The following is a 118448-nucleotide window of genomic DNA, read 5'->3' as shown; positions in this document are numbered from 1 at the left end:
ACATGCCTATAGTTACCACAAAACCACGTTTATTTAGCTTAGTGTAGCAAAGGAGAAGAAAGCATAAAAAAAGCGTATGAGTCTCTCAATGGGCAATTTTAAGGCCAGTGTGTGAAGGACTGGTTAGATTTGGAAAAAGCAGAGTTGTTTGCTGAATGGTTCTGGGTTCAAAATGGACACTTTTTAACTATGGGGAAATGTTTTGTATCACTTTTTTTTTTTTTTAAATGTTTTACTGGGCCGTGGATCCATTATTTTGCTTTGAGTTTAGATTGTGAAGGGAGCCTATCACTGGTTTTGATAACTCCTCTAATTTAGTTTTCTTAGACTGTATCCTAAGAAACGTAAGAATAGATATTTAGATCTACATCAGTGACATTACTTTGATATTATTCTTTCAACTCACAATTTAACAAAGAAGTTTAAGCTTCGACTTTTTTTTTCATCAGTTTTTTTAAAAGTTTGTTTATTTTGAAAAAGCTCAAGCAGGGGAGGAGGAGAGAGAGATGGGGACAGAAGATCCAAAGCTGGCTCTGTGCTGACAGCAGAGAGACTGATGCGGGGCTTGAACTCAAGAACTATGGGATCATGACCTGAGCTGAAACTGAGTTGGTCCCTTAACCAACTAGAGCTACCCAGGCGCCCCAGTTTTCGTCAGTTTTCTATTAGCTTGCTTTTTTTGTTGAATGATTGTTTATAGAACCATCTGTCTGAATACTGGTTGCACATCAGCACTTAAGATTCTGGAGCCCTGGTTCTTGACTAAGAGAATGCCACAAGAGGCAAATTAAATGCATTAAAAGGCTCAAACCCTCAATGAGAATTATACAATATTTTCCTAAATCTGAAGAAAGGGGAAGTATCTTGAGCCTGTAATTTACTTAAGGAGCATTCAACTTGGGGGGTGCTTGGGTGGCTTAGTTGGTTAAGCGTCCGACTTTCGCTTAGGTCATGATCTTGCGGTTCGTGGGTTCGAGCCCTGCGTCGGGCTCTGTGCTGACTGCCAGCTCAGAACCTGGAGCCTGTTTCAGAGTCTGTGACTCCCTCTCTCTCTGACCCTCCCCTGCTCACGCTGTCTCTCTCTCTCTCTCTCCTAGAAATAAATTTTTAAAAAAAAATTAAAAAAAAAAGGAGCATTCAACTTGGGCAAAAGAATTCATGTATACACAGCACCAAATCTTACTGTCCTTTAGTAAAAAGCACAAATGCTTCCAGGGCAATTCTGTTATTAAGATCATGTTCGGTTTGGATAAAATGCTCTGGTTTTAAGACCTGGCAACTGAATGGTCTCTTCAATAACTGCTAATAAAGAAATGGATTTATAGGCATTTATTCCAAAACAGTATTCTTCAGGGAAGAAGATGGCTCTTAGAAGAAGTTGATGTAATCATTTCCTGGGAGTTATGGGAGCAGAACAAAAAGCATTTGGTTCTGAAAAGGGTAAAAAGACCAGCCCATAGGTCTGAAAGTGCAACTTCTTTGTTCCTGTCAGATCTAGAATTCTGTACCAAGTGTTGCACATAAGGAAAAGAAGGCTGTTGGAGCACAGACCAAAAGAGGGTTGTTCATTTGTATGCTTTATTCAGAAGTACAAGCCACTTTTGTCATTAAAGCAAGCTGTAACATTTACTTCTTTAGCAGGTGGACATTTCTGCCTTCAAGCAATGATGTATTTGCCTGTATGAGGAAACTGGGGAGAGTAGTTTTTGATACCATTATTACACATTTTGAGTAATTTGCAAAACTTCCTATCCCTTTGTAGTACTATTTGGAGGATCATTATTCACTGTGTTTGCATCATAGTCACATTATTCCTCCATGGAAAGCCAGTGAACAAAACTTACAATGGTTCAGCTTGTAGTGAGTCACGGGTTTTGAAAACACCATAGACAACCAAAAGTATTAAAACTGCTTTTTATTCAATAAAGGAGTTGGTCTTGTTGCACCAAGTGTAGATATAATTGTTAACAATCTTGCTGGCCAGGCATAAGTATTAAGATCTCTCTAACTTCTATGATAATATAATGTACATGTTAGAATAGTTGTCTATTTACTGAAGAGCACCTGTGGAGGAATTTAAGGCATTTTTAATATTTGTTTCTTCACACAAGCTAAAGGAGAATGAAAAATCCTAAGCAGGAGCAAGACATCTCTGTATGATTTCACGCTTAAAGAAAAATTGCAAGAAAAACATTTGTTTTATCATATTCTCTATACACAGAGACACCTGTGTATAGATATATATTTTTCTGAATCATCAGAGAGTAGGTTGCGTGTATCATGCCTCCTTACAGCTTAATATTCCAGTGTGTGTTTCCAAAGAATCAGGATTTTCTTTGACATAACCATAGTACTTGTTTCAGTCTGCTTGGGCTGCTATTAATAATTTACTACAGAATGGGTGGCTTAAACAGCAAACATTTATTAATCTCAGTCGGGAGGCCGGGAAGTCCACAATCTAGGCGCTAGCAGAATTGGTTCTCAGTGAAGGCACTCTTCCTGGTTTGCAGTCTTCTTTATATCTTTACACGATGGAGAACAGCTCTCTAGGGTCTTCTTGTAAGGACCCTAATCCCATCATGAGGGATCCATCCTCATGACCTATTAGCTCCCAAAGGTCCCATCTCCAAATACCATCCGTTGGAAATGAGGGTTTCAACGTAAGAATTCTGGGGGACACAAAAACATGCAGTCCAAAGAAGGAATAATATTAAAATCTGGAAATTTAACAGTTTTTTAAAACGTTTTATTTATTTCTAGGAAAAAGAGAGAGAGAGAGAGACAGCGTGAGCAGGGGAGGGTCAGAGAGAGAGGGAGTCACAGACTGAAACAAGCTCCAGGCTCTGAGCTGGCAGTCAGCACAGAGCCCGACGCGAGGCTCGAACCCACGAACCGTGAGATCATGACCTAAGTGAAAGTCAGATGCTTAACCGACTAAGCCACCCAGGCGCCCCTGGAAATTTAACATTTATGTGATACTGTTTTTTCTAATCTACAGTCCTTATCACATCATGTCCATTGTCTGGTCCGGGATCATGTAATGCATTGAATTGTTATGTCTCTATTTTTCTTTACTTTGGAGCAGTTTTTCAGCCTCTATCTTTCATGCTATTGATGTTTTTGAAGTACAAAGGCCCATTGTTCTATAAAATGTTCAGTTTTGGTTTGTCAGATGTTTCCTCACTGTTAGATTTGAGTTTTGCATTACCAGACAAAATCCTGTAAGTGATGTTGAAGTGTTTTAGATTACTGCATCTAGAAGCACGTGATGGTTAACTGCCCCTTATTGAGGATATTAGTTTTAATTATCTATTCAAGGTGTTACCTAGTATTACCCCTTACAACTAATAAGCAATCTGTGAGGGTATTCTTTCGGACTACGCAAACTTATTCCTTTAGAGAGCATATTCTGATTATATCAACTTTTACTATGATCATTACAAAACGGTAATATTACAACTCTACAGTCTTTCAAATTTTTTTAGTTGGCATTTTTCTGTAAGGAAGAGTCTTGCCTCCTCTCTTTTTAAAAATTTTAATTATGAACTCATTGATTTCCTTTTAAAAAATACTTTTCATGGCATGCCTGGGTGCCTTAGTCGGTCAAACATCTGACTTTGGCTCAGGTCATGATCTCGTCGTTCATGGGTTTGAGCCCTGTGTCAGGCTCTGTGCTGACAGCTCAGAGCTTGGAGCCTGCTTTGGATTCTGTGTCTCCCTTTCTCTCTCTGTCCCTTCCCCACTCAAGCTCTCTTTCTCTCTCTCAAAAATGAATAAACATTTAAAAAATTTACAAAATATACCTTTCATTACATGATTTCTTGATGTTTGTACAGAGAATACAATACTCAGAATCATGTCAAGAGTCTTCCTTGCATGTTACCTGATGAACACTTTGTAGATATATCAGATATATATCAGAATATATATATATGTATAAAATAACATATATAGAATATGTTTAGACTAGCAGAGATAACTGATTAACTATTTTTCTTGCGGGTCTACTTTTTCTACCATGAGACCTATAACGCTTGTCTTAGATGTAGTTTAGCCATGCTATGTATTTATATTCTGATGTATTTTCTTTTGAGATAAGTTTACATGCACTTGTAAAAAATAATTCATAGTACTTCTGGCATAGTGTGAGGAGCCAGGCTGACTTGTTCCCAATGAAACTGGTGAAGATTATGTCTAAAAAAACACTTAGAGCCTATGGAAGCAATCCTAGAGAACAAACAGCAAATGAAGAAACATCTATTAAAGAAAATCCATGAAAATTCTGTAACAAAGAGCCTGTGGTATTCAAACCAAGATCACTCCCTGCTACTCCCCTCCCAGTTCAGGGAGGCAGAGACTCCACTCCAGACTGCTGCAGCCAGAAGCACAGGGTTCCCTTTCCACTCACTAACCACCTAGCTCCTGGTCAGAGAGAGCTCTTTTCCTGGAAGGAGCAGGATATCAGCATTTCTCTTGTCCCCATATACCTGTCGCAGAGCTAAGTCTCAGGTGAGCACAGTTGAGAGCTAGGAAGTCTCTTTTTCCATACAACTGATACTAATGGAATAGAAGTTCTACCTTGAACACAGCAAATTGAGAATACTGAGTCCTTTATCACCCCTGACTCACCTGGTAAGGCAATGTTCTGTGCCAGAAAAGGGAAGACCAGAGGACCTCAGGCTGATGCCCCCATTCCTTCACCAACTGTTTAGCTCCTCGAATGAGATGCCATTAAAAGAGAAGCCTGCCAGCGTCCAGAGCCCTAGTTCAGAAATTTTACCTTGGAGAAGCAGGCTGTGAAACAGATGGTTCCTAACATCTTCACAAAGGAGCTGACTTCATTGCAATGGGTGGTGAAGTTCAACCCTATAGATAATTTCAAGAACAGTGGAAACTGTGGTGAAAGGCAACTGAGAGGACATTCAAGATAATAAACTGTAGGCTGCCTCGTTTTCATGAGAAGCATGGAATAGAATTAAGAGAACAAAACAAAAAGTGGACATAGGAAAATAAAAAAAAAAAGGATCTAAATATTTCTGAGGTCCAAAGAACTCCATCTAAACATCATCCATGCCAGGAAAGGTAGTAGTAGCTGTTTAAAGCAAGAGAAAAAGAATATGGAGAGATACCATACCATATACCCTCTTCCCGGTTTCCCCAATGGTAACATTATTCATTACTCAAAATCGTAGTACAGTATCACAACCAACAGGTTGACAGTGATACAGCCAAGATACAAAATATGTCTGGATATTCTTCTAGAATTTGTATGTCTAAGGGTATTTTGTATGTCTCAGGATTCTTCCTATTGCCCCTTTCTAAGCCATACCCTTTTCCCTCCCAGCTCCAACTCCTCCTTAACCCCTGGCAACCAATAATCTATTCTCCACTCTATAACTTTATCGTTTTAAGAATGCTATATATACATATATATATACACACACACACACACATATATATAAGAATGCTATATAAATGGAATCACACAGTATATGACTTGGAATTGGCTTTTTTTCACTCAATAATTTTCAGGAGATTCTTCCAGGTCCTTTCATGTAGCAATACGTTGTTCCTTTTTATTGCTCAGTAGTATTCCATAGTATGGATGTAACAAAGTTTATTCACATGTTGAGACATCTGGATTGTTTCCAGCTTTTGGCTGTCACAAATAAACCTGCTATGAACATTCTATAAAGATTTTTATGTAAACGTAAGTTTTCATTTCTCTGGGATAAATGCCCAAAGTGCACTTACTGAGTCATACGGTTTAGCGAAACTGTTTTCTGGAGTTGCTCTAACATTTTATATTCCCATCAGCAATATGAGTGATCAAGTTTCTCCACATTCTTGCTGGTGTTTGATATGGTCGCTTTTTTATTTTAGCCATTTTAAGTGTATAGTGCTGTCACAGTGTAGCTTTAATTTGTATTTTACTAAGGGTAAGTGATATTGATCATCTTTCCATGTGCTTGCCATCTGTATGTTCTGTGTGTCAAAATGTTTCTTCATGTCTTTTTGCCCATTTTCTAACAACCTTTTTTTTTTTTAATATTGAGTTTGAGACCTCTTTATAGTTTATAGGTACTAGTCTTTCATTGTATATGTGGTCTGTAAATATTTTCTCAGATTCTGAGGCTTGTCTTTCATCCTTTCAACAGTGTATTTCACAGAGCAAAACTTTCAACTGTGATGATATCCATTTTACCAATTTTTCCTTTTATGGATCATGCTTTGGTATTAACTCCAAAACACTTTGTCAAATATTAGATCCCAAAGATTTTACTCTGATTTTTCTAAAACTTTTATAGAAATCTTTATAAATTTATAAAAAAATAATTTATACATTTCTAAAAATTTCTATACATCTTCAGAAATCTGTAGAAATTTCACATTTTGGTTTATGATCCATTTTGAGTTAATTTTTTATAAAGTATGAAGTTTAGGTTGAGGCTCATTTTTTTGGACTATGGATGTCCACTTGCTTCAGCAATATTTGTTTAAAAAGCTATATTTCCTCTGTTTTTGCACCTATATAAAAAATTTGCTGGAAAAAAATTAAACGGAAGTGTTTGTGTTATTCTATTTCTAGGTTTTCCATTCTGTTTCAGTGAGTTATGTCTATCTCTCTACCAATATCACACACTCTTGATTACTGTAGCTTTATAGTAAGTCTTGAAATCAAGTAGACTGATTACTCCCACTTTATTCTTCTTTTCCAAAATTGTTTTAGTTATTCTAGTTCCTTTGCCTTTCCATATGAATTTTAGAATAATCTTGTCTAAATATACAAAATTCTTGCTGGGACTTTAACTGGAAGTGCATTAAAACTATATATCAGTTTGCTGAGAATTGACATTTTTACTATATTGAGTTCTCCAATCCACGAATGCAACACATTTCTCCATTTATTTAGTTCTTCTAGGATTTCTTTCATTTGCACTGTATAGTTTTTATCATATAATCCTATACTTAAGATTTTTTAGTGGAATGATGGTAACCAGTTGTATTTTTAACTTTGGTATCTATATGATCATTGCTAGTATACAGAAATACAGTTAGGTTCTGTATGCTGATCTTGTGCTTGTGACCTTGCTGAACTCACTTAGTATTAGTTTTAGAAAGGTTTTCAGTTGTTTTTGTTGTTGTTTCATTTTGGGTTTTTTTTGAGACTCCTTGGGATTATCTATATGGTCAATTGTCTGCAAACAGGGACAGTTTTGATTTCTTCCTTTACAATCTGTATGCCTTTTATTTTTTTTCTTGCCTCACGTACCTGCTAGAATGTCCAGCACTATGTTGAAAAAGACTGGTGAGAATGGATATCCTTGTCTTCTTCCTGATCTCAGGGAGAAAGTATTAACTCTTTATACCACTAAGTATAAAGTTAACTATAGGGTTTTTGTGATTTTTAAAAATAAGCGCTGAATTTTGTTAAATGCCTTTTAGGTGTCAATTGATTAGTACAATGTGATTTTTCTTCTTTAGCCCAGTGAGGAAGGAGTAGGGATGAGCGCACTTGCTTATAGACAGATGAGGGAGGAAATCTGGACTTCCCAGTCAGCCTTTGCTGGCATGGATGATGTTTAGATGGACCTCAGAAGGTCTCTGGACCTCAGAAATATTTAGATCCTCTTTTTAAATTTCCTATGTTCACGTTTTTTTTTTTTTTAAAGTAAGCTTCATGCCCAGCACAGAGCCCAGTCAAGACCTGAACTGAAATCAAGAGTCGGACACTTAAACCAATTGAGCCACCCAAGTGCCCCTATGTCCACCTTTTCTAACAAAGCCTTAATTCCTTAGGGACGTGCTATTTGGTATGATTCAGAGAAGCCAAGACTTAAATTCTCTAGATTAATTCAAAATCTATCATCAAATGTATCTCTATATGTCCCTCTGAAATGTACAGTTTTGCTCATAAAGATCCCCAAATTTGGTGCTCACTGTAGTTCTCAATTGCCTTTGGGAAAATTGTGCCATTTAGAAAGATAGGAGCATTAGTTACGACAGTAATAAGAAAACATAAGTCAGACATCCCAGTGGAGGGTAGACTAACCCATGAAACCTCAGAGAGTGGTGTTTTTGCACCTTTTATCTCCACATCCTAACTAATGGCTGACTGACATTAACTGTAAACCTGACAACTTGCAGGCCCAATTTGAACAGATAAGGATAATCAAGTCAGTTCTAAGGGGCACAGAAACAATACTTAGGAGAGTTTTAGTAAGATTCTGAAAGATGACCCAAGGCAAAGTTTGTGGAAAGCATGACACTCTAACAAGATTTTCTGTTCTTTAGTCCTTCGGGCTAACTCAAATGATAGACTCATCAGCCCTATGCTTTGCCTTCTCCTCAAAGATTTTCTTTTACAGAAAAACAAATAAGATGACATCAGAATGAAAGGTAAAAAGGAATAGAAGACAATGATACAAACCAAATTTAACCAAAAGACAAAATAGTACAACTCAATCAGAATCTAACATTTTATTCTTAATCCTAGGAGTAAAAATAAATAAATAAACTTAGGTTGAAAGCCACCATGAAAGCTTAAAGCTCAGATTCAGTTATGAAAGTACCATATCACTAAGGGCAAAGTAGATTTAAGCAGTTTCAGATATGCACATAGCTACCATGATGAAGTTCCCGGTCCATGGTAATAGGGATCTTAACAGAGTCTCTGTGGGACCTCAAAATTGCCAAAGCCCACGGATGGAAGATCAACAGTGACATGCCGAAGTAACAATAAGCTAATTATATTTAGCTTGTTACATCAAGTTAGACCCCCCTCGCCCAACACAGACACACACTAGGGCAAAGTTTAGGAGAATCATAATCTAAGGAAGTTAGGAATGGCTTTTGAATGGGGATTTGTATTTGTGTTGTGGTTTTAATATAGGTCCTATAATGTGAGTAACTGACAGGAATAGGTAGATTTGGAGAGGAAAGGTTATTTACTGATTGGTTCAGGCTTAAAGCAAGATTTTTTTTTCCTGTATTAGAATATTTATTTTATTTTTTTTTGAAATTTTTATTTAAATCCCAGGTAGTTAACATACAGTATAATATTAGTTTCAGGTGTACAATGCAGTGATTTGATTCAACACCTCCAGACAATAGCCGGTGCTCATCATAGTCAAAGCAAGATTTTTAATTAAAAAACATTTTTTTTAATTTTTAAATATTTTATTTTTAAGCAATCTCTACACCCAATGTGGAGCTAAAAAACAATCCTGAGATCAAGAGTCACATTGCTCCAACGACTGAGCCAGTCAGGTGCCCCAAAGCAGGATTTTTGAACTGGAGGAAGGTGTTTCTTATGGCTTTACTGGCTTTGGGTCTATTAATGTGGCTTAAGTTAAGAACTTTAAGGGGATATTTGGGCCTTGGGTCTGTTACTGTAGTTTGTGAGTTAAGATCTTCACTGGGTACATATGCATATTTCTCAATCCTCTAATTTAGCTTTTGTTTCACTTTGAGTTTTCATGTACAGGTACATCTCACTTATTTAGAGGTAATGATTCTGGTAGCCATTAATACTGAACTACAATAATATCTTGAGATATAACTTTGCTTGGAAAATTTTCCATATTTTAAATATGAAGGCATAGGGGTGGCTGGCTGGCTCCATCGGTGAAGCATCTGACTTTTGATCTCAGGGTCATGAGTTCAAGCCCCACATTGGGTGCGGAGCCTACTTAAAATAATAATAATAATAATAAATAAAAATAAAAATGAAGACACGGAGGGGCACCTGGCTAGCTCAGTGGGTAGAGCATGTAACTTTTGATCTTGGGGTTGTAGGTTTGAGTACCCACATTGGGTATGGAGATTAATAAACTCTGGGCCATGTGGGTGGCTCAGTGGTTGAGCATCCGACTCTTGCTTTTGGCTCAGGTCATGATCTCATGGTTCCTGAGTTTGAGCCTCATGTCTGGCTCTGTGCTGACAGCACGGAGTCTACTTGGGATTCTCTCTCTCTCTCTCTCTCTCTCTCTCTCTTTCTCTCCCTCCCTCCCTCCTTCTCTCTGCCCCTTCTGAAAATAAATAAACTTTGGGAGAAAAATTTTAAAAAGTAAAATTTTTAAAAATATAAAACAAAATACAAATGAAGACAGGGATTCCTTTGTACTCTTAATATCCTATGACTTTAAGTTTAAAAAGTAAAGAATATGAAGACCATTCACAAGAAAAGTAATAAAATTCCTCATAAACATATAAAAATTGCTTACACTTATCCACAGACATGTAAAAACTAAAAGTATACATATTTTTCATCTATGCATACTGTAAAGATACAAAATTTTATAATATGCTGTATAAGCAAAGATGTGGTAAAAGAAGCATACTAAAGGATTGCTAGAATTATAAATTTGTACATTAATGAGATGCAATTTGGTAATATCTATTGAAATGTGTAATACTCTTTTCTAGGAACTTGTCCTTCAAATGTACTCACAAATATTTGAAATGGTACATGCACAGGGATACTCTTAGCAGCACTGTTAGTAACAATAAAAAAACTTGAAACAACCTAAAAGTGATTTCACATAAAATAGGATATATCCATACAGTGGAAACATTTGCAACCATACAAAACTGGCTATTGGAAATTTGGATTGGGGCAGCTGGCTGGCTCAGTAAGGACAGCATGCAATATGTAATCTTGGGTCATGACTTCTAGCCCCACTTTGGGTGTAGAGATTACTCAAAAAAAAAAAATTAGAATAGTGGTTATGTTTGGGAAATAGTGACTGAATAGTGCTAGAAGGGCACAAATGATCTTCTGGGGTTCTGGTTATACAAGTATGTTCAATTTGTGGAAGATCATCACATTGCACACTTAAGAGTTCATGCATTGTTTTATATATATGCTATATAAAGAAAATTTAAATGAATAAAGCAGTTTATGTATTTATATGCAATTATCTTTAAGATATGTTAACTAAAAAATGAAAGATGAGAATAGTGTATATAAAATCCTACAACTTGTGAAAAATATATGTGCATGGTTATACACGCATAGACAATCTGGGGATATAGGAAGGAGACAGGAGTGGTTGCCTCTGGGCCACATGTCCAGTCTAAGACATTTTTCAATTCATAAGCATCGGGATCTTTAAAAATATTTCACTATGTGCATGTATTACTCATTCAAAATTAATATAATTTATTAATTTAAATAATTTTTGTTAGCTCTCTAGAACCCAAAGTAAATTTGTCACTACATAAAAATTATTCTACTAATCATGAGGGGTATCCTCAGATCCTATGTCATAGGCTATTTACTCTTTAATTACATTAAGTGGGTGTAGTGCCTTCTTGAGTCCAGGATGATCATCAGCAGCAGCAGATAACAAAAATAGAGGAGACTTACTACACGTAAGCATATTGAAAGTTATAGGAAAAGAGAGCAGCTGAAAAGTGAGTAGTAGACAAAAATTAGAAAAACTGTAGATGAAATAACCCACAGAAATAATACAATCAAGGTCATTTGGTTAAGGGGCAAATGGCCCTACCTCTTCAACATTTTTTTTTAATGTTTAATTACATCTGAAAGACAAAGCATGAGCGGAGGAGGGGCGGAGAGACAGGGAGACACAGAATCCTAAGCAGGATCCAGGCTCTGAACTATCAGCACAGAGTCTGACGCAGGGCCTGAACTCACGAACCATGAGATCATGACCTAAGCCAAAGTTGGAAGCTTAAGAGACTGAGCCACCAGGGGCCCCTCAACAACTTTTGAACTTATGATGTAGCAATTGCTATTCACATGTTCAACTTAATTCACAATAACAGGAAAAAATAATCATAAATAGAGTACTTTAAAAATCATGAGATACAGTCTTCACACCATTCTAGTGTGATCATAAAACAGAATTGCATGGGAAGCAAAGGACCCTGGAAGACTACCAGGATCGTGTGGCAGGTAACTCCAGGAGCTACACAGAGCTCCTTTCTTGTCCTTTTCCCTCTTTTTCACCTCTGGCTCCTGTCACTCAAATGTAAAATGGTCTGTTTTTTTTTCCTCTGAGGATAGAGCTTGATTATCTACCACAAAGGTCTCAGATATTCAAATCCCAAATAACTGTTTTCCTTTAATGAGAGTATGTGTGAGACTTGTACGTGTATGTGTGTACTTTCTGATACATTGTTGTTAAAGCAGCAAAAGCAAAATATAAATCAATGGGACACTTGTTAAAGAATGTCTTATCTCCAACCAAAACAAGTAATTAGACATAATACTAAAGACATTACTATTTAAGCAAGAGAGAAAATAAACTTGCCTGTTACTACTATTCTTATGTCTAGAAAGTCATAAGCAATGCTCCACGGAAAAGAATGGAGCAAAAAGCATTAGAAAGAGGAGGTAAAATAACCATTATTTGAAGAAGAAACCTTTTTCCCCTGCTTGGAAAACTGATGTGAGTCAAAAGAGTAATGTGGAGACTTAAAAAGAAGACATCTTGGGGCACCTGGGTGGCTCAGTTGGTTAACCATCTGAGTCGGGTCATGGTCACGGTTCGTGGGTTTTAGCCCCATGTAAGGGTTTGTGTTGACAGCCTGGAGCCTAAAGACTGCTTCGGATTCTGTGTCTGATCTCTTTCTCTGCCCTTCCCCTGCTCACACTCACTCTTTCTGTGTCTCTCAAAAATAAACATTTAAAAAAAATTTTAAAGGAAAACATACTAATATCACTATTTTTCTATATAACAATGACCAATTATAAAAATAAAAATAATGTTCCATTTGGAGTAGCAACATATAAAGTATAAAAATATGAAATGCCTAAGAATTAAATTTATAAGTATGTAGGACCTATATTTTTAAAATGCAAATATTTACTAAGGAAAAGAAAAACTATGATTTAAGTTGTCCATGTACTTGAATTGGAACAACCAGTTTTATAAAGATACAACTTTTTCCCAGATTTGAAAATTACCTAAGTGTAATTCCAGTAAAAGTTTCAAGGGTATTTTTGGGAAGGGAGTTGGGGAAGACCAGATGATTATAAAACTACCTAGATTAGTAAATTTATGAAAATAGTAATAATATTCATAAAGAACACTGAGTTATAATTAACTATCAGATGCTATAATTTATAAATCTCTAGTAATTAAGACACCGAAATGGCAGAATTAAAGAATGAATTTAGGGGCACCTGGGTGGCTCAGTCGGTTAGGTGTCCAACTTCGGCTCAGGTCATGATATCACGGTTCGTGGGTTTGGGCCAGCATCGGGCTCTGTGCTGACAGCTAGCTCAGAGCCTGGAGCCTGCTTCCGATTCTCTGTCTCCCTCTCTCTCTGACCCTCCCCTGCTCACACTGTAGCTCTCTCTCTCAGAAATAAATAAAACATTAAAATAAATAAATAAATAAAGCATAAATTTATTTCATTTCACTTCCAATTTTATTCCTAAAATGAGTAAGTGCACAAAGACAGCAACAGAGATTTTTTGGGGCACTATCATTTAGGGAATTAATATGAGTAAGACTGTCTGGGATTTTGAGAGGTTTCATAACACTAATAACTACTATTTGTAGAATGATTACTTCAGGTTAGGTGCGCTGTTAGGCATATTACATATGTAACTTCGTTTGACTCATACAACAACTTTATGAGATATTACCTGGTATTGTTTCCATTTTCAGTTGAGGAAACTGTGGGAGACAGAAAAGTGAGTAGGAATTTACTTCAAGGGAAGAAGAGGCAAACCAGTTTGCCCCAGAAAACCCAGGAGGGGCTCAGAATTGATACCAGATACAATGGATAATGGAGATTAAGGTTCCACATATCAAAGAGAGTTTGAGAGACCACATTCAGGAACTATAAATTCCTCCTCCTACACATCTCCACATATCTATTCAGAAGACATTTTCTGCACTTAGTCAAAAGGAGACACTGGGGCCCAGGGCACCGGGTACAATCATAGGCAAGAAGAGAGAAGATTAAGGGAATTCACACAAAGTCTGTCACTGAAACACTGTCACTTCCAGTCCTTTTTCTGTCATGTATGTAAAATATCATCAGCCCCAGGAGTACCAAAAGATCTGGAGAGCAATTCAGCACCAACCACAAGACTTGGTATCAGGCTGACATGAAGGATGCGCCCCAAAACAGATGGCTTTCTACGGTGACTCACAAGTGAAGCTCCCGAGGTATCAGATTGAATATGAAAGAGCATCCAGGAATCAAACAGAAAGGCGCTGGAAAAGAAAAGTAAATTTAAGATAATGAGGAAAAGGGATCCTGAGTGAAACAAATAATGCCTAGAAAATAATTAATTTTTTTTCCATAGGGATAAAGGGAATCCAGAAATATAGCATTTTATAAAAAAAAAAGAAATTTATCGAGAACAAGAAACATGTCTTCAAAATTAGAATTTTGACAGGTGGAAGTTACATAACCAAGAAATCTCCCAGAAACAGAAAAAAGCTGAGCCTTAAAAATTGTAGAGAAATGATAGGAGACCCAGAGATTCAGTCCATAATAATTGGATTTCTAGGACAACTGGAATTCCAGAAAGAGATAAAATGAAAAACAGGGAGGAGAACATTACGTAAAAATTATATAAAAAGTAATAAATTTTCTCAAAATTGAAGGAATGCAAGTATCCAGATTCAAACGGTCCAGCATGTATCCCAAACAATGAATATGAAAAGATAACAAAAGGCACATTTTCATCCAATTCTAGTATATAAGAGAAGATAAAAAGAACTTTAAGGAGTATGAGAAGACAGGTTCTGAATAAAAGAGTTGCATTAGGCTTCTGAACCAAACTGGATAAAATTGGATGTAACTCTCCGGTATGAGCACACTGGTCATCTAACTATCTTTCTCCTCCTCTGAGAAATCAAATAAGAAAAAATTAGGAACAAAAGGAAATAAAGATTAAAAAAATACTGCCCTATTTTTCAGCAAATAGGTGTCAGACAAAATCTGTAGAACCCCAAAGAACACCAATTAAAATTAAATAGAGGGATGCCTGGGTGGCTCAGTCAGTTGAGCGTCTGACTTTGGGTCATGGTCTGGCAGTTAATGGGTTTGACCCCTGCATTTGGCTCTCTGCTGTCAGTCAGGATCCGTTCTGGATCCTCTGTCCCCTTTTCTTTGCCCCTTCCCAACTTGCATGCTCTCTCAAAAATAAATAAACATTAAAAAATAATAAAATTAAACAGAAAACACAAAGAGAACATCAAGGGGCCTTGTGAGGAGCAGATCTCAGAAAGTATCAGCAAAATCATACTTCCTGAAAAGGAGAAACTCATCCAGAAATACAAACTCTATAACCTATAAACCAAACAACTGAGGGGTGAGGTAAGCTGAGCTTCAGCAGAAGTCACAAGATTGGGATGCAGAGAAAATGCACAGAGTATCTATCTGAGTGGGCTCCTAGCAGCAGATCTCAGGAAGATCCAGCAGAATCTTACTCCATGAAGGTCAAGGACTCCTTGGTAAGTGCAAGGGCTCTGTCCTGTTTGCTGCTGCCGCCTGGGAAGGCAGGGCTGGGAACAGAAATTCCCCCAGACTAGCTTGGGTTGGAGCACCAGACGGAGGAGGGCTACACCAAATATTTGTCAGGGGAGCCATGCTGGCTGGAATCGTGATGGTGAAGGGAGCACTTCTGAAGAAAGGTCTGAAGCCTGGCAGGGAACCCTGGCCCCTCCACCATCCATGAACTCACCTGCAGACAGCTGGACCAGGAACAACCATGTCCTTACAGATTAATGTTGAAGAAAGACTATGGCACAACATCAGCACAAAGATTTTATAAGAAAAAGTGTGAAAAGAGCTGTAAAAATTGCAAATGCGGGACGCCTGGGTGGCTCAGTCGGTTGAGCGTCCGACTTCGGCTCGGGTCATGATCTCACAGTTCATGGGTTCGGGCCCCGCATCTCTCTCTCTCAGAAATAAATAAAACATAAAAAAAAATTGCAAATGCATGAAAAATATTCACGAGAAAAATGGTGTCATAGATGAAGACACTGACCACACATTCCACCACAAAAGAAGTCCACAAAATACACATGTAGGAACTCATACATTAGGTTTTTCTTTGGCTCTTTTGCTGCGACTTTTATATTGAGACTGTTCTTTCCTTTTAAAAAACATAAAAATATTCATCATTGTTAATTTTTCTTTTATAGCTTCAATTTTAACTCTTAACTCCATCTTTAATTGTTTTTCTGGAATTTGGTATGAGGCAGGGATATAACTTAAAATTTTTCCATATACCAATTTTATTTTGGGATGGAGAAATGTGTATTTCCAAAGTAAACATACTTCATACTTATTTGGCTACTAGAAATTCTCTGGTTTGATAAATCACTGATAATTAGGGTAGAATCTACATGCAACTTCTTCAGCAAACTTTTTGCCCCATGAAGAGAACTACTGGTGTTACAGACATCTCCCGGCCTATCACTATGTCTGTCTGTGCTCAATGCCAGGGAGGTTGCAGATTCTCCAAAAAAATCCAGTTAGATTCAGAACTGAAAATACTTTGTTTCAGGTACCATAAAAAGCAAATTTTTAAAAATAGGGCAAATTTATGGCATTGTTTTGTAATACTTTTAATAGTTGTCTGGTATTTTTGTATCTACAAGCTTTTTGCTTAAAAATACAATTGTTAATCATTATTCATAAGGTGAGTTGGGAATTCTGGAATTTATTAGGAATTCCAGCATAGGGTCACCTGGGTGGCTCATTCAATTAAGCATCTGATACTTGATTTCAGCTCAGGTCATGATTTCATTGTGTGCACTTGAGCCCCATGTCAAGCTCTGCAATGACAATACAGAGCCTGCTTGGAATTCTCTCTCCCTTTCTCTCTGCCCCTCACCCGCTTGTATGCACACGTGTACCCCCTCTGTCAAAATAAATAAGTAAAAACAATTCATTAGGAAAGTTTAAAAACACAAAGTAAAATAAGCCTTTTTCTCCCACGCACTCAACATTTTAAAAAATTATCAACAATTCTGTCATTCTTCAGGATAACATTTATTGACTGCTTGCTAAGTGTCTGGAAACTTCCCAAGCCTGCCTTACCTCATTCAAAACTCAAGAAAACCCATGCGGTGCCTGGGTGGCTCAGTCGGTTAAGCATTCAACTTTGGCTCAGGGCATGATCTCATGGTTCATGGGTTCGAACCCCGCGTTGTGCTCTGTGCTGACAGCTAGCTTAGAGCCTGGAGCCTGTTTCAGATTCTGTTTCTGCCTCTCTCTCTGACCCTCCCTCTCTCTCTCTCAGAAATAAATTTAAAAAAAAACAAAAAAACCTCAAGAAAACCCAATTCTGTCAGTGGCAGAATTAGTACAAAGCTAATAGTTTCCTTGCATGGATAGGATACCTTCCAAAAAAAGGAGCCCTACCAATTATCTTCATAAGTTTTTGTAAAATTAGTAAAAATGTCCGTTTCTATCATAGTTAAGACCACTGTCTCTTTCCATTTCAGCTGCCCCTTGTTTGCATTTTCTCATCCTGTTTTAACCATGGGATGGCAGTTGGCACTTCTGAGATTTTAAGGATTGACTGGGGAATATTTTTTGTGCTTTGCAATCTCTCTTCCATATCTAATTACATTATTGCTGGTCGTCTCCAGTTTGGGATGTCTTCTAGGAATACCATGAATGTGGTCAATTCAAAGAATATTTAAGACATTCACTCTATAGAAAATTTGAAATACCCTATAATTTCATAGTTCAGATACATCAAAGAAACTCAATAGAGTTTTCTCAAATTTGACAACAATCCTAAAAATGACGCTGCATTACTAATAGAACTGACACTGCATTACTAATAGAGCTGAGAATTTGAAAGAAACCTCTGTGAGCTGTCAAAAATAAAAAGCAAATTTCCATCAACTTATGTTAGAAGATACTCCAAATTAGCTTTCTGTTCCTCCTATAGAAAATAATTACATAGGACACCTGGGTGGCTCAGTCAGTTGGGTGTCCAACTTCGGCTCTGGTCAAGACCTTGTGCTTTCTGGGTTTGAGCCCCACTTCGGGCTCTGTGCTGACAGCGTGGAGCCTGGAACCAGCTTCAGTTTCTGTGTCTCCCTCTCTCTCTGCCCCTCCCCCACTAGTGCTCTGTCTCTCTCTCTCAAAAATAGTCATAATTTTATGGGGTTTTTTCTTAAATAGCACTTGCCAAATTTAGTAAGCAAAATTTACAAAACCTAGAACCATTCATGAAGTTATGATATTATTTTTGTTGAAAGGTTAATAAAGTTCAGAGACATCCATTAACTCTCCAAAGTCATGTAGATATTAAAAGGTAAAAAATGACATAAAATCACACTTTCACTCCCAAAATTATTGAATAGTAAATACAAAGAATCTTAAGATAGTTTTGGTTACCTGTTCATGACAAACTATATGGCCATGGCAATTTTGTTCACCTCTTGAAACTTCAGTTTCACTGTGTGTGGGGGGGAAAAAGAAACCCAAAAGAGAGAGAGAGAGAGAGAAATCCCACTAGGTCATCTTTAAGTTCAAAACTAGGTAAATGGCATCTACCTTGAACTTAGTAATGGGCAGAGGGCCCAACCTATCACAGGGTATGCAGCGAGGGTTGCTAGACTTCCTGCACACATTAAAATTTGTAAAAGTTTAATGATTTGTACTCTGTGTGGTTTTGCTCATAATGAAAATCTGCCCCCCCCCCCACAAAATATATAGGGGTGAATCACTGTAATTGCACTTAGGTTTCTGTTTAGTTTACCAACTGAGGAGAAAAAAGAAATTACAGCTGTCTACTACTACTACTGACTACATCATGTCTAGACTATTTTTAATTAAAATTTTCTTTTGAGATAACTCTAGATTCACAGTTTTAAGAAATAATAGAGATACTATATCTTTTTCTCAGTTTTCCCTTGATGAATCTTATGAAACTGTAACACAATATCATAACCAGGATACTGACAGCGATATGAGGATGTAGAACATTTCCATCACCACAAGATCTTTAACACTGCCATTTTATAGTCACACTCACTTCCCTCTTATCCTTACCCTCAAGTCCTGGCAATCACTAATCTGTTCTCCATTTTTAAATTTTTGCATTTTGACAATGGGACCCTACAATATGTAATCATTTGAGATTGGCTTTTTAAAATTCAGGATACTTGTCTGGAGATTCATCTAAGTTGTTTTAAATAAGTTGGGGATACCTGCCTCGCTCAGTTGGTACAGCATGCAACTCTTGGATCTCATGGTCATGAATTCAGGTCATGAATTCGAGCAGCACGTTGGATGTAGTTTACCTTTAAAAATAGCAATTTTGTGGATGTAGATATTCAGTTGTTTCAGCACCATTTGTTGAAAAGATTATCCTTTCTCCACTGAATTGTTTTTGCTCCTGTGTCAAATATTAGTTGATTATATGTTTGTGGGTCGATTTCTAGGCTCTCTATTCTGTTCTGCAAATTTGTCTAGTCTTTTGCCAGTACTAAACTGTCTTAATTGTCACATTATAGCAAATTTTAGAGTCACGTAGAGTTAATCCTCCAAATTTTTTCTTTTTCTTCAACACTGTATTGGCTACTCTGGGTTTCTGCCTTTCCATATAAATTTTAGAATCAGTCTGTTGATACCCACAGAATAAACTTGTGGGGATTCTGATCGGGATTGCACTGAAATTATAAATAATGCTAGAAAGAACTGATATCTTAACAATACTGAGTCTTACTATCCATGAACCTGGGATATCTCTAAATTTATTTGGGTCTTCTTTGCTTTCTTTCATCAATTATAATTATTCTTTTTTTTTTTTTAAATGTTTTTATTTATTTCTAGGAGAGAGAGAGAGACAGAGTGAGCAGGGGAGGGTCAGAGAGAGAGGGAGTCACAGACCGAAACAGGCTCCAGGCTCTGAGCTGGCTGTCAGCACAGAGCCCGATGCGGGGCTTGAACCCACGAACTTCTAGATCATGACCTAAGCGAAAGTCGGACGCTTAACCGACTAAGCCACCCAGGCGCCCTAAGAGTATTGTAATTATTCTTATATAGATCTTTTACATATTTTGTTAGATTTCTACCTAAATATTTTATAGGCAACATGTGGTTGGATCTTGTTTTGTTTTTTAAAATCTATTCAACAATCTCTTTTAATTGGTATATTTAGGACATTCCATTTATCTAAGGGATACAAAAATGCTGGTTTGATGGGGCACATCCACCCTAATGTTTATAGCAATACTAAACAATAACCAAATTATGGAAATAGCCCAAATGTCCATCGACATGAATGGATAAAGAAGATGTGGGGCGTGTGTGCATGTGCGCGCACTCTCGTGCGTGCAATGGACTATTACCTAGTGATCAAAAAGAATGAAATCTTGCCATTTGCAAGAACGTGGATGGAACTAGAATGTATTATGCTAAATGAAATAAGTCAGAGAAAGATAAATATCATATGGTTTCACTCATAGTGGAATTTAAGAAACAAAACAGATGAGGGGCACCTGGGTGGCTAAGTCGGTTGAGTGCTTGACTTTGGCTCAGGTCATGATCTCACTGGTTCATGGGTTGAGGCCCTGCGTCGGGCTCTGTGCTGACAGCTAGCTCAGAGCCTGGAGCCTGTTTCAGATTCTGTGTCTCCCTCTCTCTCTGGCCCTCCCCTGCTCACGCTGTCTCTCTCTCTCTTTCTCTCTCAGAAATAAATAAAACATTAAAAAAATTAAAAAACAAAACAAAACAGATGAACATAGGGGAAGGGAAGGAAAACTAAGATTAAAACAGAGGAGGCGGCAAACCGTAAAAGACTCTTAAAGACAAGAGAACAAACTGAGGGTAGCTGGGTGAAGGGATGGGCTAAATGGGTGATGGGCATTAAAGAGGGTACTTGTTGGAATCATGAGCACTGGTTGTTATATGTAAGTGATGAATCACTAAATTCTACTACTGAATTATTACAGTATGTGTTATTATTACACTATATGTTAACTAACTTGGATTTAAAAAAAGAAAAGAGAACATTCACATTTAGAGTGATTTTTGGTACAGACAGATTAGTATATACTACTTTTCTGCATGTTACCTTGTTCTTTCCTTTTGTGTTCTGGTCTTTTTATTTTGCCTTTTCTGGTTTTAATTGAACATTTTGTATAGTTCTATTTTATTCCCTCTCTTAACATCTCAGTTATACTTATAAAAATTTTAGTGGTTAGGGCATCTGGGTAGCTCAGTCGGTTAAGCGTCTGACTCTTGATTTCAGCTCAGGTCTGATCCTGGGGTTCTTGAGACAGAGCCCTGTGTTGGGCTCTGCACTGACAGCATGGAGCCTGCCTGGGATTCTCTCTTCCTGTCAAAATAAATAAACTTTAAAAAAAATTTAGTGGTTATCCTATCATTTGCAACATACATCTATATACAACTAATCTACTTTCAAATAATACTGTTCTGCTTCATATTTGCCTTTATTTTTACTTACTGTATTTTCTTCCTTCCTGATATTTTCCAAGATTCCTCTTTTAATGGCTTCATTTGTTTACAGAACCTTCTTCAATCATTCTTTTAGCAAAGGTCCATTGAGGACAAATTTTCTTAAGGAAGCTTTCCTTCCATCTTGAGAATTATTTTGATTTTTCCTTCTTTCCTCATGGATATTTTCTTTGGATATAGCACTCTCTGTGGATAGTTCTTTCAGTACTTCAAAAATGATGTACCACTACCTTCCTGCTCTTCTGTCATTCAAATTATTTCGTCTTATAGATAAGGTGTCTTTCTCCCTTAATGCTTTCAAGATTTTTGTCTTTAGGGGCACCTGTGTGGCTTTCTCAGTTGGGTGTTCAATTCCTGATTTTGGCTCAGGGCATGATCTCAAGGTTCGTGAGTTTGAGACCCTGTCAGGCTTTGTGGTGGCAGCAAAGAGCCTGCCTGGGATTTTCTTCCTCTCTTCGCCAACCTCTGTCTCTCAAAATAAATAAACTTAAAAAAATGTATCTGTAAGTGTGTGTGTGTGTGTGTGTAAAAATACTTTTGTCTTTAGTTTTCAGAGATTTGATTCTGATATATGTTGTTTGGATTTCTTTGGATTTATCCTGTTTAAATTTCTCTTGGCTTTTTTTTTCACCCTCCACCCCTACCCCCAGCTTCTTGAATTGCTTCTGGCAAAGCTTTTGACTTCCTGATGATTATACAGGGCTTGCTCCACCCCTTGCCTTCTTGGCTTAGGCATCCAGGATAACACAGCAATGAGACTATTGAGCCTGCGCCATCTCCAAATTTCTTATTCAAGATTATAAATCCATTTAAGTGATTTAAGTTTGGTTTTCTGTTGAGTCTGAATGTCTAATTAATACAAAGAATAAATGTGTTTTTTATAATGGCCATTCCTGAATTAGTGTGGAAGATGGATTTAAGAAGGGGCAAAATGAAGGTAGTGAGACTTGTTAGGAAGTTATTAAAGAATTCTAAGCAAGAAAAACAAGGGCTTGAAATAAGATAACTACAGTGGGGATAGTGAGGAAGATACAGATAACAGAAATATTTAAAAGATGTTAGAGATAGGGCAAAATGAAGAAATAATTTCAAATGTCTTCAAAGTTTCTAGCTTGAGCAACAGGATAGATGGTTGGGCTGTTCTCTGAGACAAATATGGTGAAGGTCTGATAAGTTCAGGTTTGGACATAATTCAGTTTGAGATACCTATGGGACAATGTGAAAATAATGAAAAGGCATTGACTATGGATCTCGAAGTCAAGAATGAGGTCTGGGTTGAAGGAATCCATATTTGACAGTAACCAACATATAGGGTAGTGCTGTCCAATAGAACTAATAATGTAAGCCATATATATAATTCTAAAGTAAAAATAAATAAAAATATTTTAATGTTTTATTTAACTCAGTATAACCAAAATAGTTTTCAACATATTATCAATAATTACTAACGTGATATTATTATACATGCTAAGCCTTTAAAATCTGATGTGTATTTTACATGTAAAGCACATCTGTTAATCTGAATGCCTTTTTTCGTCACAAATACTTGATTTATATATAAATTTCATAAAATTTAGTTGAAAAGTAGATTCATGTACCAAAATTGTTCCAGTTTTCTAATAACTGAAAAAATAATTTTCCTTTATTATTTACATCCACAATGAAAAAAATCCCACTCATCTTTTTAGAAAGAACTGATTTGTCTTCAGAATAAAAACATATCAATTTGAAGACTATATTTGCCTAAGTAAATTTGATAAATCTTGGGTCAGCTCAGTATTATTAACATTGAATTAAGAATTACTGAATAAGTTTAAAAGCAAATTAATCAATAAATGAAACATTTTTCAAATTTTTCTTACAGTGTTTATAGTAAATTTACATAGCAACGTCAAATACAGTTAAAAACTTGTGCATACTGATTCATATTAGAAAAACGTGTAAAATTATTTACATTCATTTTAAAAGTTTCTATTTCAAAATAAATTTTAGTGCTTGTCTAAGAAGAGCACAAAAAGGCTTTTTCTTTTCCTTGGAGCTTCAAATTTTGCTCATTGGGGAAATCTACTTTAGATTCATTGGGGAAAAACGGCCATTTACTCTTTTTTCTTTTAATTTTTTAATGTAAGCTCTTGCCTAACATGGGACTTGAATCCACGACCCCAAGACCAAGAGTCACATGCTCTACCAACTGAGGCAGCCAGGTGCCTCCACCATTTTCTCTTTTTATTTATTTATTTTTTATTTTATTTTTTAAAACAGTTTGTCAAATTGGTTTCCATATAACACCCAGTGCTCATCCCCACAAGTGCCCTCCTCCATGCCCATCACCCTCCTTCCCCTCCCCCCCACCCCCATCAGTCCTCAGTTTGTTCTCAGTATTCAAGAGTCCATTTGCTCTTTTTAAATATTAAGTATTTAGCAAGCATTTTTGCTAAAGAATATCTTGAACTAATGTTAACATTCCAGTAAACTTTTTACTTCCACAATTCAACCAACTGGCAGAATACATAAGATCACTAAATTCATTCTTTTAATTCTTTCAGCAATCCTACAAGCTGATGCTGATTTAAAGCGTTTGCACTCATTAATGTATATTTAACTGTACCCATGACACTTGTCATAGAGACCATTTCAGAACACTGACCACAACTATCTTCAAAATGTGTCATACAGGTAGAATGAACCAATAAAGGAAATGTCCCGCTTAAAAATTTCAATAAAATCTGATACTTTACTTAATGTCTGGCTGGAGTGCCATTTACTCTGATAGAAATAATTTTTTTCTCATTTAGTTGAAACTCTTATGACAAATGTAAAAGATTAAAAAACAGCTACACAGGGACACCTGGCTGGCTCAGTCAGTAGAGGAAGCAACTCTTGATCTTGGGGTCATGAGTTCAAGCCCCATGTTGGGCATAGAGCTTACTTAAAAAGAAAAAAAAAAAAAAGCTACACAAGGATGATGTTTTAGCCACAAATTCAGACTATTGCTTCATAAATGTTTAAGTTCTATGAGACAAAATGTACTCTAAGTTTTACCTGAGCTGCATCTATTATGTAACTCATCCCAAAAAGAGGAATTTTTCAGATTTTAAATCAATTAATCTTTGATAGTGTTAGAAACGTTTTGTATCCTATAAGTAAAGTTTGGTTACTTAACTAAGGACTTTGCACTTTCTTAATAAAACGTATCTTAGGATTTAACTCATAATTTTCTAACAATTTCTAGTACTGAAATATTTTACTATCTATCCATCTAAAACCAGTTCTATTTCATGTAAAAATTTAAAATGTTTTATAGCTGGCCAAACTTACAAGTGCTACCCGTTTAAAAATTGTTTAAAAAATCTGTTAAACATTTAATTCTAATTTCAAGTAGCTAAATTTCAATTGGTTTTTGACTTTGAAAGATTTCATTCCCTCATTATATATTTGCTGAAACTGTCTCAATATTACCCGCTTTACTGTCTTTGTTAGGTAACAGCCTGTTTTCCTCTGCCCACAGTCAACTGCAATTACCATTCATCATGAAATCTGCAACGTACCTTCTTCCAGTCTGTTTACTGTTCCAGTTGTAGTACTAGCTTCTGCATCTCTACTTCTTTTTCAGTTTGCCTTCTTTTTAAATTTAAAAATGTGTTCATATTCATGTCTAAACTAGAAAAATAATTATAATTATTTCAATTTAATTACCAATTATGATTTATATAAATATCACTGTAATTTCTGTTGTCTATATAAAATATTCAGAGATGCTGTGTTATGTTACATCAATTCATAGAAAAAAAGTCATGTGTACTGAATCTGCTGACACCAATTCAATGATGTGTTTTTATGTAATACTAGACATGACACATGAGGTTGACAGGCACACTCCAACAATCACAAGCAAGGAAACAAATGGATTTCTAAAAGAAAAGTTGAGTTTTAAAATACTTTACACTGCTTTTTTATATTTAATTGAAACTGAAACTTCACCTAGTCCTACTGAGCTCATTTCAGGTGCTTAATAGCCACATGTGCTAGAGATTACTGTATTAGCACAGATATACAAATAAGAGCCAAAAGGCTTGCAGTTTATTTCACTTTCATTCATATAATTTCTAGGGCTTAGAACTTGTCTTGGTTGTTATTCCCTTGAATCTGAACTAAAAATAAGACAGCAATTAGGGCACCTAGGTGGCTCAGTCGGTTGGGCATCAGACTTCGGCTCAGGTCATGATCTCACGGTTTATGGGTTTGAGCCCCGTGTTGGGCTCTGTGCTGACAGCTAGCTCAGAGCTTGGAGCCTGTTTTGGATTCTGTATCTGCCTCTCTATCTCTGACCCTCCCCTGTTCATGCTGTCTCTCTCTCTCAGAAAGTAAAATAAGATAAAATAAAAAATAAAATAAAATAAAATAAAATAAAATAAAATAAAATAAAGTAAAATAAAGTAAAATAAAGTAAAATAAAATAAAATACAGCACAAATGGAAATGGTTGGATGTTCTCTACAGGACTCTTTGGAATACATATCATGGCCCAATCTAGCAGACATGGGCTAATCTCTAAATAACTGTATAGCTCCTAAAAACAATCAACTTTAGCTCTGTGGAGAACGCCGTTTAAATGTGTTAATAAAAGTTTAATAATTGACTTTGAAAAATTTTTCAATATAGAAAAGATATATAACACACAATTTACAAATGATGAAAACAAATACAATACCCTTTATTATAAGTTCCAGATAGCCAACTGATTCTCACAGAAGGCTTTTGCTGATTTTTGCCTAACTCTTGTATCTGTAGCCAACCTATGGTTACAATTTGACCAGGACTTTATAAATGGAGTTGCATCCCAATCTGCTAACTCCTTCCCCAATAGATTTATTGTCATTAAATCTGATATGTGATCTATTGTTAAACTATTTCTCACCCTTGTACAAATTATATTCATTAAACTGAAAGCTCTTTCAGCTTCAGCATTATTGACTGCAATAGTATTAACTATCTTTTTAGCTTTTTGTATAGCTATAGGAATTGAAACATTGTTTGATTTTATATTACTATTTACAAATTCCCGAAAATCATTCAAATCAATTTCGTATTTTAAGATTTCACATAGATGAAATAATTTTTTTTCACCAGCTACCCATGGTGAAGTTATTTCTTCATAAGGCCATGTAGAAGGTTCTAGCAAGTCAAAATAATTAAAAACACTTTCATCATGGTTTCTGTCGGATAAAAGACGTAAGTGCATGTGTTCAATTATATTTTCTAGTAACATACTCCTATGAAGAGCATTAAATTTATTGTTTTTATTAAATGGAATATCTTTAAACTTATCTGACTTAATCAAACTCTCAATTTTGGACTCATGCTTTCCAGTACCAATTTTTAAATTTTCCAAAGCTCTTATGGTGCATTTGATCAATGTTTGTGCTTTGTGAATGTTAGTTGATTTTGACTGTAATGCAGTTGAAAGTAGTGAAAATTCTTCAAGAATGTCAATCATTAAAGCAAGGTCTTGCAAGAAGTTAATGTTAGCTAATCTCTTTGCCAAACCAGAATAAGAATGAGAAAAATGGATATATAATATAGGATATGCATGCCATACAGCAGTAGCAGCTTGTAAACTACATGCTGTCCATCTTGGTCCCATTACCCGGCCAATTTTAACAATTTCAATTTCAAGATCTTTAGCTACAGTTTCTAAAAGCTTGTTTTGATTTTTATTAGACAGGTGATACATGGAATAAATTTTATCAAGAAATAGTTTAAAATGATTAACTTGCTTTATTTCAGATATTGAATCATCTAGTGACAACTGCAATCGATAATTTAAACAGTTCCAAATAATGATTTTAGGAAAATATTCTAACAACTTTGTAGCTACTCCAGACTTTCTTCCCAGCATTGTATTAGCACCATCAGAACAAAATGCAATTAAATTTGCTTTCAAATATTCATTAGTAAACCCACAGTCATTTAAAGTACTCAGTAACGTATTGACAATAAACTCTGCTGTGGTTGAGACCAATTCTTTCAAAGCAACAAACAACGTAACTGGTGCAGGAGCCAAATAAACTGTGCACTGGAGATAAATCACTAGAGTGCTTTTCTTTGAAACTGTAGATGCCTCATCAATTATGATGCAGATTTTGGCATTCTCTTCTATAATATTTTTAAATATCTTCATTTTCATTTCTTTTGCAATATGTTCTGCTATTCTTGTTGCACTATATCGTGTATTTAAACAGTTGACCTCTCCATTTTTCTCTTGTAATTCTACTGCCCCCTCAATATCAGACAAAGGTCTATTATGTTTTACTAAACTATAAACAGTATTGAAAACTTTTATGGTAGCATCAATATTTTTATTATTTTGTTTATGCACTAAATCAGAAATTGAGTCATTAACTGATTCTTTTAACAAATCCTGAATTTTACCATGGGCTTTAGAAACATCGTGTTCCCTACTTTTTTTCCGCAGAGAAGCTTGTCTAGTAGTTTTATTACTCCCATTAGGGGTTACTAAATATGCAATCCACTCCTTGGACACATGGACATGCTCTTCTGCTTTTGATCCCAAATGCCGAACTGGTGAACAATCCTTACATCCTAATTTACCTTCTTTTATTTCAAGCCATTTGTACTGTTCTGTAAACATAAATGCTTGTTTTTCGTTCCAACAATCTGGAAGCACAAGATTATCTATTCCTTCCTTTGATGAACATGATAGATTTTCTTCAATGATTGGTAGTTCAACATACTTGAAATTTGATTCCTCTGACTTAAGACAGTCCACAACAATTTTTTATATTATTTCTTTCTGTGTCTGTTTTCACCTTCTTCACATTTAAAAAATGCAAAAAATCTCCTTGTCGTTTTGGCATTTTAGGGAACAGAATCTGAAAAATAATTTTACATATGTAAGTAAAGTTCATGGTAACACTTTAAGGGTTAATGTAAAATTTTCTATTAATGGAGGCAGCTGGCTCAGTCAGGTAAGCATTGACTCTTGATTTTTTTTTTTGCCTTTTTTATATATCTATTTATTTTCAAATAGATTATTGTCAAGTGGTTTCCATATAACACCAAGTGCTCATCCCAACAAGTGCCCTCCTCCATACCCATCACTCCCCTTCCCTTCCCCCCCACCCCCATCAGCCCTCAGTTTGTTCTCAGCATTCAAGAGTCTTTCGTGGTTTGCCTCCCTCCCTCTCCCTCACTATTTCTCCCCTTCTTCTCCCCCATGGTCCTCTGTTAAGTTCCTCCTAATCCTCCTATACGTTCAAATACATGGTATCTGTCCTTCTCTGCCTGACTTTATTTTGCTCAGCATAACACCCTCAAGGTTCATCCATGTTGCTACACATGGCCAGATTTCATTCTTTCTCATTGCCATGTAGTATTCCATTGTATAGATGAACCACATCTTCTTGATCCATTCGTCCATTGATGGACACTTAGGCTCTTTCCATGTTTTGGCGATTGTTGAGAGAGTGCTGCTATGAACATTGGGGTACATGTGCCCCTATACATCAGCACTCCTGGGTCCCTTGCGTAAATTCCTAGCAGTGCTATTACCGGGTCATAGGGGAGTTCTATTGTTAATTTTTTGAGGAACCTCCACACTGTTTTGCAGAGGGGTTGCACCAGTTTACATTCCCACCAGTAGTATAGGAGGGTGCCTGTTTCTCCACATCCTTGCCAGCATCTAGAGTCCTCTGATTTGCTCATTTTAGCCACTCTGACCGGCATGAGGTGGTATCTCAGTGTGGTTTTGATTTGTATTTCCCTGATGAGGAGGGATGCTGAGCATCGTTTCATGTGTCTGTTGGCCATCTGGATGGCATTTACTCTTGATTTCTACCCAGGTCGTGATCTCATAGCTCATGAGTTTAAGCCCTGCATTGGGCCCTGTGTTGACAGTGCAAAGCATGCTTGGGATTCTGTCTCTCTCTCTGTCTCTCCCCTGCTCACAAGGTCTCTTTCTCTCAAAATAAATAAATTTTTAAAAAATTTAAATAAAATAACCTCAGGGTGCTGGGTGGCTCAGTAAGTTAAGTGGCCAACTCTGGACTTTGGCACAGGTCATGATTTCATGGTCTGTGAGTCCAAGCCCTGTGTTGAACTCTGCACTGAGTATGTAGTTTGCTTGGGATCCTCTCTCCCTCTCCCTCTCTCTCTGCCCCTCCCCGACTTGCTCTGTGTCTGTCTTGTCGGTCTGTCTCTCTCCAAAAATAAATACAAATAATAATAAAAACTGAAGGGGCACCTGGGTGGCTCAGTTAGTTGGTTAGGTGTCAGGCTCTTGGTTTCTGCTCAGATCATCATCTCATGGTTTTAGGAGTTCAAGCCCCACATTGGGCTCTCCACTGGCAGCGCGGAGACTGCTTGGGATTCTCTCTCCCTCTCTCTCTCTGCCCCTTCCCCGCTTGTGCAGTCTCTCTCAAAAAAAAAAAATAATAATAAACTTAAAAAATACTTTAAAAAAGAAAAAAGAGAAAGAGCTCTAGATTGAAGTAACAGAGGCCTATATCTAAAAACAAAAATAACCTCATTAAAAAATTTCTGTTAATGATTTTATATAATTTTAGAAATAAATTTTAAATTAAAATACTTACCTTGCTTTTCTGTTTGTACCTATAACTTCATGGTTTTCTTTTTCTTTTTTTTTCAGTGTTTTTATTTATTTCTAGGAGAGAGAGACAGCGTGAGCAGGGGAGGGTCAGAGAGAGAGGGAGACACAGAACCTGAAACAGGCTCCAGGCTCTGAGCTGGCTGAGAGCACAGAGCCTGACGCGGGGCTCGAACCCACGAACCGCGAGATCGTGACCCAAGCAAAAGTCGGACGCTCAACCGACTAAGCCACCCAGGCGCCCCAACTTCATGGTTTTCTTAAATTAATTAATTCATTCATTCATTCATTTTTGAGAGTCAGAGAGAGACAACGCAAGCAAGGAAGGGTCAGAAAGAGAGAGATACAGAATGCAAAGACAGGTTCCAGGTTCTGAGCTAGCTGTCAGCACAGAGCCCGACATGGGGCTCGAACCCATGAACCATGAGATCATGACCTGAGCTGAAGTCAGATGCTTAACCGACTGAGCCACCCAGATACCAGCCCCGTGTACCTATAACTTCAATATGACTTGCAATTTGTTGAAAAATTCACTACCAGGTTTTTTCTTAAGTTTACATATTATATATTTTTTAGTAATCTCTACACCCAGCATGGGGCTCCAAGTCACAACCCCGAGATCAAGTTACATGCTCCTCCAACTAAGCTGGCCAGCCATGCCAGTTTTTAGATTTTTATAGCCAGTAATGTCATGAAATCTGACTAAAAAAATGTTTGATTATCATCCAATTCAACAAAGAAGCCGATCATAGGATTTACAACCAAGTGCAGTTCCAATGTGAAAAGTGGTTAACATTTTCATTTAATGAATAAGGTGAAAGGGAAAAAAATGAAGATTTATATCAGAACTTTACTCAGTCACCAATGACATCAACATCTTTGTTGACTCAAAGGAGAGTTTTCAAATAATTCAAGTTTTCCTCAATTGTTCATATAGCATACAGTCTAGCAATTTACATTTTTTGGTTTACTCTACATTAACATTTCATCCATCACTTTCTTAAGTTTGGATAATCAATAAATAATATAAATCAAGCCCCAATTTTGAGTTTGCTGAGTTAACCTTGGTGTAAATATTCCAATCATATTGCAGGAGCATATTGTTAGACAGTATTTCTATCACACTGATATAACAGATGTAAATAAATTAAGATATGATGAGTTTTGAGTCTTTACTACCTTAAATGTAATAATTTATTTCCTGGTAGGTTTATATACTTTAATTTTTAATAATGGCTATTTTTCACACATCAGCTCATAAAACTCCTGACAATCTAACAATCAGTTGTTGCAAGCCAGTTCAAGCCACCTCCAATGTACTTTGCACTTAATGACAAAACTGAAAATCCACAAATATAATGTACTTACATCGCTATGATAGGTTCTAGGCTCTTCATCATCACCACAAACCAGATTACTGTATTCAAGAACAGGTTTTGATGGTCCTTCCTAAAAAAAAAATGGAGCAAATGCACAAGTCATGAAAACCATTAAAACCAAACTTGCATTTACAATCAATACATTTTTGTTGTTGTTGGAATTAGCAAGATTCTTTTAAGGAGGAAGCCTTGCAGGTGAAACAGAATAATCAGAAACAAAAGCAGCACAGGAAAAGACTCAGAGGAGATGAAGAGGTAATGACAAAACCCAAAGAGAAACTAAATCTACATAGAGGGACAAAGCCATGTGTTCCATGATTCCTTTGAAAATGGGAAATAGTACAGGGATAGTATTAAAAAGACAGAGACAGACATCATGGTACTGTATTTTTTAAACGTATGACTGTCAATAATCTTTTTGATACCTAAGCTCAAAATTGCATAGTTCTTCAATAGCTCTGCTTTATCTTTCACATCCTACACAAGCAAACATGAAGCCCTGATTTTCTCGATTCTTTCTTTACATACATACTACCTGCAACACACACGAGGCCTAGCTCAAAAACCTAGATTTTATTCTATAGGTAAATCAATCAATCAAGAGTGTTGAGATGGGAACATCAGAGCTCTATTTCAAGATTAGAAAAGTATGAAATGGGGGAAGACTAGTAACAAGATAATCCAGACAAATAGTAACGTAGTACTGAAATAGAGTGAAGAAGAACAATGAGGAAGTACACTCTTCTGTATATATACATTACAGTAAAGTTAATAAAAAAGGTAAAGACACCTCCAAATTTTTATCATTCCTTTCTTTTAGGATATTGTGTTTATTTAACTGCACATGTAATATATATATTTATATGTCAGAACACAAAGGAGATGCTATAATGCAGACTGAAGGGTGGAAAGAAATTTATACACAAAGATTAAGGAATCCATACTAAAATACATCGATACTTTTTTTTTAATGTCTATTTTTGAAAGAGTGCAAGCAGGGGAGGGGCTGAGAGGGAGACAGAGGATCCAAAGCAGGCTCTGTGCTGACAGACAGCTGTGGGGCTCAAACTCATCAACTGTGAGAGCATGACTTGAGCGGAAGTCGGATGCTTAACTGACTGAGCCACCCAGGCACCCCAGTAACATACTTCTTGATATAAGATATAAAAAGAACACAAAAAAATGTTTTTTGTATGTGAAGAATCCTCAAGCAGAGAGCTGTACCCAACAGTATTTCATCTTTACTAGATGGTAATATAATAACAGAGAAATAAACATATCCTGATGGAGCCCAGCATAGAATGAGGTTACAAAGGAAAGTAAATTCTGTTTCTGAATGTATTTTATTATTTTTTTTTTATTTAAAAAGTTTTTTTAAAGCTTATTTATTTATTTTAAGAGAAAGAGAATGCGTGCACAAGCAGGGGACAGGCAGAGCAAGAGTAAGAGAGAATCCCAAGCAGGCTCCACACTGTCAGCACAGAAGCTGACTTGGGGCTCGATCTCATAAACTATGAGATCATGACCTGAGCTAAGATCAAGAGTCAGACACTCAACCTACTGAGCCACCCACGTGCCCATTAAATTAAAAAATAAAGTAGAATTAAATTATCATAGGTTTTGTGTGTGTGTGTGTGTGTATGGAACCATTTAAAGGCAATAGGAATGTTTTTACTCTCTTTTTTTGGACTTTAATGTTACACTTATTTATTTTGAGAGAGAGTGTGTGTAGGCAGAGGAGAGGGGCACTGGGGAGAGAGAATCCCAAGCCATCAGCACAGAGCCTGAGGTGGGGCTCAAACCACAAACCATGCTATCATGACTGAGTCAAAATCATGAGTTGGACACTCAACCAACTGGGCCAGCCATGTGCCCTTACTCTTTTCTTTCTGAAACTGCAATCCCACTTGGAGGACACATGAGCATACTTCTAAAATACCACCAGGAATGATACTGTGAATATCAAAATAAAGTGAGTCAAATGAATTTTTTGGTTTACCAGTGCATATAAAAGTTATGTCCATATTATACTGTAGTCTTTTAAGTGTGCAATAGTGTTATGTCTAAAAAATACATACACATATGTAAATACATACAAATATAAAAATACTTTATTGCTAAAAAATGCTAAACATCGTTTGAGCTTTCAGTGAAATATCTTCATTGATCATAGATGGCAACAAATATTAATGAGAAAGTTTGATATATTGTGAGAATTACTGAAACATAACAGGGACACAGAGTGAGCAGATGCTACTGGAAAATCGTGCCATCTGACTTGCTTGACACAGGGTTGCCACAAACATTCAATTTGTAAAAGCCACAGCATTTGTAAAGCGCAACAAAACACGGTATGCCTGTATAATTCACTTCTTACAGAGCTTCCAAATATTTGATCCGCTCTGTGCTCGCTTCGGCAGCACATATACTAAATATTTGATCTGCTCTTTGGAAACAAGGCTAAATGATAAGAGGTTCTCTCAAGTTGGATGTACAAAACTCTGGATGCAAAGATACAAAAGATGCTCTGTATTTAAAATTAAATTTAAATTAAGAATTTTAAATCTCAGCTGAACAAAAGCTGATATCAACTCATTAGGAACTTACAACATAACAGTTTAATCCACAGAGTATTACACAAACCTACACCTATTTATTTTTCCAACAGTAACTTTGGAGAGTCCTTCTGCTTCTCAAAATACATGTCATAACACCTATGTCACTCCTAGTTCTGGATGCACAAAATATCATGAAGATCATAATGTCCCATTCATGTCTACTTTTATACCACAGTCAAGAGGAACCAAAATTATTTTTCCTGAAGACCCATGAGATTCCCTTTCTAAATACTTTTCAGTACAAAAACAGACACCATGGTCTTCAATTTCCATAGTTACATTATTTACTCCACAACACAAGGAAGGAAGAGCTAGCATACGACCTCTCTTGGTACCTCCCAATTTATAAGGTCCCAAGTGTCAAAAAAGGGGGTACTGTGTGTTCTATTAATGAGGAAGAATGTCACAGAAATAATCTTGTAAAGAATTTCTATATGACCCCACTAAAACAAGAAACATGTTAAACACATTTAAAAATAAGACTTTGTTTGATTTAAAAAACAATTTATGAAAAAAAAATTGCAGTTTATGAAGTTGCCCTAAATCTATAGCAATTCAAAAACATACATTAAATAGGCACTCATTTAAAAAAAAAATTATATACCTTTCACCGCAAACCTCAAGTAATCACTGGTTTGAAGAAATTTTCAACTAGCTAAAATATGACTTTAAGCTTTATAGTTTTGGATGAAAATCACCCCCAAATATGTCATAACCCCCCCTTCCCTAAACCAAGGACTTACAAAGTGTGGTTCAGAAATTCATACATCCTTTCATCTGTTCCCAAAGGAAGATTCCTAGGTCCCACCTGCAAATACTGATTCAGTGGGTGTAGAAGTGTGAGGCCCAGGAATCTGCACATTTACACCTATTAATGCTTAAAGACCACTGTCTCAAAGGGAATAAACTCTGAAAAAAATGTGCGCTCCTGTTGATGCAGGGATCTCCTTTTGAACATCAACTCCCACACTATGCTGTAACACGATGACCTCACAGGTCAGTCAAGGGTTGGAGCTAGTTGCCTTCATGTCATGAAAGCCACCTAAGGCTCAGGTTTTGAGTTCTTGCACCCCTCCTTGTTCTCTACCTCCTTCCTCATCATTAGCCGTCCTTTCTCTCTCACCTGCACTGTCATCTGTTAGGGGACATCCTTACCTCTCTTGGAAACACCCAGAGATTAAGTATAAAATGGCGCTAAACAAGGGCATGCGAAGCGTGATGGAGCGTGCAACATGGACTTTCGGCAGTCTTTGTGACGGCGACTGTAGCTGCTCAGAGGCCTCTCTGGGTAAATCTCCTAATCCTATGCCACGCTCCCCAGTGTCTAGTCCCTAGCAGACGTTCACGCATAGTTGCTCAATGAGGAGTGGACAGGTGCGGTCTTACCACGCACAGTCTCGGTCTCTAGGAAAATCCCGAATGTCGCTGCTACTTACACTAACAAACTGAATGTCATCTTCATTTTCATCCGCTGTTGACTCAGATGCCTCGGGCCCAGCTGGAGGGACAGATTCTATTATCTATAAAAATAAGCCAGAACACGCTTATCTATACAGCCACATACTTGGTGGAAGAGATTTTCCCCAAAAGGAACGAAAAAGAAAGAGCTTTTGAAAACAACGAGCTCTTGAGGCAACCTAGCTGAGCACAACTGCATGCAAATCCCACTAAGAACACAACTCGATGCAGTCGCGGTCGGTCTCCGCAGACGTGGAGCCATAGGGGCCGGACGCCCCAAACGACTCCCCAGCCCCTGCGGACTCCCCGATCCGCTCCCGGAGGAGGGATGCACGCTCACCGCCCGAGAGCGATCCGCTCTCAAAATGTCGCTCTCGCGAGCGGAGCGGCGGCAACGGGGAGCACCGGGGCCGACGCAGGGGGTCGGGGGCAGCCGGGCGGCCATTGTTACTGCCGGGTGGTCGTTCGGCCCCGCACCAGGCCCGAACGCCGGGCTCGGCCCGAGACGCCGAGGATAGCGGCCCGCGGCCGCACAGCAGGCCGCACACTCAACAAAACACAAAGCCCTTCGCGGCTGGGCTGAGGACGCCGCGGCCCAAGGCTCCACCACTCACCTCCGACCCCGGGTCTCCCATTTCTCCGACGGCCTAACTGACAGCACCACCGCTGCAGCGGTCTCCGCCGCCACCGCCGCCGTCGCTGCTGCCCCGACCGCCGTCGCTGCCACGACTTCCCTTCCCGCCCAGCACCGCTTCGCGCCGGCGTGACCCAGCCACGAAGCCGCGGGTGGAAAGAGGTGCGAAACGGCTTCAAAAGCAGGAGCGACCGGCTCTGGCAGGGATCCCCGGGAAACTCTTTCGCACGGTCCCGGCCGGCCTTCTCCGCGCCGCGCAGGAAGCTGGGAGTTGTAGTTCTAGTCCCGCCCGAAGCCATCCCGCGTATGTTTGAAAAATGAAAGGATCCGACGTGAGGCACTTGGCGTTCCTCTAGGCTTCTACTGCGTTAAAGTAGTATTAATAGATGACTTTTCTCTCTCAATCTGTCTCCCTCTTCCCACCTTCTTCTACTTTTTAATTTTTTTCTTCTTCTCCTCCTTCAATTCAAATATTGTTCTAGATAATTTAGATCAACAGTGTTAAAATGTTCTTTCGTTTGCTCAGAGACTTCCTTACCAATTAGTGGCCAATTTTTTTGTTTTCAGTATTTATATATTAACGATTGTGAACAGATACCGTTTATGAAAACAAATGTTAACTGGGAATATTCTTTTACAGCTTTTCCTCCTAGCCCTATCAGCCCGAGATCACCTAACATGTCTGTAGTCCCACAAAATCCCCTTTATGATTTTAATAGTGGCCTAAAGTGAGTGAGATGATACAGCAGAGGAACTATAAGGCATTTCACAAGACAAAGGAATAGAGTAATTAGGGAATTTCTAGAAAGGGTAAAGGTAGATGAAATTTAAATGAAACAGTATTTTGATAGGTTCAGAGCCAATTAGGGCTGTGTGTAAGAGTTCAACGCCATGTCTGGATTACAATATGGACCCAACGTCCTGTTAACTTAAAAACTACAAAATTCTCATACATACTAATTGTTGGCCCAGAACCCTCTTATCTGTAGCCTTGCACTTGGTTTGGTATATGGCTGGTTCTCTGTGTCAATGTGACCAGCCAAGGGAGGGATATTGCATTCTTGCTGATAGATTTTCAAACAACAAAGTTGTTACTCTATGAGTTTGGGAACGAATTTTCTCATTGTGTAAATAAAATAGCAGTAGTCACCAAGGTCACTTTGATTCTACAAGTGCAGTATTTCTTTGGGAGAAACACTGTTAATTTTTCAGCTGACTTTATCTATGTCTGTTATTTGAGCCCAGCAGATGTTTACTTTCTCATTTGGAGGCCTGTCTTTGCTGGTCTAAATGAGAACATGGTGTTTGATTACTTATGTCCTAGCTAGTATTTGATGAATCTGTTTGCATTTCCACAAAGTGCACTAAAACTGCAGGTGGGTTTGTACCAGCTAATTTGGGACTTGCAGATGAATGTTGAGAAAAAGAAACATCTGCCAAGATGATGGACCCAAAAGCTGCATGTAAATTAACCATTTTTAAGTCTCTTAAAAGCCTAGGAGAGATTTGCATTTAAACAATTTTTTTAATGTGCTGGTGGAATTTCAGTGGAGCATGTACTTTGAACGGTTGCAGGTGGGAGTCATTCAGTCACATTCTTGGAAAACAAGCAATAAGAATGTGGCTGGAGCCCAAATATGGTTATCCCCTTCAATTCAGTAATTGTTGCACAGATAGTCTTTTCCATTTTAGATATTCTAATAGGTGTGTAGTGATATCACATTGTGATTTTAGTTTGCATTAACCTAATTAATAATGTTGAAAATCTTTTTATGCATTCATTTGTCATCCATATACCTTCATTGGCCTTGACTGTTAAGGTCTTCTGCCTATTAAATAAATAATTTTCTTATTATTGAATTTTTTAAATGTTTATTTATTTTTGAGAGAGAAAGACAGAGCATGAGCGGGAGAGGGGAAGAGGCAGAGGAGACACAGAATCTGAAGCAAGCTCCAGGCTCTGAGCTGTCAGCACAGAGCCCGATGCGGGGCTTGAACCCATGAACCAAACCGTGAGATCATAACCTGAGCCAAAGTCAGAGGCTTAACTGACTGAGCCACCCAGTTGCCCCTCTTATTATTGAATTTTAGGAGTTTATTTATTCTAGATTCAAGTCCTTAACGCATATGTGATTTCCAAATATATTCTCAGAGCCTGTGGTTGATTTTCCATGTCTTAAAATTGTCTTTCAAAGAGAAGTTTTACTTTTGATTCAGTCTAATTTATCAATTTTTTTTCTCGATCATGCTTTTGGTGGTATATCTAAGAAACCTTTGCCTAAGCAAAGTTACAATTACTTTAATCTTTGTTTTCTAATAGAAATTTTACCCTTCACACATTTTCAGTTGTTATTCTACTATAAAAAAGGGTCTTCCCTTCTCCCTTACTTTTTGATTTATCTATCCATTATCATGATTCATAGATTTATACTTTATTCAATGGATTATAATTTTTTATTGTTCATTGCTATTACAGAAATAAAACAATTTTTCCATAGCTTTATTGAGGTACGGTAAGCAGATAAAACTGTATATTTGGGTGTACATGAAGTTATTATACACTGTGAAGTGATTGCCACAATTAAGCTAATTAATATATCCATCACAAATATATAGTTACCATTTTTGTGTCTGTAGTGAGAACACTTAAGATCTACTATCTCAGGGCACGTGGCTGTCTCCTTTGGTACAGCGTGTGACTCTTGATCTTGGGGTCACAAGTCCAAGCCCCACATTGGGCTTGGAGCTTACTTAAAAAAAAAGATCTACTCTCAATAAATTTCAAGTATATAATGCATTATTATTATAGTCACCGTGCTATACATTAAATCTCCAGAACTTGTTCATAACTAAAAATTTGTACTCTTGGACCAACATCTCCCCATTTCCCCTATCCCCACAGTCCCTGGTAATCACCATTCTCCTCTCTGATTCCTTGAGTTCAACTTTTTCACATTTCACGCATAAACTCGTATAGTATCTGTCTTTTTGTGTCTGGCTTATTTTGCTTAGCAAAACGTCCTCCAGGTATATCCATGCTGTTGTAAATGGCAGGATTTCCTTCTTTTTTTAATTTTAATTTTTATATCTATTTATTCTTCCTTAATTTTGAACTGTTTCTCAACCATTCCATATCTTTCATGACATTGATATTTTTGAAGAATATAAGCCAGTTATTTTATAGAATGTTCCTCAGTTTGTCAGTGTTTCCTCATGATCACATTCAGGTTATGTCACTGGCCAGAATACTGCTTAAGTGATCTTGTGTTGCTTTTAGCAAATCTCAATCAGAGACACCTGATATCCATTGGCGCCTTTTTGATGATGAAGATTATTGATGATAATCATCTGGTGAAAGTATTGTCTGCTTTCTTCTGTTTTTTCTACTACATAGTTAGATTTTTCCTTGGAGTGTATAATCGATCTGTGGGATAATTCATTAAGAATATGCAAATACACTGTTTTCATGAAACTTAACACTTCAATATTTAGTACTGTCTGAGGTTTCTTGCCTAATCAATCTTGACTATGATAGCTGTAGATAGTAATTTACCAATTCTATCACCCTTTCCATATTTTTAATTGGCATTCTGCTATAATAAAGGGTCGTCCCTTCTCCCTTACTTTTTGATTTATCTATCTATTATCATTATGGATTCATGGATTTCTATTTTATTTAATGAGTTATAATCCACTACTGTCCTACTTTATTTTGATACTAGTTTGTACCAGACTTGGCCAGTGGTAGTCCCTTTTGCAGCCTCCTGTGGCCATCATTCTTTGAGCAACCCCTTACTTTCTGGCATAACATACAATGTTCCAAACATATTTGGTACCTTCTCTGCCCCTGCCCTGGAATCAGCCATTTCTGTAAAGAAAAGGTATTTAGAAACCAAGATCTGGATGTTAGGTGTACTCCTTGTCACTAGAACATTTATAAAGGATTCTGACATTTGTTGTAACTTGGATCAAGGGGTGATCTGCCACACAATCTTTTGTTTACACAGTTAAATTAAAAATTCACATTTTGATCCATTTCTAAAGAAAATGGACATGGTGTGGAGACATCTATATATCCATTCCAGAATACTGCCTAAAAATTCTTACTGGGTGATACTTTATATCCTCATTGGATTCTCCTTACCTTTGTTTACAGGACTGGATCAATTTCTAGTCAATTCTAGAAATTGGACAGATTTGAGATATAGCCTTAAGAAGATTAATCTAATTACTCTAGCATTTTAAAAAATATTTTTAAAAAGTGTTTATTTAAATAATCTCTATACTCAACAAGGGACTTGAACTCACAACCCTGAAATCAAGAGTTTCATGTTCTTCTGACTGAACCAGCCATGTGCACCCCTAATTACTCCAACATTTTTAAGTATTCTTCAATTCTATGGTTTTTCAGAACACTTAGGTCATTTTCTGGCCTTCTCCAATTCATTTTTTGTAACCAAGCCTTTTTTTCCTTAGGGGCATATTAATAAAAGCACTAATTAGTTTAAATCAGGAAGACTGAGATTTTGAGTACATAGGAGTATTCAAAATTTTTTCTTAAATGTGTCTAATTTTTCCTGAAGTTTCAGAAATTCTTTAAATATGGCTTTCACATCTGCCTTTGTCTTGGCTCAAAATCTACTCTTCATAATTTTAAGTGAGAATTTCAACTTTATAATTATGAGTACAAGTTCAGGTGGGAAAGGAGGTGACCGTTGTGTGTTTAAATGGTAAGTGGAACATAAAAAGAAAGAAGATTGTGTATGTCCATGGAATTGTTTATGGATGCCTGGCTGGCTCAGTCAGTAGAGCATGTTACGCTTAATCTGTGGGTTGTGAATTTGAGCCCCACACTGGATGTAGAGATCACTTAAAAATGATAAAATCTTTAATAAAAAAGAATTGCTTGACTATTATATGGTACATCTGAAACTAATATAACACTGTATGTCAATTATACTCGAATTTAAAAAAAAAAAAGGAAGGGAGGTTGTATAATGGAATAGGGAAAGGACACAAGACAAACAGGGAATTCCCAAGAGTGAAACAATACTAAATTTTTCACATTTTTACATTAGCTTTAGCCATAGCATCTTTTAGGAAATAATTCTATTGTCAAGACTAAGCTCTGATTCTTTCTGATGGCAATCAAAGAAGGTTGACCTTCTTGGTTAAGTATTTTGTCACCTTATTGTCCTAAGTCCCTCAGAAAAGGACAATCTTAGTCATAAAGATTCCCCCAAGATGCTACTGTAGTTTTTTATTATTCTTGGTGAAATTGTGCCATTTGAAAAGATGGTATGGTGTGTAAGGACTTTAGTGCTGTAATGGAGAGGCAGAGAACCCCATGAGGATTGACCTGGATAAAGCATTGCTTATGGTCTCTGGGTCTCCATATCCTTAACTAATGGCTTGCTATCATCACCACTATGCATGAAGACCTATGGTCCCAGTTCAGGCATTTGAAAATAATCAAGGCAGTTCTCATAAGCACAAAAATAAGACTAAGAAGTATCCTTACAAGGTTTTGATAAATTATGTTTGTCCAAAGGATTCCATTATAATGAGGTTTTTAAATTCTTTATTCTCCACAACTAATTTGAATGGTGGGCTCACCAAATATATGTCTGTTTTCTCTCTATAGACTTCTTAGAGACAAACAAACCAAGACAAAAGCAAAAATTAAACAGGAGTAAAAAATACAGGCCTTTTAAAACAAATGCACAAAGGATAGTACCTATAATCAGAACCCAAAGTTTTATTCTTAGTCCTGGGAATAAAAAATAAACTTATTGCCAAAGACCTTAACAAAGGTCAGAGCTCAGATTCATGAAACTTACCTGATGATGAAACTTACCTCATCATTATGGGTCAAGTGACTTTGAATGGGTACAGACCCAAAGATTCTCAAATTTGCGCTCTCTTACCATATCAAGGAGTGTGGAAATGGGGATCTCAACAGAATCTAGGTAGCACCTTCAAATTGTTAAAACTCAACAAGAAGAACATCAGTGACCTGCCTATGTCATAATAAACCAAGTACATTTGGCTTGCTGCAGCAAAAGAGAGTGCCCCATAGGCAAGTTTAGGAACATCTTAATCTAGGAAAGTCAGGGAGGACTTTTAAAATGAGTATTGGGAGGCACCTGGGTGGCTCAGTCGGTTAAGCAACTGACTCTTGATTTCGGCTCAAGTTGTGATCTCATGGTTTGTAACATTGAGCTCTGCATTGGGCTCCATGCTGACAGTGCGGAGACTTCTTGGGATTCCCTCTCTGTCTCTGTCTCTTTCTCTCTCTCTCACTCCTGCTCGGGCGCGCGCGCACACACACACACACACACACACACACACACAATCTCTCTCTCCCAAAACAAATAAATAAATTTTAAAAAGTGACTATCAGGTGCTTATAGAGCATAATAAATGTCTTTTCTTCTAGGCTAAATAAAATAAAATAAAATAAACATGTATATTAATACTTGGATCAAGTGCTTGTAGTGGGTGTTTTGTGAAGTAGGGAGCTGGTTAGAATAGGAAGTTTGGAAAAAGAAGTTGTTTGCTGCTTGGTTCATGGTTCAAAGCCAGATTTTTTTTTTTAACTGTGGTGAAATAAATCCTGAGGTTTCACTTCAGATCTGGATCTGTTATAGTTGTATATAAGATGTTACAAGGGGCTCATAAACTTATTTCTCATTCTCTTAATTTATCTGTACCTCACTTTGGGTTTTCCTGCATAGGAATACCACACTTATCTAGAGGTAATGCATCTGGTAACCTTATGTCTCTGAAACACAACAATACCTGGACCCCTAATTTCTTCTGGATTAACTTCCACATCTGTAAAATGAGAATATAGACTCCATGATCCCTTCCAGCTTTTAATGACTTGAGATTTTAAGTAAGTTAACAAACAAAACTATGAAAGACTGTTTACAAGAGAAGTAATACAGATGCCCCCTTATACATATGTGAACAGAGAGATGCAAACTGAATTATAAGAAAGTAGATAGCATTCATCCTCTAACAGGTTGTCAGAGACCAACTGAGAGATCAAATGAAAATGTCTATTACCACTTCCATTACTTCACGTTGTTTAGGGAAGTCTAAGCAATGCAGTGAAATAAGGAAGAGAAAATAACAAAAAACAATAAAAAGAGGAGCAAAACTATCATTATTTAAAGATTTTTGGAAAACCAAAAGAAAAGAAAGGGTGAGGGAGGTATATGCTTAAAAGTAGAGTAAAATTGATGCTTAAAAAAGACATCAACTTTTCTATATAGCAATGATTAATTATACAGCAACAATAAAAATAAAATACGTAGGCCTTAAAATCTGTGTAGGATCACCCACAGCTAATATTATCCTCAATGGGGGAAAAATGAAAGCCATTCCTCTAAGATCAGGAACACAACAGTACTGTCCACTCTGACCATTGTTGTTCCAACATAGTCCTGAATGTCCTAGCCTCAGCAATCAGAAAACATTTGAAATAAAAGGTCATTTGAATCAGCAAAGAAGAAGTCCAGCTTTCACTCTTTGCAGGTGACATGATATGTGGGAAATCTGAAAGACTCCACCAAAAAATTGCTGGAACTGATACATGAATTCAGCAAAGTCGCAGAATATAGAATCAATGTACAGAAATCTGGCATTTTTATACACCAATAATGAAGTAGCAGAAAGAGAAATCACGGAATCAATATCATTTACAATTGTACCAAAACCCGCAAGATACCTAGGAATAAACCTAACCAAAGAGGTAAAATATCTGTATGCTGAAAACTATAGAAAACTTATGAAGGAAATTGAAGAAGACAAAGAAATGGAAAAACATTCCATGTTCATGGGTTGGAAGAACAAATATTGTTAAAATGTCTATATTACCCAAAGCAATCTACACATTCAGTGCAATCCCTACCAAAATAACACCAGCATTTTTCACAGAGCTAAAACAAACAATTCTAAAATTTGTATGGAAACAGCAAAGACCCCAAATAGCCAAAGTAATGTTGAAAAAGAAAACCAAAGCTGTATTACAAAGCTATAATCATCAAGACAGTATGGTACTGGCACAAAAACAGACACACAGATCAATGGAACAAGATAGAGAACCCAGAAATGAACCAAAGCTATATGGTAAAATGAACAACATAGGAAACAACAGATGTTGGTGAGGATGCAGAGATAGGGGACCCCTCTTACACTGTTGGTGGGAATGCAAGCTGGTGCAGCCACTCTGAAAAACAGTATGGGGTTTTCTCAAAAAGTTAAAAGTAGAACTATTCTACAACCTAGCAATTGCACTACTAGGCATTTATCCAAAGGATACAAAAATACTGATATGAAGGGGCACCATGCACCCCACTGTTTATAGCAGCACTATCAACAATAGCTAAATTATGGGAAAAGCCCAAATGTCTGTGAACTGATGAATGGGTAAAGAAGATGTGGTACATATATATGTATATATACAATGGAATATACTCAGTGACCAAAAAGAATGAAATCTTGCCATTTGCAACAACATGGATGGAACTAGTGTTTATTATGCCAAGTGAAATAAGTCAGTTAGAGAAAGACAACTACCATATGATTAATCATATATGGAATTTAAGAAACAAAACAGATGAACATGGAGGAAGGAACGGAAAAGTAAGATAAAAACAGAGAGAGCGGCACACTGTAAGAGACTCTTAAATACAGAGAACAAACGGAGAGATGCTGAAGGGGAGGTGAGTGGGGGATGGGCTAAATGGGTGATGGGCACTAAGGTGGGCATTTGTTGTGATGAGCACTGAGTGTTATATGTAAGTGATGAATCACTAAATTCTACTCCTGAAACCATTACTACACTATATGTTAACTATCTTTAATTTAAATAAAATCTTAGAAAAACATTTTAAAAATGTGTAGGATCTATAAGGAAAAGATAAATGTAACTATATAAATATCACCCCAATAAAAATTTCAGCCTTTGTTTTTTGAGAATGGAAAGTTGACGAAGATATTTCAAATTCTTTTTTTTTTTTATGTTTATTTTTGAGAGACAGAGACAGAGCAAGAGAGCAGCAAGAGGGGCAGAGACAGGGGGAGACACAGAATCCAAAGTAGGCTCCAGACTAGAGCCCGATGTAGGGCTCGAACTCAGGAGATCATTACCTGAGCCAAAGTCGGAGGTTTAACCAACTGAGCCACCCAGGTGACCCTGACAGAAGTATTTTAAAAATTGTCTAGAGGGGCGCCTGGGTGGCTCGGTTGAGTGTCCGATTTCAACTCAGGTCATGATCTCATGGTTCGTGAGTTAGAGCCCTGCATCGGGCTCTGTGCTGACAGCTAGCTCAGAGCCTGGATCCTGTTTCAGATTCTGTGTCTCCCTCTCTCTCTGTCCCTTCCCTGCTCATGTTCTGTCTCTCTCTCAAAAATAAACATTAAAAAAATTAAAATAAAAAAAGAATATTTAAAAAATAAATTCCAAAGGACAGCAATGTAAGGAAGAGTTTGGGTGGAAGAAGGGAGAAGTATGTATTATCTCCACCATCATTAATGGAATTATTATAGCCAGGACTATCTGGGACACTGAGAGTTTGTGTAGCAGTATTTAATACAAATAATATAGATATTATATCATATATACTTAAACTTTAGATTTTATGTATAAATATATACTTTAGAAATATGTACATTTATATTTATATTTTATAATTGTATAATATATTGATATAACATATTATATATTAATATATTATATATTTATAAGCATAAATGTATATGTCCCATATATATTTCCCAGATTTAAAGGTTCTAAGCTATCCTTGAAATGAATAAACATGGGGGCGCCTGGGTGGCTCAGTCAGTTAAGCGTCCGACTTCGGCTCAAGTCATGATTTCGCAGTTGTGGGTTCGAGCCCCAGGTCAGGCTCTGTGCTCTCAGCTAGCTCAGAGCCTGGAGCTTGCTTCAGATTCTGTGTCTCCCTCTTTATCTGACCCTCTCCTGCTCATGCTCTCTCTCTCTCTCTCTTTCTCTCTCAGAAATAAATAAAACATTAAAAAATTTTTTAAAAAAGAAAAGAACAAGCATGTTTCCTGAACAATGAATAAAAAGAGATGGAGAACAAGACATATTTTCATAAAATTTTAACATATCAGGGAAAGAAGGTCAAAAGAACCTCAAGGAGGTTGGAAAAGCATATTCTAAATAAAAGAATGAAAATTAGGATTACATTATGCTCTTGATAGGCTAGGGTTGCCAGATTGGGCAAGTAAAAATATACAACATCTAGTTAAATTTGAATTTAAGATGGATGAGTAAATATTTAGTGTAAGTATATCCTAAATATTGCAAAGGATATCCTAAAAAATTTGTTGTTATTTGATTCAAATTTAACTTGATGAATTTAATTCTTCCAACAATCCTACAATGCCAACAATGGATGTAACTCTGGTAAGAACATCCAAGTAAGCCTTATTTACCTTTCCCTTAATGTAAGAAATCAAATAAAGCAACAAGGAGAAAAAACAGCAACAACAACAGCAAAATACCCTGTCCTGTTATTTTTTTTAAGTTTATTTATTTTGAGAGAGAGCATACAAGCATGTGCATGCAGGCGATGGGAAGAGAAGGAGGGAGAGAAAATCCTAAGCAGGCTCTGTGTTATCAGTAAGGAGCTGAACTCAGGGCTCAAACTCACAAATTGACAGATCCTGACCCTAGCTGAAACCAAGTTGCTTAAGCAGCTGAGCCACCCAGGTGCCCTGTCTGGCTATTTTTAGCAAAACAGGCAATGGATGATACCTGCAGAAACCAAGGACTTTTAGAAGTTGCTATTAGAAGTTAAACTGCGCACAAAATGCAATGAGAATGTCAAAGCCCCTAATGAGAAGCAGGCCTCACAAAGTACCAGTGAAAGTGTACTTCCTGAAAAGGAGAAACTTACCCAGAAATACAAACTCTGTAACCTAATAAATCAAACAACTGAGGGGTGAGGTAACCTGAGCTTCAGCAGAAGTCACAAGATTGGGATGCAGAGAAAATGCACAGAGTATCTATCTGAGTGGGCTCCTAGCAGCAGATCTCAGGAAGATCCAGCAGAATCTTACTCCATGAAGGTCAAGGACTCCTTGGTAAGTGCAAGGGCTCTGTCCTGTTTGCTGCTGCCGCCTGGGAAGGCAGGGCTGGGAACAGAAATTCCCCCAGACTAGCTTGGGTTGGAGCACCAGACGGAGGAGGGCTACACCAAATATTTGTCAGGGGAGCCATGCTGGCTGGAATCGTGATGGTGAAGGGAGCACTTCTGAAGAAAGGTCTGAAGCCTGGCAGGGAACCCTGGCCCCTCCACCATCCATGAACTCACCTGCAGACAGCTGGACCAGGAACAACCATGTCCTTACAGATTAATGTTGAAGAAAGACTATGGCACAACATCAGCACAAAGATTTTATAAGAAAAAGTGTGAAAAGAGCTATAAAAATTGCAAATGCATGAAAAATATTCACGAGAAAAATGATGTCATAGATGAAGACACTGACCACACATTCCATTACAAGGTAAAAATCTCTTTTCTTTACTTTTTTTTTTTTTTTTTTTTAGTATTTTATCTACTAGGTAAAGGAAACTATCATCTCCATGTAAGAAGACAACAGAACACACATGTAGGAACTCATACCTTATTAGTAAATTTTTCTTTGATGCTTTTGATGTACTAACTGTGGATTTAAAAAGTCCTTCTTCAGATAACATTAAAATATTCATGTATTTTTAAATGCTAGTCCAATTTTTATATTTTATTAACCTGGGATTACAGCTTTATTATTTTTCTTTCACCAGTGCCCTCGGACACTAGATAAAGGTTCTACTTTAATCATATTTGTACATATGTAAATATACCATATATACCATATATATGTGTTCATTAGTTTTCTTATTTTAATTAAATACTTTTCTTATTTGTAACTCATTTTGAGCCAATATACAAAGCTGAATTAGAAAGAATATATATATTCTATTGTCTGTAAAAATATCAACACATTTAAAAATACTTTAAGGAAGGACCATAGAAATTCTAGTTGAAGAATAATTATGTTTTGCAAAGGTGATTTTATTTACATTTAGTAGACAAAGCATATAACAAAGTTTTTTAAAGGAAATAACATGTATCTCAGTAAGATTACCAGTTTTCGATAACAGTGTTAACTTTCTTGGATAGTGTGTATATATCCTGCATGGTATGGACATTTATCTTGGATATTGTCTATATATCCTACATAGAATGGCTCTTTAGAAGATAAGTAAACCAGAGCCACATGGTCCAATGTAGTGGCAATGCCTTAATGTGTATGGATAGAGAGGCAATCAGCCTAGAAAAAGATTTTTTCACTGAATTATATATTATAATAAGAAACAAGCAAATACCTTCTATGTTTTCAATGGGATTTATTTATATTTAAGTAAAAGTAGGAAATCTTAACATAAGTTATTTCCTTAATCATATTTATTTTGTATGACCACATTGTTATCAAGCAGCATTATGGAATGTTCCCTGGGTCCACAACTCTGAACTTTCCTGAACTATTTTTATAAACATCCTCTTTTGCAACTTTAAACATGACCTTTTACACTGAAGAAGCATGACTTGTCATTGCAAAGTTGTCATGTGTGACAACCTGACATCAAAGGAGAAGCCTCTTGATGAAGAATGTTTTATCTTTCATTCATTTACAAGATGATTTTTTTCTTTTCATGTGATTATCCATTCCATATGATTTTGTTTTCAGTTCTTTTTTCATCTGATACTATGGAATCAAACCAGTTAAAACTAAGCAGTGTAGCAATAAAACCAACCAAATACATACGATGTAGTACCTTATATAGGATTTTAGATGACATTTATGTTTTATATTACACATCTGTATTTAATATACTTTGGGCAATAAAAAGTTAGGAGCATGTAAACAAACAAAAATTTTTTCTGAAATCAATACATTGTTTTAACAGTCACAAAAACTTGGGTTTATTTCTTTCTCAGGAGTGCAGTAGAATAGTTTCATATTAAAATAAAAAGTCTTGCTGCTTTCCCTTTTTTCGGATTCCTGTTCTATACATTTTTAGGTAACAGAATAACCTGTAATTTCATTGCAAAAACACCATTACTTGGTTAATATGATTATCAAATTTTAGACCAATTTTGCTGTCCTCACGTTTATGTACATCGATTATTTCACTGTTTACTTTTCCAAGCATGCGCTTATGCTAAAGATCCAAACACTAAACTGGGGAGTCATTGGTTATAATAAATGTACAATGATTGATTAGGACAATGACAAATCGTAGGAGTTGAAGTTTTGTTGCTATGGTAAGAGCTCTATTTAAGGTAGCTGTGCAGAGAAGCATTTGGGGACAGGAAAATGCATATTTCCAAGAAACCATATTGCATGCTTATTTGACTACTAGAAATTTTCTGGTTTGATGCATCACTGATATTTATGATGGAATCTACATGCAGCTTCTTCAAGCTTGTTGCTCCATCTAGAGCCAGCGATATTACAGACGTCTCCCAGCCCATCACTATGTCTCTCTGTGCTCACTGCCAGGGAGGCTGCAGATTCTCTAACGAAATCCAATGTTAGATTCAAAACTGAAGATGTTTTATTTCAGATACCTACAATAGCTAGAGAAAGCAAATTTCAAAAAAACAGAGCAAATTTATGTTAGAGTTCTTACAGTACTTTTAATAGTTGTATGGGTTATTGTACCTACTACAAATTTTTGCTTAAAAATACAAATTGTTAATAGGAACTATTACTAAGGAGGTGACTTAGAAATTATTTTATCATCTATTCAGAGGAATTCCAGCATAGACAACAGTTAAAATATTTTACATATATTTTTTTATCTCAAATGACTTTTTTTTCCCAAATGACTTTAAAAAATCTTTGTATTGGGTAGAATTTCAAACCCAGAAAGTAAAATGAACCATCCCCACATACCCATCAACCATCCTAAAAAAATTATCAACAATTATGCTTGTCATTCTTCAGTAACATTTATTGACTGCTTAAATAGCAGTCCCCAAGTCTGGTTTACCTCTTTCAAAAGTCACAAAAACAAAATGAGCTAGGTTAGAGGAAGAATTACTATAAAGTTAATAAAGATTGCTTGCATGAGTGCCTTCTGATATGTTCACATGCTTATATATTTTTGTTAAATTTGCAAAAGTTAGATATGTCAACTATAGTCAGTTAAGGCGACTGCCTTTCTCTTTCAACTGCCCCTCAGCCATATTTTCTCTCTGATTGTAACTATGGGGTGGCAGTGGGTATTTCTGAGATTTTACCAAGAATTGACTGTACTTTTGTGCTCTGCCATCTCTATTTATAGTTATATTAACGGTGGCCATTTGGTTTGTAGTGTCTTCCAGCAAAAATATGACTATGGTCAATTCAAAGAATATTTTAAAGGACTCATACCATAGAAAACTTGAAATGTCCTGAAATCTTATAGCTCAGGTACCATGGAAATTTAACAAAGGTTTCCCCAAATTTGACAACAATCCTAACAATTACACTCCTGCTAAAGAGCTAAGAATTTGAAAGAAAACTCTTAAAATTGTCAAAAACAAACAAACAAAAAAGACATTTTTTCATCCACTATGCTAGAGGATAGTCTAAATTATTTTTTTATTCTTTGTATGGAAGGGGCCATTATAAAATTGTCAAACGAAGAGGCAATCAACATGTATGCAACCCAAAAAATTTAGGATGAAAATATTATACAGCTGTTACAAAAAATATTATCTATTTCCCCTACATTATGTGATATTTGAGAAATTTGTTAACTTTTTAAACATGATGTCATTTTAGGGCATCTGGCTGGGTCAGTCAGTAGAGCATGCAACTCTTGATCTTGAGGTCCTAAGTTTGAGCCCCACATTGGATGTGAAGCCTACATGGAATTTTAGCTGACTGTGTATTCATAATTTTGTATTTCTTAAAGTGAGTTCTCCAAATACTATTAAGCCTTAGGCCCTACAAATCCTGAATCCATCCCTAAGGTAGATAGTATTATTATTCTTGTATAAATTGCTATTCAGAGAGTTCAAGTGACTTTCCAAAGGCCACACATTTATTAAGAGGTGGAGCAGTCTTCAAAACCAGACTTTCTGACCCTAAAACATACAATTTTATATGTCATCTTGGCTAGCCTATGATACCAAGTTGTTTGGTCAAACACCAGTCCAGGTGTTACTGTAAAGGTATTTTTTAGATGGGATTAACATTTAAAACAGTAGATTTTCAGTAAAGAAGATTACCCTCCATGATATGGGAGGGTTTCACCTAGTTAGTTGAAGGCCTTAAGAGAAAAGACTAAGGTTCTTTGGGGAAGGAAGAATTCTGCCCTCACACTGTCTTTGAACTCAAGACTGCAACATCAACTCTTCCTTGGTCTCTAGCCTGTTAGCCTGTCTTGCAGATTTCAGACTTACCAGACCTCACAATTGTGTGTGCCAATTCCTTCCAATGTCTCTTTATATATGTCCTATTGGCTCTGTTTCTCTGGAGAACTATGACTAGTGCAATAAGAGATATAAAGGAGTATAGGACAAATCAAAATAAAAAGCTTTTGCACAGTGAAGAAAGCCATTAACAAAAACAAAAAGGCAACCTACTGAGTGGGAGAAGATATTTGCAAATGACATATTTGGTTAATATCCAAAATATATAAAGAACTGGTACAACTCAACCTCAAAAAACCCCAAACAATCCACTTAAAAAAAATGGGCAGAGGACCCGAATGGACAATTTTCCAAAGAAGACATACAGATGATGGCCAATGAGCACATGAAAAGATTCTCAATATCATTAATCACCAGAGAAATGCAAATCAAAGCCACAGTGAGACATTACCTTACATATGTCAGAATGGCTAAAATAAAAAACACAAGAAAAACTAGCGTTGGCAAGGATGTGGAGGAAAGGTGACTCTCACACGCTATTGATGGGAATATAAATTGGTACACCCATTGTGAAGAACACTATGGAGTTTCCTCAAAAAATAAAAAATAGAAATACCATATGATCCAGTAATCTTACTATTGGGTGCATACCTAAAGAAAATGAAAATAGTAATTGAAAAGATATACACTCCTCTATGTTTATTGAAGTATTATTTCCAATAGCCAAGATATGGAAACAACCTAAAAGCCCAATAGATGAATGGATAAGGAAGATGTAGTGTGTATGCACATACACACACACACACACACACACACACACACACACAGTGGAGCATTATGCAGCCATAATAAGGATGAAATCATGCCATTTGTGACAACACGGATGGATCTAGGGAATATTATGCTAAGTGAAATAAATCGGGCTGAGAAATACAAATACCATATGATTTCTCTCCTATGTGGAATCTTTAAAAAAAAATGAATAAACAAAAGCAGAATCATACCCACAAATACAGAGAACAAACTGATGGTTGCTAAAGGGGAGAGTAGGGGGAATGGGCAAAATGGGTGAAGGGGATTGGGAGATACAGGCTTCCAGTTATGGAATGAATAAATATGGAAATAAAAGACACAGCATAAGGAATATAGTCAGTGGTATTGTAATAGCTTTGTATGGTGACAGAGGGTAGCTACCTTTAGGGTGAGCATAGCATAATATAAAAATTTGTTGAATTGCTATGTTGTAACTGAAACCAATGTAACATTCTGTGTCGACACTCAAATAAAAAACTCAACAAAAAAAAGATTCTTCAAAAAATGCAAAGAAGTATATGTTCTTGTTGGCTCTCTAATAGTTACTAATCATATACTCGTGGCAATTCAGTTAACCTATTTAGGCTTTAGTTTCATTATCTCCAAAGTAAGGAAATCATCTTAGACCAAGATTTCTTCAACTTGGCACAGTTGACATTTTGGGTTTAGGTAATACTTTGTTGTGAGGGAGACTGTCCTATGCCTTGTAGGATGGTTAGCAGCATCTGTGGCTCTGTCCACTAGATGCCAGTAGTAGCATCCAGTTGTGACAACCATGTATATCTCCAGACATTTTCTAATATGCCCTAGCTGGGGGTGGGGGGGGGGGGCAGGGGACAAAAATCCCTCCCATCCTCTTTGAACACTGCTGTATTGGATCACCTTTAAGTTATAATATATGCATACGTAATGTTACTGTGGAGATTATACAGGCCGAGGCAGCTTTGGAAATTTCAGGAGAAGGCTGTTCGACCATTTAGTGGAATGTCAGAGAAGTGATATTCTAATATTCTGTAATTCTTATTTGCTTTAGTTCCTATAAGTAAGAAACAAAAAATGGAGGAAGGCCAGAAAGGTTGGCAACATAAAGCTCTTGGCAAAGCGTAAGCTGCAGGCAGCTTGAGGGTGGTCATAGGAGTGACAGAGAATAGATAAAAAAGGGAAGAACGGTGGAATTTTGTGCTTATTTATTTCTGAGAGGAATAAATCTTAGCTGGGAAACAGTTGTTGTTTCAAATCTAAGCCACCAGTGGCAACCTCACATTCAGTACTGGGAGGAGGGCATGATCTACCACAGGGCCCATGGGTGGGGGTTCCTGGACTTTGTGGATGCACAGGAATTTGTAGAAGTCTACATGATTTTGCAGGGCATATTGCCTTGCTAATAGTGATGCAAATAAAGTTATTTTTCGAAAGAATACTTTTGGGGGCGGGGTGAGGAGGGAGTATGATTTGCCTGAGTAAATGCAGTCATCTTTAGGCTCCTTCCTGTTAAATGAGCAAGAAGAGAAAAACATTGCAGCACCCCGCTAGATGGTGCTATATTGGACTATTTCATGAAGCATGGCTAAATTAAGATTAATGTGACCCTGTCATTCCCAGCATGTTTTCTCAGTTCTTTTGAGATAATTTGGATTTAGATATACTTCATATGAAAGATACTTGCCAATTAAAAAAAATTTTTTTTCATTCTAGGGTTAATCTCCATCTCTGCTTCAAAATATATGCATTCATATTCCAAGCAACTTGTCAACAGTGAGGCTCAGGCTCAGAAGGCACTAGAACATGCTGTGTTCTTAGCAAAAGATTTGTTCCTTTTTTTCTATTTTAATCAATGCTGTAGTCAGGTGATTAATAACACTACTACTGGGCTGTGAGTACAAGCAAAATTGATATAAAACCCTTTTAGCTTTAATTTCCTTAACACTTTGCTGACTGATAGTCAGAGTTTAGTTTTGTGCCTACCCTTGGCAGGCTGAGGCATTAAAAAGGCAGAAGTTGGGATATTGAAATACTTTGCAGAGCTCTGAAATATAATTGTGTGCTCCAAAACGGAGCCCTGTAAAACAGACCCTTGGAGTTCTGGTTACATGGCATTTAGCAAAGGAACTTAGTTACCTGGGTGACTGGGTAGCCTCATGTCAAAGCGAGAAGTTCTTCTTTTAATTTTTTTAACGTTTATTTATTTTTGAGACAGAGAGAGACAGACCATGAGCTGGGGAGGGGCAGAGAGTGAGGGAGACACAGAATCTGAAACAGGCTCAAGGCTCTGAGCTGTCAGCACGGAGCCCAATGTGGGGCTTGAACCCACAGACCATGAGAGCATGACCTGAGCTGAAGTTGGACGCTTAACCGACTGAGCCACCCAGGTGCCCCCAAAGTGAGAAGTTCTAAGGGCTCATTTAAGCAATTATCTCCTAACTGGGAAGCTGTGAGACTCATAGTCTACTGAAATTTTTCATCAGAAAAAGAACACAAATATCCTATCTTTTTTAAATCTGCAAGTCAGTTTACCAGTATGGATGAGCCTAGGGAAGGACCCCCCTGCAGTTGTTATAAGGGGTTTTTTGCTTGTTTTGTTTTTGAGGAAAAGAAACTATCATTGACCCTCATCAGAACAGGATTCATTACATAGCAAAATAGTAACGGACCCTCAAGGGCGGTTGGGGGTGGTAGTCAGCAAGGTGTGAAGGGTAAATGGGGAGAATTACTGCATTACACATGGCCCCAATCCCACTTAAAACATGGTTGGAAAATAAAGTCAAAATAAAATGGTGTCAGAGGTGACTCAAGTTAGGCAGAGAACAAGTAAAGTCAAAGATAAAAGTCAAGAAAATGGAAGAAAAACCTGCCCTCATCTATTTGTCATACACCTCTGTTTATCAAAAAATACTGAAAACCAATAATGCATTTTTCCCCCACATATTTTCCATCAAAATAATAGAGAGGAAGGCTGAGTACAAGTGAACCAGCCAGGACCCTGGCATGCTAAAGCAAACACAAAATTCCACTTGAACAGTTTTGCCTAAGTGTAAGGGCCTGATCTTGAAGTGTATTTCCTTCAAAACTCACTAGCAACAATTCTTTTTCTTAGTATAGTAGAGATATCTAGGTAAAAATCCTTATCAAACAAATACAAACTATAACAACGGATTTAAAGATTTTGTTAAATTTTTTAAAAAAATTTATTATTCTTTTTCATGTTTATTTTTGAGACAGAGAGAGACAGATGGTGAGCAGGGGAGAGGCAGAGAGAGGGAGACACAGGATCTGAAGCAGGCTCCGGGCTCTGAGCTGTCAGCACAGAGCCCAACGTGGGGCTTGACTTCACAAACCGTGAGATCATGACCTGAGCCCAAGTCTGATGCTTAACCGACTGAGCCACTTGGGTGCCTCCAACTGATTTAAAGATTTAAAGACAGGGAGAAACAGAAGGAAGGGTGGTGGAGGGGGCCCTTCAGGACTTCTGGCCGGCAGTGGGTACACAAACCACTGTCTGGAGTTTTTGATGTATCTCAGAGAGAGAAACAACTCCTAAATTATCAGGTGTCCCTCCATGGACTCTTTTCTACCCCCACCCACAAGTTAACATACATTCTGTGAAACAACAACAACAAACAAACAGAAAGAAAAGTTTCTCAGTAAAACACATGTGAAAACCACTCATTCTCTATTGCCTTTTTAGAGATTTCTGGTGCACTCGGGCATATTAAAGAGTATAAAATATTCCAAGAGGTTCTGGGAAAGGAAAATCTGTATCTGCAGTTAGCATTTCCCAAACTGAAATCCCCTTCCCCTTCCTCGCCTTCACCCCCATGAATACCTATTAGCATTTCACAGGCCGTTAGTATTCCCTAGAAGAGTATTCATAGAGTGCTACTCCAGGGATAAAAGTATTACACCTTCTTGCCCCCACTAAAAGGATTGTGAAGATTGAGAGGACTTACCAAAAGGATTTACTTAATATCCTGAGAGTTCAGATTTTTGCTTAAATTTGGCTTCTTGGTACAGTTGTTTAGTTTTTGCCCTATCATTCTCCTAATTGAAACGTCATCTGTGTTGGGAAATAACTGTTTTGTGACTCCTGTAAACAATAAGAACAATAAACACACAAAAATAGTTTAAGTATGAAGTATGAATTGAGATAAAATATCAAGCAATCCACATTATGCTTTTGTCTCCACTTTGCAAAGCAGCCCAAACACCCATGAGATAGTTAGATGAATACGTAGGCAGGGTTTTCAAAGCAAAACAAGAGATACCAAAGGTCTGTTACAAACTGAGAGCAGACGTACTTGTCTTCCTATCATGCCACTCAACTTTAACCTTGCTACTTGTTCTGAACTCTAGATTCCCTGTGCTCCAAAATGTTAGGAATTTGTTTTTATCCATTCTCAGCAACAGTTGAAACAACTAGATTCTGACTGAACCTTTTCCAGCTAAGAAATGATATATTAAAATACAGAGAGCTCGGGGCGCCTGGGTGGCTCAGTCAGTTAAGCGTCCCACTTCGGCTCAGGTCATGATCTCACAGTCCGTGGGTTCAAGCCCTGCGTCTGGCTCTGTGCTGACAGCTAGCTCAGAGCCTGGAGGCTGTTTCAGATTCTGTGTCTCCCTCTCTCTCTGACCCTCCCCTGCTCACGCTGTCTCTCTCTCTCTCTCTCTCAGAAATAAATAAAAACATTAAAAAAATTAAAGAAAATACAGAGCTCAATTCAGTGATTTCCTAAATTGATATTTGCAAAAAAAATATTTGATAACCTAGATTATTGTATTTGAGGAGAATCATTAACTTAAAAACCATAGGTAGGAAACTAGCCTCTATTTTTCTAGAATAAAAGATAAGAGATCTATAACCAAGATAAGAAAGAGAAAATAAGATACAAACTGCTACTTGAAATTTTGTTTGAAAGGATTTTGAAATGCATTTTTCTAAAACTATGAATTTAATAAATTCAAACATGTCAGTGAAATAAAATTTAGTTTTATTTTAATAACTGCTTTAATGTAAATTATTTCCACAAAATTTACTTTATTTAGTTAGAGGTTTAGTTTAGGCTATCTTGAAATTTTTCTTTCATAGAAAAATAAACCACAAAAAGACCATGAAAGAATGACTTAACTTTGAATGATAAAATAATTTCAAATTAGTGTGACAATGCAATGCAATTATATTATCACCTATGATTTCTTGAACTTCATTCTGATTCATTGCTGGTTTTACAGCTTTGTCCCTCGAAGTAGAAGACTTTGCCCCCGTCAGGCTGTGTGTGGCCATGTATTCATTTGTGTACAGTACTTGCATTAAATCATTAATAAACTTCTGAGGCTTGCTCTTGTTACAACGGGCAATCTGCCATTTTTCAATCTTGAACTAAAAAATACAAAATAATAGTTGAAACTATACAAAGAAAAGGAAAGTATCTGCAGAAATATATTACCAATTGAGTTAAGACACACTATGAAAACAAAATCAACATTCTTTAAGTTGATGCATTTACTTCTAATATATATTTTACATTTCAGGGGTTAGAGTTCAACGTTATCTGTGATATAATGCCCAATATTTATGTGGTGTTTGTCCCCGAGTACATACAAATTCTTGTATGTTATCTGAATTTGACAGTTTAGGGTTAAGTCCCATCCCCAACACCTCCTACTAAGTGTGGTAGGCAGAATAATGGCCCACTGAAGATATTCACATTCTTGGAGTCTGTGAATATGTTACTTTTATAAGGGAAAAACAACTTCGTACGGTGTGATTAAAGTTAAGTACCTTAAGATGAGAAAATGATCCTGGATTATCCAGGTGGGCCCAATTTTATCACAGAGGCCTTAAATGCAGAAGAGGGAGGCAGAAGAATGGATCAGAAAAAAGATGCAGGGGGGTACCTGGGTGACTTAGTCGATTAAGCATCCAACTCTTGATTTCGGCTCAGGTCATGAGCTCAAGTTCAGGTTCAGGTTCATGAGATCAAGCCCTGTGTCAGGTTCTGCGCTGATAGTGCAGAGCCTGCTTGGGATTCTCTCTCTCCCTCTCTCTCTGATGCTCCCCCAACCCCTCAAAAATAAATAAATAAGTAAATAAACATTAAGAACGAAACACATAAGAAGGAGGACAGAGTGGAAGAGTGAGAGGGGCTTTGTCTGCCATGGCTGGCTTTGAAAGTGGTGGAATGGACCACAAACTAAGGAATATGGTTGCCTGTAGAGGTGGGAATGGACAGTGTATAGTCAGCAAGAAAACAGGGAACCCAATTCGACAACCACAAGAAACTGAATTCTACAATAACCTAAATGAGCAAGAAACAGATTCTTCCATAGAACTTCCAGAAAGGAATGCACCTGCTGACTCCTTGATTTTACCACACTTCTGATTTCTAGGACTCTGAGATAATACATTTGTATTATTACAAGTCACGAAGTTTGTTGTCATCTGTTATACAGCAAAAGGAAATTGATGTAACAAGATTCAAGTATTCTAAATGTTGGATTGGTAGTATTTAATTATTGCTCTGGAAATCATATTTTCAAAGCTGATACCTCTTTCTAATGAAACTCTGTCTTTTCAGCTTTTGTTTCTTGATGAAGAGAAATTAGGGAAGTAGGGAAAGAATTATGCTTACCCAGCATGCAGAGGCTGAGATTTACCTTCTCTCAATGATGTAATTTACCTTCTCTCAATGAATCCTTAATGTGTAGCTACCTATTACTGGTTTAAGAGTTTTCTAGGGCACCTGATTGGCTCAGTCGGTTAAGCATCTGACTTTGGTTCAGGTCATGATCTTGTGGTTTGTGTGTTCAAGCCCTGGATTTGGCTCTGTACTGACAACACGAAGACTGTTTGGGATTCTTTGTCTCTCTCTCTCTCTCTGCCCCTCCCCACTTGCATTTCTCTTTCTTTCACTCTCAAAATAAAATCATAAACTTAAAAAAAAAAGAGTTTTCTAGTTTAATAACCTCGTCATTGACCACAATTTGACTTTAGTTTTCTTTTTTTTTTAATGTTTTATTTATTTTTGAGAGAGACAGCATGAGCGGGGGAAGGTCAGAGAGAGAGGGAGACACAGAATCTGAAACAGGTTCCAGGCTCTGAGCTAGCTGTCAGCACAGAGCCTGACGCGGGGCTCGAACTCACAAACCGCGAGATCATAACCTGAGCCGAAGTCGGATGCTTAACCGACTGAGCCACCCAGGCGCCCCTGACTTTAGTTTTCTAAACAATATTTGTTTCACAACAAATGTTTTGATTTATTGTGAAAAAATTGTTTTATGTAATTGCAATGTTATGATAATGACCTAAAGTTATCTGATGTTATCTGATAAAACAATGATTAATTGTAGTCTCTTTTTAAAATTTAATTTTTGAGTAATCTCTACACCCAACATGGAATTTGAATCCACCACCCCCCGATCAAGAGTTGCACGCTCCATGGTCCGAGCCAGCCAGGCACTCCGTCATTCTGTAGTCTTATTTTAATTTTTGTATTTACTGTATCCTAGAAAAAGATAGGGCAAGTATTCCAACTGACCTGTTTCTCATCAGTATGATGCTCTTCTTCAGCTTTCAAGGAAATTGGTGAACTGGAATTAGAATTAGAATTACTGCACATTGAGGCAAATGAATCTGGTGAGGAGTTGTTTGTTGCTCTCCAGAGGGTGGACGCAGATGTAGACATCGTTCCTCCACCCTTAAGTAGGGCCTCTGCCATACCAACCAATTCTTCAAACTGGGTGACTGCCTGGGGTAACACTAAAACGGCAAGAAAAAGTAACACTTCATAAATACTTTTAATAATAGAGGCAAATATTCTTATTTTTTTGTATTGTGGTACATGCATATTATAGTGTATATAGAAATAGGTGGGACAAATTGTTGACATTTTCTACTTTTGTAAACTAAGCCTGGCAAGAAGAGTGATTAAGACATATTTACTTTTTATTGTTTAATTTAACAATGGCTTAATAATGATAAATCAATTTAAAAACATCTGGTTATTGGAGGTGCCTCGATGGCTAAGTCAATTAAGCATCTGATTCTTGATTTTGGCTCAGGTCATGATCTCATGGTTAGTGGGTTAAGCCTGCATGGGGCTCTGTGCTGACAGTGTGGAACCTGCTTAGGATTCTCTGTCTCTCCCTTCTCTCTCTGCCTCTGTCTCTCAAAAATAAATAAACTTTTAAAAAGTTGGTTATTGTATTTAAATATATATGCATTACGTCATAACTCAAATAACTAAATGAATTATAAAATAACTAAAATGAATTAAAGAGTTGATTCCTTTTTTCTAATTGCTAATAGTATTATTTGAAAGTTTTAAATTTCATTTGGAGACATTACTGATTCTAGTATCAATTACCTTCCCGATAGTCACATCAGGCCAATTTAAGTGACCAGTAAAATAAACCATTTCTGTTTAAATTTATTAAAATAACATTTTAGTGATCCTTGTGTGTGGTTTTCCAGGGAGTTAAATTTCATCAAATTAATAAAAATCTATTGCTACAATTCAAAACTATGTTTTCACATATTAAGGATGAATTTTGGTAATTAGCTGAATGTTTTCTTTGTTTCTTTTTAAATGGAAACCCACACATTCAAAGGTTCATGTCCCCATGTAAAATGGTCTTATCTGTTGCTATGTATAGTTTTTTTCCTAAGGACAAATAACATTTTGTTGGAGTTGGAAGGCACATTGAACCCTATCTAATTTAGCTCCTACTCTATGGTTGGGGGTACTGGATGTTGGAGAAGTAAAAAGACTCTAAAATGTTTTTGGACTTTTCTTAAGCACATTATTAAGCTATAATCCTTAGATTAATATTTGATTTGAAAGCTGAAAACCAGCATATTGATAATATGTACAAATCAATACATCAGGTACCATATTAATAGAAAAATAGTAAAATCTGCTAAAGAAAATCCTCTTTTATATTTCTTCAATTAATATTTACTAAGCATCTCTCATGTGCCAGACACTAATTCAATAAGCATTATTTATTGAGCATTTAATAATAAACATTTATCTAGCTTTTACTCTGTGCCAGGCACTATTCTGAGTACTTTGCTGATGTTCATTCATTTAATCCTCATTACTCTCTGAGACAGATATTATCATTACCCCCGGTTTATAGATCAGGACAATTAGGCAGTGAGAGAGGTTAAAAAACCCATCCAGGGTCAACTCAGTGGAAAGAAGAGTTAAGATTTAAATTCAGACTTAGCCAATTCCATACTATAAATGAATATGTTATGTAGGTGGTCAACATTTGCCAACCACCATATTAAATGCTAAGGCTGAGACTGGGCACAAAACCAAATGTGATCCTGGCCTTTTGGAACTGAAGTGAAAGAGAGGGAGAGGGGCATTATTTACCTAACCATGGTGTAGAGTAAGAATTTGGCCTGCTTAAAGAGAGGTCTGGCCTCCACCTAATCACCTAGTTCCTGGAAAGTAGCCTCTAAACCCTTGGAATTTCCTGAATGACAGGAGGCATGTCTTTGTTATTCAGGGTGAGCCCCTCAGCCCACATCTGATATTTATGCTAAGGTGTATTTCAGGGTGTGGACAATCACACCCAATAGTCTTAGTGTAGAAGTGACCATAGCCAGAAAGCTACACAGATTTAGAGACTGAGTTCAACATAGGCAATCAACTACTCAGTCAATTAATCATGCCTACATAATGAACCTTCAATAAAAACTCTGAACACTGGAGTTCAGATGAGCTTCCTAGATGGACAATACTCCATGTATATCGTTAACATAAATGCTAGGAGGGTAATGCATTCTGAAGGCAACAGAAGCTCACATTTGGAAACCACCCATACTCTACTCTATGTGCGTCTTCCAACTTTGGCTCGTCTAATTTGTATTCTTTTCCTGTAGTAAATGTAACTATGAGTATAATAAGTTTCAGTGAGTTGTGAGTTTCTTTAGCAAATTATTGGACCTGAGGGTACTTTTGGAAAATGTCTGAGCTTATAATTGGCATCAGAAGTCTTAGGTAAATGTGGCAGTCTAGAGGACAGTGCCCTTAATTTTGCAATTTGGCTAACTTGAGGTACATGTAAAGAAATGAAAAATTACAATTGTTAAGTGTCACAAAAGAGAGGCATAATATGTTTGACTCGGCCTGGGGAGGGATATGGAAAGTTTCTCTGGGGAGGTCAAGATTGATCTAGAGCCAAAGGTTGAGCAGGGATTAAATAGCGGGAGGAAGTTAGGAGGTCATCAGAGGCAAAGGAAATGTAAGTTCTGTATTTGAGGAACTGCAAGAAGGCAGTTAGGATGTAAAGAGAAAAGGGGAATTTGCTATAAAGTGAGGTTTAAAGAATATTTACTGATTTCTTCCCTAATAATGAAAGTTGGACATGTTCATTGGAATGCATCCTTCTGGTCATTTCTGTGTATCTCTACCCATATTCATGTATTTTCTTATAAATATATTTCTATATAAACAGCTAGGACTGTACTATACACATAGAGTTGTGTCATGGTTCTTTTTTCCAATTAAGACTGTAAGTTTAATATTTGCCTATTTCATTAAATCTTCTAGGAAAATATGGTCTTTTGAGGTCTAATTTACATAGACACAAAAGCAAGATCTTACACAAAGTGTGAGCAAAAATTAAGTAGGTAAAAGAGGATGAGTTTGACAAAGTGATATACCCAGTTAGCGGACACCCAACAAGATATAGCACATCTCCATCCTTCCAGAAAGTTGCCTCTTGTCCCTTCTAGGTCAATCCCTGGACTCGCCTTAGAGGCAACCACTGATTTGACTTCTTTGGTCAGAGATAAATTTTACCTATTCTAGAATTACACATAAATGATTTCAAATGGTATATTCTCTGGTTTTTTGGTCTGACTTTTTATTTTTTTTGCTCTGCATAATGTTTTGAGATTTATTCATGTTGTTGTATGTATCAGTTACTCATTCCTTTTCATTGTTAATATTTTACTATATTACTATATTTTTTACTAATATTACTAATATTTTACTATATTACACATACTATATACTATGTGGATACTCCATAAAATTTTCATTCATTTGTTGATGGGGTTATTTTCCATTTGAAAACATGATTTTAATGGTTCCCTAATATTCTGAGGTATTGATGTTTTATAATTTGTTTAAATGCTCTCTTTTTTCAAATTTAGGTTGCTTCCAGTTTTTCTTTATTAATAAACAAAACTCATAACCTGCCTAGAACATACATCCTCATATATGTCTCTGATCACAATAATGCTACCAATTCCTGAAAGCAGTAGGGTCAAAGTATAAATGTTGTCCAACCTCAACTAATACTGCTGAACTGCATTCCAGAAAGATTCTTCCAAATTACACACCCACTAACAATGTAAGAAGTCAGTGTTTCACTCCACCATCAATAACAGGTGTGAGTCACTAATAATAACCTTCACTATTTGGATAGGTAGAAAGGTTAATAAAATTTAAATTACAATTATTTTATTATTGTCAAGTTAAATATATATTATTTATTGATTATTTGACCTTATATGAGTTATCTGTTGGACCATGGAATATTAGCACTTAAATTTTTTTTTCTAATGTTTATTTTTTGAGAGAGAGAGAGAAAGAGCACAAGTGCAGGAGGGGCAGATAGAGATGCAGACACAGAATTTGAACCAGGTTCTATGCTCTGAGCTGATGTGAGCTCAGAGTCTGATGCAAGGCTTGAACTCATGAACCATAAAACATGACCTGAGCCAAAGTCAGCTGCTTAACCGACTGAGCCACCCAGTTGCCTCAGTACTTTTCTTAAATGTAATTTCTTTGCCCAATGTGGGGCTCAAACTTACAACCCTGAGATCACATGTTTCATGTTCTACCACCTGAGCCAGACAGGCACCTCTAGTACTTTTTCTATTTTTAATAATTTAGACAGTTTTCGTAAAGTGCTTATAAGTGTGCCAAATGTGTTATAAGCACAGTGTGTTAGCTATTGTTATTTACTCCCTTATCTGTGAAGCATTTTAACCTTTTATTTGTCATAAGTTGCAAGTATTTTTCTTAGAGTGTTTACCTTTTAATTTCATGATATTTTGAAAGCATATACACATTTTTAGTTTTTATTATAAAGTAGCAGTTTTTTCTTCAGTGTATTTATTTTATGCTTAGAAAGTCATTTGCCATTCAGATCAGTCAAATACTCATATATTTTGTATGGTTTAAATATCTTTTTACAAATGAGTTTTTTTCTACCTGGATATAATTTTTTAACTTCTAATGAATAGTTTTAAACATAAACAAAAATTGTAAACCCCCATATATCCATCCTCCAATTTCAAGTCACAGACAGTCTCATTCTCTTTAAACCCCTATCCACTTTCTCCCCATCCCTAAGAATACTTCAAGCAAATCACAGGCAGTATCTCATTTATCTGTAAATATTTCCATATGTATCCCTAAAGGCAAGAAAACATATAGGTTTGAAATATAAAAATATTACATAAATATAAAATATAAATATAATGCCATTGTGACAATCAATAGTTCTTTAATATTGCAGAAAAACATAGTAAATATCCAAATTTCTCTGATTTTCTCATCACTGTTGTTTTTCCTTTATTTGAATCATGATCCAAATAAGGTCCACATATTACGATTAGTTGCTGTCCTTTTATAAACTGTAGTTTTTTTTTCCCCTCTGTGTCCTAGTTTTATCTTTGGAACTTATTTATTTACTTATTTTTTTATTATTATTATTTTTAAACATTTATTTATTTTGAGCGACAGAGACAGAGCATGAGTGGGTGAGAGGTGGAAAGAGAGACACATACAGAATCTGAAGCAGGCTCCAGGCTCTGAGCACAGAGCTTGGCGGGAGCTGGAACCCACAAACCCTGAGATCATGACCTGAGCTGAAGTCGCACGTTTACCTGTTTACCCAACTGAGCCACCCAGGAGCCCCTGGAATTTATTAATTGAAGAAAATGGGTTGTTTGTTTCACAGGGTTTCCCACACAGTGGCATTTTGGTGATTGTACCTACAAAGTAGTGTTTAACATATTCTGTTCCCTGTATTTGCTCTAAATTGGTAATTCCATCTATAGTCTTGATAAGATTTAGGCAGTGTTTTAAATTCTATCGGGTAGTGATAGAATGCATTGTTAATGTTTTTTTGGATATTAGCTTTCACTGATGACCACCACTTATATTCATTACATCATAAGGAGTTGCAAAATGGTGATATTCTAATTCTTCAATTGTAGGCTAGAATTCTTGTACAAAGGGAAACTTCCTCCCATCAACTATTTGGTTAGGCTTAGGTTCATTTCATACAATAATGACAGGGTACATACTTGATTTTTTATCTGTATTTGCCAGTTTCCAGATGATCATTAAGTTTTTTTTTTGAATACCATTATGGACTCATGCATTTAAATATACTTGATAACCTGATGCAGTTATCATTATTATTGAGACTCAAATTGTCCTGTCTTTGGCCAGTGGGAACCTCTTCTGGTTGGCATGTCCACATAGTCTTTGCTAACTGCCTTGCTTGCTGGTATGACAAGATTTTCATCTGTATTTCCTGTTCTAGGCTCCCAACAAGGCTCATCTTGTACATTTCCTGAGCACATTCTGGAATCAGCCATTTTTTTCAAGGAACCCTAGCTCCTTTTAGTAGGAAACATTATTATAAGACCCTATCCAGGTGCTAGAAGTGCTCTTTGCTCTTGAGTTCTTGTTTCTAGGCCTATTCAGTGAACAAAGAGTATTAGAAAATACATATTATTAATTTTTAAAGATAAATTTCATTATGTGTTTAAGCCAATACTTCCCACTCAAAATTCAGAACATAGGATTTTTATTTAAACAGTATAGCTATGATTTTAGTGTGCCGCATGGTGTGAAATGAGAGCCTAACTTGTAACTGCCCACCCCTCCCCCCAGCATACACTGGAATATCAGGTTCCCCAGAGCCATTTGTTGAATAATTTATCCTTTTTCTGATTAACTTGCAGGACTTGCTACATAAATTGCCAAGCCCATTGTAAAAATGACAATGCAGCCCTCCTTGTTCAAAACTTCTTAAAAATTTTAATATGGTGACAGCAGAGCTTTTAATCAGTTTGTGAGGCCTTTCTAAGAGTAGGGTTGTCACGGACCGCACAGGTCACACATCCATGAAACTGGCCCTGATGACTTGTGATAGTGAGCCCTGGAATAGCAAATACTTACACAGCCATGTTCTGTTCTGAATGCTTCACATGTCCACTCAGCTAAGTACTTTTATTATTTCCAGTTTTGAGGTGAGGAAACTGAGGCACAGGATGGTTAAACAACTTGCATATGGTTCCACAGCTAGTATGTGGCAGAGCCAGGGTTTGAACCCAGGTGGTTTGGCCCTTCTAAATCCATACTCTTTGCCTCTATGCCATAAGGCCTCTAGGAATAGTTCTTTATCACATATAAGGTTCTGTTTGGGGGATATGCATTCTGTTCCATTGATCTACTGGTCTTGCACTTCCAATTTAATTATTGGAAATTTATTGATAGGTTATACACTCATATTCTTTTTCAGAATGTTCTTAATTGATTTTGCCTTTTAATTTTTTTAGGTTAACTTTATAATAATCATTGTCAATTTTCCAAAAACAAAAAAATCCCCAAAAAATCATTAGTATTTTTATTGGAATTCCACTCAAAGTATTAGTTATTTGGGGATGAACTGGCATCTTCTCCTTTCATCAATGAATGTGACAAGCCTCTCCATTAATATAGGTTTATATATTTCTCCAGTGAGGTTTAGGGCTTTTTTGTTTTGTTTTTATTTGAAAGAAAGAGAGAGACAGAGACAGAGCCAGCACAAGCTGGGGATAAGGGCAGAGGGAGAGGGAGAAAGTCTTTAGCAGGCTCCACGTCCAATGCAGAGCCCTGACGTGGGACCCAATCCTATGACGCTAGGGTCATGACCTAAGCTGAAATCAAGAGTTGGAGGTTCAACTGACTGAGCCACCCATGAGCCCCTACAGTGAGTTTTAAGATTTTTCTTCATTGATCATATAAATTGCTTGTTAGAGTTGTTCGTAGGTATTTTATAGTTGTTTGTAATTAATGTGACTAGATTATTTTTTCTTCTAAGAATGTAACTGGTAATTTCTGATCTATAAGGCAATTACTGACTTTTAAAAGAAAACAATAGCTGCTAGATTTGAGCACCTATTACGTACTAGTTATTGACTAGTTTTGAAATAAAATAAGGCTTATAATGAATAACAGTAGTCCTCTGCCCTGTCACTCACCACTCTTGATAACCACTCTTAGAGACCACCAATTCCAATCCATTTTACCTGCTTCTTTGGGCACTTACTTCATAGTCTTAAATAATAATATGCATATACAACTATTTATTGTTTTTTTTCAGATCTGTATAATTATTTACTGATTTTTTTTCAGTAAGTCCTACATGCAATGTGGGGCTTGAGCTCATGACCCCGAGATCAAGAGTCACCTGATCTATGATAGAGCTATCCAGGCACCTATACTTATTGATTTTCAGCTATGTAATATGATAATATTGCTGTCTTTCAAATCCTCCCACTGCCACACAAAAACACACACACCTGCTACTCACATGCAAACATACACACACTCTTATCATCCCAGAATATGATAATGCAATTGTTAGTTCAATAAATATTGTTTTTACATTATTATAGTGATGTAAATATTATTCACATTTCCTATTCTTTAAAACATTTTCACTAGAGTTAATAATTACATTATTAACATTACTATTATTATTTTACACTATTTCTCTCACTTATACATCTCTGAACTTCCTATCTGAGGTGTAAAATCTCCTTTCATTATATCTGGATACATCATGTCATCTATCAATTTCATATTTGTCTGGGAGTTCTCTCCCCTAGAGCCCTCTATATCTCTCCACAATCTGGGTTAGCTGCTTCTAGGCCACTATATACTTGTCACCCTGGAGCTTCCTTTCACTATCATTCTATGGCCCCTACTTGCATCTCTCCTGAATTGAACCACCTATTTTCTGGATATCATCTTTTTATTTTTCTAGATTTATGTTCTCATTTGGGACGAGTGCGTCCTCCATTAGCTTTTGAAAAAGAAATCATAGGAAGCACATTAGTGAGATTTTGCAGTGTGAAAGTATTATTATTCTACCCTCACACATGGTTGATAATTTCACTGGGTAGAAAAGTCTAGATTTATACCATTTCCTTTCAGAATTTGGAAGGCATTGCATAATTATCTTGGAGCTTCAAGTTTTGTTGGTGAAAAGGACATGTTTATTCTGTCTGAAAGCTTTTGGGTCTTCCCTTTACTTCTGGTGTTCTGAAAGTTCACAATGTTATGACTTGGTCAAGTCTTTCTGCTTTTGGTGGTAGCTTTTAATCTAAAAATTTGTGTCCTTCAGTTAGCTTCTCCGTCTTCTTTCATCTATCTTTTAGAGCTTCTTGTCTTTGGGGGCACCTGGGCGGCTTAGTGTTATGCAACTGACTTTGGCTCAGGTTATGACCACACAGTTCATGAGTTCAAGCCCTGCATCCAGATCTGTGCTGAGATTGCGGAGCCTGGAGCTTACCTCAGATTTTATGTCTCCCTGTCTCTCTCTCTTTGCCCCTTCCCTGCTTGCTCTCTCTCTCTCTTGCTCGCTCGCTCTTTCAAAAATAAACATTAAAAACTTTAAGGGGCACCTTGGTGACTCAGTTAGTTAAGCCTCCGAATTGAACTCAGGTCATGATCTCACGGTTTGTGGGTTGGAGCCCCTTAAGCTGATAGCCCAGAGTCTGGAGCCTGCTTCAGATTCTGTGTTTCTCTCTCTCTCTGTCCCTCCCCTGCTCTTGCTCTGTCTCTCTCTCTCAAAAATAAATAAAATAAAAAAAAAGAACTTCTTGTCTTTGAACGTTCAACTTCCAAGACTAATTCTTTATTTTTCCCAATTATTTTCTATTTTCCTTTTCTTGGTTTTCTTATTCTAGTATCTACAAGATTTTTTTTAAATTTTAACTTCTAGACATTTTATTGAATTTCTAGATTTCTCCTCTTGATCTTTGGATACATTTCTTAATTTACCCTCTTCTTATATCATGTAGATTTCTCCTGCTCCCTGATTGTCTGTTTCTTTTGACCTTATTTTTCTCTTTGTTTGTTTTGATGTGTGTTCCATGTTAGAAGATTTCCTCAAATAATCACCTTCCCTCAGGTGTGCCCAATGTCCCTGAGTTCATAGTTTTGGTTCAACCACTCCTGAGAGAAAACCTTTATCTTTTGCTATGGTGAAGAGTGGTAGCTGCAGACAGCAACAACGTGGTGACTTTGTGGTCCCAAAAGGTCTTTGTGTAGGTCTTTCGGTGACTTTTCCTTTCAATGACCCCTTCATGTAGGTCTTTTCACTCTACCAGCACTATCATAATCCCTTTCACAGGGACAATCCCTAAACCATTTATAGGTCTATGGTGTGATTTGACTTATTTCTTTTTAATTTCTCTACCTCTATTCCCTCCTAACCCCCATCACAGACACTGAGTTTTCAGATTTCTACAGAGTTAGTCAATCACTACTCAGCCATTTGCTTTTCATCTTCTAAAATTTTATTGGCATCTTTTATCTGCTGTGGTCTTCTTTCAGGTTTTCTCATTGCTTCCTTTTATGCATTTTAAGTTTATTTTTAGTAGGATTCCTTTTTTTTAAATAGTTTATTGTCAAGTTGGTTTCCATATATTATTTTTAGTAGGATTTCAAGAAAGAAGGGAGAGTCACACATATTTCAGTTAAGTTTTATGTCATACTTAAAGAAATCTGGACATAAGGGAGCAAAAGCTCTAAACAGTAAATAAAAATCAACAATACAAAGAAAAACCAAACAAACAAACAAAAAAAGAAATCTGGACAAAACTTAACTAATTTTTTTATTCTTTACTGTAGTCTCATTAGTTATGAGACTTGAGTTTTCAGTCAATGGTTTCCTTTTTATGATACATATTCATTTTCTAAAAATAAAGACAAAATAGATGGATACCTTCTGTACAATAGATATATCACCTTTTTTCCTTTTATATCTTCTTTTTTTTAATGTTTATTTATTTATTTTGAGAAAGAATGGGGCAGAGAAAGAGGCAGAGAGAGAATCCCAAGTAGGCTCAGCTCTGTCAATGCAGTACCCAATGCGGCACTCAGTCCCACAAAACAAATGATCTGAGAGAAAATCAAGAGTCAAGTACTTAACCAATTGAGCCACCTAGGTGCTCCTTCCTTTTTTATCTTATGGTGTTGGACAGTTGTGGTCCACAAGATAAGTTTCTGATGCTTAACATGTATACATATAGCACATACACATTTGCTATTCTGAATGTCTAAAGTGGCATATATATTCTGCTGACTTTCTTAGTTAGTAGCCTTTATAAGTTGAAAATAGCCCTGATTATTGGTTCAAAAAGTTTTAAAGAGCATTACTGAGCAAAAGATAAATAACCACTTTGCAGTCTGCTCTCTCAGGGCAATTATATGATCATTGAGAAATGGCTTTTGAGGTTAGCAATATGTAATGTTATGGGTTGAATTGTGTCCCCTCAAAAAATAAACTTTGGAGTCTTAAGCCCTAGTACCTCAGAATGTGAACTTCTTTGGAAGTAGGGTCCTTACAGATGTAATCAAGTTAAATGGACTCTGATCCAGTATGATTGGTGTCTTCATAAGAAAGGGGAAGTTTAAACATGGTGAGAGAGAAGCTTCCAGGAAGAACACCATGTGAGGACTGGAATTATGTGGCCTCAACCCAAGGAACAACCAGATACTGTGGGAGAGAACTTACCTGGCACTTTTATTGGGAGTGTGGCCCAGTTGACACCTTGATTTTGGAATCCTAGCCTCCAGAAGTGGGAGACAACACATTTATTTTGTTTAAGCTATCCAGTTCGTGGTATTTTGTTACTAGCAAACTTATATATGGAGGTTATTACTGATCAAGAGAAAAGAAATTACAATAGAATATAAGGAACTAGTTGAAGTGGATCGAGAGAGAATAAAAGGGGAAAGACTGAACAGAGTGTGTAGTGTCGAGTCATTTAGGGAGTTCTTCCTCTAAAGGGAAGGAGAGAAATTGGGTGGAGGGTAGGAGAAGCAAAAGGCCTGAAAGGGGTTTTGTTTTGTTTTAAATGGAAGAAATAATAGTATGTCTGATGTTAATGGGAAAGATTCACTAGAGAAAGAAAATCTTATCTTGTAGCAGAGAGCGGGGAGAAACTCTGGAGCTCTGTCCTTAGTTAGATAAAAGAAGATGGTATCTGAGGCATAGATACTGCCTTTGGCTAGACAAGGGATAGGTCATCATGAGCAGCAGGAGAGAGTGAAGCATAAAGCACGGGTGCAGGGATAGGGCACCTGGCTGGCTCAGTTGGTAGAGCATGCAACTCTTGATCTTGAGGTCACGTGTTCAAGCTCCAAGCTGGGCAGAGATGTTTACTTAAAATATAAAAAAATAAATAAAGCATGTGTGCAGCGAGATGACAGTCTCTTTCATATCCTCCAATTTCTCAGTGAAGTCGGAAGCAAAATCATCACCTGAAAGTGAGGATATTGAAGAAGTTGGCAGAGAAAAAAGAAAATGAAATGGCATTTGGAAGTGTGGGAGAGAGAAGAAACTGGTCATAGTGATTCTTTTCATATACTATTGGCACTCATTTGCTACTCTTTCATTTAGAATTTTCGCATCTAAATGTATGACAAAGATTGGTCTAATGTGGTTTTCATGTGTCAAGTTCTCGTGTTGACAAAAACAGAGACAATAATAATAATAAGTGCCATCACTGACCACCTATCATGTGCTCTGGGGAAAGCATTTCTTCCAATGATCTCTTTTAATCTTCATAACACTAAGGACATGATAGATTGCCCTCATCCCCATTTTGTAGAGGAGAAGATTGAAGCCGGGGGCCCAGGAAAGTGACATGGCCAAAGTTGTATAGCTAATAAGCAGAGTTGGGATTCAAACTAAGGCCTGTAACTCAAAAATCAATACTTTGAACCAGCAATTTATGCTATCTTTGTAAACTAGCTTTTCATCACACTCTAAGTTCTGTAACAGATTAAATAAAAATGAGAATTATCTATTCTTTGAAATTCGCATAAACCTCACCAGAGAAAACAATCGTTTACAAAAATTCAATATTTAAAGTTGAAAAAAATAAAGAGATAATGGCTTGGTAATGCAACAAACATATTTAAGCTGTAGCTGTTTCTACATAAATCTATGAAGTTTTCAATTTAATAAATATACTTAGGAAAGCATGTGAGCCATTATTCTGTCAATCTAGCTCATCACCATGTTCTATCTGTCTCTGATCGTTACTGACTCCAAACATATGTGGAACTATCCTCTTTACTTCCATGCCATCACCCTGGCTAGGCTGCCATCATGTTAGTCTGGATGACTGCAATACTGTCAGAGAGTGGTCCTTCCTCACTTTCTTTCTTGTGTTATTTGCACTTATTTTGTACACAGAAGCCAGAGGGATTTATTTTCAAAATGTTCTGTGTATTTACAGTTTTGCAACAAGATGCTGCCCAGCATAGCATATGCTTGCCAAATATTTAGCAGCACAGAATAGTGCATGGTGCTTAACTGCAAATGGAAAACATAATTTTTGAAAAATAAATACTTAAATACAATATAGAATCATACAGAAGGCATTCTACCAAGTGATTTTTCATTTGCAAAGACGGATCTTTCTCCTTTATCAGTCTTCAGTGGAATGTGATTATTTTCTCAAACCACTTTTCCCAACTCCAAAACTACAATTTAATATATGGGATCTTTAATTCCAGTAATTATGTAATGGATCACAACAGGCCTCATTTTCTAGTACTTTCCCTAGCAGAGGGGAATGAGATCAATACATCATGAACACCTTACCATAATTGTTCTGTCTTAGTAATCTTTTATTTCTGAGGCCTACCACAGTGAGTAGCTTCTATTAAATGATCAATAAGTATCCACTGAATGTTATTAAATGAATACAATATTTGGCATTTTGTAGGAATAATCTAAAATTTTCTAAGCTATAAACGAAAGGCTTCAATAGAGTACTTAGAAAATCATAGATTTTTAAAAAATGTGATGTTTGATTTTTTTTCTCCTAAGGTAATGATTTTCTTTTTTATTCTTGACAGCTGATTTGCAATAATTTTCACTCATCATATATTTTCCCTTTCATCTAAAAATGTCAATTTTCTCAAAGTTTACCTTGAAGCATGACCAAAGACTGTCGAAGTCGGCTGTTTTCTTTCCGGGTGTTTGTTAGTTTTTGTTTCAGGCTTTTTATTTTCGTGCACAATTCCTCTTTTGACAATTCTGCTAAAGGCTCTTCATCCTCACTGGAGCTCTCACCAGGCAGAAAGGCATTTCCTGAATATGGGTCTCTCTAAAATACAAGGCAGGCACAACAAAAAAAGCTTCAAAGTGACTTTAATGGTTTATCCCATTATATGTGTGCTGAAGGGACCTAATCAGATACAAATCCTTCATCTCCTGGGCATTTCCTGCTACAGATAAGGAGTTGTCCTACCTACTGAACTCGCCTCAGCTTTGTCTTCCCCTCTCTAGGGGAGCTCAGAAAAAGGGAAGACATCAAAGTTTCATGCACACATCTCTCACACAGCAGACATCATGATTCTGTATAACTTCAGTGAAGAATATAAAGTAGAAAAATAGTATAACAGAGAAAGATCAACCAGATTGCCGCTCAAACCTTTGTAACTCATCCCCACTCTCCATTTCCCCCCTAACTCTTCACTCACAGCCTCTCTGTTGAGACTGTTATAAATTTGGGGGTTTATTGTATCAGAGAAAAGAGAGAGAAGGTTTACCTAGAACAAAACATTCATGCTTTCCTTTTAGTTTTAAAAATAATTTTTAAGGTCAATAGCAAGATAATACTCTGAAAACATACATATTTGAGTTGCAAAACACAGGCTGTGTTGAGACAGAAAAGGATTTCTTCAAATTACCAAGTTTGCCTTGGTAATGAATTTATAAAGATCCAAACCTAAAAGCCTGGAGTATAAAGTTTTTAAAAATAAACTTTAGAATAGAAGAGATAAAGGTGTGACATAAAGAAAGTTTTTGTTGTACAAGAAGGGAAGAGACATTCTGGTGCCAGGAAGAGCCTGGGGAATAAGGAGCTGGAATGGCAGGAATTCAGATTCAAGTGTCTTTGCTCTTCCTGACCCCACTATTTTAAGGGAAGGGAGATGGATCACAGGGGTAAAGGTATATGATAGAAACATCCAGATAAATGAGGGGCAATCTTAGAGCAACAGGGTTGGCTCCTTCCTTTTCAGTGAATTAAAAACTCCCCAAAGAGGCATCCTTTCCAGCGTTAACATCAGGTCAACATGGTGCCTCTCAGGGTCATAAATCTGAAATGGCCAAGATTAGTATCTAGACACCTGGACCAGAGAGAGCAGCCAGACTCTCCAGAGTTCTTACAAAGCAGCTAGAGAATCCAAATGGTCCCCATGTCCTTGTCAGGAAACGGGTAAGTGCTGAGGAAACTGGTGAAACAGAAATAGTTCAGTGTGTAGACACAGAGACCATACAATGCCAGAACCTTATAGAAGGTGGCAGTGGGCCCCACCCCTGCTTGGGAACATACAATGCCAACAGTAGGCCTTTGCAGACAACTGGACTGAAGGAAGAAGAGGCCAAGATTCAACAGCAGAGCACATGCAATACACATAGGAGACACTCCCTGAAGTGTTAGGCCCTGAGGAATAGGGAACAATGCACTACAGCGCAATAGAGGACATCTTCTTTGTAAGGTTATTATTTCTAATAGCAAGAGAAATAGCTGGGTTTCCTAACACAGAGAAACAGACACAGAGAGTTAAACAAAATGAGGCAATGCAAGAACATGTCCCAAATGAAAGAAAAGGAACAAATCCTAGCAAGAGACCTAAGCAAAATATATATAAGTAATATTCCTGATAGACATTTTAAAGTAATGATCAGGGGTGTCTGGGTGGCTCAGTCGGCTGAGCATCTTACTTTTGATTTCAACTCAGTTTATGATTCCAGGGTTTTAGGATCAAGCCCTGTGTCAGACTCTGCATTCCACATGGAGTCTGCTTGGGATTCTCTATCTTTCTCCCTCGATCCCTTTCCCCAACTCATGCTCTCTCAATCTCTCTAAAAATAGATAGATAGATAGATAGATAGATAGATAGATAAAATAATAAAGTAATGATCATAAAGATACTCACAGGACTTGAGAAAAGAGGGCAGGACATCAGTGAGACCTTTAACACAGAGATAAAAAACGAATCAGATCAAGACCAAAATAATTGAAATTTAAAATACATTAGATGGAATAAATAGCAGTCTAGATGAAGCAGAGGAATGAATTAATGACCTGGAAGACAAAATAATGGAAAGTAACCAAGCTGAGCAAAAGCCAATTTTGCTAAGAAAAGCTAATTTTCTTTTCTCCCTCTTGCTCAAATTGAGAATAACCTTAGAGAATTCAGTGACTTCATCAAACATAATACCATTCACATTATAGAGATCTCAGAAGAAGAAGAGACAGAAAAGGAGGCAGAAAATTTATTTGAAGAAATAATAGCTGAAAACTTCCTTAAGTTTTGGGGAAGGAAACTGATATTCACATCCAGGAGGCACAGAGATTCCCCCAAACCCCCAAATTCAACCCAAGAAGGTCTATAACAAGACACATATTAATCAAAATGGCAAAAAGTAATGATAAAGAAAAAAATTTTAAAGCACCAAGAGAAAGAAAGACAGTTACATACAAGGGAAACTCCGTAAGGCTATCAATAGATTTTTCAGCAGAAACTTTGCAGGGCAGCAGGAAATGGTATGATATATTCAAACTCCTGAACAGGAAAAACCTGCAGCCAAGAAAACTATCCAGAGATGCTATCATACAAAATAGAAGGAGAAATAAGAAGTTTTTCAGACAAAAAATAAAAAGAGTTCATGACCACTAAATCAGCTTTCAGGAAATATTCCCTTTGACTGTAAAGGAAAGACCATAAAGGAGAGTATGAAAAGTAAAATATACAAGAGCAGTAAAAATAAGTATTTCTGTAAAAAACCAGTCAAAGGTATTCATAAAACAAAAGGATGTAGAATATGACACTGTATACCTAAAACGCAGGAAGAGGAATAAAAAATGGTTTCAAACTTAAGCAATCATCAACCTAATAACTACCCTATGCAGGTGTTATATAAAAACCTAATGATAACCACAAATAAAACAGTAGATATTCAAAGACTAAAGAGAAAGAAATCCAAGCATATCACTAAAGAAAGCCAACAAACCATGAAAGAGAGCAAGAGAAGAAAAGATCAGAGAAAATCTATAGGAACAACCACAAAGAATAAAAAAATGACAATAAATATATATCTATTAATCATTACTTTGAATTTAAGAGGACTAAACATTCCAATCAAAAGACATAGGGTGACACAATGTAGAAAAAAACAAGACCATCTACTTTCTAACTACAAAAGACTCATTTCAGGGGTGCTTGGGGGTAGCTCAGTTGGTTAAACATCTGGTTCTTGATATTGGCTCAGGTCATGATCTTGTGGTCATGGGGTTGAGGCCCATGTTGGGCTCCTCATTGCTAGGCTTGAAGTCTGCTAGGGGATTCTCTCTTTCCTTCTTTCTCTGCCCCTACTTCGCTCTGCCCCTATCTCGCTCATGCTCTCTCTCTCTCAAAATAAATAAATGAGAATTTTAAAAAACAAAACAAAACAAAAGACTCACTTCAGACAAAAATACACCTGCAGATTGAAAGTGAGGGGATGGAGGGCACCTGGGTGACTCAGTTATTTAAGCATCTGACTCCGGCTTAGGTCATGATTTCATGGTTGCTGAGTTTGAGTCCCATATCGGGTGAGCTCCAGCTCTGCTTCAAGTGAGCTTGAACCCCACATCAAGTGAGCTCAAACTGCTTCAGGTGAACACGAGCCTCGCTTTGGGTGAGACCCACTTCTCTCTCTCTCCTCTCTCTTTCTCTGCCCCTCTGTCACTTGTGCTCCCTTACTCTTATAAAACAACAACAAAAAAAAGAAAGTGAGGGGATGGAGAAATGTTTATTTTGCAAATGGATGTCAAAAGAAAACCAGGGTAGCAATACTTATATAGGACAAAATAGATTTAATTTTTTTTAATGTTTTATTTATTTCTGAGAGAGAGAGAGAGAGAAAGCATGAGGAGGGGAGGGTCAGAGAGAGACACACAAAATCTGAAGCACGCTCCAGGCTCTGAGCTAGCTGTCAGCACAGAGCCCTACGTGGGGCTCGAACCCATGAACCATGAGATCATGACCTGAGCCAAAGTTGGACACTCAACCCACTGAGCCACCCAGGTGCCCCCAAAATAGATTTTAAAACAAAAACTGTAACACAAGACAAAGAAGGACACTATATAATAATAATGGGGACAATTCAACAAGAGGATACAACAATTGTAAATATTTATGCACCCAAGATCAGAACATCCAAATACATAAAACAGTTAATAGTAAACATAAAGGAAATAATCTATAGTAATAGAATAATAGTAGGGGACTGCTATTGTAACTAATGTAACACCCCACTTACATAATTGATAGATCATCCAAACAGAAAATCAACAAGGAAACAGTGGCTTTGAATGACACAGTGGACTAGATAGATTTAACAGACATAATCAGAACATTCTATCCTAAAACAGCAGTATCTATATCCTTTTCAAGTGCACATGGAATATTCTCCAGAATAGACACATATTAGGCCACAAAACTAGTCTCAATAAAATAAAAAGAAAATGCATCTGACTTCAGCTCAGGTCATGATCTTATAGTTCATAAGTTTCAGCCCTGTATCAGACTGTGTGCTTTGGATCCTCTGTCTCCCTCTCTCTGCCCCTCCCCCTTCTCAAAAATAAATAAACATTTTTTAAAGAAAGAAAGTTCTTTATATACTAGTGAAAAGATCTTCAAAAAACATTAAATAAAGGGGTGCCTAGGTGGCTCAGTCAGTTAAGTGTCCAACTCTACCTTTTGTCTCAGGTCATGATCTCACACGTCATGAGTTCAAGCTCCACATGGCATGGGCTCTGTGCTGACAGGGTGGAGTCTGGTTGGGATTCTCTCTCTCTCCTTCTCTTTCTGTCCCTCCTCTACTCATTTTCTTTCTCTCTCTCAAAATTAATAAAGAGAGGAGCCTGGGTGGCTCAGTATGTTAAGTGTCTGACTTCAGCTCAGGTCATGATCTCATGGTTCATGGGTTTGAGTCCCATGTTGGGCTCCGGGCTGACAGCTCAGAGCCTGGATCCTGCTTCGGATTCTGTGTCTCCTTCTCTCTCTGCCCCTCTGTCACTCACACTCTGTCTCTCTCAAAAATAAATAAACATTAAAAACATTAAAATAAATAAATAAATAAACTTAAAAAAAAAGAAAAACATTAAGTAAAAAATCAAAGTACAAAGCAGCATGTCTGGTAAGTTACTTTTTTGCACAAAAGAGGGGATAAAAATATCTATGTTTATATTTGCTTTATTTGAACAAGAAACACTGGAAGAATAAAGAAGAAAGTAATAAATCTGGTTTACCTATAGTGGGTGGGTGGGAGGTGGGAACAGGGTGAATGGGAGACAGGGATATGAGGGAGACTTTTCACAGTTCACATTAAAAATAATATATATATATATATGTTTTTACACAGATATATGTGTATATATATATACACACATAAATATGTGTATGTATGTTTATATATAATATATGCTTAAGCCTTTTGATGTATATTTTTAAATCAGAAAAGCTTTATTTTTTATTTTGCTTTCTGACTCTTCTTGTGCCCTCAACACTTTTACAACAATTTTCAGCTCCTCAATAAAGAAAACATGCTTGATCCTGTCAAGCACACATTTAGCACACCACGTGGAACCACCATGGGCCTTGTTGACGTTTTTTCTTTTTAGAGAACCTCATAAGAACTTTAAGTCTCACAGCACAAACTCCTTAAAGATGGACCGAGTGTACTCCACAGGCAAATTTTGGTAATTTACTAACTTCCTTAGTATAAAGGTAAACAATTCTATTACCAGGATTTTGGAAGAGCCTAGTTTTTCTAGAGACTGTGTTGTATGCCTATGACAGTGTGTCAAATGTTGGACCATCCTGAATGCCTCTAGACACAATCCCTGGAGAACTAAAAAATATTTTAAATTATGAGAATGTATAGTATGTATTTAAAAAATTATATAAGAATACATGCACAAAAACACTACATGTATTACAAAGACATACACAAATATATTCATATGTATGTATATATATGTATATTTATATACACACACACACATATACATATATTGCAAAGACACACAAATAAAAGGATTCAGAATAAACACATTGATGGATTGTCCAAAGCATAAGAGGATCATGGGAGTGGGGAATTCCAATCAAAAAGGAATAAACAAATAAAAATAACAAAGGATTCTAGACCAAACCAGTGATGAATATGGGCCATGAATTGGAGTTGTAAAAGAAAAGAAACAGTAAATCTTAAAGAAGAGATATTTCAATTTCCTCAGTACTTTTTGAGAGAAGAAATAGTTTCTGACAGTTTGCTGCTTTTTCATTTCCCAGAATATTAGGGAAAGTTTGAACAATTGCATAATTGGTCATAATTATATAGAAGCAGGTAAAATGACTTTTGAGTAAATTTCTCACTCAACTTGTTCAACATAACAATGAGAACATGGAATTTTATTCCCTTAGTTGAATAAAGAATTAAAGGGAAGCTTAAGTTAATAGAAGAGGGGAAAGTAATAAAGTAATAAATTATGAAAAGAATTATGGCATTATGCTGAAGCTAGATACAAAAATGACATCAAGGTAATAAAACACCAACCTGTCCTTTATCCATGTCACTATTTGCATTCTCTGAGTCCATTGTCTCTGTTCTTTTCCTCTTTCCTTTTCTAAGAGCTTGGGTATTGGTAATGTCATCTGTTTGCAAGATCTTCTGCATTTTCTCAAGTAGTTATCAAATATTTTCTGAAATTGTAGGAAGAGGGAATGCCCATGTAGATGATGCTATTCTGGACGTAGCCCCAACATTAATGTTTTTCCTTAAAAACAAAAACAAAAAAGGATACATAATGTATTTACAACTATAGGTTTCATAATGGCACTGGCCACTCAAGTAGTACTTTTAGTAAGTGCTTCTTATTTTTTTTCCACTGACCAATTTAGTACACATTTTTGTTTGATTCAGTCTTCCAATTTCATCATCTCGAGTGTGTCATGTTTCCATGATGTGAGTGATATACAGTGAGTTGTCACTTATAAAATGAAATAGAGTAAAAAGTTTTCCATTTTTCCAAGTTTTTCTTGTCAGTCATTTGTGAGGAGTCTAAAAACCAATGTAGAAACATTATGAATTTATGCAAACAGTATTTCACAGGACAAAATTGTAAAAGGCATTAATAATAATAGATCTCACCAGGATTAAAATATCCAAAGGAAATCAATAAGAATTGCTTAAAGATTTTCCTTGGTGTAACTTTAAGAACTATACCATAAAGAATGGAGGAAAAATATATCTCAAAGGCAAAAATACATTTCAAAAAAAATTTTAAGGGATAATTATTTTTCAAAACCTGGTGAGGCAGATGATAATTCTTAGGTAGAACAGGGTTGAAATGTTCAACTTCAATTTTTGCTATACACAGATGATATAGTACATTTGGTCTTAGCATCCTTATTACTTGCATATATTAGTTTGTTTCTATGAAAAGATATTTAATTATAAATAATAAAACTTTAACTACAGAAGGGAGTGAGCTCAGAGAGACTTCAAGAAATATATAGACTGTTGAGCAGAAGGTAATATATGCTCCTTACCAAATCACACTAAATAATTTTCATAACAAATATGGTACTTTTACCTACTTTAAGAAAATTCATCATTCTCTACTCCAAACATGAAATAATATCTCAGATGGTCTTGCCAAAATTGCTTGTTGGGATTCTTTGAAAACTTATTTTGGGTTTTCAAATACATGAAGAATATTTGAGCTCACACATGGGACTGGGCTGTCTATCTGACTCACAAATATCAGAGATCTTATTTAGCATCAAGCTTTCTTAATCATTTCAATGATACAAGCCATCAAGAGGCACAGATCAAGTAGGGGGAGATGTAGGGCATTTTGTTGTCTTTGTAGGTCCTCTCTTCTTGGATCATATAGGTACTCTGTGGTCTAGAAGAAGTAAGGCCTCTGAATGAGGTTTGAGGGTCCCCTCACACAGTGGGGAGTGTTTAAGTTGTGACACATCTCTATTTTATACCTCAGAGTTTTTTAGCTTGCATGACCTTTTCTAGGAAGTTATAAATCTGTAGATTCTAGGTATGTTTGCCCTAAGCAATCCTAAATCAAGGATATACAATTAAAAGCCATAGATAAAATAAATAAATATTTAAATAAAAATGCCACTGCTAGCAAATATCATTAATCCATTTACTAACAGTAAGGTTGGCAAACATTTTCTGTTAAAGGGTCACATAGTAAACATTTTAGGCTTTGTAGGCCAAAAGGGAAAATTGAGGATATTATTATAGTTCTTATATACAAAAAGAGAAAGAGAAAGAGAAAATAAATTTCCACAAAAGTGTTATTCATAAAATTGAAAATATACTAATAATAATTGAGTACAACTTTTTGTAAGACAATTCTACTAATGAGAATAGAATTTTAAAAACTAAGATCTTTTTTAATTGGAATTCAAAGTTTTCCCTATCATCAAAATAATTTGCAGGTGTTCATTTGTTAACGCTGACCTGCAATGAGACTTTATATATTCCAGATTTGAAAACGTCTTTTATACCAATAGTTACTATCATAGACTGATAATAATCCATGAGTTTATAATCTTCCTAATTGAGATAAAATTCACCATTTGAATAATTTCAAGTGTATGTTTACTTGTTTTTTAGTACATTCACAACATTGTACAATTATGATAAGGAAAGATAGGATTCAGTAAGCAGAGAGGGAAAAGTTAGGATCTGAGGTCCCTGAGTGGGGAAAAACACATTTTAAAACATTTCTTCTGGGAATGTCTGACCCCAAACAAACTCCCTCAGTTGTAACTTCCTCTTAAGAATGTAACAGACACCACCTACATCCCCCTCAGGTTCCCCTCAGGAATTTGACAATCTAAATTCCTAACTAATGGGCACTTGGGTGTCTCAGTCAGTGAAGCATCCAACTCTTGATTTTGGCTCAGGTCATGATCTCACAGTTCATGGGTTCAAGCCCCACATCAAGCTCTGCTCTGACAGTGTAGAGCCTGCTTGAAATTCTATCTCCCTCTGTCTCTGTTTCTGTCCCTCACCTGCTTGCTCACTCAAGCACCTCCTCTCTCTCTCAAAAATAAATAAACAAAATACCTAATACAAAATACCTAACTAAAACGAGTAAGTCATGAAACTTATGTTATATGTGGGACAGTATGACCATAGTCTGACTCACACAATGAAATGGAGCCAATCAGGAATGAACAAACACCTAGAGTTATCAAGCCATTACAGGTAGAATCTGAAAAGGAACAAGGGGGAAGGGGATGGGGAGATGATTAAAACCTTATAAAACAAAGCCCCTTGCCTATAGTAGGTGGGCATTCACTTTCGAATGTCCCCTTTCTGCAAAGAGAGCTTTCATACTATTCTTACTTTCTACTTTTATACTCTCATGAACTTTTGCCTGCTGCTCATTTTATTTTGTGTCTGCTTCTTCATTCTTCAAAGTGGTGAGACAATGAATCCTGGGTATTGAGGTAAAAAAAAATCCTGCAACACAATCATCACCAAGAAAGTTCATACCTCCCAATATAAGCTAATAATTTTAATTGAGGATGTTAATCTCCTAGTTGAATTTTATAGAATTCTATTAAATTCTTTTAATATTAGCTTTTAGTATGCCACTCCATTGCAACAATTAATTACTTCCAATTAATGGTTAGGTGGAAGCTCCTCATTGCAGGGTTAAATGTATTTCGAAATAGGTTTTTGCATTTCTTTGCATTTTCTTTGCATTCATTGAGGTCTGAAACAAAATACTGGAACTGTAGTTTGAACTGCAAAAATTACATTTGGTGCAAATCTGAATGGGGATGAACATCTCAATTCTTGTTTTAACTTATGGCAGCAGAGGAAATGTATAGGACAGCCCAAGACATTACTTATAATTGACATATTAGTTGTTATCGAAATGACTTAACCTGAGTGTAATTTTTGCATATAAGTACATGTATTGTCTTGCAATTTTATCTTGTAGTTTGCTAACAAATTCATTAGGAGATAATTTTCAAGTCTGCAGAAAAGCTAATTTCTATTAGCCATTCAGTATTCCAAAAGCCATTCAGCCTTCCATAGGAGTGGTTTAGGGCAGTTCTCACTCAAAAATTTCAGTCTTGGCCCTGAGCTCAAACATTTGCAGTGAAACTTCACCACTGCTAAGGTTGCCTAAATGCCTGTACAGCAGGGCAAGTTAGAATATTCAGCTTCTATTTCTGAAAAAATTCACGGAACTGATGATGGTCAAGTCTATAAGAATGAAATTCACGATTGACACTATTGGTTCAATAATGATAATAATATTTTCAGAAATTGCAAAGTGATCTTTTTTTTTTTTTGCAAGCACACACACATAAATATATATAATGTGCATGTATCCTTTGAATCAGTATTTTTGTATCCTTAGTAATACAATTGCCGGGTTATAGGGTAGTTCTATTTTATTTTATTTTATTTTATTTTATTTTTTACAAATAGTTTATTGTCAAATTAGTTTCCACAAAACACCCAGTGCTCATCTCCACAGGTGCCCTCCTCCATGCCCGTCCCCCTCTTCCCCTTACATCCATCAGTTCTCAGTTTTTGTCAGCATTCAAGAGTCTCTCATGGTTTGCCTCTCTCCCTTTCCCTCACCATTTCCCCCCTTCTTCTCCCCCTTGTTCCTCAGTTAAGTTCCTCCTAATCCTCCTATACATGCAAACATATGATATTTGTCCTTCTCTGCCTGACTTATTTCAATCAGCATAACACCCTCAAGGTCCATCCATGTTGCTACACATGGCCAGATTTCATTCTTTCTCATTGCCATGTAGTATTCCATGGTATAGATAAACCACATCTTGATCCATTCGTCCGTTGATGGACACTTAGGCTCTTTCCATGTTTTAGCTATTGTTGAGAGTGCTGCTATGAACATTGGGGTACATGTGCTCCTAAGAAATTGCAAAGTGATCTTAAAATTTGTATGAAAATGCAAGAGATTGGGAATGGCCAAAACAATCTTGAAAAAGAAGAAACTTGGAATACTCTCACTTTCCCATTGTAAATCTTACTACAAAGCGATAGGAATCAAGACAGTGTGGTACTGGGGCACCTGAGTGGCTCAGTCAGTTAAGCATGTGATTCTTGGTTTCAGCTCAGGTCATGATCTCATGGTTTCATGGGTCTGAGCATCAGGTCAGGCTCCATGCTGACAGTGCAGAGCCTGCTTGGGATTCTCTGTCTCCCTCTCTTTCTGCCCCTCTGCTATTTCCGTGGTCTCTTTCTTAAAGTAAATAAATACACTTAAAAAAAAGTGTGGTACTGGCCTAAGGATGGACATGTAAATCATTAGAATAGAACTGAAAGTCCAGAAATAAACCATTTACATCTATGATCAATTGATTGTTGACAAGGATGCAAAGACAATTAAATGAGGAAAGAGGAGTCTTTGCAACAAATGGTGCTGTGACAACTGAATATTCATATGCAAAAGAGCATATCCTACCTCACACAATACGCACAAATTAATTCAAAATTCACATTTAGATCATAGACCTAAATGTAAGAACTAAAACTATAAACTCTTAGTAGCATACATAGGAGTGAATTTTGTGATTTTGGGGTAAACAATGATTTTATAAATATGAAAACAAAAGCTATATCTTCACAAATGAGACCCACACCATGGAAGAAAATAATTGAAATTATATCTCAAGGGGCTTGTATACAGAAAACATAAATAATTCTTACAATGCAAAGTAAAGAGACAATCCAGTTTTTTAAATTGGCAAAGGATTTAAGCAGATATTGCTTCAAGGAAGATATACAAATAGCCAAATCACACAAAAAGATGCCCAATATCATAATCATTACAGAAGTGCTCAAAAAAACTATGATGAGATGTCACTTCATACCCAACAAGATGGCTATAATCAAAAAACACAGCAAATAATAAGTGTTGGTAAAAATGTGGGAAAGTTGGAACCCTTATCCACGGCTGATGGGATTACAAAATGGTGCAGACATTTTTAAAAAACAGTCTGGCAGTTTCCCCCAAAAGTTAAACATTGAGTCAACAATTCTACCCCTAAGTATATACCCAAGAGAAATAAAAACATATATCCACGCAGAAACTTGCATGCAAATGTGCATAGCTATATTATTCATAATAGCTAAAAAGTAAAAACAAAAACAAAACAACACCCCAAAACTCCAAATGTCTACCAACTCATGAAGAGATAGAGATAGATAAAATGTAGCATATCCCTACAGTGAAATATTTAGGCGTAAGAAATAAAGTTCTGGTGTTACAACATGTATGAGTCTTGGAAACATGCGAAGTAGAACATACCAGTCACAAAAGATCACACATTATGTAATTCCATTTATATGAAATGTCAAGAATAGTCAAATTTATAGAGACTGAAAATAGATTAATGGGTTCTTAGGGATAAGAGATTGTAGCAGGGGAGGAGATATGATTGCTAATGCATATAAGAATGTCCTTTCATTTAGAGAGAACAAAAATGTTTCTTAAAAATTGGATTGTGGTATTGGTTGCACAGCTTTGTGAATATAAAAAAATATTGAATTGTAAACTTCAAATGGGTAAATTGTATGGTATGTGAATAATATTTTAATAAAGTTATTTTAAAAAGCATGGAATAAGTTCAAAATACTTTTTGCAAAGTACCTGCTGATAAATTATAAAATGAATGATAGTAGACTTTAAACACCTTACATTTTCCCAAATCTTGTAAATTTGTCCAACTAAATCTTTTTCTGCTCCACACACATTTTTACCAGTATCAGTTGTAACATCTTAGTAGATTCCACTTCAGGTTGTACTGAGTCATTGTTTTCTCAGCTTCTTTGAAAATATTCTCTCCTGTGGTTGTTTCACAAAGACTATTTATAGAGGCTAATTTGCAGTCTAAACTCAGCAATTCCTCCCAAATAAACAGGAACTGAGCAATATCAGTAGCATCTGCTGAACTCATCAAGTGCCAAGAAAAATTCAGTCATTTGCCTTGTTCTTAAATTGATTATTATTTTGTTCCCAATGTCCTCAGTTCTTTGAGCAACTGTTTTTTCTGAAAGCCTAATGATCTTAAGTAAGTTTATTTTCTGGGCACATGTCTTCAGCTACTGGCATGATTTAATTAACTCACTAGCTGTAAATGGTTTTCCTTGTTTGGCTAACAAATTAACCACTCAAAAACTTATTTTGGTTGCATTTTCATTTCATTTTGTTTCATTTCATCTCATTTTGTTTCATTTGTTTGCTTAGTATGCTCTATGCCAAAAGTGGGGCTTAAACTCATGACCCCAAGACCAAGAGCTACATGCCCTATCGACTGAACCAGCCAGGCACCCCCATTTCTTATTTTTTGTGCTAAAATTCTATTGGGATGAGATATTTCATTTTACATTTTCATTTCATTGTATTTCATTTCATTGTCCTGTGAATTGTGAATATTGTGACGAGTGCTTAGTTTGGTAATGTTGACATATATCATGTTCTTTTAGCACATCTGTGGTGTCACTATCATAAACGTCATGCTTTGCCTAATTTGATAACAAAAGAATCCACACCCCACTCTGCTTTAAAAGCATGAAATACCTGGGGGCGGGGGGCACCTGGGTGCCTCAGTTGGTTAAGTGTCTGATTTCAGCTAACGTTATATTCTCACAGTTTCTAAGTTCAAGCCCTGCCGCTGGCTCACTGCTGTCAGAGCAGAGCCCACTTCAGATCCTTTACTTCTTTTTTCTCTTTGCTCCTCTCTCGCTTGTGTTCTCTCTCTCTCAAAAATAAATAAACATTTAAAAATAAAATTTAAAAAAAGCTTGTAATATTTGCGGTGCCTGGGTGGCTCACTTGGTTAAGCATCGGATTCTTGATTTCTGCTCAGGTCATGATCTTAGAGTGGTTAGATCAAGCCCTGCTTAGGGCTCTGCACTGAGTGTGGAGTCTGCCTAAGATTCTCTCTCTTCTCTGTTCCCCGTTCCCTCTCTCTCTCTCTCTCTCTCAAAGAAAAAAAAACCCTGAAATGCAGTTTTCTCTCTTTTTCTCTTTTGATGTGATTGGTATGGACTGGTAATAAAAAAATAAAATAAAATGCCATGGTTAAGACAAAATGCATGACACTAAAAACTGCGAAGTTATTATAACTGCATTACTGTGATTTGTGGGGTACTGAGCAGCAGTACAAGTGATTAGATTGCCTCATTTGTTTCTGACACAACTACTCAACTCTGTCCTCATAGCATGAAAGCAGCCATAATAATACATAAACATGTAAGTATGGGTATGTTCTAATAAAACTATTTATGAACCCTGAAACTTTAATTTTGTATAATTTTCACATATTATGATATGTTATTCTTTTTTTTTTTTTTAATGTTTTATTTATTTCTAGGAGAGAGAGAGAGACAGCGTGAGCAGGGAAGGGTCAGAGAGAGAGGGAGTGACAGACTGAAACAGGCTCCAGGCTCTGAGCTGGCAGTCAGCACAGAGCCCGACGCGGGGCTCGAACCCACGAACCGCGAGATCATGACCTAAGCGAAAGTCGGACGCTTAACCGACTAAGCCACCCAGGCGCCCCTATGATATGTTATTCTTACCTTGATTTTTTTCAATGATTTGAAAATGTAAAAAGCTTTCTTAGCTTACCGTTGTACAAAAATAGGTGGTAGGCAGATAGATAAGCATTAGTTTGCTGAACCCCATAGGGGCTCAGTTATAGTATTTAAATGCAGTTTAAACTGTGTCATCTGCTTTGTTTTCTTTCATCTTCATTTCTTTTCCTGTAGAACAAGCCAGCTGCTTTAACTTCTTTCTCTTCAGTACCTTACTTCACTGTATGTTATTACTAATAAATTAAGAACAGTACTTAAGAGACATAATACATAGCATGCAAGAGCCTACAGCAAATTTGATAAGACTGAATTTTGCCAGATATAACTGATAGAGACCTGTTAAGTATCCTTTAGTGATGGTAACAGATGTCAGACTCTAAGGTCACTGGGGCTGAGGATAACCCCAGGGTGGAGGAAGGAGGAATGGGGAGTTACTGTTTAATGGGTGTAGACTTTCAGTTTTACAAGATGAAAAGAATTCTGGAGATGGATGGTGGTGATGATCACATAACAATTCATGGGGAATAAGGTTAGGAATTCCTTAGGCTTGCACCAGTGGGTTAATAAGGCATAAGGAATTAGAAAGCCATAAATTGCTCACACCCAAGTTTAGGTAAACAGGATTAGATGAATATGTATAGAGAGGGAGGAGCAAAGGCCTCAATATAGAGAAGGTGAGGCAAAGGTCCCAATATAGAACAAAGGTATATGAAATAAACAAGATTAGGTATTCAGGGCAAAATCATCCCCCAACTTAGTGCTATAGTAGAAAGCTGCTTTCACAGGAAGGAAGGACCAAATTAGGTAAATGGGTAAATAATTCTATTTGCTGGGAGTTGCCCGGACTGGGAGAAAATTAACAAAAGAAAGGTACCTTGTTGACCCTGGAGTGGCTTGCTTGGTCTTTAGTGTCCCCTAGACCAGTTTTAGGAAAACAAAGGTGGTTCCTCCTGTCTGAGTAAACAAACTTCCACGCCACCGCCCAGCACCAGGGTATTAACCCAAACCCCTAACCCCACAAATCTTCAGGACCCCCTTTCCCTTATGTCCATGAGTTATGTTCACAGTTTCATTGTCTCTTTGTGCACATCCATCACCATGTTTGTAAGCCTTCTGATCCTAATAAAAATGGAGCAAGGACCTTTAATCGGGGCTCTTGTCTTTTCCTGGACATTAGCTATCTTTTGCATTTTAATCCTGCATCCACTTTCTTGCTGGACAAGAAAGAACTTTAGACCCAGAGTCTATGACAATAATGTGAATGTACTTAATGCCTCTGAATTATACATCTTAAAATGGTTAAGAATGTGTGCTCTGTCTCTGTCTCTCAAAAATAAATAAACATAAAAAAAGGATATAGATTATATTTAAAAAAAAGAAATTAGTAGGTTTTACTAATGTCCACAAGTGAGTTTTTCAACTCACTCTTTTTACTCTTTCCATTTTCAAAGAATATCTAACCCATTGTCAATTTCCAAGTTATTTCAGCAATATCCTGATTAAAAAGATGATCAATATACCTTAGGATGATTCAGCAACACTGCCAAACTATAATCACATTACTTAGGCTAAAGACTATGTGTGAGCCTAGGAAATGTTAAGTATATTTGAAGGACTATAGACCTGAATCATTTTTAACTTTCTATGATGGAAAAGAAAAAGACATTCTTATGGGCCCAGAGTTTGTGGATGTACTTTTAGTAAAGCTAATTTAACTAATAAGCAGGGATACCATGTAATGGCATGTATGTAACCATTATCTAGGAAGGGAATTAATTTTGCTTCCCATACTGTTCTATGACATCCTCAGATTTTTCCAATCCTGTCTCCTTCACTTAATAACAATAAAAATGTGGCTAACAATTACTAAGTGCTTACTATACATAAGGTACTACGCTAGCATTTTACCTCTATTATCTCATTTAATTCTCATATTAGTTTTCTAGGATAGGTACAGTTATTATTCACTCTTGACAGATGAGGGAACTGAGGTTCCTAGTGGACCCTGATAACCACTCCTAATTGCTAACTTGTAAGCAGAAAGACGGTCTCTAGAACCAGAACTTAGAAACTCATCATCAAGTCACCTTTGGAAAAGATTCTGTTAACTCCAGTAACTATGTTTTTGCTTTCTTTACTTGACTAAGTCCCTTAAAGGGCTCTCCTTGCCTAAGTTTCTGCCTTATAGTTCCATTCCCCAAAAGACAAGTCTTGACCTGCCTCTAATAACTGTAGTGCTGCTCACACACAAGTTCTGGACATCCTCCCTTCTCCCTCCATATCCCTTCTCTAGCCATCTCTATTCTGCTGACTCAATTAGGAAGCTGACCTGTTTGGGCTTCTTATCCTCTTTCCAGTTGGCTTTAGCCAATGGGATGTCCAAGCAGGAGATCAGAAGGAAGAAGGACAATGAGTTAAGGAGAATTTAACCTTTTGCCTCCTTTCCTGTGGAGTCACCTCAAACTTTTATAGTAGCCTTGTCTATATGATTTTCTTTCATATTGCAATAAGCATTTCCTCTCCCTTTGAGTCTATGTCTATAAATATTTCCATTATGACTAGCCTTGAGTATAGCATGTTCCTCTTGGTTTCCCTACACCCAGGTGTTATGGTCTGAATGGGTACCCTCCACATACACCTCCCTAACCCCCATTTGTATTTTGAAGTCCTACACCACTTAGGTCATGGTATCAGGTGATGGAGCTTTTGTGAAGTGATTAGGTTATGATGGGGGAGACTTCATGAATAGAATTAGTGCTCTCATAAAAAAGGCTTCAAAGAGGTCCTTACCCCTTCTGCAAGTGAGAAGTCAACAGTCTACAGCTTGGAAGAGGGTCTCACTAGAACCTGACCATGTTGGCACTCTGATGGGGATAAGTGACATTGTAGAGGAGGTAGATTGTCTTCCACCTTACCCAGCCTCTGATTTCTGTGCTAACACCTCTCTGCTATTGAAGTCTTCTTCCTGAACACGTCAAGACGAAAGTAAGTCAGTCACCCTGTCAAATTGAAGGTAAGACAAGAGCTGGGTCATTTATCATCTGGATCTCTGGCCAGGTCAGGAGCAAGAGAGAAACTCTAGTACAGATGATGAAGTTAATGTGGGTGGCTAGTGTTTTAGTCCTTTCAGGCTTCTATAACAGAATACTAGAGACTGGCTAACTTACATAGACTGTAGTAATTTATTTTTCATACCTGTAGCCATGCATGGAATTGTCTAAAAGCTTGCACAAGAAAGCATATGCAAAACTTAAAGGGACTCTGGACAAGGCTTCCTGTGGTTCTAGGGTCTCCAAAATCTTTTCTAAGAAACATCAGTTTTTGTGAGAAGTTTTCCCTTGATTATTTTTCTGTTACCATCTTCCTTGAACCCCCACAAATCCTCGGTATTTATGTCACTATTCCCCATTTATCAGAAACACAGATGTAGTGTTAAGTATAAAGGAAAGTAAATAAATTAAAATTTCTATTTTAGAATAACTGTAAGTTGTATAAATCATCTTCCATTTCACATTTTTTTGATTAATGTAGAACATTCTATTCATCTTGAAAGTTGAAGGCAAGATGAGATCATTATGCTTTTTGCCTTAAGTAATCATCATCTAGAACATTAAATTTTAGACCAATTTCTAAAATTCACAAATGTAATAATTCTGATGCAAGAATCAATGTCTATGCATAAAAATCAGGAGTGATTCAACTTTCAAATATTAATTTAGTGTATCAATTACAACATGAAAGAACAAAGTAATTTCTCTTTGAAACATCTGCCCCATTATACCCCATATTAATATCATATATTAATGAAATAAATGGTTAGCATTTACAATGTCTCTATTAATTTTGTATTTTTATAGTCTCACAAGTTGGGGTCTAATCATAATTAATGTGCTGAGTCACATACTTCAGATAATTTTCTTAATAAATCACCTTAAGTGGTTTGCCCCCTCATCTACTACCAATAACTTTCTCATCCTAATATTTTTTCATACCATGTTACAGCAACATTAAAATAAAAAAAGATCACCTATATCTCACATTTTTTATTAAGTTATTCCTTTATCTCCTATGTATAGGTCATTAGAAAAATACATTCATTTGTCTTTATGAGTTATAGTATTTTTCTATCAATAAGTTCATAGAATAATAAAAAAGGAATGAAATGTAAAGGGCCATCTTGCTCTGTTACCTGTATTGCCAAACCTCGGTTTGGGCAGTCATAGGGCAAGTAAGGACTAGGAAGTTACTTATGTGTAGGGAATGCAGGTATTGATCAAAGAAGGAAGCCCAAGTAAATGGATTGGATCTACTCAATCCAGTGGAAGTCTAGAAAGCTGTATAAAAGCAGGGAAGGATAGATGGGTAGAGTGAGTTCAAAGTGTGGAAGTCAACTTCAATGTTCAAGAATGTCAAAGGCTGAGAGGAACAAGGGACTCAGTGGTGGTGGCATTTTGGGACAATGCTGTGAATCCGTGATCCTATAGTAGAGAAATTGCTCAAATAGCCAAGGGGAGACAGAACATCAGGCAGATGTCCACCCTATTCACAGGAAGAGGGGGAAGACTAAACATCCTCCTACCAAAGGATGGAAAGCTTAGTGCAATGCTTCTTTCTGTTTGTTTATTATTATATTTTTTGGTAGATGTAAAGTCTTGTTATTTACATTATTTGAGAGAGTCTTCTAGTCTGAGCCTCTTCTAAATATATTAGATGATAAAGCAGGGTCATATAAGTGGTTACAAACACAGAACCTAGACTCAATCAAACTATTTGGGTCCATAATCATAGATCCAATACTTACTAACCACGTAACATTTCTGAGACTGTTTCCCCATCTGTGAAATGGTGATAATATCAGTACTCCATAATGAGTTGATATGTTAGGTATGTTAATAGTGTATTTATTATTTTATTTATTTAGTTTAGCTTATTAATAGCATTATTGCTATTATTAACTGAAGGAAAAAGACATAGGTCCTCTTCATATAAGCCTAGGTTACATATGTAGTGTGTGTGTATTTGGTGGGGGGTGGTTTACAAGCTGTAGTGGTGGGAGAGGCATTAAGAAACATAGTTAATTAACTTGGATGCCTATGATGCTCTCTGAGACAAACCAGAATCTTACCTAAAGGTAAAAAGAAAAATTATTAGAGCACTCCCCCTTTCTTTAAGAAGGCTCCACAGCCAATGTGGGACTTAAACCCAAGACCCAAGAATTGTATGCTCCACCTACTGAGCCAGACAGGTGCCCCTAGAGCTATCCCTTTTATGAAAGATAGACACATGGTCTCTAATAGAGGCCTTGTTCCCAAGTGGGACTCTGCTTGGCCCCCCAAGCTTGTTTAGCTTCCTGGAGGTGCTGAGTTGAATTTAACCAAGTGATAGTGATGGGGGCAATGAAATGGTAAGAACAGATCTATAATTTTTCTTCTTTTATAGAAGTCTTGCTAGACTGAAGGATAGAGGAGGTGGTCTAGGCAAATCCTTCAAAGGGGAGGAGCAGATCTTTTGTATGCTGGGAAATAGATGATATACTGCTGGAGTATCTGGCTGGCCCTCATTCATCTGGGTTGGGTTAGCCTAAGGACAGTTAGACAAGAGAAAGGGATGCTTCCTGACCTGAGTGGGAGGAATTCCTTTGAGGGGGGTCTGCAGTGGGCAGAGAGGCAGTGTAAATGAAAAGCATGCAACAGAAACCGCATGGTTTTTGAAGTGTTGGAGAATCATTACGGCACTTGCTGGCTGTGAGATCTTGGTGGAAATTCTGTATCTCTATGCCTCAAGGTCCTTATCTATAAAACAGAGATGAGTAGTACCTATCCATTGTTGCTATGAAGATTAAATGAGTAAATGTATGTAAAACATTTAGCAGAAGTATTAGCTACTTGCTAAAACAACTTGGTTGTCCACCCCAGGACAGCCATTCAGTAACGAGAAAGCCCAGGACGTGTTGTCTCACACCCTTTGGGTGAGAGGGACAGGTGAATAAGATTGTACCAACCAACTCCCAGGGTGCTGCTGGTGGTATCTCTTAATCTAGGCACTGAGACCCAGAATTCAACAGCTCACTGAAGGCAGACCACAGGGGGTCTGGTACACTAACTGCAGTCCTATAGGGTCTTCTCAAGGTGGATTCCTGCATCATTTCAAACGACCACAAAAGGAAATTGTGAAAAGAGTAGTGCTCACGAGACCCATTGGGTCTGAGACACTTAAGAAATGGCGTCAAATCAAAGTCTGTGTGGAACATGTAAATGTTGTGCCACTAAACCCTTCACAGCCCAGAGGTGAGAAGGGGACTTGAAGGAAATTGAACCAGCCAGACTGAGAGATCAGAACGCCTCTGGAAACTGGGCCTGTCCACTGGAATGAGAAAGTCAAATGGTGAAATAACCAGCTTCATGATGTGGCAGAATGGGATCACTGTGATGAGATGTTGGGGCATATTGTTCTGAAAATATGGTGATTTTGAGAGGGCGGGGGAGTCAAGGTCCGTGAGTATGACAGGTGTGGGAAGCTAGGTGCCTGAGTAGATGGAGCTGAGCACTGGGTATGGACAGGCAGTCTTCTGTACCAAATAAAGGATTATCCTGGTTGGATTGAGGGCCCCAATTACCAAGTATCCACAGAAGGATGAATGTTGAAAAGCCTCAAAGATTGTGGGTTGAGGCAGGATTTAGTAAGAGTAATTGCTATGTTCACCAGGATGTCTAGGAGTAGTTTTTGGGAGCCTGATACTGAGTCCTTATGCCTCTCTTTTAAGACTTAAGACTATGAAAATCCTTGCAGACCCTGAGCTCAAGACTACATTTAGGACCAGTGTTTTTGGCTCAGAATGAGTTTATCAATCCAAACATCTAGCTTTAAACTGGGATACTTAACAGGCCTGAAGACAGCTCAGGAATCAAGTTAGCCCTTTTTTTCCATGACAGAGGTCTATGGAAGGAGTCCTAGATAGTTAACCCAGTCTTCCCTTTCAGTTTTAGAACTGACATCTCAATGGAAGTCACCTTAGGGAACTCACTTGTCCCTTTCCTAACCTGTTCAAAGTTGTAAGAGGACAGGAAACTCAAAGCACATGGTCTCCAGTTGGTCTCAGGGTGGGCAGCATTTGCCTGCATTTGGAAGATGTCCCTGAACTTTTATAGTTTAGAGCTAAGAGTTTCTCCTGCTCATCCTAGACTGACAGTGTTTATGACACTTCTCCCAGTGTTGGGGGAGGTACCTAAGGGGATGCTAATGTTATGGAATGAGAGAATCATTTGACACTGCAAAAGCTTGGTATCTATATGGTTCTGATAATTCTCTCTCTCTCTCTCCCTTCCTCCTTCTCTTTCCTTCCTTCCTCCCTCCCTCTGTTTCTCTTTCTCTCTGTCTCTCTCTCTTTCAACTCTTTAAGAACCTGATGAAAACTATGGACCATGTGGCCCAAAAGGGACCCACATTTTTATATATAATCTCAGGACCCTAGAAGTCTCTTTACGAATTCCAGTTTAAGAACTCCTGCAGCAAATAGAACCAGCAAGAACAGGCTTGGGGATTTTGGCTTTCTTCATTGAAATACAAACTTTACTAATCATCATTAAAGTTCTCTATTCTTCTAGAGTGTTATTATGCTAATAACTGAAATAATTATTATGCTAATAACTGACTTATTTCAGTTAGAGAAAGATAAATATTATACAATTTCACATATATGTGGAATTTAAGAAATAAAACAGACGAACATAGGATAAGGGAAGGAAAAATAAGATAAAAAGTGAAGGAGGCAAACCATAAGAGACTCTTAAATACAGAGAACAAACTGAGGGTTCCTGGAGGGTAGGGAGATGGGCTAAATGGGTGATGGGTATTAAGGAGGGCACTTGTTTGGATGATATATGTAAGTGATGAATCAATAAATTCTACTCCTGAAACCGATACTACGCTACATGTCAACTAACTTGGATTTAAATAAAATTTAAAAATTAAAAAGAAGAAAAAATGAAAAAAATTAAAGTTCTCTGTTCTTCTTGGGATATTTGCTACCTCTCCTTAGTGACATTCTTCTTTCAGGCTATCAGTATGCTGATGAATCAGCATACAAATCTATGAGCACAAAACATTTAATGCAAAAATGCTCCAAAAAACTATTATAAGAAATGGAAGAGGGTGCCTGGGTGGCTCATTCGGTTAAGCTCTGACTTCGGCTCAGGTCATGATCTCACAGTTTGTGGGTTCGAGCCCCGCGTTGGGCTCTGCGCTGACAGCTAGCTTAGAGCCTGGAGCCTGTTTCAGATTCTGTCTCTTTCTCTCTCTGACCCTCCCCTGCTCATGCTGTCTCTCTCTGTCAGAAATAAATTAAAAACATTTAAAAAAAAGAACTGGAGGAAAGTTAGCTATTAAAATGCTATCATTTCATTCATTTTGTTCATAAACATTAGTCAAGATTTTATTCATCTCGGGGCACCTGAATGGCTCAGTTGGTTAAGTGTCTGACTTCGGCTCAGGTCATGATCTCATGGTTCCTGAGTTTGAGCCCTGTGTCAGGCTCTGTGCTGACAGCTCAGAGCTTGGAGCTGATTTGGATTCTGTGTTTCCCTCTCTCTCTGGCCCTTCCCTGCTTTCTCTTTCTTTCTCTCTTTTTCTCAAAACTAAATATTAAAAAAAAAGATTGTACTCATCTCATATTTACTATGCAACTATAAACTTCTTATCTTACTTTTCTTCTATTTTCACTTGGGCATGTACAAATGCTTGTAACATATATGACAAGCCTTACCTTGGAACTGGAAAGCACTAACTTCAGCTTTCAAACTTGCTTTGTAAATTGCCCTTACTTAGAAGTGGTGGAAATATTTTACTCTCTCTGAATAATAATGAACAATGCTGCTCAGTGATTTATAAGTCTAAAAGCTTTATAATTTGATTTATGAACAGGTCTCAAATTTTCCATTGGCAGTTCATACAACTATGAGTAAATTTTCTGGCCAAATGACTCAGTATTTTGCTGCATGACTAATCCCACACTCAATGTTAGAAACTACATAAATGAATTCTATTTGCTTGCGGATAATAAATGATTACTTTCCAAAAACTGTCTGCAAAGCATTATAGAGTAGATGAATTCAATTACACTGACATTTTTTAAAAACTCTCAGGCTTAGTAGACTTTTTTGAGACATCTATAATGTTCACAAAAAAGAACATTCCCCCTCAAGCCCCAAAAGCATTATTCTAGATTCTGTAACCCACAGGACAATAAATCCTAATTAGGCTGTAAAATTTCTAAAATGTTACAAGACCAATTTGGAATGATTCACATGAAAAATTTTCTCTTAACAATGATGCCTGTAAGTTATTTCAAAAGTTTTTATTATGGCAAGATGTGTCCTTTCCTATTTGCTGAAAATAATATTTGTATTACTACAAATAGTAATTGCTTTTCTTTCAAAAACACAAATTTTAAAAAGACAATAGCAATCCATCCCCATGATGGCTCCCTTGATTCGGGTGGCTGGAAATTGCCTCCAAGATTATATTACAAGATGTAGGTTCTTCTAGATACTGCAGCTCCTTTACCTTTCAACACAAGAACATGTGCTTTGTTGGCACAGGTCTCGGTCTCACTCTGTTATGAAAAACCATCTGGAAATAAATAGGTTATACAACACATTTCTTCAGATACCTCTCAATTTTCCTTTTATGGCATTTAAATTCTTTTTTTAATTTTTAAAAATGCTTATTTATTTTTGAGAGAGAGAGCACATGTGTGTGTGCACGTAAGCAGTCAGGGTAGGGGCAGAGAGAGAGGAAAACACAGAACCCAAAGCAGGATCCAAGCTGTCAGCACAGAGCCCCACACAGGGCTTGAACCCACAAACTATGAGATCATGATCTGAGCTGAAGTTAGACACTCAACTGACTGAGCCACCCAGGCACCCCTATGCCATTTAAATTCTGAGAGTAAAAAGCTTCACCTAGGAACAAGTAGGTTACCAGTTCAAACTCAGTATGATTCATTTCTAAACATTTGTTGATAGACCCATTCTTACCTACACTTTTTGTTTTCAAAGGGGTAATATTTCAGTGTAATGTCATTGTGTATTATCGGTTGGATAATATAGTCACTTCTGTTTAAGTTTGTAATAAAAGCTTACATGGCCTACATTCCAAAGCATTCCTTATCTTTCCCTAAAACATCACTCCCCAAGTCTGAGTGTTAGTAACCAGGGTTGGTGGGGAGGAGATCATGGGCAGGGAGCTATCCTAACTAGTCAGGGTGGGTGTTAACCGCAGACTCAAAAGCAGCTGGAGAGCAGAAAGAACCCATGGGGGGCAAATGGGGGTGTTGGGGAGGACCGCAGGCATGTTAAAGCAAACAGCTAGACCACACATGCCCAGAATGCCTTCTTCTCCCCTCTCTTTAATGCTCAATTGCCCCTCCCTCTGTGGGTTCCATTTCCCAAATTCCCTGGAAACTGGTTTAAGTATCCCTATCCTGACCACACACACACACACACACACACACACACACACACACACAAAACAAAACAAAATAAAATAAAACAAAAAAACCCAAAAACCAAAAAAGCATTACTCAGCCTTTAATCACAGCTTTCTCTACTTATCCCTTTTAGATGAATTAACTTTGAGAGTTAGAATTTTAAGTTTTAGGGTTAAATTTCTCCAAAGATTGTGGACAAAGGCTCTCTCCTGTTTTCACCTCCTACTCCCTCTTCAACATATTGATATCTGGTTTTAACCTCTCCCGCCACCATGAATCAGTTCTCTGGAAGGTCACCTCATCACCAGTCCTCAGTCCTTGCACATCTTTCCCTCCCTTTTGTGCCTCTGTTCTAGTGTGCCACTAAATTGGAACACTTCCCACTCGGGCTTCCGGGGGCTTGTCTTCTGCTGTCCTTCTCCCGTCCACAAATGAAAGTCATCTCCAAAGTTCTGGTTCCAGTTCTTCCAATAATTTCTCTTCCTCAGTCATTTTGTCCATCATGACCTCAACTATAATTCATGTTCATGACTCCCAGTCTGTCTCCGGTTCTGACTTTTCCACCCATGTTTCCGTGGGCTTGCTGGATAATTTCACGCGGATATTCGGATGCCTCTGCCTCAATGGGTCTAAGATTCAGTTTGTCATCTTTTCCTACAGAACTGTCCTCCCACGCTAGCTCAGAGCTTGAGTCATCTTCATTTCCTCCTTTTCTCTCAGTTGGTCACCACACAGCTTAGGGTGGAGCCTTCTTTTCTGATGCTTCTCCTGACCCATGAATTAGGAATTTATGCCACAACTTCACATCTCTTAGAGAAGTACTGAAGAGCTTCTGTCTTTCTATTAAAGCCCATTACTTACTCTTACTTTGGGAGGCGAATGACTCAGTGATGGGGGAAGTTGGGGAGGGTCTTCCAGCTGATGTATGAAAGGTCCCCTTCTCACATATGGTCCTGTCTTGTTCACTCATGCTGCAAGCCTCATGGGTGGGAGATGTCAGGCTCTTGTTGGCCTCTGTCTCCTGGTAAGAAGTAGATTCCTAGTGTCCTAGTGTTGGGAAGTCTGTAGTTCTCCAGCTGTGACTGGGTGGGTGTGCAGAGTAAGGAGAAAAGAAATAACATGTCCCATTTTGGCCTTGAATCTAAGCCATGTTCTTCAATCCGACTTTACCCTGAATAAAGTTAATAGTTCTGTTTCCTTTTGGCTCCTCGTGTGTGTTCACAATTTGGTTGAGAATCCAAAGGGAAGAAGGCTACGTGATAGGTTATCACACCTGACATGATACATACCTGACACTAAACACTCTTAACTATTTTTATCAACTCATTTGTCTTCTCTTGGGTGACTCTGCTAACTCACTATCATAAAAAGTCAAAACATTATATACCCTTTCCCTTCTTGATTTCTCATTTCTTCATATGAAACATTTGACCAAGGACCTTCCTCCTCCACCCCTGCCACCAAACCTTATTTTTTGTGACTTTGATATAATGTCAATTATTCTTTGTAATGAAAACCTAGCAGAAAGAAAATATATGAATTCTATTAAATTAACTCCCAAAAAGGATTGATTGGCTAATTTCATATTTATTAAATTCCACAATGAATTAGCATCACATAAACACACAGAAAGAAGCAATTAATAACATGCCATTATTTGGAGATGGAAATGATAAATTAGCAACAAAACAGAAAATAACAATGGAACCTAAATACTGAATTCTTTCAACGATTTGGTTTCCTTATTATTAGTATCCTTGGACAACTGATGTAAAGAACAGACACAAAAGCATCTAAAAAGAAATCTCTATAATCCTACTGCACGGCAGTTAAAGCATTTGTCTGCCAAGAGAGATAAATGATGTTCTTGTGTGTACTTGAAACTTATAAATGGCTGCAGCAAGACACAGGATGGTAACAGTTGTGCTAAAGTAATAGCTCAGAAAACCATAATTGCTATTTAGTTGCTTTTTGTTGTTAAAAATGCAGAGTTTGGAGCACATTGGTTACTATGCTGTTTGTGGTCTTAGACATGTTTCAAGGATATTTAGGCTATTTTAGCTCACTCACAAATTGCAGTCAGTGAGAAGTATAAAGTTATAAAGTGAGAAGTATAAAGTATAAAACCTTTCTAAATTCTATTAGTCATTTCTCCCAATGTTTGCAGAAGGTTAGTTCAACTTTGTTGTTTAATTTAATTACTCTACCAGGCAACTGGGAGTCAATGCAGTAAAGAATTCTTCCTTTCCTGATGTGTCACACATTGTGGACTCTCAGGGTCCTCTTCAATACTCCTGCACAACTAACAGGAATGCAATCTCTCACTGCAGTGGGCTGCGGTATCAGGAGACTTCTGAGCAAAGTGAACACCAGTAGGTGCTACCTGTCAGACCCGGAGCGCCTGGGCCCTCTGAAGCCTATCCTGACTTGTAGCGTAGCCTATTCTCTGACACTCAACATTCCCACCTTATACAGCATCTGCAAGCAAGGTCCTTGCATCTTCAAACCTAAACGACCAAATGTGATGCAACATGTCAACAACTCGACTGTTTATTGTGTTTTAGGAAACAACTTGTACATAAAAACATTTAATCCACGGTTTCCCATGTTTATGAATCTGACATTTAGGAAATGCATTAGCCAATGCCTTTTGGAATTTCCTTTAATGCTTACACACGGTAACATATTCTAGGCCTTAAGAACATCAGTGGTTAAGCTTTTATGCAGAGTTGCACTGTTGATTTTGTATAGTTAGAGAACAATACTGATTTAGAGATCTTATACAAATGCAACTTAAGTACTGTCATCTATTCTTTAAACGCTTTCCAGAATTTTACAAATTACTTTCTTTAATGACAATTTCTACAGTGTCTTAAATATTCCAAAGTAAGAGTCCACCTTTGTAGTTATTAGAAACTCCACAAATGCAGTAATAGGTTACTTTCTGTCACTATTATTGCAGTTGTCTTATGCGTGTAAATAAAACAAAACAAGTTAAAAACAGCCCTCCCCCCGGAAATGCCTGCATTGCCTGGGAGCAGTTTAAGGCGGTACAGCTCCGGCCGGCCGGCCAAGGCCAAACGATGCCGCAGACTGCTGCCGCAGCGGCGTCCGGGCCAGGTGGCAGTGGCTGTCCGCAGAAAGGCAGACTGCAGCGCTCCCGCCACACCTTCAGCATTGGCATTGCACCAGCGGCCACTGTAAATTCTTCCGGCATCAAGCATATACTTTTTGCTGGTTATGAAGAAAGGGGAGGGGGCAGGAGGGAACGTGTGCATTTTGAGTGTGACAGATCATTATTTCCTCACACTCCCTGAAATATTTCTCCTCAAAATATTTACAGGCCAATCTCCAACTTCCTTTATCTGCCAGGTCTCTAAATCTGAAATTGCCTCTCTCTCCAAACGCACTAAATGAGTCAGGGTTTGACGGTAAACGCATGGAAGTGCCCATTTCTCGGCTGCGAAATAGCACCGAGTTTCGGGGTGTCACAGTTCACGTCTGCAGACCGAAGCGTTCTACTGGGGAGCGCTCCCACTTTAGAGGGGCTTGGAGAGGGTGGGCCTCCCGTTCCTGGAAAACCCCCATTCCCGGGGAAGGCCCTTCCCGGCGTTCACGCTTCAGCGTGCGAGGAACCCCCCGCAAGCAATAGCTCACCCGGCTGCATCCTCCAAAGCCCCAGCCTCGGGGCGGGGCGCGGGGAGGTGGGAGGTGGGGGTAGCACCGCCTGCAGGCTCCCGCCAGCGCCTCACGGTTTTCCCCCTGGCTCCTTGGCGCCCCCTGTCGCCGGGCTCCCCAGCAGTTCGGCCCAGGGAGGCTGGATAGGTGGAAGCCCCAGGTGTCTGGGAGCGGAGAGGCGCGCAATCTGTGCACCCGCGGACCGCGCGGACTGGCGGGCGGCCCCGCGGGAGGGCGCTGGGCGCTCAGGCCCGGGCGCAGCCCGCGGCCGCCGCCGAAGCCGCCGCAGCCATGTCCGCGCGCCCGCGTTGCCGCAGCCCGGCCGTGATGTCATCAGGCGAGCCCCCGCCGCGGCGCCCCATTCCCGCCCCCCGCGGGCCGCCGCCGCAGCCCGGGCGCCGCGTCCCCGCCCCGACCCACGTGCGTCCGGCTTGCGGGATGCCGAGGCCGGCGGCGGCCGCAGGACGATGCGCGGGACCCGGGTGGCCGCGGCGGCAGTGCTGCTCCTCCCAGCCCACCGCGTGCCTGGCGGGGCTGCGCCCGGGGGCTGCGCACGGACGGGGGCGGGGGCGCCTGGGGAGAGAGGGGGGAGGCTCCCCGCCGCTAAGTTCCTGCCTCGTCGCCGTCTGCTGAGTCATGGCAAGCGCTCCCCGCAGCCCTGGATCACTCGCATAGCGCGGCTGGCGCGGGGTGCGCAGCCATTGGGCTGGGCGCGGGGCCGCGAGCGCCGGGCATGACGCGCTGAGCCGCGCTCGCCCGTGCCCGCCGCTCCGTGGTGCGCCCGGCGCGGGTGCCTGTGCCGCCGCCCTCCAGCCCCGCCGCCGAGCCGCCCCCGCCTCGCCCGCACCATGATCGCCGCGGCTTTCCTCGTCCTGCTGAGACCCTACAGCATCCAATGTGCCCTCTTCCTCTTGTTGCTTTTGCTGGGCACCATCGCCACCATCATCTTCTTTTGCTGCTGGCACCGCAGGCTCCAGAAAGGGAGGCATCCGATGAAATCGGTCTTTTCGGGTCGTTCAAGGAGCCGAGGTGAGACACGCCGTGACGGCGTTCTTCGGGCTAGGGGGAACGTGTAAGCGGATTTGGAGAGCGAAGCGGGGCTCGCTCCCTTCCGCGCTGCGGTCCCTACCCCCCCCCTCGCTGCCCACTCCGCAGGCTGAGTACGTTTATGTATTTAACGTGCTTTGCTCGCCCTTTTTGCCCTCACCGCCTTCCTCCGGTCTTCGCTGTTGGGATCCCCACAGTGATGCCCAGAGCTGGGAACGGAGGAGGCGCGGACGCCAGCTCTTAGTGTCAGTTTGCTAAAGCCCTAAGGGTAATCGGAGCGGAACCCGGGGCTGCGGCAGCCTCCCTTCGCCCATCCATCGCGGGAGCTTAGGGGTAAGAAAGTAAGGCACGGAGAGTTCGAGGCTCCCCAACTCTCCCAGAACTTTCCCTGAAACTTCTCGCGGAGAGCTCACCTAGAGACCGATGGCCTAGTAACCTCCCCGCCCTGTAGTGTGTCCCCGCTGAATTTAAGGCTTCAGGAATGTGCCTTCCCGACCCCGGTCCCTCAGGTAAGTCCTTAGTAACTCTGCAGGGGAAGAACAAGGAGTTAAATGAAGTCTCGTTTTTCTCTTTTCTCCGCAGATGCTGTTATGAGATCCCACCACTTTCGTTCTGAGGTAATTTATTTAGCGCGCACGCTCAAGGTCAGAAGAAGTTCTCTTTCCTGAGTACCAATATTAATCATATGCGTGTTAAGAAACCAGCAGGGCATTGAATGGCGAGCATGCTGCCCCCGAGCCTAAAGCCATTCCCCACCGTTGGTGCCCGCCGAACCGACGGCGTTAGCAGATTTCTTGGGTGGTGGAGCCCCTCTACCAGAGGGGGAAAGACGGCCCCTCCAAGCGCTACAGACCTTGGGAAACTTCGCCACGGGGTGGATCTCAGTTTCGTTTACGATCCGTAGATCTGTAATTTGCGGGTGGAGGCTGTCTGGGTGCTGTGAGCTGGCGGTGGTGGTTCCCTCGGAGAGCCACCGGCAGAGGAGATCTCTTAGGAAGTTAGTGCAGAGCGATTCGATCCATATGCGTTTCATTTTAGGCTTTCTTGAGTACATTCTTATTCACTCATAAAGCTGCCCATGTTTTATTGGGACCATCTGATGCTTTTTGCAAAGTGATGGTGGTAGTGACCCGGCTGTATCTGATCGGGTGCGGTGGTCTTGGCTCTCCGAATGCGGACCAGCCCTCCGTGAGCCCTCCGTGAGCAGGGGCTGCGGGTGCAGTGATAACGTGGGACTGTTGTGGGACCAGCCCCACTGAAGGTAGGACAGGCTCTCCCAGGCCCAGCATTCCTTTACGAATTTACAGGCCAACCCCCACTTAGTGTGAGATAATTTCCCCTCTTTTTGGGAGAGTTTCACACAGCCAGGCTTGGAGGTTACCAGAAACAATGCTTGCTGTGGTTTACTCCATTTAGCAAAGATTTCAGTTAGACACCCTCCATTTACTTGCTATTTACCTGAGAAGTTATTTCACATTTCGTTTCACTAGTTAATCAGATGTTTTATTGCACCGTAGATGTTTTCTTGGACTCTGGTTGCTTAAAAGCTTTAGTTGAATTATAACATCATTATGATGTTGCACAGCAATTCCACTGCATGTAGCCCTGGAGGGTAGGTGAGAACTCTCTTCTCAGTTTAGGATACTTAAGAGAATAAATTAACCAGTCAGATCAGTCTTTACACTAACTAGCTGTGTGGTTCTGGAAAACTCTCTTCACTTCTCAGCATCTCAGTTTCCCCATCTGTAGAATAGTACCTTGCAGTGTTTACAGTTGGGGGGGGGGGATTTACAAGTAATTATGTAAAAAAAAAACCACCCCAGTTAGTTCATAGTAAATATTCAACAATGGGTAGCTACCATTACATCTTTTAAAATTGAATTAAAAATGTGTAAGAATAAAAATCTTTGCACAATTTAAATGAAGTCTTAATTAAACTAATTAATTTAAACCTAAGGGAAACAACATAAACTCTATTATGAAGCAACAATTTTGAGTATCTGATTAGTTAAATAGAATAACTCATTTAGACGTGACAAAAAGTAGATAATGGTCAGGGTGCAAACATCAAAATTTAGGGTTTTGATTTTAAGAAGAGATTACCAGCTCCATACACATAAGTGTCAGAACCAAAATAATCCTGCTATGGATTATCTTATTCGCCATTAGGCATTTTAGCTAAAACACAAACAAAAAAAATGCGAGAGTCAAGACTATGTCTGGTTCAGTTATCTCTCAGTTACGCGTTTGTCCTGTGCTTGCATTTGGTGAGGAAAGCTGGGAGCAGTTGTTTAATGCTTTAACTCTTTTCACAAGATTCCTAATCCAGTTTGACATCTTGTCTATACATCATATTTGCCTAATCTGCTAGTCTATGAACTCTTTGAGGACATGAACCATGTCTCTCCTGTTTAGGGCTGTATCCCTATTGCCTGGTATATAGTGGTTCTTAATAAATATTTATTGAATGAATAAAAAATTTCTCAGTTGTGTGCCAGTTCTCATAAACTGGCAAATAGAACTCAGAGTTGGGCAGAAAAAAATGCACATTCTCAGGACATTGCTTGGAATTCAACATTTGCTGAATCTCTTTCCAGCTTTTAAAAATTGCTCTGGAGTTTGTATTAAAAATGAAAATCACTAATTATAACAAAATGGATTTGGTTAGAATGTTTTTTTCTCAGGAAATTAAATACAGTATTAGCTTAATTGTTGATGGGCTACCTGTGTGCCTTTCTGTACCAAGTTTCTTTGATAAACTACTCCAAGAATGTTATGTGAAAATCTCAAGAGCATGAGAGTGTCACATTTCATCATTGTTTTATGCTTACCACAAATAAAACATTTTCCCTTAAGGAAAACACTGGGAATTATTATTATTTTTTAAATTTATTTTTGGGAGAGAGAGAGAGAGAGAGAGAGAGAGACAGAGCATGAGCAGGGGAGAGGCAGAGAGAGACAGAAACATAGAATCTGAAGCAGGCTCCAGGCTCTGAGCTATCAGCACAAAGCCTGACTCAGGGCTCGAACTGGTGAACTGTGAGATTGTGACGTGAGCCAAAGCTGGTTGCTTAACCGACTGAGCCATTCAGGCGGCCTTGGGGATGATTTTTTCCCTTTCCTTTTTATCAAAATGCCATTTCCTGCAGGATTTTCTTCTTGAGAAATACCTCTGAATTTTTTTGGATTCTAGCATTTCAAAAAATTAGAATTTGAGTAGCATAATGGATATTCTTGTTGCTTTTTGAGCAGTAGCTGCTGCAAAAATATTTCTCAAGGAAAACGTTTTGATTTTTTGACTAGTCATAATCATATTGAACAAAGAAGTTAGTGCCTTCCTCATTCCAATCTCCGTAAGTAGGTAATTCACTTTCAGCATTCCCATAGTGGTCAAATAAGGAAAATGAGTTTAGGATATGCTGACTCATTCTGAAATGTGAAAGAGCTTTGGGAAAGCCCTTGAACATGTGAAGAAGTTTGTTAGCCCTGTGCTGCTTTACTTGGCAGAGGATATTGCTTCTGCTACTTACATGCCTAGGAAGGAGTCCAACTGGATAGGAAATTTCAGGATGTTCCTTCCCAGGTAGTCATACTTGTCCAGGGGGAAAACCATAGCATCTGGACCCACTTTGCTTTGTGAAGAAAGTCACATCCATCATCCGAGGAGCTCCACCTTTGTTTTTCTCACAAAATACGTAATAAACACATTTCTTCAACATGAAGCTAATTTCTTCCTCATGAATCTACAACTAAATAATATAGATGTTTATAAGATGTTTTGGAAGTGTAACCACCTACCAACCCTTTCAAATTCATCTTTATTGGCCTAATAGTCCTCTAAAATTTTTTTAAATGTTTATTTTTGAGAGAGAGAGAGAGAGAGAGAGCATGCACACAAGTAGGGGAGAGGCAGAGAGAGGGGGACAGAGGATCTGAAACAGGCTCTGCGCTGACAGCAGTGATCCTGATGCGGGGCTGGAATTCATGAACCGGGAGATCATGACCTCAGCTGAAGTCAGACACTCAACTGACTGAGCCACCCAGGTGCCCCATAGTCCTCTAAATTTTAACAATAGTATGAGAACGTGAAATTATTAACCAGACAGCAGGGGCTGAACACCATAACTGCAGCTTACTGACAGATAAAAAGACCCAATTAGATAGATAGAAATGTGTGTTTTATGTCTGAATATAAAGAACTTGTGTAGTTTTTTGTTTTCATAGCTAATGCAGAGAAGGGATTTCACACTGAAGTAGGACACAGTTAAGAAACCAAGTGTTCAATCTGGACATCTAAGAAGTGTACTTTTCCTGAGGATTTATAATGCTTTATGCTGTGATTTTGCACAATGGTTAACTGTTACACTGGATTCCTGTGGTAAAAATCAGGCAGCGACAATCCTGACTTTAAGGAAATTTCAGAAAGTGATATGGGTAATTGAGGTACCATGAGATTTCAGGAAAGAGCCTTGGGAGTTCTTCAGTAGGATGAAGATAATTATAATGCCCTTTGAGAATAACCAGAGTGAACAGCGGTAAGTGATCCCTATTCATCAGCTCAGTGGAATAAGGGAAGCCTTGTTTCATATAAGGAAGGGGAAGAGTGTGTTGTGTGTCTATCAGGATTGGAGTAAATATCTTCACTTCCCGTTTCAGGTAAAGGAACCAAAAGAGTTAACTCAAGTTAAGCAGTTCTCAAAGAGTCACATAGCAAGATAAGGACTGAGTAAGACAAGAACTCCTTGGCTACATTTTGTTTGCCCTATGGTGTTTAACTGTGTCACTCATAGCTCAGAGAATAATACGCCCAACGTTTTCAGTGAAAGAGACAAGCGAAGTTGAGTGAATTTTTACTGGACATTTCTTAACAGAGCTGAATAGGTTAATCCTTTAGGCTCTTTCAATGATTATCCAAGTTATCGTAGATGAAGGGATAGTCCACACAAACTCTCTTGGCCTCATTATGTTGTCAGAGTGTCCCTTTACCAAACTGTGCAAGAATAGTCAGCAAACTAGCCATATTTCATAGCTTCTTGTTAAATTTGTATATTTCATTGCTAACTACCCAATTTAATGAATTAGAGAAAATGATAGTTTATTATTTAGCTCTCTTTTAAACTAAATTATCTTTTAAATAAATTCTTTGCCTAGATTAAATTCTAGTTCTAAATTAATTTACACTAATTAAATCAGTCATAAATTGAAATCTACATGATATAGTATTAATTTAGCTTCACTCAATTATTTTCAAAGTAAATATATTTATTTTTTTGTTCTGTACAAAGTGTGATGTTAGATAGTAGGGCTAACAAAAGGTCTGAGGTATAGCCCTGCCCTTGACGATTACTTCTAGGTCATTTCCAATATCAGTGCTGAAATTTTATAGTTGCTGGTTTCTTCTGTTACGGTAACTGAACTGCTGTGCTGTTTCCAACTATGAATCACAAATGTGGCAAGAGCATCAAAGGCCAGGGTGTACAAGTACAGCCAATACATTTGTAAAAAAGACAAATTCACCCTGTTCACAGAGCTTTATTATGCCAGAGTCTCCACTACCATATAATTTCCCCGTATATTAGCTACATGGCAACCAAACAGAATGCTAAAAGAAAAAAAAGGAAGAATAGAAACCCACTTTTTTTTCGTGCCATCCAAGACAGTTAAATGCCATCTAGATGAAAGTTGAAACAAAAGCTTTTCCAGAGAAGTTTGAATCTTTGTCTAATCTTAAGGCTCAAGAATGACTCTTTTTTTGAGATTTGGATCATAAAATAGAATTAGGCTAATGAGTGTTGGTTTAAAGAAAGGAGTATAAGCATAGAGTTCAAAATTCTGATTTGGGGTTCCAGCTGTGCCACTAATTGGTTGATCTTGGTCAGGTCTCTTAGAATCTCTGAGACTTAGACTTGGTGTTCACTGGTAAGATGAAGATGATATCTGAAGCCCCTTCCAGAAGTAATAGGCCATGTTTCTGCTATGTGCAAAGCATCATGCTAAAAAGGCATGTAAAACATGATTCCTGCCTTGTAGGAGATTTAAGCAGGTGAAGATAAAGATATAATTAACAAAATAGCAAGTAGCAAATTATGCATAGAAAAGGAATGTTTGGAATCGTCCAAGTGAAATGACTGCTTCTAGCTAGGGTGATCAGAAAGGTCTTCCAGGAGGCAGTGGTATTTATGCTGAACCATGCAGGTTGGGTAGTATTTGACGAGACAGAGAGGAAATGAGAGCCATCCCCCAGCAGAACAGATGAGGATAGGCAAAGATTTAGGAAGGCACGCGCCTCTTTTCAGAGCTCAGAATGTGCTAATATGATTAGATAAAAGGGTTCCTGAGGTTGCAAAAAGAAATGTAGAGGTAGAAATATAAGTAGGTGCCAGCTACAATAAAAATATTTTTCAGAGACAGAGAGAGAGAGCACAAGCAGGGGAGGTGCAGAGAGAGAAGGAGACACAGAATCTGAAGCAGGCTCCAGGCTCTGAGCTGTCAGCACAGAGCCCGACGCGGGGCTTGAACCCATGAACCATGAGCTCATGACCTGAGCTGAAGTCAGACACTCAAGTGACAAAGCCATTTAGGCACCCTGTCTCCTCCTAACTCAGAGAACATCAGTACCATCAAGCAACAAACGTTTTGGCCCCTACAAACTGAGTGTATCTTAAGCTTTCCTCCTAGTCTGATAGAGAACACATCTGTCCTCCATTTTAGTATTTCATGTTTATGTCATGAGTTCCTTTGCTTCCTAGCTCTTGGGGGATATTGGTCCATGAATCATCCCCTCCTCTTTTATCTTCTCTTGCTCCCCCTTTGCAGGACGCTTTCCTTAACACATTAAGTATCATTTCTACTGTCCTTTCTTTCTTTCTTTTTCTTTCTTTCCTTCTTTCTTTCTTTCTTTCTTTCTTTCTTTCTTTCTTTCTTTCTTTCTTTCTTTCTTTCTTTCTTTCTTTCTTTCAGTTTATTTATTTATTTCGAGGGAGAGAGAGAGAGCACAAGTAAGGGAAAGACAGAGAGAGAGGGAGAGAGAATCCCAAGCAGACTTCATGTTCAGCATGAGGGAGCTCAGCACTGGGCTCAGTCTCACAAACCATGAGATCATGACCTGACCTGAAATAGTCGGTCACTTAAGTGACTGAGTCACCCAGGAGCCCCTGTGCTGCCTTTTGAAAACAATACAAGTCTCCTGATACCACCAGCTCTTCTCTTGGCAAGAAAAGTTTCCTGAAAAACATTCTTTGTCACCTTCTGTTCTTCACCTCTCATAAATTCCTCAACTTTGTGTAATCTGGCTTCAGCCACTGCTACTAACAATCACTCACTCTTGGGGCACCTGGTGGTTCAGTTGGCTAGGCATCTGAATCTTGACTTCAGCTCAGGTCATAATTTCACAGACATGATATCATGGTCATGAGATCGAGCCCCTGCACTGGGGCTGAGCATGGAGCCCGCTTGGGATTCTCTTTCTACTTCTCTCTCTGTCCCTCCCCTGCTCATGTTCTCTTTCTCCCTCAAAATAAATAAATAAACTTAAAAAAAATCACTTACTGTTAGCTCAACACTGATTTCCAAATTGTCAGCAAGTGGATTTTAGTATAACTGGAAGGTGGTGCAACCTTCACACAGTTTAGTTTTAGAGCACTTTTATTACCCTCAGTGACCTGTAAGCAGTCACTCCCCATTCCCCCTTCCTCCTTCCTTCCTCCATCCCCAATCCTAAGCCACCACTAACCTACTTCTTTATCTTATAGATGTGCGGGGCCTCAGTTTTTCCCACCCTATTCAAACTCTCCTTGCATGATCTAACCATACTTACTGTTTTAGTTTACCCACATATAATGGTTGCTGTGAAATCTGTATCTCAAATTCAGACTTCACTCTTGACCTCCAGATACAGACAGTCCATGGCTTTTCCCTCATTTTCCCATGGAGGTATCAGGTATCTCAAACTGAACAGTGAACTCATCAGTCCCAAACCCTAAGTGCCACTGTTTTGGAGAGTGACACTACCCTGACCCCTACCTTCTGCAGCTGCTCAAACCAGAAATCTGAAAGATGTGACAGATCCCTTCCTATCTATCTTGTACTCTTTTAAATATCTCTGGATTCTGCCTCCCTTACTAGATCCACTATGGTTACCTTAGTTCAGGCCCTATAATAAGCCTCCAGACCAGCCTCCCTGCCTCTTCATCCCCAGTCCATGCACACTAATTTAATAAGAATCATTCTCAAATACAAATTCTTAAAATGATTTTTAGTCAGGGAGACATTCATATTCAAGTAATCCCAACATAAAAATGGATTACTAATAAACAGGGATTTGTATTCTCTTATAGCAAGAAGTCTGGAGAAGTCTGGAGATGCTGCCTCATGGTTGCAGGATGGTTGGCACGGCTCCAGACATCATGCCCAAATTCAAGGAAGGGAGAGGAAGGGATGGGAAGGATGTTCATCAGGGTCACCATTTTTGCCAGAAGCCTTTCATGTTAAGTTTTTTTTGTACTTCACTGATCAGAACTGTGTCATAGTCCATCTGAAGGGAAGCTTGGGATAGGAGTTTTTATTTTTCTTAGCTTCTGTAGTAGAGGTAGTCAAGGGAGAAAAGGTTGGGTAAGCCATATTCCTACTCTATTTAAAATCTTTCAGTGACTTCCCACTTCCTTCAAGGTAATCAAGTTCAACTTTATTTTTTTAGATTGATTTTTTATTTTTAAGTAATCTCTGTACCCAACGTGGCTCTCGAACTTACAACCCCGAGATCAAGAGTTGCATGCTCCTTGGGCTGAGCCAGCTAGGAGCCCCGAGTTCAGCTTTTTAAAAAAATTTTATTTATTTTGGTGGGGGGGAGGGACAGAGAGAGAGGGAGACACAGAATCTGAAGCAGGCTCCAGGCTCCACACTGTCAGCACAGAGCCCAATGCGGGTCTCGAACTCACAAACTGTGAGATCATGACTTGAGCTGAAATCAGAAATCAGATGGTTAATTGACTGAGCTACCCAGGTGACCCCCAAGTTCATCTTTAAAAAAATTTTTTTTAAACAATTATTTATTGTTGAGAGATGGAGAGAGACAGAGGAGGGGCAGAGAGAGAGGGAGAAACCATCTGAAGCAGGCTCCAGGCTCTGAGCTGTCAGCACTTCGAACCCATGGACCATGAGATCATGACCTGAGCAAAAGTTGGATGCTTAACCAACTGAGAAACCCAGGATTTCAACTTCTTAATATAACTTTCTTAATATAACATCAAAATGATCCCTATCCTGATGTCCTTGTGATAGTGCTATTCTAACCATTTGTCTGTATTTATAATTCTTGAAATAATCCATGGCCTTTTAGGATTATTGTTTTTGTTCATATTATTTCCAACTGAGAAAGCTTCTCTTTCTCTTCCATTCCTCTCGTTGCCCACTCTTTGCCAACAAAAACGAAAATACTCAGGCATAAAAGGCTAACTTGTGACTTTCCTTTGAAACCTAGTTCATAAGTCATTTCTTATAGGAAATGTTCCTAGCTCCCTCTTCGTAATAGTAATTGAGTTTTTGTTTGTCCCTTCTGCAAGATTTTGAGTATCTTGAGGGTGGTCTAAGTCTCTAGTTCTTAGCTCAGTGGTACAGAATGAAGCTCAGTAAATGTTTGCTAAATGATTGAATATTCATTGTTTTCTAAAGTCATTTTAAGTCTCAATTTTCATGGATTCTGTAACTTTCCAAATATTCCTGTATTTGGAATAACTGGAATATTTCCAAGTATTCCTGTATTTCCAAATATTCCTTTTACATAAAGAGAAACAGATGGTTTTCATTTTTTAAAATGCTTTTCATTTTTTTATTTCAGATATACTCACAGTTATGCCCTAGTTAACACCATGCATTTACTTTGAAAATACACATTCAGGCACTTTTAAAAATGAGTTGAAAATATTCCCTGACATTTTTATTCATTACTGAAGGAATTTGCATACTTTGATGTGGGAGTTTAGAACAAAAATTTTAATATTTAATGTTTTGACACCAATTTATAATATGAGTAATCAATGTTCAGTATATTCTGAATTGTCTTGTAACCAATATACCTTATCACCAGTATTGTCACTCCGTTCCAGTGCCTGAATTTTATGTTTTGTTTATAATCACGTTGGTGCCAATTGGTATTGCTTTAACTGTCATGATCTTAAGAGAAAAGATTAGGGCAGTTTTAATGTGTAATTTATGCATTCATGCCAGGTGAGGGCCAAATGTTGTGGTTTGGTAATCTCTGTTCAACTAGTTTTCAGAAATGTGGTAATAAATTTGAATAAGGAGCATCAGATCAGAAATACCAAATATCAAGATAAATATATAATACTATTTCATTCCTCTTAATTTCTTTGAAATACATATAATTGTTTAAAGCACAAATTGTAACATTGCCTTGTGGGATGTATGATGTATATATAGAGATTTGAGAATCATAGTGTAGACCAGTACAGGGGAGTTAATGGACTTCCTATATGATTGTAACGTTTCTACATTTTATATTAAGTGGCATATTAACTCTAAGTAGAATGAAAAGTTAAGGATGCATGTTGTGGGAGGAGGGATAGGCTAAATGGGTAAGGGGCATTAAGGAATCTATTCCTGAAATCATTGTTGCATTACGTGCTGACGAACTTGAATGTAAATTAAGAAAAAAAGTAAAAAAATAATGCAAATCTGATAGATAGACCCAAATTGAATTCTAAAAGATACCCAAATGATCCAAAGGAGGAAGGGGTGGAGGAACAAAGGAACAAAAAAACAGAGGGGACAGGCTGAAAATAAAATATAAAGTGGTAGATCTAAATCCATATTAATAGTTGCATTAAATATTAAAGGGCTAAATTAAGGGACGCATTATCAGAATGGATACATAGTAAGCTCTGACTATATACTGTTTATAAGAGATGTACTTAAAGACTCAGATTGAGAGTGAATGGATGGAAAAAAATAAATGATGCATATGATAATCAAAAGGAGGTCAAAGTGGCCATATTAATATTAGATGAAATAGGTATCAAGGCAGATAAAGATAGATAAAGAAGGATGTTCCATAATGATAAAAGGGCTAAATATTCTGGGAGACATAATCATAATATACTTATATATATATAACCTATAACCCTGAGATCAAGAGTCACATTCTCTACTGACTGAGCCAGCCAGGTGCCCCTATTTCTCCCTCTAAATTTGTTAATTTTTACTCCATATATTTTGAAGCTGTGTTATTATACATATTATACATACATATGGAGTAATATGTCCATATATTTTATTCCATCTATTTTGAAGCTGTGTTATTATACATATTATACAGACATATGGAGTAAAAATTAACAAATTTAGAGGGAGAAATAGGGGCACTTGGCTGGCTCAGTCAGTAGAGAATGTGACTCTTGATCTCAGGGTTGTAAGTTCAAGCCCCACGGTGGGTGTAGAGATTACTTAAAAAAATAAAATCTTAAAAAAAATGGAGCAATAGACAATTTTGTAGTGTACTTGATGATTTTAACATTCTTTTCTCAGCAACTGATGGAATACCCATATAGTAAATCAGTAAAGAAAAAGATGATCTTACTATCCCCATCAACTGTCATCACCCAAGTGATACTTATAGAACATCATACTCATATGACTCATTCACAAAGATAGACTATATTCTGGACCATAAAATATTTGGAACTAAATGATAATGAAAACACAACATCTCAAAATAGTGGGATGTAGCCAAAGTAGTCCTTAGAGGAAAACATATAGCTCTAACTACTTATATTAGAAAAGAAGAAAGATCTAAAATCTGATAGATTTTCAACTTTAAGAAGCTAGAGGATAGAAAGGGCAAAGTAAACACAAAGTAGAAGGAGGAAAATAATAAAGAGCAGATGTTGATGAAATAGAGCATGAACATACAACAGAGAAAGTTAAAGTTGATTCTTTGAAAATATCAACAAAGTGTTTAAATGTCTAGCTAGACTGATCAAGAGAAAAACAAAAATCACTGATATGATAACATGGAAGAGGCTTTGTAACTATAGAACCCACAGACATTAAAAAACATTAAAAGACATTTAAAAGACATTAAAATTGGAGAGAATATTCTATCCAATTTTATTCTATACGACTTGACAACGAAGATGAAATGGGCAAATATCTATTTACAGCCTTCAGTTTTCCATCCTGAGCACATTTCATCATGTCTTCGAACTGCTGTAACTCCCTGATCTTGAATTCTGATATATCTCTGACAACACAGCCTCCTTTCTCTGCACCTCATCACACACTCCTAATGAGTTTCTGCCTTACCTTCATCAGGACCCCTGGTCTAAGTCTCTCCTAGCTTTCAGCCTATCTGACTTAACTTCCCTTGCCTTTCTGCACAATATAGACCCTTAATTGACTGTTTAACTGTTATTCTCACTTTGCTCTTGCAGTGACTTGCTCTGCCACCAGTGACTTTGGCAATTCCCAGATCTGAGTCAATCTTATCGATACCTTTTCTATTTCTGTGCCTAGAAGGCAAAGATTGAGAGTTGGGCTCTGCCTGGCTGGGCAGTTGTTGTGTTCTGAGTCACTGTGCTTGGCTCACAGCAGCTGGAACTCCTGTGTCTTGCCTCAGGCAAATTCAGTTTTCCTCTGCAGGCCTCTCCTGTTCCAGCAAGGCAACCCAAGTTGGTTCACTTGTGCCTAGATTTGGGTTCCAGATGTGGAATAAGTGACGCATCTTGAGGTCTAGGCTCTGAACTTATATAGTGCCTCTGTTGACATACTGTTTTGGCCATGGCAGGTCACAAGGAGTGGGGGAAATAGAGTCCTGATGCAGAGAATTGAAAGTATTGTGGCCACATGTGCAGTCTACCATTGGTAATCTTTTGATTTCTTTCAGATTTGCTTATGTACTACGCTTCTCAAAGTACTCATTTTAGGCTTTTTCTATTGTTTTCCCTGGACACTCTATTTCCAATATCTCTGATTTCATATATATGTAAATTACTTCCATCTGAAATTTCTAGCCCTGGCTTAATTTTTCAACATTTTTTGATGTATAATTTCCATTTTTAGAATATTTTTCTATCACCTCAGGTTTCTCATGCCTGTTTGCATTTAATTCCTGTGTTCATGCCTCACCCCATAGTGGTTCTATTTTTTGTTTGTTTATTTTTGGGGGGGGAGGTGCAGAGAGACAAGGGGACAGGGGACCTGAGGCAGACTCTGCACTCACTGATAGCAGTGAGCCTGATGTGGGGCTCAAACCCATGAACCACGAGATCATGACCTGAGCCGAAGTTGGGTACTCAACCAACCCAGGTGCCCCAAACCACCTCTCACCCCGTAAAACCTCTGGTATATTTTCAGTATCTATAGATTTGCCTTTCCTGGACATTAAATATAAGTGGAATCATATAATATGTAGTCTTTTTGCATCTTTCATGTAGCTCAATGTTTTTGAGGTTCATCCAGTGTTGTAGCACGTATCAGTACCTTGTTGTTCATTTTTGTTGGTGATTAGCATTCCATTCTATAAATATATCACACTTTGTTTATCCATTCATTGGTTAATGGACGTTGGATTTTCCCCTCAGTTTTTAGCTGTTTACAAATAATGCTGCTATGAATATTTGCTTAAAATCTTTGTGTGGACATATGCTTTCATTTATCTTAGGTAGACATCCAGGAGTAGAATTGCTTATTTATATGATAAATTTATGTTTAATTTTTTAAAGACATTGTCAATCTGTTTTCCAAAGTGGCTGCACAATTTAATATCCTCACCGGCAATGTATGAGGGTTCTAGTTTTTCACATCCTTGGCAGTACTTATTATTGTCTGTCTTTTTAATTATAGCCATTCTAGTGGATCTGAAGTGGTATTCTATAATTTTAATTTGCATTTCTCTGATGATTAATGATTTTGAGCATCTTTTTGTGTTCACATGGTTCAAATCTTGGCTATTTTATTTTATTTTATTTTTAAAGTGTATTTATTTATTTTGAGAGGGCAAGAGAGCAGGGGAGGGCTAGAGAGAGATGGAGAGAGAATCCCAAGGAGGCTCTGTGTGGTCAACACAAAGCCCCATGTGGTGGGATCATGACCTGAGTCAAAAGCAAGAGTTGGACGCTCAACTATCTGAGCCACCCAGGAGCACTGGCCATTTTAATTTTTATTATTTTATTAAAATATTGAGTTTATGGGGCGCCTGGGTGGCTCAGTCGGATGGGCCTCCAACTTCGGCTCAGGTCGTGATCTTATGGTTCGTGGGTTCGAGCCCTACATTGGGCTCTGTGCTGACAGCTAGCTCAGAGCCTGGAGCCTGTTTTGGGTTCTGTGTTTCCCTCTTTCTCTGACCCTCCCCTGTTCACGCTGTCTCTATCTCAGAAATAAATAAAAAAACATTTAAAAAAATATCGAGTTTATTTCATATGTATATTTTTGTCTCCCACCATTTCCATTTGTCTGACCACCACAATATCCTGTTGTAACATTCCATACACGCTTAAAACCAAGCAAAGTGTGGAGTTCCATCTTTAAAAATTAAACAGGCACTTTGAAGGCTCCTAAGTAGCTCAGTCAGTTAGGCATCCAACTCTTTATCTTGGCTCGGGCCTTGATCTTCACTGCGTGTGAAGCCTACTTGAAAAAAATATTAAACAGGCATTTTGGACAGCACAATCTTGGCAATTGAACCTGGATTACATTTATCAGACACAGTAGGGAAAGGTTTCACTCTGCATTATAAAAAGGACAGCCAGATAGAAACTTTCACAGCAGTGAAATAAGATGGGAGAATATTAACAG

General features: G+C 37.7%; 2 protein-coding genes across 4 annotated transcripts; both read right to left on the bottom strand.

Annotated features, from left to right (window-relative positions):
* Window positions 1–26160: 26160 nt before the first annotated feature.
* Window positions 26161–36559, bottom strand: KIAA1586 (KIAA1586 ortholog). The gene is given in 5 exon segments (XM_039244320.1): window positions 26161–28221; window positions 28223–28336; window positions 31438–31518; window positions 35503–35586; window positions 36139–36559. Coding segments are annotated over 5 exon segments (2361 nt in total). The 5' UTR covers window positions 36160–36559.
* Window positions 36560–48571: 12012 nt separating this feature from the next.
* BEND6 (BEN domain containing 6) lies at window positions 48572–102859 on the bottom strand. 3 transcript variants are annotated; one of them, XM_039244299.1, is made up of 8 exons: window positions 102573–102859; window positions 80360–80579; window positions 75694–75729; window positions 73676–73853; window positions 59953–60173; window positions 57602–57794; window positions 56368–56504; window positions 48572–49822 (listed from the first exon to the last, which is right to left on the bottom strand). In XM_039244299.1, exons 2-7 carry the CDS (start codon window positions 80477–80479, stop codon window positions 56377–56379), a joined length of 876 nt encoding a protein of 291 aa, XP_039100230.1. In that variant the 5' UTR covers window positions 80480–80579; window positions 102573–102859; the 3' UTR covers window positions 48572–49822; window positions 56368–56376. The 3 variants fall into 3 exon arrangements, with proteins under 3 accessions (XP_039100230.1, XP_039100231.1, XP_039100232.1); XM_039244300.1 differs by having other exon boundaries at window positions 80360–80505; XM_039244301.1 differs by lacking the exon at window positions 75694–75729.
* Between the last annotated feature and the right edge of the window lie 15589 nt (window positions 102860–118448).

This window comes from Hyaena hyaena, unplaced genomic scaffold, assembly GCF_003009895.1.
Source record: "Hyaena hyaena isolate Hyena2069 unplaced genomic scaffold, ASM300989v1 scaffold_242, whole genome shotgun sequence".
In the NCBI taxonomy this organism is placed as follows: domain Eukaryota; kingdom Metazoa; phylum Chordata; class Mammalia; order Carnivora; family Hyaenidae; genus Hyaena; species Hyaena hyaena.
This window is presented reverse-complemented; position numbering and strand designations above follow the sequence as displayed.

Excerpts from the sequence above, each read along its gene's own strand:
- BEND6 (XM_039244299.1), bottom strand. The coding sequence starts at position 80,479 with ATGCAGAAGATCTTGCAAACAGATGACATTACCAATACCCAAGCTCTT. Across the intron at positions 60,174-73,675 it reads GTCTTTGGTCATGCTTCAAG|TGTTACCCCAGGCAGTCACC; the intron begins GTAAACTTTGAG and ends TTGCCGTTTTAG. Across the intron at positions 56,505-57,601 it reads TGAAGTTCAAGAAATCATAG|GAGTCACAAAACAGTTATTT; the intron begins GTGATAATATAA and ends TATTGTTTACAG.